Below are 143,161 nucleotides of genomic sequence, written 5' to 3' on the forward strand. Positions count from 1 at the left end.
GACTTTATGTTCCCAAGCTGCCACATTTATACCCCCCGCCCCAACTGCTCCCTGGAGCTGCATCTATTTTTCTGACACCACTTCGAAGATTGATGAGCTTCCTGAATTAAAATGCACATGAGGGAGGTGCCTGGGGGGCTCAGTTGGTTGAACGTCCAACTCCTGACTACGCCTCAGGTCATGATCTTGCGGCTCTATGGGACGGAGCTCCGAGTCAGGCTCTGCACTAAGAGTGTGGAGCCTGCTTGGGATTCCCTCTCTCCTTCTTCCTCTCTCTGCCCCTCGCTCACCCTTTATGCGCTCTCTCTCTCTGTGTCTCAAAATAAATAAATAAACATTTAAAAGAAGGAATGAAAATAAAATAAAATGAACCTGAGACAATTCTTGACTCCTCAACTGCACTTCTGAAGATAACCAACACTGATGCTCCCCCTCCCACTCCGTTTTTCCTCATCTCAGTAAAAGGCATCACCAACCATTTAGCTTCTTTTCCGACCCATGTGTCTAAGTCGTAAGCATGTCGTGTGGATTCTATCCCCCAAATAAGTCCGAACCCGTCCTCTCTTCTCCACTGCCATGGCCAACGCCTGGTTCAAGCCTCCATTTTCTCTAAACCGGGGCCACGGCTCCTGAGACTCCCGTGTTTGCCTCAGCCACAGCAGCCACCCTGCTATTTCTCCCAAGTACCAGAGTCCATGCACCAGACTCAGAAGAGACTTTGGCCCGGCCCTTCTCTCCACCTAGAATGTTCTTCCAGGTCCTCCCATGGCTGGCTCCCTTTTTGCCTTTTGGGCTTGAGCTGATAAACCAATGGCTAGGAAGGCTTGCCCTAACCCCACAGACCCTCTGGGCCCCCCGTGATGCATCCTTACTTCCGCACAGTCTGACTGCTGCAGAGACAGGGAGCGTGTACTGTCCGTCCTGCGTCTGGAGGCCTCGTGTAGCACCTGGCACATGGTAGCTACTCCACAAAAGTCTGTCCCACTTCAGCTTCTAGGCTGCAAGTGCCAGAAACTCACTCTGGTGAACACACACAGAAAACTACTTTCTTAGAAGGATATCGAGTAGCTAGCAGCAACAACGGGAAGACTTAGAAAACCAGTTCGTTTCCCAAAACGGACAGGAGCCCCAACAGCCGGAGAAACAGCCAGAATGCAGACCACAAGCACCATGGCTCTCTCTAGAGCTCCTGCACCGAGGGACACCGGATGGGCCTTCGCCAAGACAGTTTGCCGCCTCCAGCCCGGTGGAGTGCCGGGCCCATGTGGGTCCATGGGGAGAGCTCAGAGTATCTGCTCAATCACTGCTCCCACTAGAGTGGCCAGGAATAGAGCATCCCCTCCGTCCTCTCTGACAATCCTCTCTCATCGGCTCGATTTTTTGTCTCCACTGAGCTCCCATGGGTTCGTGTCCAACCAGGCTGCTAGCCGTCACACTCTTCAGCCCACCTGTGAGCTCCCCCGCAGCCACGGTGGACGGGTCCAGGTGTGCCAACAGGTCTCCACCCCAAGGGCCCACGTCTCCCTGCTTCTTGGCCTGAGGACTTTCTGTAGCAACAGTGCGGGCCTAGGCAACCCAGAAGTGCTGGGACTTAACGCCCCCATCGTAGCCCCAACCACGAGAGATGAGAGTCCAGAGACAAGCACCCATCTCCCCTCCCTCATCACACTTCTCCCCGGCTCCTTGCAGCTCCCCAGCAGGATGAAGCCCCAGGTGTCTGCGGCCACCCCACCCAGAGGGGGAGCCTGCCCAAAATTAACGTACCTGCTGTTGACTTTTCTCTGTACTTCCTTTCAATTCCCTCAGCTGCGTTTCCCACATACTTTCCCGAACCAACTACCTGCAACCCAGCAGTCAGGGTCTGCTCTTAGAGGCACCTGAACAAAGACTGGTGCACAAATGACCACGAGCTTCTTAAACCAGAATTGCTCCCATCAAGCGCAACTGCCCTAACTTGGGTCTTTCCAAGTAGAAGTATTCTTCCTCGAGGGCATCGACTTCACCGTTTTTTGTTTTTGTTTTTTGTATTGTGCTATTTCTGTTTCGAACATCTCCCAGAAAATTAGTGCCAATCCTGGAACTTCAGCATTCCTGTCCAATTCAAACCTGCTTGGCGAGTTCCATCTACAGATGCCCAAGCCCCTTCCACGAGATGACATTTTGCAACAGCGTGGCCTGAGGGTTTGCACAGACACCTGTGACTTAAGGCAGGAAAAGAGCATCTACTTTCCAGGTTGAGTATTACTTGGAAGGTGTTGCCCTTATGCACAGACTGGCCCTTTCTCCCCTGGCTGTTCCCCCATTACCCGCCCCCCCAAACGTCTCTGGGCTATAACAACGGAACTTTAAAATACCCCTTCTTGAGGCGCCTGGGTGGCGCAGTCGGTTAAGCGTCCGACTTCAGCCGTGTCACGATCTCGCGGTCCGTGAGTTTGAGCCCCACGTCAGGCTCTGGGCTGATGGCTCAGAGCCTGGAGCCTGTTTCCGATTCTGTGTCTCCCTCTCTCTCTGCCCCTCCCCCGTTCATGCTCTGTCTCTCTCTGTCCCAAAAATAAATAAAAAACGTTGAAAAAAACAAATAAAAATAAATAAATAAATAAATAAAATAAAATACCCCTTCTTTGGGGTGTCTGGGTGGCTCAGTCGCTTGAGCATCCAACTTCGGCTCAGGTCATGATCTCACAGTCTGTGAGTTCGAGCCCCGTATCGGGCTCTGTGCTGACAGCTCAGAGCCTGGAGCCTGCTTTGGATTCTGTGTCTCACTCTCTCTGTGCCCCTTCCTAGCTTTCTCTCTCTCTCTCTCTCTCTCTCAAAAACAAATAAAATATTTAATAAATAAATAAATACAATACCCCTTCTTCAGTATTTCGCTCTTTGGCCTGCCCATGTGGGCCTCCAAGATCAGGAACAATGCGGAAAGACATCTGTGAACTGACTCCACACTGGGCCTCCGAACCTCTGAAGGACTGTCCAGCTCTGGAGTCGTGATTCCAAACAAGCAGAAAGACACCCCCACCCCCCCGAGAACCCAGTGGCGCTAAGAACAGCCCATCATGTCAGCTCGGGGGAAGGTGGGAGGCCCAGACAGCATTAAAGCTCAGACCGGCAAACTGAAGTTGGAGAAGGAGCAGGCCACTGGGCAGCCTGGACGGTGGCCCGGTGGCACCACTCCACCAACAGCCCCCAGCTTCTCTGGAAGCCGCTCCCAGATGGGTGGGCCCAGATGACCTGGCTCCTGAGGAGCAGCCAGGTCCAGCTGGAAGTTCGACAAAAGGAATTGGCAGGGAAATCTGAACTGTTCCCTAAAAATGAATCACCATGGGGGACGAAATTTAAGATTGCTCTTCCGAGTTCATGATAACTGGCTTCCTACAAAAAGACCGGCTTCCATTCATGCTTGTTGTGATTTTTTTTTTTTAAGTTATATAGAAAGTTGTTGGAGAAGGGTAGCTGAAGGCACTTATATTCACAAATCCAGCCAAGATGATGACATACGGACTGAAACGTGCTAATAGTTGGGTCCAAACAGATGTCCCAGTGACCTGGCCGCAGAGGCTTGAGCAGGCCATCCTCCCTACTCAGGCCCTAAACTTGAGCTGAACGTCTAGCTTCTCTGAGTCCTTCCCTGAGCAGAGAAGCTCCGGATAATGAGAAAGACACGAGAACAATTATAACACAAAGAAGAGGACAGGACAGAGAGAGAACCTCTGTCCACGGAAAGTGACACCAGGTCTCGAGTAGGGTGCTGGGTAGGGCTTGCTTTGTGCTGGGAGAAGACAGAGCCACAGCCGAAATCCAACCCCCAGGCAAGCAGTCCAAAGCCCCTGGAGAAGACGGCGAGGGTCCCGCCAGAATCAATATGTCCTCAGAAACTCTGGAGCGCATCTGGGTCACGACGTCTGGCTCAGATTCAGCCTCCATTAGATCGTTAGCTGGGTGAACTGGACCACTGGGACCCCCCCTGCTGCATCATCTATGAAAACCGGAGTGATGACCACACCCAGACAGCACTGCCCGAGGGAGTGTGTGTGAGTTAGTGTGTGTGAAACACCTCGTACATTGCCTGACACACAACTGCTCCTGGATAGAGATGCGTTGTTATTAATGTCACACGAGCTGCTAGGACAGCCCCAAACCTCAGTGCGTTACCTGTAGAAGTTTAGTCCTTGCTCACAAAATCCAAAACAGGTGTGGCAAGCCACCTCCAGACGGCCGATATGGCAGTTCTCTGACGCTACCCCAGAAAGAACCACGTGGACGTTCGGATCTGGGGCCCACCAGGGTTCGAGGAAGGGCACAGCGTCTGTGACATGGGCTGGCAAAAGGACGGGTCTTGGAAAGAAGTCCACAGCTGTCAGGGGTCAGGGCTCCTGCGGCTCAGACTACACTTTGCTGAACACAAGCTCAGGACAGATGATCTAACGCGGGAATTTATTTTAGCTCCTTGGTGGGAATAAACGCGAAAAACTGGAACACAGAAATTACATCCATTCTTGCATATTTCAGATCAAAAGCTACCCAGAGCCCACACTTCGCCTCCTCTGCTATTTCTCGGTCTTGGCCACTGTTGCCTCTCACTGTCACCTGAGTTTCTGCCATAGTGTCGTCACTGCTGCCACCGTCTCGCTGCTCGGATGTCTCGTCCATGCAAGGCAGCCAGGGGACCCTTTAAGATTCATAGCAGAGCACGCAGGCCCCTTGATGGAGCTGCTGAGCGGCGCCTCCTGTGGCACAGAGTATAGGCCAGCGGGCTTATGGGGCCACTGGCGTGCCTCCAGCCCTCCCCTGCCTCGCTGCAGCCCTGCCATGGTCTTCCCCGGTGGTCCTCCTTCTGCTTGAAAGGAGGACTCTGTGCTCTACGGTCCCCTCTTCCCAGAACCCTCCTCAGTTAGCCACCTGGCCGCCTCCCTCAACATCCCCAAGTGTTCCATCACAGCAGACTCCCCAGCCAGGCCCCCAGGTCTCCCTGCCGGAATTGGGTGCCCCCCCCCCCCCACCCCAGCAGGGCCAGCTCCCATAGCAGCCTGGCTGGCATTCGCTTCTTGTCCCACTTTCCACTCTTGTCTGTCTCCCGCCATGAGAACGTGAACCCCCAGGGACACACACGATGTGCTCAATGTCTGTAAAATGAATGAACATAACCAAGTGTCAGTTGAACAAAACAGAATCATCTAGAAAGGAGATATTTGTGCTAAAATGGGAAATCTGGTATAGCCGAGCCCATTGAGGACTGCTCGGCTCTATCTTGTAATTCATATGGGGGTGAGAAACAGCTAGAAGATTAGGGTCTGGATGTGAGGGAAGGGACAGCGCAGTAGCTGGCCAAGAAAATTTTGCCGCATTTGCTTATTTAATATATTTTCCCTTTGTTAGAAAGAAACATATATTTGTGTGTGTGCATGTGTATGTGTGTGTGTGTGCTATTATTGTATTAAATATACAGATTTGTATCATTTTTTAAATATTCTATCATAAACTAAAACTGATTAGTGGCCTGGGCCACTTACCAACATTATGAGCTATTTAATGGTTACTTTTCCTTTTCTGTTGTCAGCAAAGCATGATGAATTTCAGCATCCCCCTCTCGTTACCCATTTTGATGGCCTCAAATTCATTTTTGTCATCGCAAATAATGCTGCATGGAATATCCTTGGACAAAAATTTGTGTGCACCTGATTTCTTCCTTGGGATACATTTCCACATGGATATTTACTGGGAGCAAAGTTGCACATGGGGGAATGTTACACATCGTGAGTATGGGGGGGATGCCATGGGAACATCTGTCAAAACTCAGCAAACAATATGCATAAATGGATGTGTTTTCTTGTATGCAAAGTTGATTTTTTTTTCATTTTTTGAAACCTTACTTATTTTTGAGAGAGAGAGAGAGAGAGAGACAGAACGCCAGCGGGGGAAGAATAGAGAGAGGGGGAGACACAGAATCCGAAGCAGGGCCCAGGCTTTGAGCTGTCAGCACAGAGCACGATGCGGGACTCGAACTCATGAACCTCAAGATCATGACCTGAGCTGAAGTTGGATGCTTAACTGACTGAGCCACCCAGATGCCCCATAAAGTTGATTTTTTTTTTATTATTTTTTTTTTGGTGGGGGCTGAATAGACGTCCTGGGAACAGTGCAGGAAGCACAATGTCCACCATTCCCCATCTCTTGGGGTTTTGCTTTCCCAGACGAAGAGCCCATGCCAGGGGGTGGACCAGCACCGCTGTGGGCACAAAGAGCTATAAACATCTGGGTGCGGGAAGAGGAGGGGGAGACGTGAGGCAGCTGCTGGAGGTGGGCAGAGGCAGCTTGTTAAAGGGCACTTGTATGGCGTAAGCCATGGAATGTGTGAGAAGCTTCTCTCCAGTGTCTTGGGTTCAAGTCTTCCTTCTGGATGCCCCTAAGGCCAAGAATGGGGGAGTGCAGTATTCAGCCCATCGCAAAGGGGGCCAGGGCCCAGAACTCTCTGCTCATTGAGCTCCCACAAGACGGGTATTACCTACTTGCTAGATCCTGCTCTCTCAGACTTGGTCAAGGGCCCAGCTCAAAGCACACTGCCCCGAGTCACTGCTGAGATAGAACAAGATAGATGGGACAAGGTCATGGTGGCCCTGAGAGGGCAAAGCAGTGCTTGCTTCTTTCACCTTCCACGGGAAAGGGAAGGGACTCACTTCCTAGGGTGGCAGGAAGCCACACTGCCCAAAGTTGGCCCCCAGTTTCCTCCAGAGAACCAGTATGTGCCTCAAGAAGCCAGACTGGGGACCCTGACTCAGAGGGAGGCCGGGGCAGGGCAGGGCGGGTTAGCAGGGCGGCAGCAGGGAGCCAGGGCCAGCCTCGCCCCGGGAGCCAGGAGGGCGCTGCAGCACAGAACCCCACAGGCCTGGCTACAAAGACGAATGGGGGAAGAGAATAAGCCACAGACTTCTCCACCCTGACTGCACGCAGGCCAGTGAATCCAGCCTGTGCGGGGTTCACAGCGAAAGGCTGTGAAGTGTATATTTAAGTCCTGGAGCGCCTCGGGTGGCTCAGTCGGTTAAGCCTCTGACTTCGGCTCAGGTAATTATCTCATGGTTCATGGGTTCGAGCCTCGAGTAGGGCTCTGTGCTGACAGCTTGGAGCCTGGCGCCTGCTTCGGATTCTGTGTCTGCCCATCCCCACTCATATTCTTTAAGTTTTAAAAAGGATGGGACCCAGCCTTAAGATCCAGTAGCGATGGTTTCCATAACCAAAAGCGACTAGAAAGTGATAGGATTCAGGGGGGCCTGGGTGGCTCAGTCGGTTGAGCATCCAACTTCAGCTCGGGTCATGATCTCACCGTTCAGTTCGTTGAGTTCAAGCCCCGCATCGGGCTCTGTGCTGGTAGCCCAGAGTCTGGAGCCTGCTTCAGATTCTGTGTCTCCCTCTCCCTCTGCTCCTCCCCCCGCTCATGCTCTGTCTCTCTGTCTCTCAAAAATAAACAAAACATTTAAAAAATTGGTTTTTTAAAGGAAGTGATCGGATTCAGCGGAAATCCCTCACTGGGGGGCTAGCTAGACCCTGGAGCAAGCAGGCTGGCAGCAGGTACAGGAACGGCTAGCGCTGTGTTATGGGCTCAGTCGTGCACTCTCTACTCCCTTCCCCCCAAAAGATATGCCAGGACTCCAACCCCCAGTACCTTAGGATATTTGGAAATAGGGTCATGGCAGCCATAATAAGTTAAGGTGAGTCATACCATAGTAGGGTGGGCCCCTAATCCCATCTGACCGGTGTCCTTAGGAGAAGACGGCCTGTGCAGACAGAGGCAGAGACCAGAGCAATACAGCTGCAAGCCAGGAGGTCACCAGAAAGTATGAAGAAGAAAGGATTTCCTACAGATTTCGGGGGTAGCGTGGCCCTGTCATCTCCTTGATTTGGGACATCCAGCCTCCAGAGCTGTGAGAGAATAAATCTCTGTTGTGTCAGCTTCCCGGTGTGCGGGGCCCCAGCGAGCGATCACAGACCGTCTCATGGCTTATGTTCCATCCGCTGCACTTGCGATGCCCCCTCTCCCTGGCCCCACTGCAAATATTTCTTTGCTCCGATGGTACGAACTTGACGAATACATGCAGCCCGAGGGGAGGCACATGGGCCTATTTATAGGGAAGGGGGGGCTCTTCCTCTAAGGTTGGGGACTTTGGGGGCAGCTGTTCCCGAGAAAGTCACAGAATGCACATTTCCCACCCAGGTTGAATATCCATGTGAAGGGAGCTCCTTCGAAGTCCCCTGGGATGGCCTTATCCTAAAAAGGGGTCCTTAAAGATGGCGGGAGGAGTCAGCATGACCTAGAGGGCAGAGAGGGCCCATGGGGGGGAAGGTTGGTGTGGTGCATTGCTCGCATGAGAGGAACCCCACGGGGCTTCTGCACAGGACGCGAGCAGAGGTGTCGGGGGGATGCCCTGACTGTGAGAGTGTCCGAGGGCTTCCCAAAGCTTCTTGGTTCCCTTGAAGCTGCCCTGGTGTCCATCCAGGCCCTCTCAGTCCCAAAGAAGGCAGGTAAACAACCAGCCCGGATGTCCTGTGAAGTCTTGAGTCCTCCCTCAAATTCCTGCAAATCCCCAACAGAGGTCTCCTCTGCCCACCCCCTTCCTTCTGCTTCTACGTGTCCACCACCCCAATACGGGCACACAGCTCACTTCTTCCACCAGTTTCTAGGCAGATGGGGCCTCTCGGAGTGTATTTTGAGAATTTAAAGATGTCACCCAAAGACCCGGGTGGAAGTCACAGGGAGTGGCTCGCAGGGAACTTGGCACACTCTCTGACCTCCCGTTCCTCTCTGTGGATTAAGTGACAGGGTCATCCCTGGTCTCACACAAAGCAGCTCGGCCCATGCCCACGGCCCCTGCCATCTGTCAGGAGCACTTGTCAGAGCAGATGTGTTTTGGCAAAGGAATCCAGTGTCTCTCCTAAGTGGGTTTCAGGTGCCCCCGAAATATGTATTTATTTGGGTCTTGTGTTCTTTCTGAAGACGGGAGAAAAAGGTCTTTAAGGGAAAAAAAGCTTAGGTTTTGTCTTTTTTTTTTTTTTCAACGTTTATTTATTTTTGGGACAGAGAGAGACAGAGCATGAACGGGGAAGGGGCAGAGAGAGAGGGAGACACAGAATCGGAAACAGGCTCCAGGCTCTGAGCCATCAGCCCAGAGCCCGACGCGGGGCTCGAACTCGCGGACCGCGAGATCGTGACCTGGCTGAAGTCGGACGCTTAACCGACTGCGCCACCCAGGCGCCCCTAGGTTTTGTCTTTGAGACCAGAAATGAGTCGTCCTGACCAACTGTGTCCCATCTCTCAGTCATTGTGGGGTGAGAGCAAACTGAAACCCCAGAAACAGTCACTTTAAAGAGGTGGCACAAGGGCACCTGTGTGGCTCAATTAAGCATCCAACTCTTGGTTTCGGCTCAGGTCATGGTCTCACGGTTTGTGAGTTCTAGCCCCGCATCGGGCTCCATGCTGGCAGTGTGGAGCCTGCTTGGGATGCTCTCTCTCTCTCTCTCTCTCTCTCTCTCTCTGCCTCTGCCCGCTCACTCTCTCTGCCTCTCTCAGAAACAAATACATAAGTAAACAAACTTAAAATTAAAAAATAAGTAAATAAAAAGAACAGGCAGGGAAGGAGGTCATGGCTCTGGGTCTCGCCAGAAGTCAGAACAGAGGATAAATGTCAGCCTGGCTGCAAAAGATCACAGACTCCAGAAAGGGGGCCTAAGCAGGGAAGGTGATCCACCGGGTCCCAGAGCACTGCAGCGCCAGTGGGCTGAGCCCCCGGTGTCCCCACACTTGGTGACAGGGCAGTCTTGATCCCCCACTGCAAACACAGGGTGGTGCCCAGGACCACGGGCCTGGGCTGGGCCCCCTTTCCCCGGCCCAGGGTCACTGTGACAGTAAGTGCTACAGAAAACCAGACGGCCAATGACACCAAGCCCACAACACTTTCAATATACTTTATTAAAAAGTTTCTTTGTATAAATTTCCTAAAATCTTTAAAATTAAAATTAAACCCCCTCCCCCCCCCACCCTGCATAAAAAAAAAAAAAAACCACACAACATTAGAGGAATGCCAAAAATATTCTCTATTATGACTTTCTTCATTCTTTAATGAAGGCATTGGTCCCACAACAGTGCACCAAGATTCAGGGATTTTGCTTCCTTCTAACTAGGTCGTTTGTTAGAGGCTTTAGGAAAAGAAAATTAGCTTGACATCTAATCTAGGAAATTGGGGGGGGAGATTAAAAAGTTGGAATCGTATTTCTTCACCGTACACAGGCTTTCCATCTAAAGTCATGCTCTTTAAGCATGCTCATTAAGTCATGCTCATTAAGCAAGAGGGAAGAAATGAACCAAGCAGAAGTATATAGAGTAGCAGTGAAATTTGGAGTTACGTTCTAGATCTTACACTTGCCCGACACAGGCATAGCATGAAACTCCAGAGGGGATCTGAGCTTACAGACATGTCCACATAAACACCAGCAGTGGATAACTATTACACAACGTTCAAAGTATACGATATAACTGCCTGGAGACAGAGAGCGTTGGGTCCACAGACACATTTAGCACCATATTGATAGGTCATGCGGCAGAACGGTTCGTCCCAAGTTCGAACGTACATCAAAGCGGGAAATGGAACAGTGCAAGGATGTCTATACCCAGAGCTTCTACAGAGACGACTCGGAAATGGCTGCCTCCTTCTTCAAGAGGTATGTGGTGCTGGTCGGCCATGCTTAGGTCCCCATGGCAGCCATGACTCCGGGGTTGACGAGCGCTGAGCATTGATGGAGGGGGCGGGCCGGTGAGGGTGGGAGAGAAGAGGAGGGAAAAAAGCCACATCACTGACCCAAAAGGACACAAAAACGATCCCACGGCTTCTAGTTTTCCTCCCCAGTCTTTCTTCCCCGCTCAGTGCCTTTAACGGCGCCCCTGGCACTCCCTGGCCTGGGGTCTGGGTCTGCGTGTGCAATCTGAGCCCATCGGCTGCCTTGCATCACCAGCCAGGCCCCTGGGCACCCTGTACTTTCCCATTCTGGCACCAGCCGGGCACCCGGAGAAGCTGTTTTTCCTGTGTTAGCAGTCAAGTTGCCCAACGTAACGGAGATACTGGGTGGCCCCAGTGTCCACATCAGTATAAAGACGAAGCAAAATTATTTAAAGATGAGCAGGAAAGAATAGTTTGGTCTTGTGTTTACTTCGTGGGCAAAAACCCAAGTACACAAGAATGTTTTTAGGAAATAGCAATAATTCAGAAAATTAATTTCACGTGTTCTATTTGAGCATCTTCCGTATCTAAAGATACAACATACCCCCTTTGTCCTATCCACCGTAATCATTGTAATTCTTATATCTTAAAAAAGGTGAATCATCGGCCCGGACCTCTTGTCTGATTTGCAAAAGCCACAAATGCAAAAAGAACAAGCAATCACTTACCGGGAGCGCAAACCTTTTCACATTCTTTCTGTGAATTAAATCTGTTCTCGTTGCCACCGCAACCTCCGTACCAGAATCTCGCACAGCTTTTGGTGTCCGTGTCGTAGTACCATTTTAGTATGAATTTCCTGCAAGTCCCTTCTTCTTTGGGTAGCTTACATATATCTTTAATAACGGGATGAGAACAGAGCATCATTTAGGACACGCTAAGGACTCTGCTCCCAGCGCGAGGGGCTGAAGGTCTTATCACAAGGCTGGCCAGGCAAACAGGAGAGTTTTGAGAAGGGAAACCTGTCACCCTCCCCACGCCTCCACCTTCTGGCTGTCAGACGCACATGAATCTCACCCACAGCAATAATGCAGTCGCCTCGATGAAAGGACCTCGCCAATTTTACTCGGACCCCAAATGCAAGCCATCGTTACTGGATAATTTCAGATGGAATGAACTGTTTCCCCTTTTCTCATCATGGGGCCATTTACTGTCCAATTCCTCCAACACTAAAGCCCCAGCTAAGAAACTACCTCTTAAAACTATGGCGCTTTCTACTCCTCGGCCAAATGGCACATAAGTTCGGTCAGATTCTAGTTTAAACAGAAGGCTGTATATCTCACTACAAGATGAGCGGAGGGGAAATAAAACTCAACGTGGAAAAGAAACATCTTTCTGAGTATATGTGCATGTATGCCCGTGCGTGCGTGTGTGTGTGTATGTGTGTGTGTATGTGTGTGTGTGTAGCTGGCAGCCTTCGAGAGCAGCCAAATTAAACAAGCAAAGCAAAGTGCTACCGCTGCTGTAAAATGCACGATGGCAAAAATGTCACATCGCAGAGCTGTTTTGAAGACACGGAGGCATTCTTTGTCCCGTTAAGGAAGTTTATGTTTTCAATGCATACTTCTGGTGTGGCCCAGCTGCAAAGTAATGCCGACGTCAGAGCCATTGCACAACGCCTGCAAAGAAAAGTTTACAGCCCTTCCACAGGAAAACATCTGTTTACAGAGTGCTGGCAAACTCTAGGTCATGCTGGGAAAGAGGAGCATTAATGTCAACCATCTTCTGTAAGTTTGAAAAACGTAATCCTTCCTTCTATAAAACTCCCTGGAGGGGACAGTGCTACATGTTTACAGGAGTAGCCAACACGCCTGAGTCACCGGGCCCTCCCCACGCAGGGCTGACGTCCCCACCCCTGTGGGTTGCTCACAGCTGCAGAGCTGGTGAGCACGTGCAGCTCTGATTGCACCAAGAAGTGAAAGGAAAACCTAAATCTTCAGGTAAAGAACCAAAGCTTGGGTCAACCGTCATGGACCAGACTCGGGTACACAGGATTTAGGCTCAGAATTGGCCCAAAACATTCCCTGGGGACATGGGGGAGGCCATCACCTAGGCACAGACTGGTGGCTCCACAGTCTCTCCTAGTTGCAGACCCTCTCAAGGGCCCAGAAAGCCAGTGGCCCTACCAAGAGCCTTGGAAGACCCAACGAAGCCAGAAGAAAGTGACGACAATTACAAAAACAACTTTCTTGCTCCCAAATGTGCCTACCACCAAAGGAAAATGCCTGGCTTTCAAGAAATGTCCTGCGGGGAAGTGAGCAAAGCAAGAGTATTTCAGCCACCAAAATTTATCCCTCATTTGCCAGTGGGTTCCCCTTTGAGTGTGAGGCTTGGGCCAAATGGTTGACTCGTCCCCCTTCCTTCTTCCCCTGAGCATCCCCCACATGGCTCACGTCTGTTCCATCTAATTTGTTCCACGTGCCATCAGTCCTGGCCACCTCTGTTTAGCTATTCTGTTCCCGTTCCTCCGTGCTCTTCTGAAGCAGACACGGGAAGTCTCCCCAGACCTGAAGCCACACAGCCCAGCGGCTGCCCTGCAGAAGGACACTCTGTTCCCTGACTGGTTGGCTTCTCCAGCCTCCTAGGGTTTTCATCGGAATGGTTCATCACCAAACTATCACTCCTGCAATTCCACAACCTTTACGCCAGTGACAGTCGCTGCTAAGACCCTGTAGCTTTACCAAGATGACATAGGGGCGCTGTCACCGTGGGCACACAGATATTTGGTAGACCAAGAGAAACATATTAATGAGGGCCCTGCACTGTTGGAAGACAAAAACGTGGGATTCTTCCCTCTTAAAGCATGGAAATGAGGGGCGCCTGGGTGGTGCAGTCGGTTAAGCGTCCGACTTCAGCCAGGTCACGATCTCGCGGTCCGGGAGTTCGAGCCCCGCATCAGGCTCTGGGCTGATGGCTCAGAGCCTGGAGCCTGTTTCCGATTCTGTGTCTCCCTCTCTCTCTCTGCCCCTCCCCCGTTCATGCTCTGTCTCTCTCTGTCCCAAAAATAAATAAACGTTGAAAAAAAAAAAAAAAAAAAAAAAAAAAAAGCATGGAAATGAAAGGTTTTGTCCTAAGAAGCCTTGTAGTTTTCATTCCCATCATCCTGACTTCTGAGACACGCCATGTAGACGGGACTCAGCTGTGTCAGTGCTAAAACAACCATTTTAAAGACACAAAACTAAAAATGTCTTATTGTCCAAAGAGGTGTTGATTAGATGGACCTCATTGAGCTTTTCCCCAGAGCAAGTGTTTGGACACAACAGTTGTCCAGGTTTTCACTCCAAAATGAGTGTGCCCTTTGGGCACAAGCCTGGAAGAAGCCCGGAGTCCCCTCTGATGTGAGAGGAAGGTCAGGCTGCATACTCACTAATTTTCTCCTCCTTATGTTGAGAACCCAACAGGAGCCTGAAGGCCAATAGGGAGCGACATTTTCAATAACCTTTCCTGATTCACTTTTGCCGAGAATAACCACATAATAGGTTCCATCTGAAAAGATAGACTTGAAGGGTTGTGGATTCAGATCACTCTCTGGTGACACTTGCCAGTGAAATATGAACTGGTCAATGGGCACCAGTGAGCATCCAAATACAAGAGGAAACTGAGGCAAGGGCATCTGGAAAACCCTGCCAGGGAATCCCACCTGTTCACAGAAGCCATGGGAGCCAACCTAGGAGTCTTAGAACAGCAACCACAGGGTGGAAGGTGCCCTAAGAAACATGAAAGACGTGTGCATGTGTACATGTGTGTGTGTGCACATGTGTGCGTGCATGCCCATGTGTTCTATTCATTTAAAAAATTAAGAGGGCTATGCATGGGGTCATTAACAGCAGTCATCAATGCTTCAACTATGGGAGTCATATTTTCTTAGGTTTTTTTTGTAAGTTCTGGATTCTCCACAACGAATATCTATGATTTTATAATTAGAAAGAGATATTACTCTTTGAAACACATAAAGGGGTCAACTGAAAATCTTGCCTTTTTTTATAGTTTGAGATTTCTAAAAATTTTTTTAATGTTTTATTTATTTTTGATACAGAGAGAGAGACAGCATGAGCAGGGGAGGGGCAGACAGAGAGGGAGACACAGACTCCGAAGCAGGCTCTGGGCTCCGAGCTGTCAGCACAGAGCCCGACGTGGGGCTCAAACCCACAAACCACGAGATCATGACCTGAGCCGGAGTCGGACGCTTAACCAACTGAGCCACCCGGGCACCCCCAATTTGAGATTTCTATAGTGTCTATGAGTAGCATTTAAAAGTTATCAGCTTTGGGGCACCTGGGTAGCTCAGTCGGTTAAGCTTCCAACTCTTGGTTCCAGCTCAGGTCATGATCTCACGGTTCATGAGTTCCAACAGTGATCACCTTGTGTTCTAAATCCAAAGTGCTACTCTGTAACAAAATACAGTTCCTTGTAACAAGCCCCAGTGAATCTTTTATTCACGGAGGTTAAAAAAAAAAGGCAAAGAAAAGTATCTAACCTTTAATATGAAGAAAGGGACACATCTTTGTAAATACAAACCATGTTTCTAATTAACTGGTACTGTGAAAAATAAGAGAAATTAAACTGTACTCACAACCACCTATAAAAACCAGTTTTTAAACTTAACTTTGCCTCCGCTGCCTAGAAAAAAACATCTTTGGAGAGATAATTTATAGTATGCATAGTAATTGATATTTAGATGCAGCTACTGAGTAAGAATACAGTGAATATTTTTTTAAAAGTTACTTAATAAAGTGATTCACTGTCTCTCTTTTTTTACCTGTAAAAATAGGAGTATCATAAAAATGTTTTACCCCCCTGGGAAAAATTCCTAAGATGACTTAACTATGGCAGGGGACAGGGGAGGGAGGAGGTGGGGAGACAGGGGAAGCTTTTGTCTCCTGATTCTTCTTTCCCATTTGGAGGTTTAAACATTTTAAAGTAAGTATCTGATCGATTTCCTTCAAAAGAGTTCTCAAAGACTCACAGGCACCACCAAAATCCCTTTTCTCTGCCACATGGTGAAAGGAGACCTAAGTGTTAAAGGTCCAGATTAGGGCACCTGGGTGGCTCAGTCATTTGAGTGTCTGACTTCAGCTCAGGTCATGATCTCGCGGTCTGTGAGTTCGAGCCCCATGTCGGGCTTTGTGCTGACAGCTCAGAGCCCGGAGCCTGGAGCCTGCTCCGGATTCTGTGTCTCCCTCTCTCACTTCCCCTCCTCTGCTCATGCTCTGTCTCTCTCTGTCTCAAAAATAAATAAACATTACAAAAAAATTAAAGATCTGGATTAAAAGGACTTTCCTAACTCTGAACCCATGACTCAGTCTTAAGCAACAAACACAACAGCCCAGTCAGATTCTTGTTTAACAATTATGTTGTTTATATCAACCAAATATTGTTTATATATTCCTGTCCCTTCTGGGCCACACAAAAAAAGAACCAAAAACATCCCCAAGTCTTGCCATGGAATTTGCTCTCAGTCATTTTCTCTCAATGAAGCACCGAATTTGTAGGAATTTTACAATCTCTACTCTCTATGAGGGGTAAAGTTACCAGTGACCAGGAAATAACAGACAGATTTCAATTACTTTGAAGTCAGAATTTCATCTTCCCTGACCCAAATCTTTGGGGAAATCCTAGTGAGTTCTTTGCCGCTTCTCTCTGAGCTCGAGCACCATGCTGGGAACCAAGTCACCATGGAGGTGACCCAGGAAGGGGGCAGAAGGGGGACAGGAGCTGAAAGGACCCCCGTGCAAGGGACAAAGGCTCAACCACGGTGTCTTCATGCGAGACTCAGAAGACGCCTTATGTGCAGAAATCAAAGAGGCAAAGACAGATGTCTTCTCCACATACTTCTCCTTTTGTTAGTTTGAGTTGAAAATTACCACCTTAAAAGCTTTTATAAAATCCTTTCATACAATCTCGAACAAGTTCAGGTTTAATTACCCTATCTACCCTGAATTCCTGAATTCTTTCTATATCTCTTTTCTACATCTCTTTCTCTTTGATATCTCTTTCTAGTCTCTTTTCCCATAAGTTTATATCAAGAGGAGACAACGTCTTGTTTTTCAGCCAACCTTTCCAGTGGGAAGGCTGCAAGAGTTTGAAAAATGCATGGCTGCCTCTAACATAGACCAATTCCTAAACTTGCTTCCAAAAGCAGATTTTTTTAAACCTTTTCCAGTTCTATATGTAATTCATTTCTTTACAGTAATTACACAACTATGTGTATGATAGTTCCACAATTCCTGCACCGACTTAGTTACTTTATTTCTAGTAAACTCCCAATGCCACCTGTCAATAGGGGTTGTGGCTGTACTAATGGATGACAGAAAGAGAGAGAGATAGATGGATATAGACATAATACAGTATAGATACAGATATAGATACAGATACAGATATATAAAGGTACAGATATAGATCACTGATATATGTGTGCACAGATACACGGCTACAGGGCAAGTCCACTGATGGCATAAAATAGTCTAGCAATAGAGAAGATTCTCTCTAGAAACAACTAAAAGAATCAAGAGGCCTCTCCTCCCGAGGGGCCACAAAGAGATGGGGGTGTGGAGACAGAAATCATCCAATATTATTTACACACAGATGGGATGGGATGCAGTCTCTACAGAAAGGTAGAGACCGGAGGTGAAGAAACAGACATCATCTCCAAAACTTGCAGAGCAAAGAGTAAAATGATAGAATCCTCATGGTGCCCAGATGGCCCCATCAGTTAAGCGTCCAACACTCGATGTCATGATCTCACAGTTCACGGTTCATGAGATCGAGCCCCGTGTCGGCCTCTGCCCCGGACACGGAGCCTCCTTAAGACTCTCTCCCTGTTCCTCTGCCCCTCTCCCCGGCTTGTGCACTTTCTTTCTCTCTCTCTCTCAAAGGAAGAAAGAAGAAAGAAAGAAAGAAAGAAAGAAAGAAAGAAAGAAAGAAAGAAAGAAAGAGAAAGAGGAAAAGAAGAAAGAATCCTCACTAATGGCTCAGAAAGCAATGTGTCGCTGCTTCTGACAATGCCATGAGTATTGAGAAAGCACAGAGCTTTTAAATCCAGAACAAAGGCAGCGTGCCTCGGCAAATGCCTTCTATCAGAGTCCACTGCAGAAATAAACATTGTAAAGAGGAACTCCTTCCTTCTCCGGATGGCGGCCAGCATATCAAAGAATAAGGACTTGTCTTCACAGTGAGGGGGGTCTATAAAACAATAACATAGGTAAATGCCCATGGAATGTTGACTTCGGAGACCGGTGCCAACATCTTCTGAAGAACACTTATATATACGCAGAGCACACCAACTATATCAATAATCAGTTTCTCAAGGGAGAACAGTCTAAGCTCAGGGTCCACTGGATAAGGGTGAAGGTCTGGAAGGATCACAGAATCCCACTGCCCAGGAACAAAAGCACGTATCAGCTGTTGGTTCCAGAAACAGGTCGAACTCGTCACTCACGTAAGGGTACACACACTTGGGCTCAGGCACACGGACAGCGGGATGATAGGGTAAGCCAAGGTGTGTGCTTAGGGAATGAGGACCAGAACATCCCTCCCGTGGTTCGCTTCCAAACGCATGCCTTTCACGGATTCTAATCTTGGTTGTTTTGTGTTCTTTTAAGCAGCTGTCATTAGATTGAGTCACTGAGTGGACAAATCCCTATGCTTCCAGCTTCATGAACCATAAATCAACTCTAGTCCCAACAGGAGGCTCAGGGGAATCCAATGAACACACACATGAACTCCTGGCTATAGCCCCAAAGCAACGGCCATCTGGCTTTCTTTTAAGAGTCTGGTGACAGGAAAGGAAAGTCACTATTTACAACTTGGACTACGCAGAATCACACCACATTGGGCCACAAAGAGCCGAGGTGGAACATTCCCATAGAAGCCAGACTTGCCTGAGAATCAGAATCCCAGTGGATGACCCAGAGTGGAGGCTTCAAAGGCTTTGAAATGTCTGGTAGAGGGGCGCCCGGTTGGCTCAGTTGGTTAAGCATCTGACTCTTGGTTTTGGCTCAGGTCATATCTCATGGTTCGTGGGATCAAGCTCCAAGTCTGGCTCTGCACTGACAGTGTGGAGGCTGCTTGGGATTCTCTCTCCCACTCTCTGCCCCTCCCTGGCTCACACACGTGTTCTCCATCTCTCTCTCTCCCTCTCTCCCTCTCTCTCTCTCAAAATAAATAAAAAAATTTGTTTTAATGTCTGGTAGAATGCTTTCTTAGTGTTGTTAATGGACCCAATACTTCACAACTCACCTGCTTCACCACCAGCCAATGGCTCTGTGCTCACCATCAGATTGATGGTTGAACTAGAAGCTGACCTTGCTTGTGGTGGAGACGGAAGCTGAGCTTTCTCTACAAAAGAGAAAATACATGCGACTCATAAGAAACACAGACACGGAAGGGCTTAGGAATTCTCAGCAACTGAGGCAGGCTGCCTTTCTGGGTTACCATCTCATGCAAGGGCGAGCCACTGACACACAGAGACCGGCCAAGTCTCTACAGACACTCCCGAGGTCCTCTCATCTCATTGGGCAAATGGAGGGAATCTCTGAACTCTGAACAAATCCTCCCATTTCCCATGTAACCTCTTCCATCCACATGGTTCCGTCCATGAAAACGGAGCCCCAGCGTGGAAGGCGTTTTGCACCCACATCTTCACAGATTACATGGTGACTGATGGGGATTCCCTTTCTTCAGGCATAATTCCTTGACCTGAATTACGCTAGCCCAAATAGAAAGGCATGGGGGTGGGGGAATCCTGGAGAAGTTTCAAAGGGGAGGGGGATGGTGGGATTGTAGCTAACAGAGTCTGGAAACACATGCAAGGGCAGGTTGAGGGCCTCGGTGCCGAGGCGGAGCCAGGGAGACAAGAGGCCACGGAGGGCAGAGCCACAGCCTGGTGCACCGGGGATGGGACGTGATGCCCTCTGCGCCTGGCTGTACGTGTCCCCTGGTCTTAGGGTGATAAGAAGCAGGGACTCCTAGGTTCCCCTCTGAGAAGCCAGTGACTCTGGAGGCTGTTTTCTGTTCACTGAACTTGCAAACAAACTTTAGAAACACGGTCATGGTGGGCAGTCGAGGCCCCAGTCAGGGTCCACGAATGTATTTCTTTCTCCCAGAGAAGGGGCTTCACCTTAGGCCAAACGGATCTGGCTTCCCCCATAAAGCATCCCAGGACCCCCACGGCAGGACAACAGTTCACAAGGAACCCATCTTCCGCGGGATTAATTTACGAAACGGGGCACAACCAAAACACCCAGGACAACCTCCTCATTTCAGATCCAGTGAATAAGAACCATCCCCTTTGTGTCCTGTTTGACAGTCCATGCGGAAATCAGGTACTGGCTGCTCAGGGTGGCTCACGTACTCACTTGTAGTGAAACTTCCTTGGTAGGCAGCTCTGACCTGAGACTTCAAGTAGCAAAGCACCACCACGTGGTACGTGTGCCCAGCGAGCAGGCCCCCGATGGCACGCTCCGTGACCGACAGGTTCTGCCTCAGCACCAGGGACTGATCGTGGGCCGAGGTGACAGTGAGGTCATAAAAGTAAGGACTGGGGGGCTCGGGCCTCTCCCAGTGGATTCTGGCGCTGTTCTCTGTGACGTCCGACACCTGGACCTCCCGGGACGCCTTAACTGGAAAACAGATGGAAGCAGAATGTGGGGATAAAACTTAAAACCCCACGTGACTGTAGCACACAGGCAGCAGAAGAACAGAAGCGATGCATCAGCAGGCAACTGGGTGGGAATTCGGGTGAGCAAGGAACTAATTTCTTGTTTGAGCGCCTGAGAACTGTTAGTCTCGTAAGCTACCGACATACACGAAACATGGAATTCATAATCTCATTACTCATCAGCAAGATGCATCACTATTTCTTTTCTATGGAGAATCTGTGCTGTTAAAGAGAAACTTTGAAAACACACAGTCCAGGGGCACCTGGGGGGGGTTCAGTCGGTTGAGCATCCGACTCTGGCTCAGGTCACGATCTCGAGGTTTGTGACTTCGAGCCCCGCGTCGGGCTCTGTGCTGACAGCTCAGGGCCTGGAGCCTGCTTGGGATTCTGTGTCTCCCTCTCTCTGTCCTTCCTCTGCTCTCATTCACTCTCTCTCTCTCAAAAATAAATGAATATAAAAAAAAAGAAAAAGAAAACACACAGTCCAGTGTGCTAATCTGAAACGAGACATCCAAAACAGAATGAGCTCCGTAATTTAGAATGTGTTAAATTTAAACTCCAGGGCGTGACAGGAAATTCTTTTAAAGGAATCCCTTTCTCTCTGTTCATCAAATGAAGACAATTTCTACCTTTTCGCAGACACACTCATTCTGCCTTCACCTTTCTGTATGGTTTGTGACTCTCTAGTATCTTCTAGCATCAGAGGAAAAAATAAAACAAATTCTGGGTCTCATTAAGCCCGCCCACCCTCATATCTCATTCCATCTGGAAGGTGTCTTCCCCATGGACAGCATTTGTGGGGCAGGGGGGTTGATCGTCCAGGCTGTGACTTGCCCAATATTGGAATCATCCCAATATTGGCAACATCCCAATATTGGCAATAGTCACTAAACATCCCAATATTGCCACAGCGTGCATCTTTGGGCCTCCTTCCCGCGGGAAAACCCAAGATGGGGTTCAGGGCCCGGGGTGGGCAGTGGGGGAAGGAGGCAGCAGAGGGCGGGAGACCCATTTCACCTGCTTTTTGAGAGGAGCTCCCCAGCCTCACAGAGCTAAGAGACAGACCGCTTCCGAACAGAAAAAAAGCAATGCTTTGACAATCGCACGCTCTGACCGGCACCTTCTAAAACGCATCATCATCTAGATGCACAAATCCCAGCTCAGTGACGGCATTTCAACTGCTTTATAGACAGGCTTCGAAGGACGTGCCCTGAGCACAGGGAATAAGGATGTCACAGCTGGGCCCTCACGGTGCTTTCTTACCCACGGGCTTAGCAGCATCTGTCTTGCTGGTGGCCAGTTTGGCGGCCTGGGGCTTGGCGGCCTCGGGCTTGGCGGCTGCTGGTTTGGCTGCGGCAGGGGGTCTCACAGCTGCTGGCTTCGCGGCCACCGGCTTCGCGGCCGCCGGCTTCGCGGCCGCCGCGGGTCTGACCGTGGCCGTCTTGGTGGCCTCGGGCTTGGCGGCCACGGGTCTCCCAGACACCGGTCTCGAGGCCGCCGGTTTGGGCGCAGCTGGCTTTGCTGCGACCGGCTTAGAGGCCGGCAGGTTTACTACTGTGACTGGTTTCATCGTGGTGGTCACCGCTTCTGTGGAGGCCACTGGCTTCGCTGTGGTCACTAGTTTGGTTGCGGGACTCGAAGTCACGTTATTCGGAATATTTCTGTTAAGACAAATTAAGTACTGTTTAATATTATTGTTGTTTGATATTTAATTATTTAATTTATCATGTAATATAAGTATATTTATATATTTATATAAATTAGTGTAATATTATATAATATATAAAATACATAAATATAAATATATATAAATATATTATATTATATAATTAATAATATATAATATAATTATATAATATAATTACCTATATTAATATATAATAATATATTAATATATTATATATTATAAATATATAATATATAAAATATTTTATATATTATATAATATTACATATTATAATATGCATATGTACATATACATAATACATATGTAAAATATGTATATTATATATTCTATAATATTACATATATATAAACGTAATATTATAGAATATATAATAAAATATTGTTTAATATTTAACTATTGTTAAACATTGCATGTCTTTGCCAGCTACCTACGCTTTACAAAAACACAATCCCATGAGCTATGTGAAATTTGCTGCTTTATCAAAATGCACGCAGTAGTTCTGATATTACACATCAGTATTGCTTATATTAAATTCTTTCCTTTTAGAATCGTGCCACAGAAAAGATACTGAAAAGCATATAAAGTAATAGAATCATTAAAAATGAAGCCCACAGGGGCGCCCGGGTGGCTGAGTCAGTTAAGCGTCTTGACTCTTGGTTTCAGCTCAGATCGTAATGTCACGGTTGGTGAGTTCAAGCCCCGAGCTGGGCTCTGTGCAGACAGTGGGGAGCCTGCTTGGGATTCTCTCTCTTCCTCTCTCTCTCTGCCCCTCCTCTCCCTGCTCTCTCTCTCTCTCTCTCTCTCAAAATAAATTATTCCTTTAAAAAGCGAAGCCTATATTGTACTATACATACATCTGTCATCTTAATTCTAATTTATACAATAAGGGCAGGAGAGGGGTGCCTGGGTGGCACAGTCGGTTAAGCGTCCAACTTCAGCCAGGTCACGATCTCGCGGTCCGCGAGTTCGAGCCCCGCGTCAGGCTCTGGGCTGATGGCTCAGAGCCTGGAGCCTGCTTCCGATTCTGTGTCTCCCTCTCTCTCTGCCCCTCCCCCGTTCATGCTCTGTCTCTCTCTGTCCCAAAAATAAATAAACGTTGAAAAAAAAAATTAAAAAAACAAAAACAATAAGGGCAGGAGAATGTAAAGAGACAATAATAAATACTTTAATTATTATTCTTGTTAGCAAAATTACAGTAATAATACTCGAACAACATTCGAAATGTAAAAATTGACCAACTGAAACATATACACCAAGAATTAAAAAAAAAAAAAACCCGTTAACAGCTACTCTCATGATAAGGAAATATCCATTCAACCAAATGCTGTGCTGAGCTCAAAATTTTAAGGTCAGTGTATACTTTCACTCCCAGACCTTATTGTGTGTGTTTGTTTGCATTAATTTTCGCGTGTGTGGTTGTTTTTTTTTTTCCACAATGTCTTGATCTATTATGAACGTCTAGAAAGAACGGCAACATAAGGAGACACGGATCCACCAACAGCCGCACGGATCCAGCCTGTGTCCACTTCTGGCCCCGAGATGGGCACTCGTGAATTCCTAGAGCCGTCACGCTCCATGTGTTCGGCAGTAGATTTTTCAGTTGGTGTCATAAAACCTCAAATACTATGTTATATTGCCCATTCTGTCTTCCTAAAGATCAGGTTAAGAATGTTTGAGAGGAATCCGAAAGATAATTAAGGCGAGGGAAAGAGAGCCCCTGAACCTGGACAGAGCAGGACACACAGCACGACACCAGAAAGGGTCACAGCGCCCTCAGCGGTGATTTTCAGCCTGAGAACGGAGTACCTTTCTCCAGGGACAAGGGCAAGAGCTGAAGGACAGAAGGGCTGGTAGAGGGAGGCGGTTCTCTGTCCCCACCCTGGAGGTCAGCCGGGAGAAAACCACATACTCATTTTTCAAGGATTAAGTCGGGTCTGCATCTCCTCTGGGGGCTACAGGCAGAACCCTCTGCTCCCCGACAAAGCGTAACAGTCCGTGGCACGCCCTTTAGGGGCACAACTTGCTGGCACATCGGCCGGGCTCAGTTCCTGCCACCACGTGGCCATCGCCTAGCCCTCTGTCACACGGCCACCCGGCCCTCCTCTCCGCTCCTGGAGTTGGCACCAAAGACAGAGCTGAGCCAGCATCCCCGTGGGTACGAGCCCCCCAGCCCCCACCCTCTCGTCTGCCTTCCTGGAAGAACACGCACGTCGCCTCCCGATGTCACCGCCATCACCTATGTTATCATGGCACTGATCGTTTTAAGTCTCGGAGCCCATTTCTTGGTTAATGTATTCAGTCCTTCCATACGAGGTCATTTCACACCAGGTGCCGTAGACTGTTTCAACACATGGCCCCAACTCCCCACCCTCTCTGTTCCCATGCCCTTCACAGTGTGATGTGACAGGGCCTCCCATGGAGTGTAGTCCCCCGCTGTTGAATCTAGACCGGCTGGCCCACTGGACATGCCTTGGCCAACAGACTGCGGCAGAAGTAACTGTTCGCTGGCTCCAGTCTCGGCCCCAAGAGGCCTCACGGCCTCTGCCTTCTCTCACGGAACCCTTCCCATCCACCTGGGAGCCAACTCCCAACACTGCCTCCTGGAGAAGGAGAGGCCACGTGGAGCCGAGGCGAGCCAACTGGCCGAGACCATCCTGACCACCGTCCACAGCCGACAGCTGACATGACCACAAACATGTGAGCGAGCCCAGCTGAGCCCAAGCAGAAACTGCTAACCCACAGAACCGCGCGTTAAATAAACAGTTGTTTTAAGCCACTACGTTTCGGGCAGTCTGCTCCGCAGCAAAAGCGAAGGGATACAACAGATTCTCTGCAGAGCATGCTCCACGTGTCCCTCGGGAAGTCACAGTCTCTGGATTTCAATGTCCCCGTCATGAAGTTAGACATTGTCTGGAGGACCTCCGCCCTCTCTCTAGCACTGTAGTTTTTAAGACAATCGTGACGATACTTACAACTGTTTGTGACCAAACTTCACAGGATTCTTTGTCAGTTGGTCCCCTTGGAACCAATCACACTGTTTCCTGATATCTGGGGACAAGTAAAAAGCATTTTCACCTGCAGAGAAAGAGAGGGAAAAAAATATCTTGCAAGTGCCTGTAGATCCCATGCAAATTAAAATTAATCTGCTAACGAGTTCAGTGGAGCCCACAGCAGGCAGTCGTGTGTATTTGTTGAATTCATTCATTCCCCCAGACAAGCTAAGTCCAATCAATTTAAACAGTAAGCCTACTGGTCCTCGATCCATAAAACATCTCAAGCCAAAATTTTTTGTTTGGCAATAGTTGGGTGATGAGGTTTGAAGAAAAGATTCACTCGGTGTGAAGGGAAGATAGGAATCAAAGAAAAATCATAGAGTTTAACAGGTTCCAAGCTCCTGAACATCAAATTGTGATCGAATTACTTGTAATATTTTCTCAATGCTGTGTTTAATAAAACTTTTGTTTTTAATCTTTGGAAGGCAGTGACAGCGTTCCCAGTGTGAACCTGCTGGCCTACCTTTGCTTCATGTTTTTCCTCTAAGACTCTGGAGGGACAGGCCTTCACAAACTGGAATGCTGTTTTCACAGAGCTCACCTTTCCCTTGAATAATAAACTCTCCACACATGCGTGTTTGTTCCTACTTCCTACAGCTCCCTCATTTATGAGACACTCTCCTCTGCTGACCTGGGGCCATGAACTGCGCTGACCTGGGGCCATGAGCCGTGGCCGGGCCCTGGGGCATCAGGAGAACGATACCCTCCCTCAGGGACCATGCATTCTACTGGGACCACAGATCACACAAATGAATAACCAGCAGGCCTTGGGATAGATATGGTAATTAGCATCCAGACTAACGATGAGAAAGCCTTGGGAGTGGGGAGCATTCACGGTGACTGGGGGCAACTAGAGATATGCTTTGAGGATGATTGTGGGTTTGCCGCTAAAGCAGAGGTGGGGAGAGATCTCAGGGAGGAGAGTCCCATCAGCAAAGGCCCAGAAGTTTCCAAGTATGGGGCTAGCGGCTAAGTCCAGATCAATGCAACTCCTTCTAGGAGCTTCCCTATTTATTATGTCATGCATAATAAGTGGGCACTTGATCTGCGGTATACTCGCAGGGTCTATGGCTGGGAGGCGCCCAAGCAAATTTGGTTGAATACAGGAGTCAACAAGGACAGGATGTCCAGCTGTGGGTTCACTGTCAACCTTGGCTCCTAAAGTGTGTCTGAGATACGGCAGGTGTCATACGTATGTGTGTTGAATGAACGAACAAGTCGGCATCAGCGTGCTAGATGTCTCTTCCGCGCCCGCGGCCCCACGTCCCTGATGGCCTGAGGGTATGGGCTGGCAGGAAGACCCTGACCCAGGCCCACGCTGTCCCCTGAAGGACTTACTGCTGATGAAGGATGGCAACAACCTCCCAAAGCGCATCAGTGGCTCCTCGTTGAGCTCAGTCGACTTATCCAACAGTTTGAAGAAAACGTCGCTCGGCTCACTGGCGAAGTTGTACAGCTCCTTGACGTTCACCTTCCTGCCAATGCCCAGAATCACGAAGAAGTAACCCTTGCACTTGGCCTGCAAGATGACCCCCTGGGCCTCTTCCAGCTGCTGCTTGTCGACCTCTCCCGTCAGCATCAGAACCACGACTTTCATGTCCCGTGGGTTGGGTGCGCTTTCGAAGACGTTCTCTATGGTGTATTGGATGGCGCGGCCCAAGTCCCTGGTGCCCTGCAGCTGTGTCATTCTGCTGCTGAGAAAGTCCACCAGCTTCTCCTTGGAGCTGTAGTCCGTCAGGGAGACCTCCACCTTCACGGGGGGCACGCTGGCGTTCCCTGCCGACTCATAGGGCGCGTGCTGCACCACCGCCACCCTGGCAAAGTGCTGGGCGGCCTTGGGGTCTGGGCTCAGGTCCAGCTGTCTGACCAGGTACCCTATGTACTTCCTCATCTCATTGAACTGGAACAGGCTGGTGGACTCGGAGCTATCTAAGACGAAAGCCAGGTCAATGTCCGCGTCACTGCCCGCCGCTCTCCTGTCCCTGAAGGAAGGCCTCCAGCTGCCAAAGCCACAGGATGGGTCAATGTTGCAGATGTCTAGAAAGAAGACGGGCAGCCCGTTTATTCTGTGACTCCCACTGCAAGACTGTACATTAATCTGTTGGGAGTCTGGGGTAATTAAATCGTCACATAATACAGAAGCCTATTCATCGCTTGCTGCCTTTTTGTGGCCAGATTTCAGTTTTCATCACCTAACACTCAATCAAACAGATCAGTGAGCTGAAATCCTTATTCTGATACTATGGTATTGGTGTTAGAAGGAGGAAGAGGAGGGAGAGGAGGGGAGGGGAGAGGGAGGAGGGGAGATGCTGGAGGGAGAGGGAAACGGGGAAGGGAAAAAAGGGTGGAGGAGGGAGAGGGAGGGGGAAGGGAAGGAAGCGGGGGAGAGGGAAGGGGAAGAAGGATGGGGAGGAGGGGGAGAGGAAGGGAGAAAGAAGAATTAGGGGGGAAGGGAGGGGAGGGGAGGGAGGGGAGGGAGGGGAGGGGAGGGGAGGGGAGGGGAGGGAAGAAAACTACTTCTTTGCCACGCTGAAGAAATGTGTTCTAGAAAGGCACAAAGCCAGATCATTGAAATCTGGACTCCAAGGTCAAAATGTAAGCAGAGCCTACTTCCTCCTTTATTTCCTGTCTATCAAAGAGAAGCTTGGCCTGAGGGGTTCCACTTTAAATATGGAAACTACTTATGTAGGAATTACACTGGCAAACGCAAGGCGTGATGAATCTTCATGCACCTCAGGCCCTTTACATGGATGACAAATATTCGTTCAAATGTTGCCCCATGGATAGTACAGTACATCTTGTAACAGACCGTCCTGTTCGAGAAGCCCTTACCCAGGCAAACGTGACACGTCAGGACGGTCTTCAAGAAGTCGGTGAGGTCTCTCCTAGGGGGCAGGACAAGCGCGTGTCCCACCGCGGTGTTATTGATCTGGTTCAAACAAAAGGAAATGCTTGGTAGGCGTGTCCGTGATAAGTAACCCCTTGAAAATGGAGCAGGGGAGTCGAGTCGTGTCCAGAAAATAAGCTTCCCAACAGATCACCCCCTCTTCTCGGGGGTGGTGTTGGTGGGGCTTGGGAGGAGGTGCTGAGCTTAATAGGAAAACACAGGCTTTCTTCTGTGGAGCTGAGCTGAAGTTCAAATCCCTCTCCTGCACTTTCCGCTGGGCCCGAAGAAAAATTATTTAACCTCTCCGAGGTCCAATTTCCTGAGCCGAAAATGGGGGTAATGTTAAATTCCCCATGTCCAATTACATGACGCATGGGAAATGGCTGCTATAGCTCTAGGAAATAGTGGGCACTTGGAATGGCACAGTTATTCTCGGCCACAGTAACAGCCACCGACACACGTTAGCTCCAAACTCTCCCAGAAGGGGATTTAACCACAAGGCAGGTAGTGAAATCGCTTCTAGAAGGTTCAAGAAGCCCTGCTCATCACGGTGCCTTGGGACCCCATCACTAAGTATTCATTGCGTGTAAAAGTAAAGTTAACTAATGAACGAATAATTGACTTTTCGAACTTGCTGGGGCACTGCTGTTAAGAGACAGAAGTGGTTCTGGGTCACTCAGCCCACACGAGGGAAAATGTACATAAATGAGCCCCTTGTGAGGGCAGACAGTTGAAAGCCCAAGCTGGGTTCCCAAGCCCAGTGTCGTGTGCTCCAACTGGCCCGTGGTTTGGCAGAATAAACCCTGAGGGACGGTACCAATGACCAGACCGTCTTTCGCTGAGGTGGGCAGGGGTAAAACCATAGGATACCCAGTCTCGGAGGGAAGACGGTAGGGACCATCCCTCCCCCACTTTGCCTTTCACAGGCGAGAAACCTAAAACACAGAGAGGTTAAGTGACATGACCATATTACTTCAGTGACTTAAAGCTAGAAAGTGGGCGGGCTGGAACAAGGGCTCTTTCCCATCATGCCCACTGCCCACTCGGCCTGAGCAATGCAGCCATCATTGGCACTGAGTAAATATTAAGTGATGAATTAGCCAATTATGATATATATCATTGTCACAATTAAACCAGCTATTTAAGCAAATGACAAGGGAGCAGTGTGCGGCTTCACAGCGAAGGCTGACCATCCTGGCTGAAGAAAGGTTGGAACAGGGGTGCATGGACGTCTGGGGGACCTCCCCAGGGCACTGGCAGCCTCGGGGTCAGCCCTGGGAGAGTCTCCTCCAGCAGGTGAGGAAGGACCCAGTGGGAATAAATCACAGGCATGTAGATGTCGCTCTAGAGCCAGAGCCACTCGGCTGTCCTGGAAATATCGCTCAAGTAGCTGCCAACCACAACAGCCTCATCCAGGAGCTTTTGGAAACTATGGTGCATGAATCCATCAAGCAGGCACCAGGTGCCCGAGAACATTCTCAGAGCCCAAGAAGAGCCAAAGGAGATGTCAACCGTGCCCACAGGGTACAGACCTGCAACGCGTTGATAAGCTGCCGGTCCTCCTGGCTCGTGAGGAACAAGGGGGTGATCCCCGCATCCGAAAGCTTTAGCACAGCCTCCCTGAGCTGTGGGGATGCCCTCGTGGGCTTATTGCTGAAGAAAACAGCCACTTTCCTCATCAGGAATCCGTTCCTCACACGCTTAAACGTGTTTCTGGCCACGAAGGACATGGCCGTTTCCAGACTCTGTTGCTTGGACGTCAGAGCCACCTGAAGGTTCTTGATCTTGTCCAAGAGGACCGACTTCTTCTTGGAGTCGGCAAACCGGATCTCCGTGGTCACCTCGTTGTTGTAGGTGACCACGGCCACGCGTGCTCCCCGCGGGCAGTTGCTCTCAGCAATGGTCAGGTCGCCCACGATGCTCAGGAGCACATCCCTCATCCGGCTAAACGTGTCTTGGGTCACCCCCTCCGAGGTGTCTAAGGCAAAGGCCAGTTCCGTCGGGAAGACGGGGCATTCCAGGGGCCCTGTGGGAAGTGGCGGGTTTTCAAAGACAAACTTTACTTACCGGGAAAGGGGTCTTCTTCCCGCAGGAGAAAGTCAGACGGCTGAAGTCAACTTACCGTAGCAGCAAGCTAGAAAAGAAACAGAGAGAGGAGTGAAACACAGGTACCGCATGAGCATTTCAAACATGAGAGCAGACGTGCGTCACAGACAGCAAAGATCATGTACTTACGACATTTATCTTTGATGCTTTGGACAAGGGCACATTGCTTTAAAAAGAAAGGAAAGAATCGTGAGGGGGGCGGACAAGAGGCTTACGGCTCAACGACTGGTGATACACACATGCAACTTACATCCATGGAGTCACCTCTGTTGCCCTTGGGACCCTGTGGAACGAGAAGGAGAGGGTGAGAAGCACCACAGACGCGCGGGACCAGCAACGTGACAGAAACACGGCTGAGGGAGCAAAGGTGGGTCTGGGCGGCCCTTGACCATTTTCAGGCTCTCCCTGTAAATCTGACTTTACTGCTCAAGGAACAAAAGAGAGGGGAAACTTTGAGGACAGAAGTGTTTCCCCTGCAAAATGAAAAGCTCCACACCCCAAAAACCCGGAAGGTTGTGACAAATCAAAGGGATCACACATTTGGGCTCGAGTCTAAACATGACTTCTCCTCAGAGTAGAGCTTTCTTTCCACCTGCGATCTTAGTACCTCCTGTTCACAGAAGGGACAGCGACGCGTCACTTAGCTAAGCCTCAGCTCCAGATCTAAAACACACTGGCTGGATACCACCCCAGAGGAGGTCCAAGGACAGACCCGTGGCTGCTCTCAGGGTCTTATCACAATACACAGCCGCCCTGACAGCCAAGCAGTTGTCTCCTGGGCCAGTCAGGTGCGTTTCCACAAGACTGCAGACTGCCTTAACTTTCTCCGTTAAATGCTTCACTTTCTTAAAGGCAGAAATCACCTGACTTAGCCTTTATCCAAGTCTGACCAGTCTAATCCCTCCACCTTTCCTTGTACGAGTGATTGTCCGTCATTCTTTGAACCTCATGAAATGTAACGTAGGGAGACAATATAGGGAGAAATTCAAGAAGATATTCATAATGAAGAAATGCAAGGGAAAAGCTGCAGTAGGTCGCCCTCTTGGCCCCAGGTGGCCCAGCACTCGTGGGTTTTAAACCATAAATCAGAAGCTGTCTTGGGGATTTTATAGACCACAGGAAATAGTTCGCAAACCGACGTCTGACATAAATTATACTATTTCTACAAGATGCAACCAAGAGGTATTAGAACTTGTCCTCTCTCTCTCTCTCTTTTTTTTTTTTTTTTTTTTTGTCCTGTACACAAACCTCAAACCTACCCCAGGAAATTATAAAGGCAAATTACAATATACCCTAGACCACAAGGTTCCACAAGAAACTTCTTTGGAACGTTTCTGGTTAGTCTCAAATTCAAAAGCTCTTTTCTCCATTGTGACATCAAAAGAAAAGTGGTTTATAAAAAAAAAAAAAAAAAATCAATGGCAACAAAAATGCAGCACGTCTTTTCTGGGAGGCTGTAGGAAGTCTACAAAGGGACACATGTAAAGCTTCCAGCCCATGGCTGGACTGGAACTGGGTGGGTGGGTACTTACAGATGGTCCTGGGTAGCCAGGGTCCCCCTTCTGCCCAATTGCCCCTGGAGGTCCTGAATTTCCCTAGAAAAGGCAGAACAAACAGTGAGATGCTTGCCCAAGACCGATTAAGAAGACTATCCATGGAGGGGCGCCTGGCGGGCTCAGTTAAACGCCTGACTTCGGCTCAGGTCACGATCTTACAGTTCGTCAGTTCAAGCCCCGCATCGGGCTCTGTACTGACAGCTCAGAGCCCGGAGCCCGCTTCGGATACTGTCTCCCTCCTTCTCTGCCCCTCCCCCCCTTCTCTTTCTCTCTCTCTTTCAAAAATAAAATAAACGTCAAAAAATTTTTAAATAAAAATTAAAAAAAAAAAAAGACGATCCACGGATGTGCAAGAATGCAATAAACGGCAATCAGTGAGACCAGCGCTCGGTGCAGATAACCAATCCAACGTGGTAAAACCACCTGGAAAAGTAAATGATGCAGTTTGTCTCCACTGAGCAAATTAACAGGATCATATGACGATTTTAACTATATTTCAAGCTAAAAATAACCGTTTCCCACATCGAGACCGCGACGTGCTAATTCAGGACTCGGTGCAATCTTAAGAGGATGAGTAAACATCCACTGAAGACAGTCATTTGGAGCCAAAAGCAGCTTCAGGAAGAGGATGGTTATGCCTTGGAGGTGGGGAGCGCGGGGTCTGGTGATCCTTGAGATGTGTTAGCAGAAGGGCTCCCGGGGCCTCCCCGTAAGGGCAGCACGGCTGAAGAAGGCAGTATAGACAACCACAAGGGGTCCTGAGGACACCGGCCTGGGGCCTAGGACTCCTTTTCTTGTACCCCACATGCCACCAGCCAGGTTGCCGGGGAAGAAGGAGAATGTTCACCACACGTGTTTTCATCCCCCACCTGCAGCCAGGTGCGGGCAGACTCACCCTTCGGCCCCTGATGCCTTTGGGTCCTGGTCCTCCATCCGTCCCAGGCTCGCCAGGGGCACCCTGCAAAGAGAGCCGGGAAGAGGCACATTAAGTTCTGAAACGGAGGGTCCAGCGGAGGGCCCCCGGGCATCTGGACCACACTCCCCAGGGCAGCCCAATGGCTAACTCTGGTTTACATTCCACTGGGTTACTAGTACATCTGTGTCCTCCACAGATGCAGCCTTAGTTTACCGCCCCCATGATGACGATGTCATACAGATCAGAGCACGTCAAGTTTACAAAGTGTGTGATTGCCATGTCATGATCCAACCCTCGCAAGGCCCAAGGCAAGTACACTGTCCACTGTCACCTCCACTTAACGGGTGAGGGAGTATCTCAGAGAGGGCGGGGCCTTCGTAAGCGGCTGACCCCACACTAACACCACAATATTCCGATTTTCAGCCCATGAACATGCCAGACGCAGCCCCCCAAAATGGTGACGTTTCACCACCAGGGGAATATTTATTTACCTTTGGACCAGGGTATCCAGGGAATCCTCTTTCTCCCTGTAAGAGGCAAATAAATAACTCAGTTTTGGGTCCTAATTTACATGCATCTAAAAGAAATTATTCTTGAGCAGCAACGAATACATCCACGGAGTCACCAAGACAAAAAAAAAAACTCATGACATTCCAACAAAATTTTGAGAAATACTTCTCTAAAGACACAAGACACCAGAAGCTCAGGAATCCTCAGCAGATACGCACTTTTCTGCCTTTGCGTCCTTCACCGCCAACCCCGTCTCTGCCATCATCGCCCTGGGGGTGGAAAGGGAGCATTACCACAGGCTGCCATGCTGGGCACCCCACAACCACTCTGTCTAGAGCCCGGAGCACAGGGTCGTTGGGTCCCTGAAGGGTTCCCAGATCAAGGAAGCGTTCCTGCTCCCACCCCATCCTCCATGTGTAAACAAGAAAGCCGTCTGCAAGTAAGTGGCCTTCATGGACTCCTTCGGGAAAATGGTGCTGCTGTGCCACCGATAAAAAGAACATCTGACAGCCACCGGGAAAGACAGCACTTGGGTGTGGAATCAAAGGCCCGCGGAATCTCTGAGACTCTTGGAGCAGAAAGGACTCCCAAAAGTCACCTTGCCAAAGTGCATCCTTGACTCTTTGATTCTAGCAGGAACGCAGGACTCAGTCTCTCACGCCCTCCTGAGTCTCCTGGGCTCAGACCTTCTCTCCTCTCCCCCCGTGGCTTCCCCCCCTCCTTCCAGGTCATGCCACTGGACTGCCTTCTTTCCAAACACCCCCCTCCCTATGCTCTCCAATCTGTCCCATCACACCCTCGCGGGAGACTTTCAGAACTGCACTCCATTGACTATTTCAAAAGAATCAGAACAATATGTGTGAAATATATACACTGGTATCTCTAAAACATACCCAGAGCACGCTATTTAGTTAAAGTTTTAGGCAAACATCAACAGCTAAAGAGCCATTGCCCCCAAATTTATGGACACGCCATCAAGAGATTTCCTTCTGGTCTGAACAGATTTTAGAGCCTGATTTTCTCCCCCTCTGCTTCTGAAACTGAAAGTAACAGAAACGGATCCTTCAAACTTCAGTTTTTTGTAGAGAGGTTACATACACACAAAAAAAAATATTTTTAAGTTTGGGATTATAAATCAGATCAACCGGGTTCTCAAAACTTTCTTAAAACAGTCTATAGATTTCTTTGCCCTGTACAGAAGTGTATATTAAAAGAGTATCGTTCGTGAGCAGTCAGATTGTCTTTAGATAATATTTTAAAAAATGAGTTATCAAGGTAATAACTTCTATTCCTAGGATGTCTCATCCAAAGGAAACAGTTTCAATCTGGATTGAGACCTGATCAGATATGATTCCATTTTAACCAAAGGACATTTATTTCTCTGCAGAAAAACTCCATCTAGTCATGGTCACAAACCATTTGCAGGACGACAACGAAGGTGGTTCAAGCTTCAGTGAGTCCCCATATTCACTTACCAGGAAAAACACAAGAAAAAAATGTCTTTCCCCACTCTTCCCCGATGTAATGAAACTTATTTGGAAATTGATTTGCTGTTTATAAGCAGTCAGTCTCACTGCATTCGGTCATATCCCCAAGGACACAAGGAGCAACTATCCAGTTACCTGTTTAGGACCAACCCAATTTGCAACGAGAAAGGCTAGCCCAGAGAAAGGCCCCGTCTCCCCTGCCTCGCACCTTCCAGCAAAGGATTGGCCACAGCACATCCTGATCTTACCGTCTCCCCTCGGGGGCCCCGGCTCCCGACTCCTCCCTTTGGTCCCGGCTCTCCAGGCTCGCCCTACACACGAGAAACAAGGCTGAGACAGCTGTGGGGCTGAGACCATTAAAACATGACTCCAAGCAAATTCTGTTCTACGTGATGCCGGTGGTAAGGTAAAGTCAGTGGGTGTTGACTACAGCAGGGAAACCCCCCACCACCACCAAGAGACCGAGAGACAACCGTGGATTCACACGAACACATTTCCTTTACTGAGAAAAGGCTGCCCTTTGAGGCCCGTTCTGATAAATTGTGTTTTTTCTTAAGGCTTATGGAAAGTCGGTTCTCAGACAGTCTTCGTATGACAAGCTGCTGTTATCCAAAAGAGTCGGGGAGCTGGGCCTCTTGGATTAGCTAAATATGGCCAGCAGAGCTCTGTGCGTGCGGTGCCAGTGTTTAAAGAATGTGTGTTCAATGCAACACTGGGGCTGTGCTAAGTGCCTCCCATCCACTCTGATGACTCCAAGGAGGCCAAACTCCCGTCACATACACAGGCACGAACAGATCAGGGAATCCACCAGCTGCTGGCAGGTTCTGGCCACAAGAAAGCCAACCCGCTGAGTATAGCCCATGAGTTCCCTTCAGGTGGGACAGGACAGGGATCCCACTGGCCAAGCCGGGCTGGCAGCTGGGGAGGCTGGATGCAGACTAAGCAGGTGAGCACACGGACAGATGAGGGCAAGGCCACAGAGGGTACGGCTGGGCCCTGACCTCAGGAAATGAGCTCTACTTTGGTTAAGACAAACCTTTCTTCCCAGGGGACCGACTCTGCCACGTTCTCCAGGAGCACCCGCAGTCCCTCCGCTTCCCTGGAGCAGGGAGAGGAGCATGTCAATGAAATATTCACCCTCCAGCCAGAGGCCCTGCACTCGGCCCCCACCCCGCAGCACTCAGTGCCAAGTGCGGTGCCGGAGACCCAAATGCACATGGACATGGCTTGTGCAAATCTAACACATCCGTGTGACCGCTCGGAACCAGCCTCCACAAACCAACCCATGTTGCAGTTAATATCCCGAGTCCCTGACTAGAAGAGAAGAACCCAGATTTTGTGGGACTTTGTTTCCTCTCCCTTTTCACACCTCCACAGTGACACCTGATTATACAGGTGCAGAATCCTGTACACATATCCCCTGAGGGAGTAAGTAAATAATGAAGAGACATAGCTCTTAAAACGGGGTGCAGCCTCCAGAGCCCAGAAATGACCCACACGAACATGCGAGAAACAGGTGGTAGGAGCTCTTTGTCATTGGTGACTATTAGAAGAGTTTCACCTCACCCCCACTCCACCTTAGACTCTTGACTAATGAGAGCTTAAATAATGTTGAATAAAACCCACAAAAGCTTTGAAAATAGGTATTTATCAGACGGCGAACCAGGAAAGGAATGTCTAAGCCAACAAGGCATCTCACAAAGTTCCTACTTGGTTGCAACACCTTTTTGTCCATTTCTGTAGCAACAAGCCAGCTCTTTGCCACTTTTCGGTTATTACTGTTTTCTGTAACACATGACAGGGTGGCTCCCTGAACAGCACGTCAGACAGGACGGACACCAAGTGTGCAGTGCTGGGGACCCAGGCCCCACACAGCTAACTCATTTCTGCTCATGGTCACCGAGCCCCGAGATGCATGTCCATGCCTGTGGTCATTCAAGTTTAAGGAGCAGCTTCAGTGTTGAACCTGAGGGTGGGGAATGCCTTACACTGAATACCGAACCACAAGGCAAACTCCAGGGGCCACATATGAAACAATTTGGCATAAGCCGAGAATTGGGGCAGATTTAGAGTTTACAAAGGTCCAGCCTCAGGCTTTGGAAGTACAGGACGGCCTCACCACCCAGCTGGCCAATGTTTGGAAGGAGCAGCACTGGGATTCAGAAGCCCCTGGAGCACCAAGAGAAAGGGTCTCTTACTTCCTCAGGCAAACTGGCCAGTCGCCGTGAGGACTGAGGTTGACCCGGGGTCTGTGCTGGCAGGGGGGAGGCGAAGGGAGAAGTCTGCCTACAGTAACACCATCCGCAGGACCTCAGCCTGTGCGGGCCGTGCTCCCGCTTAGCTAAAGACAGGGGTGGGGTCAAGCGGACTTACCCGAGGCCCAGAAATGCCTTGTTCACCGATCAGGCCTGGGGGACCCGTGGGACCAGGTGGACCCTGAAGAAGCAAAAGGCCAATATAAGTGTTGCGTTGAGGTGGCGTTCCATGAGGAACATCGGGGTGACACCTGCACTTTGCACAGAGCCCAGAGCCTCGCTCCCGCCGGCCAAAAAGACCGCTAGAGACCATGCTTCTGTCTCAGCTGTTAACAGCAGCTCCAACCCGGGACACTAAGGGGGAGGTTAGCTTAAGAAAAATACAAGGAGCCCGGAGGGCTCAGTCGGTTAAGCGTCTGACTCTTGATCTTAGCTCAGGTCATGCTCTCAGGATTTGTGAGTTTGAGCCCCACATCAGGCCAGAGACAGAAAGGAAATCAGTGGTTTCCAGGAGCTGCAGGAGAGGATATGGGAATGACTGCCTAAGGGCTCGGGGGCTCCTCTGGGGATGATGAAAATGTTTTCAAACTATGTAGAGCTTATGGTTGTACCACACTGTGAATGTATTATGTGCCACTGAACTCTTCAGTAGTTAATTCTGGGTTCGATTATATAAAACTGGCTGTCACCTCATTCAAATTGAAAACCATCTGGGGACTCCTGGGGAGCTCGGTCGGTTGAGCATCTGACTCTTGATTTCAGCTCAGGCCATGATCTCATGCTTCGTGAGTTCAAGTCCTGGGTCAGGCTCCGTGCTGACAGCGTGGAGTCTGTTTGGGATTCTGTCTCTCGCCCGCTCCCTCTACCCCTCCCCTGCTCGTGCTGTCTCTGTCTCTCTCAAAACAAATAAACATCTAAAAATAAACACACGGAACAATTTAAAAACACATACTGGAGCACCTGGGCAAACATCACAAGGCGCACGGCCGCGCTGGGAGTACTGACCTGTCCACCTCGGGTGCCCTGCTCTCCCACGGAGCCCGGCTGGCCCGGGCCGCCCTTGTTGCCCTTGGAAACAAAAGAAGATGAAGGGGGGGGTGGGGGTCAGAGTGGTTGAGGCCAGTGTCAGCTGTGTATTCGACAGTCACGTCTGGGCAAAGGGGGTAGGGGAGCAGCCCCACAGGGGAGTGGAGGCCACCAGGGCAGTGGCCCCAGGATGAGACATTCAGCACGTACAGCCAGTGCCATTCTGCACGCTTACGACGGTTCCCCACACCTGCCTCACCTCTGCTCAGGATGGTTGTGAAATCAGGATTTTTGAATCCAAACCTGCCTTGCACAGCTGGGCAGACGGACACAGTAAGACGCGGAGACCGGCCGCCGAGCGGGTCAGCGGGCGCGTCAGGGACGAGGGACGCCCGGACACCCCCTGCTCCGTTCCTCCCCTCAGTCTCTGCCCCTGGTCCCCACAGCCACGCGGTTTCACAAGTCGTTTGGAAGAGGCTAAATGCACGGAGTCGGTACCGAAGGTGGTGGCTGGTGTTTGAGCCCCACGCCTTGAAGGCAGAGGGACAAAGCTTTTGGCTCCCAGGCTGATTGCATTCTTGCCCTTTGAGAGCACGTGGTGAGTCATGGTGTGAGGGCAGAAGAAAGGCACCAAATTAGAGACTTACCTTAGCTCCCGCTGGTCCCCTTCGGCCAAAGCCGCCCTGTGGAGGAGTCACACAAACTGAGAGGGAGCCTGGGGACGGAGCCCGGGGCTGTCTGCAACATGAGTCGCCACGAGCCAGACAATGTGCCTGGCCGGCCCTGAGCAGACTCAAGAGAGACACCCTTCCTCCTGCCCTCCTCTCCGCCAAGATTTGCTTCCACGCTGCCCTGTTAGCCACCCAAATGGGAGTTTTCAGAGTTACTTCCAACCTGCCAAGCAAAACAATGACTCCTTCTGGCTGCACGATCCCAGCCAATTTCAAAAAAGGATGTAAAAATGGTAACGTCAACCTGTCTGTTTTTCAACCATTTTCCTAACTGCAGGCAGAAGTAATGAAATGCATCAATTATAATGGAAGGGAGTCCCAAACTCTCCAAACGCTCCTGGCCAAATATAACACACACTCAGCTAAGTAAAGCGTCGGGAGTGCACATACGTGAACCTAAAAAGCCCAACCGTACTTAGTCTGGCCTCATGACTTGGCAGCATCTTTCTCGATGTTCCAGAGGTGACCCTTCGTTCAAATAAATGTGGGCCCATCGCATAAGCAATGCTTTCATTCCGATTCTGTGATGGCTTCCTCTCCATCGGAAAGGTTTGGGACGGGAACGCATGAAGGTCCTGGGTGTATCTTTGTGAGGTGAAGGGTTAGTGTTCTGGACACTGTGAGGCACCAGCTCTGTTATGGGGCTTGGCCCATCTGTGGCGTCCACCAAAGAAAGACATTCTCCACTCCCAACGGGCCAGCCCAGAGACCTTCTGGGGTGACTGTTTTAACATTATTCACGGTGGTGGAAACTTCTTTAACGGAAGGCCTTGGCCTCCTTCTACGGATGACACGTGGACAAGTGGAGAAGGAGACGGGCCAGGCGGCTCCTTCAGAGTAACAATCTGCCTGGCCTCCCCCAAAGGGCACAACTAGGAGCACAACCAGAGGCTAAGTGCTCAGTGACGCAGTGCTCAGGCCAGAGGCAGCCCGCAGAAGCCCCAGTGTGGCTGTGTGAGACGTGAGGTGGCCCGGTGGGAAGGACACGTTTCACCTTGGCCTGAGCCGGGCACAGCGAGGTCCTAAGGGAAGGAACCGGAGGCCCCCGGGCCAGGCCTCACCCTAGCGCAAGGAAAGAAGCGGGTCGACAAGAGCCCTTGACTCCATCAAGGGTGAACCGAGGTCTCCACCTCGCGCGCAGAAATAAAACAAACTGCAGGCAGGACTCTATGTTAAGTCACTTCGTGAAAACAAGTTTTGGTTCCGTCACACGCTGAGCGGGTGGCTCATTATAACAGCGGGGTCTTTCCTCATTGGTCAGTTTGCAGTTCGCTCGCAGTAACACTCAGAACTTCTAAGGTGGCGTTTTCAAATTTTGTTTTTCTTCTGAATTCTAAAGGCACAATTTTAAAACTTACGCCCCTAGCATACCATGTAATCACGGGTGAGAGTCAGCCCTTCCAAAAGCTCCCATCTCAGGGCACAGCCCCCTGAGGGTCCAGCCACTGATGGATCCCTCACCGCGTGGCTGGTGTTGGGGAAACGGCGGAGGTACCATTTTTGGCCGCCCAGACCCAGCCTGCTGCCGCTCTGCTCTCTCAGCTTGTGAGCAGAGCCATCCTGACTGCCCCTGACGCCTTACAAACTTCCAGACCACCCCTCCCCCGTGCAGGGACCCTCTTCTCCCTCTGGAGCCACGCTCTGTGTTCCCCGGGGCCCTGGGAGCTGCCAAGGGTTTCCCAAGGGTCGTGTACATAGCTTTGGTCTTAGCAGCTCTTCGAGGGGACTCAGAGATTAGGGACGCAATGAGCTCTCCTGCAACAGACATTCGCGAAATGTCTCGCAAAGGCAACCGCCTGATGCAATTCACTAGAAAACACAATCTGGTGTCGTCGCTTGAATTACAGCCGCACCAACAAACAATGACTAAACGCACAAGCATACAACCCATCAGCCCTCTTGCCCCTCACTCCCTCACTCCCTCCTGAGTTTGTGCTTCTGTTTGGATTTTTTAAATATTTAGCGGGACAGAGCCTAGCCACATGTTTGAAATCCCCCTCAAAGCCCCCAAGTAAAAAGTTGCTGAGTAACGCTGCCCCAGATCGTGTTGGTGATTCAGGAGGCACTTGCTAGGACTCCCCACAAAGCCCCCTGAGCCCCAAGAGGCACTCACGTCCTTCCCGGTTTCTCCAGGCCTTCCAGATACCCCGTCTCTCCCAGGGAGACCCTGACATGGAGAAAAAATCAGCGTAAGACTCTCATCCAACTCTGGCATATTGTGCCAGAGACCACGGGAAAGGGGGTTGCTTGTACACACGGCAGAGGCCGGGGGGATGCTTGGTGGGACCCCTTAGACGGGGGACATGCCGTCTGCACAAGCCTGAGAAGCACTTTCCGTAAATACCTAAGGGGCATAAATTCTGCAGAAAAGGAGTCCCTCTGGGTAGCAGGTGGACACTGCCTTCCCAGGCACACAGTCCACACCCGACCTCGTGTGCCCATAGCCGTGAAGACCACTTCTGTGGCCCCTGTGGCTGGGGGTGAGCCCTCGGCAAAGGGGGTCCGGGGATGCAGAGCACCGTACCATGGGGCCGATGTCTCCGGTTTCTCCTTTGGGCCCTCTCTGCTGACTGTCCCGTCCTGAGTCACCCTGCAGACAACACAGGTCAGGGACATGAGCCACGTGTGCAAGAAAAAGGCACTTCAAATTCGCCTTAGGTAAACAGAAGAGTTTGCCACCCTTCTCAGTCTATGGCTCTACAAAACCTATAGGCCAACCCCCTCCCGAGCCAGCCTCCCTCCTCCTGGGCCAGCCTCCCTCCTCCTGGGCCAGCTTCCCTCCTCCCCACCAGGCCAGCTTCCCTCCTCCTGGACCAGCTTCCCTCCTCCCCACCAGGCCAGCTTCCCTCCTCCTGGGCCAGCTTCCCTCCTCCCTACCAGGCCAGCTTCCCTCCTCCCCACCCAGCCAGCCTCCCTCCTCCGGGCCAGAACAAGACAAGAGGGACGGTGAGACACTATTCTCCCTGTTGAGGAAGGACCGCTGCCCACTGCCCAGGGCTGAGAGTGGTTTGGGACCCCACGATCAGGCTGTCAGAGTGAGATGGGTGGGCTATGGGGGATGTGGCCAAGGCGTGGCCCCTCAGGGTCCTACATTTTTGTCACCTCTGATACTTTTCTGAGCACCTGACCCCGCTAGATTAAAGCGCCTTGAGACCACCTTTGAGGGAAATTCCTGAGGCCTTCGTATGACAGGCCTTGCAAACACTATCTTTGCAGCTAGAGAGCAAACGTGTCTCCAAAACTGTAGGAGGAGGACAAGCCATGTACATTATCAACACATTCTAAAGCAATTTCAAAACTCTGGTTAAAAGCTCTTCCTCCCAACTCACTTTCCAACGACCCCCCCTCCCCAGACTTGGGTCCCAAACTGTCCGTGAGAAAGCTCCCTTACCGGGTCACCTCGAATTCCAACGTCTCCCCTCTCCCCTTTGTCCCCTTTGGGTCCTTTGTCACCCTAAATAAAAAATACCAGCAGAGACAAAAATTAGATAAGGTTTCAAATTTGTATCTCGCCCCTTAAAAATCACGTTCTTCAGTTTATAAATCTTAAAAAGAAGAGTATCTCCCGTTTACTCGTTTACATGAAGGTAAATCTACTTCCAAATATTTCCAATTTGTTCAGGTAATCCCAAATCTTTACTAGGACCTACTCTGGACCAGGCACCAGGGATTTATTTAAACAGAACACAGTCAGTCCCTGCCCTAGGAGATATACTCTTCAGACTAAAAGATACGATGTAATTGTCACAATGGACAGAGGACACAGGAGACACCACAGAAGCACCCCCAGAGGACATCAGGGAAGGCTGCTTGGAGGAAGCAGTCTTTACATACAAGAATAAAAAAAATTTTTCTTAGGTGAAAAGTTTTTAGTTTTTCCATAGCGGAAACACTATGGAAACATACTTACCCTTCTGCCGGGACTCCCTTTCTCTCCAGGAGAACCGGGCAATCCTTTGTCCCCCTGTCAAAGACAACAAGAAAACGTCACTCCTGGCACAATTTCCACCGTAGACTGAAGCATGAGTCACAGGGATGCTCGGGACCGGACGCGGTTGGGACTTAGAGTATGAAATTGCTTACATCTTCGCCGTTGAGACCATCCAGCCCGATTTCTCCTAATTCACCCTGCACGGGAACAAGACACACGGTGAGGGGAGAAAGCCATCTGGTAAAGGAAAAATGACCAAAACGGGGGAACGCTTTGAATTTCAAAAACGAGGGGCGCCTAGGTGGCTCAGTCGGTTGAGTGTCCGACTTCGGCTCAGGTCATGATCTCACGGTTCGTGGGTTCAAGCCCCGCATCAGGCTCTGTGCTGACAGCTCAGAGCCTGGAGCTTGCTTCGGGTTCTGTGTCTCCCTCTCTCTCTGCTCCTAACCCATTCGCTCTTGCTCTCTCTCAAAATTAAATAAACATCACCAAAAAAAATTTGAAGATAAATAAATAAATTTCAAAAACGAAAACCAGCGTAGGTACCTTCTCTCCTGGGAATCCGCGAGAGCCCTGGAAGGGAGAGGAAAGGAGAAACATTAGCTCCTCCCTGAAGGCCAAAGAGAAGAGGCTGGAACAGCAGGGGGTGGAGGGAGGGGCCCACCCCACCTGAACGCCCTGAGTCTGAAATTCAGTGCCGGGGATTCATCTGTCTGCCTTGTCCCCTCTCCATCCCGTGGGGGATCCTGAGGCTAATTGCCCTGGCCCTGAGCAGGTGGCCTTCTTGGCTCCTTGGTCAGGAGGGGTGGGTCCTGAAAGCCAGGGACCCGGCTACAAGACCCCTTTGTGACTTTGCCACATGCTGGCCCTTTCCCTTTAGCACCTGCTTTCAAACCTCAGCAAACAGAGGAGAAAGCACATTCAAGCATTCCACACAAGGATTTTTCCAGCACGAGCCACCCTCTTGCTTCCTCCCACCCCGCCCGGACACCACCCTGGCTCCTCTGGGGGGCCCCGGGAGCTGGAACCGCTGCCCCCCACCCCCGGCCCGTGTTCTCTGTCCTTGTGACTCCTTCCTGGCTGCTCTACACGCCATAGAAAATGCCTCCTTCATGGGGGGTGGGAGGGAGGGGAGGATGGGTGATGGGCATCGAGGAGGGCACCTGCCGGGAGGAGCACTGGGTGTTGTATGGACACCCTTGACAATAAATTTCATATTTAAAATAATACAAAAAAAATACAAAGACATATAAAGTAAAAAAGAAAAAGAAAAAGAAAAAAGGAAAACGCTTCCTTCATTCCCAGGCTCCCTTCCCAGCGCAGCCAGTGCCACTGACCCGCCAGACTGCGCCCTCTCGCCACGATGCGAGGCCACTGGCTGCTGCACACGGATGACACAAAGGCCCCAGGGGCCTTCCTCCCCTCCAGGCATTTGGGGAAACTGTCTCACTTCTGCACGTGCCACTGAAAGCCTCTGCCTGCGGGGCCCTGGTGCTGCGGTCCCCACGCTCACACAGGGCTCAGCACACGGTACCTTTATTCCTCTCTGCCCTGGGCAGCCCTGGAAACCTTGAGTGCCGTTCACGCCGGGAGGACCCCGTTCACCCTGCGGGAGAAATGAAGGCAGTTACAAGGTGGAGCTCCGGGCCACCACGCCTCCTCTGAGTGCACAGCCCTGGGAGGGTGGGGCCTAGAAAGCGGATTTCGCTGGGCTGGCTGGGATGCTGTTCCATCCCGGTGGGGCCTCCAGCATTCCTGCACCCCCCGGCCCTGGGCCTGGCCTTGAACCTGCAGTTCCTGCCCCTGGAGGGACCAGGGAGGGTCTGCAGCTCAAAAGGGTACCAGGGTGAGCAGGTCACTGGGTCCTGGGTGTGCGTGAGTGTCGGGTGCCCACAGAATCCCGGGCCTGACAGTTCCTCTGCATGGTCCCTTGTTCCCGGTTCTCCAGTGGGTCCTGGGGCCAGCCTGACACCCAGCACTGCCAGCTGGGACCCTGTGACTTCACCACTCCCCACGGACCCTGTATCCCCGTCCCAGGGCTGGGCTTCTTTCTAGTGTCTCAAAGCCTCTCGGACCACATCTGTCCCAGGCACTGCTTCTCAAACCCCCAACCAGACCCTCTGGCTACTGATGACCCAAGTCAGTAAACCTCCCTTAAAGGGCGTGACCCCGACGACCACCCTGGTTGGGTTTCCCAGGCGCCCCTGCTCTGGCTCACTCCCCTCTCTGCTTGGATGTCTGGGTCTGCTGGGTATGCCGGTATGCCACATTCGGTGGCCCCCAGTCTCAGAAGCCATTAAGTCTCTCCCTCTGAAATAAGACCAGCAAAGTGCCTGCACTTCATGTCCATATCTGTCTTGTTGGGGACGTCACACTGTTCTCCACAGTGTAGAAATCTGAGTGGAGTTGCTAAGGAGGTTAGAAACTGATGTTATCCCAGTAGGAAAGTCATTGGAAATGGAACAGATTATGAGCCCCACAATTCAACCCCAATGAGTGAGGAACAAGGAGGCAATAAAAGCTTAAAGAACAAGCCATCTTGTACTTACGGGTCCGCCCTCGTCACCAGGATAACCTCGGTAGCCATCTTCCCCGGGAATACCCTAGAACAGAGTAAGTTCATGCTTCAGTTAAAGCTCGTAGTTTTCTTTGTTCTCCAAGTATCGCCCTGCCCCCCTTTCTTGGTAGAGCAATGCCACCATGTAGCACGGCTTTAGGCGTCCCCTTGAATTGGGGTTTCTTCTTACTGTTACAGCATAATTTATCAGAATCTTTAAGGCTCGTCTCCACCAAGAAATCCTGCCAGTTTCCTGTAACTTAGACACCTACTAAGAATCCTTGCTGTCCATCCACAATGAGGATGCCAGTCAGTAATGCCCACTAATTTTAACATTATTTTTTTAAGTTTACTTGCATTTATCTTAAGAGAGAGAGAGAGAGAGAGAGCAGAGGAGGGGCAGAGAGAGAGAGAGGGAGAGAGAGAATTCCAAGCAGGCTCCACCCTGTCAGTACAGAACCCGATGCAGGGCTCGATCTCAAGAATCGTGAGATCAAGAGTCAGACAATTAATCAACCGACTGAGCCACCCAGGGGCCCCTGATTTTAACATTATTTTATAAAATGATAAACAGACCCCCTCACCCCAAGGAAAGAGAGAAGGCAGCAGGCATTCAGCACCCCTCAGGCCTCATGTTGCACCCCTTCGGACTCTCCTGAAATCTAGTCCCAGACGTCAGAGAAGGGCAAAGCCAGCCTACCTTTGGCCCAATGCTGCCAATGGGCCCGCGGTCTCCCCTTTGCCCGGAGCATTTGCAGGGAACTCCACAGCAAGCTTTCTCAGCAATGTTGTCCTACCAAAAGGAAAAGAAAGTTCAAGTCTGAACAAATGCCTAGGAAAAGAAAAAAAGCATAAATACGCCGTGGAGGTCAAAATCGATGTACGTGGATTTCACGGTGAGAGATGATCTTCTTCCCACAGAGCATTTCCTCCAAGACTGCTCAGCAGTCAGGGTGGCAGAGGGCAGCCACCAACGTGGGAGCATGGACAGCAACCAAAGTAACACAGACCATACTCACGGTGTCACCGCAGGCTCGGCCTTATTTCTAAAAGTTTCCAACACACGTAACCAAATTTCAAATGTTAAGCATAACTTACATATTTTTAAAACCCCGAAGAGCAAGACCTAACAAATAAATTGCATACGGCCGGGACAGAATGTGGTTCCACAATGGAGATCCTTACACCCTTCCTCAGGACCATGGTCAGAGCACAGACTGGCTCCAGCTGGGAGGAGACCTTGGGAACAGCCGCGGTGTGGGGCCGACACACAAGTGGTCCCCGCCTCTTGGCCACCAGCACCGCCACTCTGGGCCACCAGTGAGGCCACACTCATCAGACACCCTCGACGTTCCCTTCCCATCCTAACCCCTGACCTTATTGGGAAAGCGCATGCCCAACCAACATTTCCATCTGCTAAACTCGTGGTGCTCAAACACTTTTCTCAAAGCTCGCTCACTTTTCTCACAGCGAGCTTCCTAGAGTTTTCATTTCCTCCATGGCCCGGATGCATCAATTAACGCAACCTCCTTCCACCCAATAAAAAAATAAAATCCCAATTCCAGCCCTAGGAAGAATGCAGGAGGGAAGAAGGAACAGTCAGTTTATCCTCCAGCTCACTGTTGCCACCAGAAAGCAATGTCCGAGTTGACCACTCAGCCCCACGTCCCCCAAAAAGCCCACCCACTCCCGGCCCCAGGGCTAGCACCTCCAGCTGAGAGAGGCTGAACCCCGGCATTAGGATGCCTCATGAGGGCACCTTTATTTGCTCCAAAGGAAATTTGGAGAGAAGACAAGGGAGGTGCTCTCTGCCCAGAAACGGTCTTTCTTTTCCTGCATCGTCTTATTTTCACATGTAACTTTTGGATGCTGAGGACAGTTTCCTGTTTGGGGACAGTCACTCTGATGTCTTGCCTTCCCAGCCATCTTATGAACGGAAAGGTTCTCACGAAAGGGAGCAGAGGAAACTGTCAGGTAACACCACCAGCATGCCTAGAGACCCATTTTCCAGCTCGCTGCTTTCCCAGCTCTTGGACACCTCCGTGTTCTGGACTCACACCTGGGATGGCCGCAAGGCAGGTCCCAAGTGAATTAAATAAACCGAATTACCCACCCAAAGGGCCCCTCTGCCATTCACCTCGCAAACAAACAAACAAACAAACAAACAGAAATGCCTTCGTGATCTTAAATGACAGAAAAAATTGGTGTCTTGACCGCTTTGTGTGTAGAGACACAAAAACTCACGAGCTGCTCCGCCAGTTCATAATCGAGGTCCAGCAGGTTAAGCCTCAGGGGCCTGTTGTACATGAAACCTCGCCCGAACTCCAACTGCATCAGCTGCTCCAAGTTGGCTACACGTTCAAGGCCCACCAGGATCAGAGCTTGGACGCCTGCAGGGGTAGGCACATTCGGTGTGGCTCAGCTGGGCATTCCAGAACCACCATGGCTTTTCCCTCCTAACTTTTTTTTTAAAAGAAAAAACTTCAGGGGTGCCTGGGTGGCTCAGTTGGTGAAGCGTCCAACTTCGGCTCAGGTCATGATCTCACGGTTCGTGAGTTCAAGCCCCGCGTCGGGCTCTGTGCTGACAACTCAGAGCCTGGAACCTGCTTCGGATTCTGTGTCTCCCTCTCTCTGCCACTCCCCTGCTCATGCTCACTCGCACTCTCTCGCTCTCCCGCTCTCTCTCAAAGATAAACATTAAAAGGGGCGCCTGGGTGGCGCAGTCGGTTAAGCGTCCGACTTCAGCCAGGTCACGATCTCGCGGTCTGTGAGTTCGAGCCCCGCGTCGGGCTCTGGGCTGATGGCTCAGAGCCTGGAGCCTGTTTCTGATTCTGTGTCTCCCTCTCTCTCTGCCCCTCCCCTGTTCATGCTCTGTCTCTCTCTGTCCCAAAAATAAATAAACGTTGAAAAAAAAAATTCAAAGGTAAACATTAAAAAACTGCTTTAAAGAAAACTTCAGTATAAAATGTGACCTTTACCTAAAACATGTTGAATCAAACCAGTTAGCTTCTCTGAAGAGTTAAAACACTGGAACTTTGGAATTCTCTAGCAATTGTTCAAGGAATGTCAGTAACTAAACTGATCAGCAGAAATACAGGAAGTGACACCATGAAACGCATTCATACGTAGATTCTCCAACTCTGACAAAACTCAGGTGTGCTTCGGGGAGAGTTGCCACACCGCACCCCCAACACCAGATAGTAGCAATCTCGTCCTCGTGGCTCAGGAAAAGCCAGCTAATAAAGAGAACACTCTTAAGATAAGTTATGCTTTTTGTGAGCCTCCGGTGTTGGCATTCTCGTTGTGATCATCAGTGCGACCAGATTCCAAACCAAATAAACAGACATTACATCTGATAATGGGCATCCTTGTCTGTCTAGTTACCTTAAATCTGGAAGATGTGGTTTCACTGTTTATTTTAGAGCAAAGTGCATTTTCTGCTTTAAGTTGTAATGATTTCAAGCGGTAATCACGAAGTCATGTTCTTTTGCAAAAGCATCATGCTTTCAAGATGTTCTACCACCCGAATGAGTCTGAGAGCCTGAGGGTCCTGGGTCAGGATTTGGTGAGGAAGCCGACTGTGGCACAAGGGGAACCGCGGTAGCCCCAGGGAGGCGACAGAGGGCCAGGCTGCGAGGAGGAGTCCCCCGGTCCCCCAGAGGACTCCAGCAGCGTGGTGTCCCTGCCTCACCCAGGCCAACTTCTCCTGTTTGGAAAGCCCACGACCCACCTTCTTGTCGGAGATCCTCAGACGCCCTTTGTAAATCAGCCAGATCTCCGTCCACCCCATCAGTAAAATGAATGACCACCTAAAAGCAAAAGAGGTGTCAAACCCCAGCCCAAATTACAAGGAAATGACCTCCCGGGGGTCGGGGAGATAGGCCCATTCAAACCCTCCATCCACAGTTGAGGAGACTGGGGCCAACATTGAGAAACAATCACCCCCACTCATGGTTCTTTAATAACATGCACTAAAGGAGGGATAAACGAAGTGGGTATATGGTGGTGTTTGATTTACTAAAAAAAATTACAATAAAAATAAAAAGAGTATTCATCTCATTTTCCTATGTATGTGATGTAATTTCTAGAAATGTGTGTGTGTGTGTGTGTGTGTGTGTGTGTGTGTGTGCGCGCGCGTGCGTGCGTGCATGCTACGGGCTGACCCATGTCCCTCCAAAAGTCATATGTCAAAGCCCTAAACTTCAGTCCCTCAGAATATGACTGTATTTGGTGATAGAGCTTTTAAAGCGTCATTAAATTCAGTGAGGCCACTGGGACCATGTGGTCTCTAATCCGATGTGACTGGTCTCCTTCTAAGAGAGATTGGGACACAGACACACACAGAGGGAAGCCCGAATGGATACAGAAGGAGAAGGTGGCCATCCACAAGCCAAGGAGAGAGGCCTCCAAAGAAACCAACCCAGCAGAGACTGATCTCAGACTTCCAGCCTCCAGGACTGGGAGAATACATTTCTGTTGTTTAAGCCACCCATTCTGTAGTAATATGTCTTGTCAGCTCTAGAAGACTAATGCTGTGTGTGTGTGTGTGTGTGTGTGTGTGTGTGTGCATATTCACACTATATATGTATGTATCTGTATGTAGGTACACATACACGTAGAGAGAATGAGAGAAGAGAGCGTGATGTACTCAACGGGTAGGACAATAATCAAACAGGAATTAATCATAAATTCAGCTCAATCAAGCTTAATTACTGATTTCCAGGATTTTTTTAGAGCATAAGTAAAACTATTGAAACGGGACAGATATCACATTTTGGACTTTTATGACCAGTTGACGATAAAGCACTTTTACGTTCAGGCACCACCAACCCCATCAAGCATGAAAAGCGCTTCTAGAAGAACACTTGGGGGTAAGGGGCTTCTGGACACGGAGGTGCTCCTCCTGACCAGTACAAGTCCAGAAACTGCATGGGAACCTGGAACAAGGGGGGAGCCCATGCTCACCTTTACGTTGTCTGCTGAGGACTGTCTGAACTTGTTCTGATAGACCTTCAGCGTGTCCGCAGTGAGGACGTAGGGGTGCTGGCTGCGCATGTTCTGGAACTTCTCAAACAGCTCCGGCTGGTACTCGGCAAAGTCAAAGGCCTCCACGGGGCCCGAGGGCGTGTTGGCCACCACCGACACGCGCACAGTGGGCATCTGGCCGCCGGTGCAGCTGATTCTTTGCATCTGGCTGATTCTATTCAAGATGGTGTCCACCTTGGACTCAAGGCCCTTCTGGGTCACAAATACGTTCTGATCCCTTGACCCATCAAACCCCAGAATCACATCCAGATTACAGACTGCAAAAAGGAAAGGAGGCAGTGAGCTCTAAGTCGAGGTGGCCGAGATGGGTCCAATACACAGGCACAGCCCCGGGACGTGGACCGGGCATCACGCTCGAGGGCAAAATGAGATCCTCTATGTATGAGCTTCGAGAAGCAATTCAGTCTGCCTCTCTCTCAGGGAACACCAGTGCTGACTCTTAGGAACTGAAAGCGTAGGCCATTTTAAAGTGTTTGCTTTTCTGGAGTGTTCATCACTTTTGGCCTGCTCTACAGCAGGTGTTTACATCCATCTCAAGATTGTGCTTTAAATGAAATGCACTTGAGAACTCAAATACTCTGAACTCAAATAGTTGATCTAAGGAGCCTATAAACAGAAACAGGGATCAGTAAGTCTGAGTAATTTGGGGAATTCAAGAATAGAGGGGGAAAATACATCTTATAAGATCAAGAAAATACAGACTTCCACTCTTACCCTGAAAGATAAGATATCCTTATCGATAACAGGGGCTAAGTGGTTACCAGGATCCAACCCACACAGCTGGGTAAGCAGAATGCCTGAAGCAGCCAAAGGCTCAAGGAATCCATAGGCCAGCAGCGGGCATCTAAATATCTAAACTAGGTCCAGGGGCGCCTGAGTGGCTCAGTGGGCTAAGTGTCCGACTTAAGCTCAGGTCACGATGCCGTAGTTCGTGGGTTCAAGCCCCACACTGCTTTCCATGCTTTTAGTGCAGAGCCTGCTTGGGATTCTCTCTCTCCCTCTCAACAGATGCTCCACATTGGCATGACAGGATGAAAATGTACCTAAAGGGGATTGGTTACCTTTGGAAACATCGGTCACACCCGGACACAAGGTTTCATGCATCGCATCATGCAGAGTTTCCAAAACTTGCTCGCTCAGCTCAGACAGCTCCTGGACGTTCCCCACACGGAACGCCGTGGCGCTGTTGGATGCGATCTTCCCAATCTCCTCTGAGTCGATGTTCTTCACGCCCACGGCAAACACTTTGACACCTCTCTGGGTGAGAGCCAGGCTGGCTTCCTGGGCATCCTCCACCGACTTCCCGCCCGTGATCACAAATGCTATCTGAGGGACCCTCTGATCCAGGCGGCTGCCCGCCTCCGGCACGAAATGATTCAGCCGCAGGTGCTGGAGGCCCACCTTGGTGTTTGCGTGTCTCCCCCCTTTGTAGACCACTTTGTTGATAGCGTCGATAATCTGCTGCTTGGTGGTAAAGTCCCTCAGGAAGAACTCATCGGTGGGGTCCGAGTTGTACTGGACCAGCCCCACTTGGATGGAGTCGCCCCCCTCATACAGTGTGTCCACAATTTCAGACACGAAACGGAGCACTTCCTGGAAACTGTCCCTCCTGAAATTGATGGAGCCGTCCAACAGGAACACAACGTCTGCTTTCTTTTTCTCTAAAAGCGGTTAAAATGGAAATGAGAAATTTGGTTTCCATATCCAGAACAAATACACAAAGTGTAAAATAACTGAAAAAAGGCATTCTTGTAACTCGTTCACAGCAGACACCTTTGCTTTATTCCATGCCTCTACAGGGCCCAAATTCACAGCCACCATCATGCTAAAAACAAGAAGATAAATGATAAATCATCTGAACAAAAAGCTAGGAGGCAGGAGGACGCAGGGAAACTGAGAACTGAGTCCTGGTTATCCCATGCAAAAGGGCATTATGGCAGATTCAACGGTCCATGAACTCAGATGTTTTAGGAAATACCGCTCAACACGATCCTTCTGGTCAGAAATAAACAATGGTGTCTGACGGGTGTTGGGAGAGATACGCTAGAGGCAGAACGAAAAAGGGCTGGGAGAAATAGACTGGAAGTAGACCCTATACACCTTGGAAGGGCTGCCTGCCAGCATGCTAAGAGCTCCATAGAAGCCCGCCAAAAGCAAAAGGCATTTGATGGCAATTTCCTAATTATAATCAAACAATGAAGACTGGAGTAAAAGAGGGGTATGGATTGGCCAACCTCAAAGATGCTGTCCTGTTCTGAGAGCCAGTGAATCTGTGGTTAGTCCTCAATGCACCTTCATAGAACCTTTCAGCGGGGCTACAACTAGCCTCATAGAAGCCTCACGGAAGAATTAATGACCCTATGCTTTCCGGGTTCTGTTTCCTTCTACAGTTTCAACTAAGTCATTTTTCCAGGATTTAGTTTCTAATATTATATGCAGCAACGACCATAACAGAAGAAAACTATTAAAATACATGCTAATTGCATTTTTTTTTTCAATTAAAAAATAACAGATGTCACACTCTGTGGTTATGTGTCCCAGAGGTCATACCTGGCCGTGAGGGAGACGGTAGGTCCACTCCTGGAGGTGCAGGTGTGATCCCGGAAGGTCCAAAAGAGTTCATGATTTTTTCTTCTATGTTGGGGAGGTCTCTGAATTCTCGCACCGTGAAGACCAGTCTGGGGTCATTGGTGATGGTCTGCAGCTCTGTTCTGTCCACATTTCGGTCTCCTACCCCTAAACTCACAATCCCTGAGGAGCTAATCACCTGTGAAAACCTGGAAATATCATCCTGGGATTTTCCACCCAGAAACAGAACCAGGTGTTGAGGTACGCCATCTTCTATCCGGCTCCCAGCAGACTTGACAAAGAGATTTCTTGCCACAAATTCCAGAGCTTTGCCGGTATTCAGCGGGGACCCCCCTTTGAACCTCAGGCGACGTATTGCATCAAGCACAGGGGCCTGGGATCTGTGGGTCTTCAGGTAGAATTCTGGGAAGACCTCATTGCTGAACTGTACAACCCCAATCCTCACTTTGTTGGGGCCAATGTTGAGTCTGCGAACAATTCTGCTAACAAAGTCCCGAATATGCGCGATGCCATCTGGCCTGACGTTGTCAGAGCTATCAATTAGGAAGACAATGTCTGCAGCATCACTCTCAACATCTGTGGATAGAAAGAAAGGAAGAGGAAAACTCAGTATGTGACTGGTGTTTCTTTGGCTTTGTTTCTGCTTTTGTTTCTGAACTCGGAACTATCTTGCACTATCTTGCACAGTGTTAACTAGCATTAAAATTACAAGCTAACGCACATGTGTTTATCTCTTGAGCTTTTTAAAATTAATCATTAAGGGGCACCTGGGTGGCTCCGTCAGTTACGCATCCGACTTCACCTCGGGTCATGATCTCACAGTTCGATTCATGAGTTCAAGCCCCACATCGGGCTCTGTGCTGACAGTTTGGAACCCGGAACCTGCTTTGGTTTCTGTGTCTCCCTCTCTCTCTGCCCCTCCCCTGCTTGCTCTCTCTCTCTCTCTCTCTCTCTCAAAAATAAATAAACATTAAATTTTTTTAACTCCTCATTAAAAATTGAGCTTTTTTCACCAAAACAATTTCCACTTCTTAAAATCTTTGAAGTTCTCCAAAAGTTTCTAAGTTTACTCTATTTTAATTATGGCTTTGAAGTCTGGGTTACAACCAGTTTTAACAATGTAAACAGCAGTTAGCAACTGGATTACCAGAATCTATAAAATCATGAGCTGTTACTACCAGAAGGGATCAAGATCTCCCAGAACATCATTGGTGTACAAGAAGAGGGAGCCAGCTAAGGTCAAAAGTCCTCTCTGTCCAAGGCCACCACTTAGGTAGTGACACCCGGAGAATGCCAACTGTCTCCCAGTGTGCCACAACAGCTCCCCAGGTGTTTGACTCATGGTATTTCTTCTTTTTTTTTTCTATTTCTATTTCTTCTTGCCCACATATCCCTAGCATTTATACAATTTTTTTGTTTTCACTGTTAATTCCCCTATTTTCTTTACGTGAGTCTATTTTTAGCTACAAAACTAATCCAAAAGTCCTGGGAAAGATGAGCCATGTTTTCCTTTTAATTAGAATTCTAGGTACTTCTTGGAGGCTATTTTATCAACTAGTCCTATGTTGCCACTCAACAAGTTCGGCCTGTCTTTTGCTTCATAAATCGTAGGGCTACTTGTAATGGAAACACAGCACAGCAAAAGCTGAGCAAGTCATAGAACTCAGCCATTTACATTGAGAAAGAGAAAAGCTGGCCCAGCACACAGAGCCAGGCCTTGGGTTCTCCTGTAGAACACAAAAGATTTCACAGAACATCAGAATCATAGGTCCACACTGACAAAATGAAGATGAAAATAACCAAACACCTGCCCTCCCTGCTAATAGGAACGACTACTGCTTCTTCACCAATTACAGCTGTAGCCATAAGATGAAGAAAGATACCAAATCATAGAATTACTTCCACTTCTTGACAATATCCAATCCAGGCCAAATCGTATTTCCTTAAGCCTCCCACAAAATTGCCTACCACAGGCTCTGATCCTATCCTAAGACCTAACACCCTCTACTGAGATGCTCCGTGGTTCACCGTCATGTGCATCCTCCCTCCTTGCAACAAGCCACTGACATAACTGGCTCAATATTAGGTGTCCCTTTATTTTAATTTAACTTATCATGAGTACTATGGATCTTTGAACTTGTTATTTTTTTATATCAAAAATACTCAGAGAGCAACAATAAATACCCCATCTTACCTGGAGAAGGATAGCGAGTGCTGGCTAGGATCCGCTGTATCTGCTCTGAGGTTAGGGTTGTGATGGGGGTCAGCAGTTTCTGCTCCAGGCTTGGCAGCTCCCTGAAGGTGCTCACCGAGAACACATACTCGGGGCTCAGGGAGATCTTAACCAACTGTTCCTGGTCTGCATTCCTTGCGACCGCAAATGGCGCCACACCAAACTGCTTGAGCTCTGCCGCGGAATCGTCTACCTCGTCATCAGACTTCCCAGAAGAAATGAGGACCAGGAACTGAGGGACACCCTCTTCAATCCGGCTTCCCAGTGGCCTCTTGAAGATATTCCTTGACACGTACTCCAGGGCACCCCCAATGTTGATCTGCCTCCCGCCTTTGGGCCTCAGCCGCCTCACTGCATTCTGTACTTCATCCTTACTGGAATGGGCATTCAGCAGAAATTCCACTCTGGGGTCCTCACTGAACTGGATGACTGCCACCCGAGTCGTGTCGAAGCCCACGTCCAGGTAGTCAACCAGCCTCTCGATGAGGGTGCGGATGTACTGGAATTCAGGGCCAGCATTTTGGGACCCATCGATGAGAAAGACCACATCCTTCTTGTTTCCGACACCTGCAAATCACGTTACCACGGGTTTCACATTTGTTGGCACCAAATTCTTAGTGTTCATGAACCACCTCCCAGTCTGTCATGGAACCACCACCTGATGGGAAAAGTATCCTAATTCTGGCCATTATAGCTAAAATACCAGTCCTGGTAGTTAGTCCTGGCATTGCAGTGATTACAAGCCAGGGAGAAGAGGAAGAACCAGAAAAGGATAAAGAAGAGAAACTCTGAGGGAGGCAGAGAGCAGATACACAAGAGCCATGTCTGGACAAAATAGGGATGGTGTTTCAGGAAGGAGGTGATCTTAACTGTGACATGTATCAGGTTCTCTTAGATCAAGCAGAAGGGCATCTGAGAATTGACCATTGGGTTTTCCAGATGTAAAGACCTTGACAAGAGTGCTTTCTGTGGAGTGGCTACAGCGAATGACAGATGGGGGTGGGCTAAGAGAGGAATTGTGAAGATTGAGAGAATTCTTTTAAAAGATTCAGGCACTATTGGAGAGGGGAGCAGGCATCAAGAGAGAGTTTTTAAGAAAGAAGAAAAAGTGATATGTTTATATTGTAAAGGGAATCATCCTTCCCATCCTCATTGGAGAGCCAGTGAGGCAGGACACAGAATGGTGAATGGCGCCCTTGGTTTGCTCGGAGGGGCAGGTGTCCTGCAGGCAGAGACAGCTCACCTGGAAACAGGTCAGGGCTGAGATATGGATAGCAGTTCTGGTAAGAAGAAGAGTGTAGAAGACGTGGGAAAGGAAGAAGGTGAAGGTAGAAAATACTCATTTTGAAGTGTGGGAGAGCAGCCATGCTATAGACATATATGCTTGTGTTTAAAACAAAGAAGTTGCATATGCACTACGACAAGATTTCCAAAGTGCATTCTTGGGAACACTGGTACCTCAGGAGGCATCATAGATAAAAGGACCCTGCAGCCAAATAAGTTTTGGAAACGTGTCATTCTTGTATTGTATTGGAGATATGCAAAACACATCAATTAGAGGGGGGAACCTCTCTCTCTGTTTCCCAAACTTATTTGATCACAAACCATTTAGAACATGCCACGGAGGCCTGTGGGGCCTGCCGCACTCTGTCCTGGACACCAGCGAGGAAACGCCAGCCCTTTTAAACAACACCACGTCAGTCACCCTCACCTCCTTCATTCACCCAAAGGGCACCGTATCTGGCATCTGACTCTTCTCTCACTTGCTTCTTCTATTCCTGGCTTCCTTCTGTTCCCCCCTGCCTTTCCCTTTTCCCCCTCTCCACGCCATGAGGCTTCAGATGGCACTCAGTAGGATGTAAGCCACAGGGAACAAGGATGCTGCTGGCTTTCCACCACTGTGAGCCTCCCCACCTGAGTACCCTGGGGAGGCAGGCACTCAGTGGGTATTTTGAGGGGGTTGGACACATCTTAGTGCCCCTTCAGTGGCCAGGCTCCCACTGCTTTCTAGTTTACTGTAACCAGGCCTAGAAAAGGGGCACAGGAACAATGAAATAGAATAAATCTTGCAGTCATAAGAGCAAGTTGGGATACTGCCAGTTAATCCATTTACTTCTTAGCACCAGGCAAGTCAAAAGCAATCATCACTCTTGGGCTCTAGAAACACCAATATTTCAGAGACTGTGCCCCCAGCTGGGTGGACCCTATGGTCAAGCTCCCTCCCTGATCACAGAAGGCTGCCAACTGGACCTGCCAGGGGCAGCATAGAACTGACATTGAACTAGGGCCACCAGCTAGATGGCCCCATCCCTTCTGATATCTGTGCAGAAGCCTCTACACAGACGTGGGGGGTCTGCACTAAAGCATGCACCTGCCCCTCTTTGAAACTTTAATTTGGCCCCAAACATGAATCTCAGCATGTCCCCAGGCCTGTGCCACTTCCAGCCACTGAGACCAAAGGCACACGGCTCCTAATTCTTCATGAAAAGCCAGTCCCCGCCCCCCCCCCCCCCAAGGCAGAGGAAACCAACAGAGAACACTCAGAGCCCACAGGCCAAACGAGTAGCCCCGGATGTTTCTAGAAACAATGACCCAAGGAATCCCCTCCTTACCTGGGCTCGTTGGGGGGAGCAAAACTGGCTGCAGCCTGCTCAGCTCTTCCCGGCTGAGCTGAATCACTCTGTCGGAGATCACCTGCTGGACAGTCCCTAGCTGCCGGAAGGTGGGAATGGCCACGGCAAAGTCGGGGATAAAGGAGATGGTCTGCATCTCTGTGATGTCGGCGTTCCCGATGCCAATGCCAATGGGCACTGCCCCTCCCCTCTTCAGGACCACGGAGGGGCCCCTCACGTCATCCCCAGACCTGTCAGCCGTGAGGACGATCAGGAGCTGGGGGACACCTTCTGCTATCCTGCTTCCGGCCGAGCTGATCAGGATATTCCTCAGGACAAAGTCCAGGGCGGCCCCGGTGTTGGGGGCCGGCCCTCCCAGGAGGGCCAGCTTGCGTATGGCACTGACCACACTCTGCTGGTCCATGTATGAATTCAGGTAGAACTCAGGTCTGGTCCGGTCGCTGTACTGTACCACGGCCACACGAACCCGGTCTGGGCCCACATCCAGGCTCTCCACCACTCTCTGGACAAACTCTTTCAACAGAGGGAAGCCGCTCCTGACACCCTCAGAGCCATCTATCAGAAACACCACATCCTTTTCACCTGAAACTGGGAGACAGACAGCATCCATGACACACAGGACCCGAGAGGGACCATCTCCTACAGATCATGGAGGGCTGAAGAATGGCCCCACAGAGGTAGCCGATCAAGAATCCCCAGAACTTGTGAAGGGGACTTTGCGGGTATGACTGAATTAAGTGCTTGGGGAATGAGAAAATTATCCTGGATTATCCAGGCAGACCCAGTGTAAGCAATCCCGTGTCCTTCTAAGAGGGAGAGGAGACGATGAGAGTTCAAGGAAGAACTTTAAGGTAGAAGCAGAGATCAGAGAAGAGAGAAGAGGGTTCGCTGCTGCTTTGAAGATGCAGGAAGGGTCCACAAGCCAAGGAGCGAAGGCCACACGAGGCAAGGAAACGGATGACCCACCAGAGCCTCCCAAAGGAGTGCAATCTGGCTGACACCTTGCTTTTAGCCCAGTGAAACTGGTTTCGGATTGCTGACCTCGAAAACGGAAGACGATGCATTCATTTTGTTTTAAGCCACTAAATTTATGGTAATTTGGCACAGCGGAAATCAAAAATGAATACAGCAATACAGACAGGTAGGTAGACAGAAGGACAGGCCTTTAATTTAGAACCTTCGGTGCCTGTGCAGCATTGTCAACTTTCCAAGGTGTCCTCAAGAAACGGTGTTGGGCAGGGGAGAAACAGGACGGTAGGTACATCCTGCCTGCCCATTAGCATGTTGCACAGAGGGGGGTTCAAATGATTTGTTGTAAGTCACAGCGGGGCAACAGGGAAACGTATAGACCAGATGTCTGGGTCACCATCCAAAGCCAACAGCGTGTGGGCCCCCTGGTCAATGTAGAAGTTGGAAATTCTCGGGTTTTTTTCCAAAGGGTTATTATAGGTGCAATTAACGACTTTCTTCACCACATTTTTACCAATAAATGGAAAGCGGTTAAACACCAAGTCATGGTAACGTGGAGTAGCAGCTGGAAATTTTAGGTCAGCAGTTAGGGTGCGGATCTATCCCCCTCTCATCACACCTTATATTCTTGGTAAGTGGACTGTGGATGAATTACAGCACGGTGAGACCCGCTTAAAATAAGACATTGGTAGATCATACCCATGAAGACTGTTTTAGCTACAATGTATCCACGGGTGTGGCTTTTATTGTGCTTATAGTAAAAATAGTGTTTTTAAATGGATTTTTAACTACTGATATGTCTAAATCTTTATCATGTACCTAATTATGAGAAATTCTTTTTTTAACTTATTGTTTTAATTTGTTTGAAGTTTTATCTTGAGATACAGAGTGGGGGGGGTGGTGGAGAGAGCACTCAAGGAGGGGAGGGGCAGAGACAGAGGGAGAGAGAATCCCAAGCAGGCTCCGCACTGTCAGCACAGAGCCCCACGCACAGCTCAAACTCATGAACCGTGAGATCGTGCCCTGAGCCAAAGTCAGAGGCTTAACCGACTGAGCCACCCAGGTGACCCTAATGATGAAATACTCTCATGTCACCCGGATTCTCCTGTTTTGCCCTGAGAACCGTTAGACAATTCAAGTGGGGAAAGAGTCAGCGGCCTACTGTCACTCATACCCTCCGGTACCGGGCCGCAGAAGCAACCAGAATTCCCATGCCGTACCTGGTGTCGGCGCCCCATCCTGCACGGATTTTAAGAGATTGACGATCTGTGGTTGAAGGTCTCCGATCTTGGGGAGTGACTCCGCGGCCAGGATGAAGACGGGGGACGGCACCATCAGCTCCAGCTCGGCGGGATCTGCGTTCTTGGCCTGCAGTATGAAGGTCACCACCTGGCTCTGCTTCAGGTTGAGTGCCGGCGTGTCCAAACGATCCGAGGACCTTCCTGCAACTAGCAGCACCAGGAACTGGACCACTCCATCCTCGATCCGGCTTCCGGCGGACTTCACAAAAATGTATCTCTGCGCGTACTCCAGCGCGTAGCCCAGGTTGAGGGCTTTGCCCGTCTTGATCTTCATTCTCTTCACGAGATTCAGGATCTCGGGTTTGTTCTGGTGCTCATCAAAACGGGACTCCACCCTGACATCATCGCTGTACTGAGCCACCGCAATCCGGGTCCCATCAGGCTTCACATCAAGCTCGTCGATAACCTTGTAGAGGAAGTCGCGGACAGCAGGGAACTGGCCCACGAGATTGGCTGAGCCGTCAAAGAGGAACAGAATGTCTCGCTTGCTTTCTACAACAGAAGTAGGTTAGGACACAGTGAGGGATGAGAACCTAACGGGCACCAGAGTGACTTCAGCCCAGCGCCACTAGGATTTGGTAACCGGGGGGGGGGGGGGGGGGGGGGGGGGGGTGTCACATAATTCATCTGATGATCACTGTACCAGCAAGAGGGGAGAAAACCCGCTGTCGAAGCCTCAAGCACCAGCTGTCATTAAGACGCCCCATTTCAGAGCAGTTCATATCTGCCAAGGCCTAGGACCGGAGGGGTCTACCCGATCCCACACCGTGCTTCTTCCACAAAGCAAAACAACATAAGCCCCAGAGGGTCCTATTCTTGGTGGCAATCACTGTAAGAGAACAGTGTTTTCAAGCCGTTATAAATCAAGCTACGGAAAACGTGGTCCTTATTGTCCTTTGTCTTAAAAATTGACCAGTCCTTAGCGCCAGAGGCTGATGCGGGTTAGCCACCCATAGATAACTGAGTTGACACATACCTGCTCTAACTGGATTTTCTTTTCACTAAGTTTGAAGTTATGGGCCAGGACCCCAAATAGCACCCATCGTTCCTCTGTGGGTCAGGCTGTCTGTCAGTGCATCCCAATCTGCTATACTAAGCCAACAGGAAACAGGGCTGAAGGCCCACAGGGGGCCACAACATGTAGCATGTAACGGGAACATAACTTTCAGGTCAAACGGTTCTTGGAGGTATTTGATTAGGTTTCAAACTGGCTCAGTCTTGCTCCCCCTCTGTGTGGTGTCCACAAGCTGGCAGGTCCCACGCATCCGGGCCTCAGCACCGTATTAATCTGCAAGAACAGTAATATTCCCGACTTCCTTTGGAAATCATTTTATCATCACATAAAGATGCAGCCCTTGTTGGGTTTGCAAAAAATAACTTTTGTGTGTACAGCAGATGTTGAACATGAAAGAATCATATAAATAAAATAATGTCACTGTCTTTTTTTGTTGTTGTTTTCTTTTCCTATACTTAAGTTAGTTAATATTTCTAACCGGCCCCAACGCACTCTCCGATACGAGAGGGCGTCAATCCCTCGCGCTCTCCCTTCCGTCTGGATGTGTGTTCCAGAAACTTCACGGGCACTGGGGCAAAAAAAGGTGGTGGGGGGGAGCCGGGATAAGACGGGAGGGACATAAGCTGCATCTCCCAGACCTTTCTTTCATTAATGAACCTTAGACAGAGAACCTCAGCTTGCTGGTACAGTGTCTCAAGCCCCCAAATTACTTCAAGCACAGAAATCCGGTCTTCTTCTACAGTTCACCGCGCGCTGGAGTTCAGGCTGGGCCACCTGCCACCGGGGAAGTGTTGGGGGAAGGGAGCCCCGCGCAGCTGGGGAGCTTTACCTGGCTGGGCGAATGGAACTTCCTCCACACCTCCACTAACATATGTGGTTAGGGGCTGAATCAGCTGCTGAGGCAAGGCTGGCAGGGAGCTGAAATCGTCCATGAGATACACCAGGCTCGGGTTAAAAGCGATCTGCTCAAGCTCTGCCTTATTCGCCTGGCTAGCTCCCACACAAAAGGTCAGGACGCCTGCGCGCGCTAGGGCGTTGGCAGCTTGCCCATAGGAGTCCTCGGACTGCCCGGCTGTGACCAGGAGCAAGAGCTGTGGCACGTGTTCGCGGATCCTGCTGCCGCCAGCTTCGGTGAAGTGGTTGGCATGGACATAGCTCAGGGCCGCGCCGGTGTTCAGGCCCGACCCCCCCTTGGGCTGCAGCTGCCTCAGATGAGCAAGCAAATCTGACTTTGTCTGGTATGTGTTTAGGGAGAACTCTGTTACTGGCGTGTCGCTAAATTGCACTAAACCGACACGGATATTGTCGCTGCCGACATCAAGGCTGTTAACTACGTTCATTACAAAGTCCCGCACATAAGGGAAATCGGTCTTGCCAACGTTGAACGATCCATCCAAAAGAAAGATGATATCCCTTTTGTTTACGTGAACTGCAGTGGAGCACAGAAAACAAAGTGAGACACAGACAACCGCGGAGGGCATGCCATGTGTGCCTGCGACACGGGGCACACATGCCAACATTCAGAACACACAGACAGTCGGTGAGGCAAAGCACGTCCATCTCGTAAAATATGGCAGAGGGCTGCATATTTTCCACCAGTGGCGGCTGGTGTTTGTGAGGCATATCGATAGCCAAGTTGACGAAACCAAGTTGGCTCGCGGAAAGATACAGTGCCAAAGTTAGGACGTTTGCAACCAACAAAAATGATCAGAATCCTCCAAGTGGAACGTTCCTTCCCTAGAAGCAAACGCTACCAGGGACCTGTGCCTTTCTGCCTCAGTCCTATCTATGACCACGGTCACGGTCAGGTTTACGTGTGTGAGACGGGGGTCCCCGGGATTCACCTCTACACATCTGCAGAGAGATTTCCACTTACGGATAGATTACGAGTGTTAGCCCGAGTCCACCTGAGAACATGAGATCCTGAAGGTTTAAAAAAATAATAAAACTGGAATGTTCTCATCCTGAAGCATTCCTAGGACCAGCCCTTTGTCACTCTCTACCGGTACCCTTCTTCTGTGGGGAGTCACAGCATTGTCGGGCAATAATCCAATGGGAGAGCCCGTAGGAATTCCTCCAAGGTGAGATAATAGCATCGTGGAAAGACATTCAAGTACAAAAACACTAGCTGCCACGTCTGGCTGAGGTTGTACACACGATGAATCACAAGTAGAGTGCTCAAATCAGAGGATACGTAGCAACACATTTAGTACAACGTGCCTTTAGGAAAATTATCTCCCCTCTGTTCCCTGGTGTCTCCCTAAAATTTAAACCTAACAATTAATTTCATCCTACGGTCTATCCATCAACTTTGGCCATGAAAGTGTGGACCGGAAGTGTGCAGGAGGTAAGGAGAAGAGAAGGAGGCTTTCGGAAGAGCAGAGAGCCTGGGGAGAAAGCATGCATCATGCAACGTGAGTCATGCATCCAACAGTCCTCCAGTGGTGCACTTGTGTGGCGGAAAAGCTGGTTGGCATGATATTCATCTTCGTTAAGGACGGCGAATTGTACTCATCCACTTGTAAGCTCATAGACCGCTATCGTGTCTTTCAAAATAACCTTTCCCTGACAATCATATTAAATGAAAGATTTTAGAAACCACTGGGCTTTTTGTCTCCATGCCCATTCACTGACTGAAGGAAAGGCCCTTAGAAAAAGGAGAGAGGGTTAATGTTCTGCACCGTTCGGGGCTGGGCCACTGAGAGGGGACTGTCAGCTCAGGAAAGCAAGAGCCAGGCCACATCTTGGTGGTGGCAGAAGGAGGCTGGACAGGAGTCACTGGGAGACACAGAGCCCTGGGATCTGACAAGAGGTAACAACTGAGAAGTGACCTCCTAGGCCAGAAGCAGTAAGGACGAGTGGTCCTGGTCCTATAGCTTCCGTCATAAGATTTCTACTTGATGATTTGGCAAGTTCATACAATTCTTATCATATGGCATTTTAAAACATACATCCGTATCATATGGCATTTAAGTCACACAATCCCCAACTAAAGGAAGCCCGAAATAAATTCTGTTTATCATTCTCATTTCCATCATTTAAGAGCCATCTCTCATCTAAGCTCAAAGGCTCTGCCTGGAGACCACCCTGCTGTGCATCTGACTTGCTCCCCACCATACCTTCAGTGGTTCCGGTGAGGGTCCTGAGAGGCGCCAGTAAGCCGGGCAACACGCCTTGCAAAGGGGCAGCTCGGAACTCGGCGGGGATGAACACCAGGGAGGAATCGAAAGCAATCTCTTCCAGCTCAGCCTGGTCGGCAACCTTGTTCCCAATGGCAAAGGACATGATGCTGCTTCTCTTCAGCTCCTGGGCAGGCTGGCTGATTTCATCTAGGGACTTACTGCCTGTAACCAGCACCAGAAGCTTTGGGACCCCCTCGGCGGCCCGGTAGCCAGCCGAGCTAGTGAACAGGTTATTCCGAACAAAGTCCAGAGCAGAGCCCGTGTACAGGGCCGAGCCTTCCATGGGCTTCATTCTCCGCACGGCGGCAATGACTTCCCTTTTACTGGGGTAGCTATTGAAATAAAACTCTGGCCTCACAGTGTCTGCGTACTGAGCCACTGCCACTTGGATAAGATCCTGTCCGATTTCCAGCCTCTGGATGACTTTGGCAATGAAGTCTCGGATTGCATTGAAGTTGGCCAGTCCCAGTGCGGATGAGCCATCCACCAGGAAAACTATGTCTCTCTTGTTGACTTCAATGACTGTAGGTAGCAACGTTATAAGGTGAGTACAATGGCCTTACCTGTCACATTCAACTACGACCATCTCTACGGCTAACGCTACTCAAGGGGCACTCCCATCTGCTCTGGCCAGTGTGAGGTCAGCGGGAGTCCCCGAAGAACCAGTCGTAACACACATCAGTGACAGCTGCATCCTCCCTAGGGGGTGGCAGGTAGGGCTCCCGACCCACCCTCCCCCACCCCCTTAGTACCTTTGACAAAATAGTTGCACAAAAACAAAATGAGCTTTAGCAACCACCTGTGCAGCATGTTGTCAGTAAAAAAGCCAGGAAGCCCTTTTCTGCCAAAAGTCTGTAGGTTAGGTTTTAGGGTCCAGAATGAAGCTAGATCTTAAATACTTAAAGGAGCGATCAGTGTCTACACAGAGGGCACTTCATCTCACAACTGTGACTTCATAAACACCCACTGCCAAGTACAAAAGTATAGAGCAGGCACACCCCCGTTGCCTTCCGTTCTCTTCTCCGTGCCTGGGTTTTTCAGGCAATGAAAAAAAAACCAAAAACAATTCCTTGACATCATAAAACTTATAAAAAGGAAATCGATGTCAAAACCAGCAAGAGGCACAGAAGGATTTTCATTTAAGAGACCTGCACCATGAAGGTGCAACTTACGTATCAGGACTGTGATAAACTACAAAGCAAAGACAGCTGGGCAAGGTCACTAGCTTGTGACTCTAAGCTTGTGTCCACCTGCCGTACGCCCACCTGAGCTGTGGGCACAAAGTACCGTGTCAGGCATGACACCCAATCCAAAAACCTGCTAGGACTTCCAACACTCACAAGGATATAGAGGGAGGAGTGCTTACAGTTTATTAAGTATCTGGACGTGAGGAGGCCTCCAATACTCCACACTGTCAGATGGATTATATACCTTGACGTTTGACTATACGGACATCACTCGTCCAAACTCTCCTCTTTAAGAGAAAACACGTAGGGGCGCCTCAGTGGCTCAGTTGGTTCAGCATCCAACTTCAGCTCAGGTCATGATCTCAAAGCTCATGAGTTCAAGCCCCGCGTCGGGCTCTGTGCTGACAGCTCAGAGGCTGGAGCCTGCTTCAGATTCTGTGTCTCCTTCTCTCTCTGCCCCTCCCCCACTCGCGCTCAGTCTCTCTCTCTCTCTCTCTCTCTCTCTCTCTCTCCTCTCTCTCTCAAAAATAAATAAAACATCAAAAGAATTTATACGAAAAGAGAAAACACGTAAATGCACACATAGATGCAAAGCACACAAGGACAGGCACATGGAGACCACTGCTTTGGCATCAGCTTGTGGTACAGAGAATGAATTCCAAGTCCTTAAGCTCTCCGTAGAGACGTGCATACACGCGGGATTCTCCCTCTATGTACGTGTGAAAGACACGGAATGCCACACGGCCCTGCCCTCTCCTTCCCTCAACATGTACGTAAAAGACATACGTATATGCACACATATGCATGTATGCACGGTTAACCACACGTGTGGCATTTCATGCACACATGGATAGTGAACCTGCCTGGAGGCGCACACACACACACACACACACACACACACACACACAGCCCTCCTACACCATTGATGTAGAAGTGCGACTGAGATTCCGGCATCCCATGCCTGTATAGACATATATGTATGCAATATACACGGGAGATGAATAAAAAGACAGGTCAGCTGTCACCCCGACCAGCAGGCTGACTCACTCAGCTGTTGAGTGGCAGCCCCCCCCCACCTCCAGTAAGTGACATCCCCCTTCCTGGCATGTGATGCCAACCCAAACAGAGCTGTCTTCTGCTCGGACTGGGTTTGAAACACCCTTGTTGGGAGGTGAAACTGAAGGTCCTGCCAGTCAGTGGGCTGCTGGCCTCACCTGCACCACTACCCCCTGCAGGGTGCGTCCTCTGCCCTCACCCGCTTCTCCCGCCCCTCCTCTCCACGCGCCCCCGGCACTGCAGTGACACTGATCTGCCAGGGCCACAGCGACCTGCACATGTGGACACATGCAGTGGGGCTCTTGGTCTCATTCTCCTCAGCTTCTTAGCAGCTCGGGGCCCTGGCAACCTCTCCAGCCCTTGAGACACGCCGTCGGCACTAGGCTTCACGCTCACCCCCTAAACTGGTTGCTTCTCCAGCCTCCATGTATCAAACGAGCTCCAGCCCCATGGCCTGCTGAAAGTTCTGGAAAGCAGCCAGTCTCCTCGGTGCCCCAGAGCCACGGCACCTGGAACACCGTCCCTTTGTCCTTCACCTGCTGCCCCCTTTCTATCTTGCGGCTTCTCCAACTGGCCTTCCCCGGCCACCCTGTCCAAAGCTCTCTCCCCCTGTTCTTCTGTGTACAGCCCCACACAACTTCTGACCCTCGGAATATTTGCGTCTGGACACTGGCCCCCATTTCCACCAGCTCCCCATTATCCCGCAACAGGCCGGCGGCCACGTCTCTCTCGTCCACCAGCAAGCACTGTGTATCCAGCTCAGACCAGATCGCCAGGAACATTTGTTAACTATTACAAATCGGTCACAAGGATTAAAGATGCTGTCTGCACGTGAGGAGGTAATATTCGAGTTAGCTAGGGAAAACTGAAATGTGAGCAACGTGTTGCCACAAATAAAAAGGAGAAAGAATTTGAAACTTCTCCTGGAACAGAAATCTCTTCATCCAAGGGAACTCCTCTCTCATACATTCAAGAAATCAGAGCCCAGGGTGGTTGCGCAGCCTGCCCAGGATCACACAGCTGGTTAACGTAAGAGCGGGGACCGAAGGCCAGGTCTCCCGGCTACAGCCCTGCTGCTCCCTCATCGTTTTCAAAAGCTATGGAAACCATCCGTGTGTGTCCACACGCACACGAGCCTGGAGCAACCTTGGTAAGTTGTAGTCCGATGAGAGGGAGGTCTAGAAATATCAAGCGAATTTTCAGGATGTAATTCTGCATCAATTCTGATTTTCCCTACCCGGTGATAATGCAGAAGGCCATTGGTAACCTCTGGCAGACGGGGGAGATCACCAACTAATGTAAGTTGGCACAACCGGATCCGCCTTGAGGCTCAGCTGCCTCAGCGCCAGGCAAAACCGTATTCTTATTTCCATTTCGAAAACCACATTCTCCTCCCACACTTGTTAAATGCGTATTCGTTACGTGATGCGATTCGTTTGATGTTTATAAACGAGTCCCGTTGGGCTATTTTGCCAAAGGCCCTCAGTTTGACTAGATGTACGTCATGACCTCGCGACTCAACGCAACTACTCCGAAACTTGAGAAGCACAGGAAAATGGTTTCTCGTAAATATCCCACCAAGTGAGCGTCGTGTGGTTTCTTACCTTCAGAAGCGCAGCTCTCAATACCCAGCACAGAAAGGGCCCCACGGGGCAGCCCTCACCTACCTGCAAGGGCGCTTGTAACACGCGGGCTTAGAGGCCGTGCCATCGTCCTGGACTAATTTTCTCAGAATTGTAATGAGCCCCTGAGATCCATTTTTCAGATGACTGGATCGCAAGTGAATAATACAATTGATGTTGAATAGTCTCCAAGTACCGGCTTTCTTGAATTCACCTCAAAAGCACACTTCCTCGACAACGCACGTGTTAACGAGAGCTTTCCACTCACTCATGGATCTTTTGTTTTGCACCCCCGAGAGCTAGCCTATCTCAGAAGGACCCCGCCGTGGGTACTTACAGGTTCTCCTGAGGCGAAGCGTTCTGGAGGTGCCTGCCTTGCTTCTACAAAAACCAACACACAAAACACCCCACTCCCACACAGATGGCGAGGAGAGCATACGTACCTTCTGTGACAATGGTTGGCGGTTGTAAGACAATGCGCCTTTGGGCCACGCCAACAATGTACAGCAGTAATTGCTCCTGGAGGTCCCCAAAGCTACGGAATTCCGGGACAGTAAACACCAAGTTGTCACTGGTAGCTATGTGCTGAAGCTCTGCCCTGGAGGCGGCCTGGGTTCCGAGGCCAAATGAGAACACGCTAGCCTGTTTCAGTGCTATGACCCCGTCGCGGATCTCGTCACTAGAAGGCCCGGCGCTTATGAGGACCAGCACCTGGGGAACCCCTTCCTCCACTCGGCTGCCCCCTGCCCGGGTGAAGTGGTTCTCCACCACGAAATCCAGGGCCAGGCCGATATTGGCCAGCTCCCCACCAGTGAACGCAAGGGCTTTCACTGCATCCAGAACCTGCACCTTGGTGGAGTAGGTGTCCAAGGAGAACATGGTTCTGGGCTCATCGCTATACTGGACCACCCCCACTCGGATCTGCTGAGTTCCAACCGAGAGTCTCTCAAGGAGATTTACAAGGAAGTCGCGAATGACTGCAAAATGGACACTTCCGGTGTTGTTTGATCCATCAATAAGGAAAATAATGTCAGCAGAGTCTTGTGCTTTAAAAGAAAGAAATGCAAAAAATGTGAAAGCGTTAGAACAAGTGACCACATGCATTGTTCAGTGTTCTGACATGTTTCTTTGGAAACCAATAAGAAACACGAAATACAGACAAACAAAACACATGTTGATTAAGGAATGTGAAATTCTCTTTTAGTTCTGCATTCTGAATGGATAAGAGGCAACTCCTCGCGAACAGTGGCGTAAAATAGGAACATTTATATCAAATGTTCATTTGTACCATCTTTGTAGTTACAATTCAAAACATCATATTCACTTTTCCGGGGGAAGAATCGTGAGTACGTGTTCTAGAAATTTCTACTAAATTTGGAGGGAAATGTTGTTACGTGGAATTGTGCATTACCATACCTCCAGGAGGTCCAAACATGATTTCTAATTTTTGGATGTTTCTCTCATAATCCTCAAGGGCTTATAGGAATTTTCTTTGCCACAGCTACGAAACAGAAGCTCATAGTCAGGGTTTGGTGACTTATCATCCCAGCATGTTGAACACCTGATTCCTGGAATGACTACTGTTTCTTCTCTTTAAAAACCAAGATGGCGGCCTGCACGCAACTTTGTGAATTTGAAAGGAAGAACTCAAGCTACACTTCAAGTTTTAATCTTAAAAATATCTGATAGATGTCTGGTTTGATCCTCTCTTCTCATACGATATTGAGTTGCATGGAACTCACATGCGGGTCTGGGATTAGGCTAGATGTTTTGTTCACGTACTTTTCTTATTGCCTCTGTATTCAATCACATAATGCAGAACAATGTTAAGCAGAGTGATATGAAACCAGTCATGACATAATTATCCAACCTTATTTTTATGACGTCCTAAACTGACTGCCTAGCGAGACCATGAGCCTCTAATAAACCCTGGATCAGAATTAGTTCTGGGGTTATACAGATGGACAAAAAAACGGGGACCTTGGCCTCTTTCCTCCTTACAATGGCAAACTAGAAACTTCCACTCCACTATGGAAAATGGGGACTTCACAGAAGCATTGGGTAAGGAGTAGCAATTAATAATCTATAAACCTGAGTGGAATATTTCAAAGGCTCCACTAGAAAATTTAAATTGGACTGATTTAAAACTAGAGGAAAAGAAAAATTATTCTGGTGAATGTTTTTTAATAACTTAAGTGTGTGTTAGGAACAGGAAAAGACTGTATGTGAGCATATGTGATATTTATATTCTGAGATTTTAGGAAGCTATATTTGGGATATAATCACAACATCGTAGGCAAGACCATGAGTTCTGATCTTTCTCATGACAGTGAACATTTTATGTTTAAAACTAATTTTTCCTTGTGCCGGAAAAAGTTGCTCCCATTTTCACTGTGGAAACAGGATACAAATCTTATCTCATAAAATTAAAGAATTCTGCTACAGTGAAACTATGTTCTTACTCAAGTCCCCTCATACGAAAGCTGAGCCAGAGGTTGCCTGAATCAGAAGAACTCTTCCTCCCCTCACACACAATCCCTGACAACGTTCTTGCAGGTGAATCCCTTGCACAGGGAAAGATAATAACTTGGAAACATGAGGGTTAATGAGAAGGATAATTTCTTGCTACAGTAATTAAGATCTTGTGTTTTTAGTAAGTGTCACACAAAAGTATGAAATAAGAGTGGGCCTTTGCTAGGAATCCCAACGCATTTGCTTTTTCTTTAGCCAAAACATAAGATTCCTGAAGGATCTTTGGGAGGGCGCAGTGCCATAGAAATGGCCCGCATCATCATATGAGCCGTAGGCTCTGTCCATCACACCACTGTATCCCTCAACCTCTCCCAGGCGTGAACCGATGACCCTGAGAGACCGTAAAAGACGTGCATACCAATAAAAGGATTAGCTAGGAGCCTAGGGTCCTCAGGAAGAGAGAAACGATAACCCAATGCACAGGATGACACATTCCTTATTCGTTTATTAATTTTTAATTAATTTATTACATTATCTTTTTTGGTTGCAATTTATAATAGTGTACAAATTAAGAGAAACCCTGTGGCAAAACCCTTGACCCTTTCTCCTCCTAAAGGCTGAACTGCAGCAGGTCATAGAAAAATGTTGGATAATTTGTCATCACTGAAAAAACAACATTGTCCTCTTACGCACACAATGATGGGACACACATTGGCATGCTGTGTTATCCAGGTGAGCTGAAGCCTCAAACAGACACAAGAGCTGTGGGTTCTTGTGTACAGCAAGGCGTACCGATGACCAGTTTTAAGTCTAAGGATAATCAGCTCTAACTAAAATTTACAACGTGAAGTTGCCTGGTTTTCCGCTTTCGTGGCCCACGTATCACACACACCCTTCTGTGGCATTTTCCATAGAAAACTTTCACCGTGTCCATGGAAAAGTCAGGCTCCTTCAACACTGTTGGAAACATTCTTTTCTGGAGCACACTGATGTGGGCACAATGCCTTCCTCAGCTCGTGGGATGCTTCCTTTTTTTTTTTTTTTTTTTAAGAAAAATTAAAGAGATCATATGTGTGTTTCCTCTGCAAACACAAAACTGTAGATTGATTTCGTGAGTGCTTTAAATGTTCATCTTTTGCAAAGAAGAGAAGGCTCACACTGAAATCCTCACCGAATACAGACCACTTTGGGCTTTCACTTCAGAACACATTTTAGTGATATGCACTTTAGTGATATGCATTTTAGTGATATTCATTTATAAAAGGATGACAAGGAGATTTTAAAGAACACCACCTTCAGAGACTGATTATGTGAGTAGAGTTCATTTAGAACAGGGGGGACCATTAACGTTTTATACACACCATAGATTTCGGTCAAGAACACTCTATGGGGAAGAGTTACCCAGCGGACAGGTAATGGGAAGAAATGGCCCTAACTCACTAGCAATCTCTAGAATGCCCTCTGGAAGCAGAGGATTATTATTATTTTACGTTTATGCTGTGGAACATGCAATGGTACGTGATACCGGAGGAATTGCAGAGTGAAGTTAATCAGAAAAGACAACATAAACGGATTAATTTTCCACCGCGGAGCTGCTAGTGGCTTGGACACTAGAAGACAGAGATGCTTTCTTGGCATAAAAACAAAGGTTTTTTTTCATCTGTGTGGAAACGTACCATGTTGAAAGGCTCAGTTAGCATTCACGTAAGAATACGATTGTTCATTTAAACATAAAAGCAAACTCGTCCGCTCTTTTCCCTCACTTGGCCAAAACAGCAATAAAGAAAAGGTGTCCTGTGTCTCCACTGACCCCTTCACCCTTCTGACATGGATCACTTATCATCCCTATATTCAGAAATGTGATGATCGGTGAAAAGTCAGTATAGGCAGCCTCACAGCATCCCCTTGTTCCCCGGAGATTTTGGTTTGGGATGCTCTGGGGGTGGGGGGGGGGGGGGGGTCCCACCTTCTTCTCCTATAATCTGGCAGGATCAACACATGTATCATGAAACACGGGTGAGGCATGTCACTTGTAGCACAGAATGCTTTTTGGGGTTAAACGGGAAGAATCCAAACTGTCACCCGCTCCTCTGTCAGAAGCAGAGCCGTTGGCAGGACATTAGCATCCCCACCGCTGTCAGAGTTGAAATCATGGGCAACCACTGGGCGGACCATTTTATGAACAGCCTCCCGAAACGCCTTGTGGGTGGTTAGTTCTGAAACCCTTCTCCCATCTAAGCTCTGCCTGCCCAGGACGACTGGTTCCTTCTCCTGACCCCTAGTCATATTGTTCCTTAACCCCTGCTTTCTGAATCTGTTACAAAAACCTGACGTCCATACCGTTTACCTACAATTCCCCCGTTATCCTGATTGCAGTCCAGAAAGCCCTCCCTTTCTCCAGACTCCACGTGTCCCTTCTGTCTTTCCACAAGCCCCTCCTGTGTGGCCCTTTAGATTGACCTATTTAGGGGCACCTGGGGGGCTCAGTCGGTTAAGCGTCCCACTTCGGCACAGGTCATGATCACGTGGTCCGTGGGTTCAAACCCCACGTCGGGCTCTGTGCTGACAGCTCGGAGCCTGGAGCCCACTTCGGGTTCCGTGTCTCCCTCTCTCTCCGCCCCTCCCCAGCTCGTGCTCTCTGTCTCTCAAAAATGAATAGACATTGGGGCGCCTGGGTGGCGCAGTCGGTTAAGCATCCGACTTCAGCCAGGTCACGATCTCGCGGTCTGTGAGTTCGAGCCCCGCGTCGGGCTCTGGGCTGATGGCTCAGAGCCTGGAGCCTGTTTCCAATTCTGTGTCTCCCTCTCTCTCTGCCCCTCCCCCGTTCATGCTCTGTCTCTCTCTGTCCCAAAAATAAAAAAAAAAAAAAAAAAAAAAAAAAAAAAAAATGAATAGACATTAAAAAGTTAGATTGGTCAATTTATGTCTCAAAATCCCCAGTCTTGCTTCTCCCTGCCCCATCCAACATGTCACCCTGCCTCCCGCCTCCTGTTTTTGAGCCCTCTGGGGGGCAACCACTTTTGAAAGCATAGGAGAAAAGGGGGCTGTGAATCCCGCTCCTGTGATCACCTCCTGGGGCCGGTGCGGAGGCTGCCTGTCCCCTCCACCCCCTTGCATTCAGACAATCACCCGCCTCCCCAGCTAAGCGCGCTGAAGGGACCTCCAGCCTTCCTTGGGTTTCCCTTATATCCCACTCAGCCTGCAGCCACACGGCACGCCTGTGCTCCTCTCCAGAGACTTTAACGTCTATGCGGCTAACCTTCCTGAGCACCGGCCTCCCAGGTCCCCAGCGGCCCCCTGTCCACCTTGCCCTACGCACGTGAGGGCCACCCCGTGAGCATCTCGCAAAACTACTGCACCCCCATGATGTGCCCTTGGCCTCCCTCCATACGCTGTGGTGGCAGCGTCCCCCAGGTCCCATGACCAGCGGTCTCTAGGACTCCTCCCCCTCCCGGCCCCCGTGAGCTCGTCCCCCTCCTCCCCACCGGGCAGGACCCCCTCGTGGGCTGCTGCAGGAAGGAACTCACTTGCCACCATTCTGGATTTCCTTCCCAAGAAGATCCTCCTGCCCCTCCATCACTCTCTCTTTGCAAGCCCTGCCGTGCGTTCACAACACGGTGCTCTCTCTCCAGGACACGGGTTCTCTGTCCCAATAACAGATGGGAGGGCTCTTTGTGAGCTGCCCGCCTGGCCACGCTTCCTTGGCTTCCTTGGCTAAGGATCACAGAAGTCCCTCCCGTGGGGTCATAATATGAGAATGGGGTTTTTTAGAGTTAAAATCTAACTGTTTCCGGGTGCCTGGGGGGCTCAGTCAATTAAGCGTCTGACTCTTGGTTTCGACTCAGGTCATGATCTCACAGTCGTGAGTTCAAGCCCCACATCGGACTCCGTGCGGACAGTGCAGGAAAACTCTACCTTAGAAGGAGGCGACACAGCATGGGCAAACCTTTGTTTTTACACCTGTGAACAGCCATCTCTTCCCGGTCCCGCCCCCCCCACCCCCCCATCTTTTAGCCACAGTGTTGCTTTAATGCCAGCAGTTGCCAAGCTTATCTCCAAAGAACAGCGAGGCAGGCAGCAGCTTGGCAATGGTGCCATTACCTGTGATGTCTTTAAGGGTCTCTGTGCCTCCAGCCCCTTCTGGAGCCACGGATGACTGCACACAGGACACTAAGCTTCCTACTATGTCGTGAAGTGAGGTAAAATTCTCTAGGTTGAACACATGCATATTGAGCGGTTCGCTCGCTATTTCTCTTAACGCTCCTTCATCTGAATCCTCAACTCCAATTGCAAACACGTTAACATCAGCAGACTTAAGTTCCGCTGAAGGCAGAGCAAGGCCGTCGTCCGAGTGTCCACCGGTCAACACTACAATAACCTGAGGGACTCCGTCACTGGCCCGGCTTCCAGCAGCCTCAGTGAGGTGATTCTGCATTACGTATTCTAATCCTTTTCCAGTCTGATTGCTTCCCCCAATATAAGACATGTTGGAAATGTGGGAGAGGACTTCTTGATTAGTACGGTACGTATTTAACAGGAACTCGGTATGTGGGTTGCCGTTGAACTGGACCAGAGCAAAATGGAAATCATTTTCTCCCACAGCTAAAGATTTTATAACATCATATAGAAACTCTCGAACAAGTTGGAAATGTTCCTTTCCAATGCTCCAAGAGGAATCCACTAGAAATATTATATCGGCAGCGGCACCATTTTTGACATCTTTAAAAAAAGACATTGGTTTAGATTTTTCTCCTGTTCGGCAATTACTTCCTTTCGGCGCAAAGCCTTCCTAACCTAACTCGGCTTACGCTGTGCTGTTAACTGAGTGGCCCGCACCTCGCTTGCACTACGGGCAGGCGGGAGGACTTTACCTGAGGGGCAGGGACCTGGGCACAGGGACAGCTGTTGGTCAGCAACCCTTGGCCCAACTTCCATATGCAATGAACCCCATCCATGAACCAGTAGCAGGCTCCAGAATGGGGGAGAAAACATTCCCTGGCGTGTCTTTTAACTCAAGCGTGATTCTCTGTGACAGTTTGAGCCCCGACACCCACCTGATGAGACCAGGCTACTCCATCAGAGATAACCAACCGCCATTTTAAAAATTCCTTCTTCATTTTTGGCTCTGAAACGGGGCCTCGAGAAGAAGGAACAGTGAAAATGACCGCTTTACGTTAACTAGCGTCCGATGCTTGGCGTACTTTGCCAGAAAAATACACATGGCAAGTATGTCTTCCTTACGTGAAGACTTCGATAACTGGAGAGAAAGGAAAGGTCTCATTGTTCCCAGACTTTTTGGCATGAAGAAAGGCACCCTAACTAGTCACTATATATTTTTCAGGGCCAGAAGAGTCTTTGCAGATGTGGGATATTATTTATCTTTCTCAAAGACAGTGGGAGCAGGAAGCTCAGGGCACCAGGCTGGGGGTGCCCGAGGAGGGCCCTTCTGCAGCTGTGGGCCAGGCTGGCTGTACACAGCCAGCTCCCAGACTCTACTTACCTCAGGCTTCCCTGATGCCCCAAGCAATGTTCCCCTTTCCTTGAGGTGGCATTCGCCTCCCACCATCTAAGGACCACCGCGTCCAGTGGGAGAATCCCTACCCAAGACCCAACTCTCCAGGCAAAGGAGAGAGAGACTCAAGGCCATCCCTCCAAACTCATAGTGCGTGAAGCATTTCTAAGTTTTCTAAAACTCTGCAAGCAAATTCTTAAGAGGGTTCATTTGGATCTTTTTTTTTTTTCATCATTTGGGGAAATGTTTTTTTTCCAGACTTGATTCTAGACGAAAAATGTCTTTTTGTATCCAGAATTATACAAAGAGGGTGATCTGGGTGTTTTGTTTTCAAGGAAAATAATGCTTACTCTCAATAATTGTCTCATCCTGGTTTTAGGTGCCGTGAGATCAAACCAGGGCCAGGAGTGCGGAAAAGCCCTTCATTTTGGTGAAATGTCTGTGACACAAATGTTCTGCTCATACCCAGTGTGAAAACAAACCACTTGCGAACCAACTCCAAGATATCAACCCAAGGGTTAGTAAAAGTAGGCCATCTCTTACTGGATACAGAGCATCTGGAGAAGTCTGTGCATTGAACGAACATCCTGAGACAAAGGGCTCCACCATCCCCTACGTCACATCTAAGTTCTGGCTCAAGCTCACGAGGTCTAAGATCAAAACATCAGAGAGCACCTTCCTCTGAATAAAAGTAAGAAGCGTTTCTGGATCTTACCTGCTTGCTGCTGTTGGGCACGGGTAAGAGAAAAGCCTGAGAGAAAGAGGCAAAAGGTGGCCACCAAGGGCAAATGTCGATGTTTCCTCATTTTGAACGTGTCTAAGCACCAAGTGGGAACCTAAACAAGAAAAGAGGGTGGAGGCAAAATGATCAGTTCTGGTGCTCAGATGACAAACCACTGCACCAAGGATTAGGCCTTCTACGAAAAGGAGTGCTGACTACACAGTCAGTGAAAATCTTTGAATCCCGTGATGCTACTCCTTTGGTCGTACCTAAAACAAAACCAAACAAAATGGGTAATTAAACCTTCATTCCTCTCAGACTGAGGCAGGCCACAACAGCATGTCACCCAGAAAATGGCAGAGAAAGAGAGAGGGAGAGAGAGAGAGTCAAGGGTAAAGGTATTTGTGGCCGCAGAAAGTGGTGGGTCTGCGACACCCAGCTTAACTATAGATCGTGTCTGAAAGATTCCCCCAGGAAGTCTTCAGTTCATGGAGAGAATGGGCTTTGCCCAAATCAGAGCGTGTGCCAACACGGCCATGGCCTCTGGGACCACTGCAAATCTTGCCCTCGTTCCTGTTGCTTTTTTTTTTTTTAATTTTTTCTTAACGTTTTTATTTATTTTTGAGACAGAGACAGAGCATGTGCTGAGCTGTCAGCACAGAGCCCGACGCAGGGCTCGAACTCACGGACTGTGAGATCATGACCGGAGCTGAAGTCGACGCTTAACCAACTGAGCCACCCAGGCGCCCCGCCCTTGTTCCCGTTTAGCATTTTTTCCCAGCAAAATCCTGCTGTGTGCCAACCACCAATCTCAGAATGAAAGAAGCCCAGTACCATTGAATTAACAAGCCTGTGAAGCCAGACCTGAGGGCCGGCCGCCTGGTGGCGTGGTCTCCCGTCCCCACGCACCAGCTGGTGGCCGCAAGCGTGACTTCCAACCAACCACGCTCGTGTTCAGATGGGCAGATCTTTGCCCCGCAAACAAAACCCTCTCCTCACCCCAAGCCAGAAGGCACCCTCCTCTGTCAAAATTCCAATGGCCTTTTTTGTAGAAATCCAGGGGGAAACATCCTAAAATCATTTGGAAGTTCAAAAGAGCCAGAGAGCCACAGTGATCTTGAGAAATTAAGGAAGAAAAATATAGCTGGAGGTTTCACGTTTCCTGATTTCAAAACATATTACAAAGCTACGGTAATCACAACAGAATGGTAATAGAATAAATACAGGCATGTAGGCCGATAGAATAAAACAGAGATGCCAGAAGTAACCCTCACCTCACTTATATGGCCAAATGATCCTTCATAAGGGTGTTCAGGCAACACAGTAAGAAAGAATAGTCTCTTCAACAAATGGTGCTGCGGAAAGTGCATCTCCACATGCAAAAGAACAAAATTAGACGCTTCCCTTATAATACTCACAAAAATGAACTCAAAATGGGGTCAGAGATCGAAATGGAAGACCTGAAACTATAAAACTCCTAGAAGAAAATAGAAAAGTCCGCATGATGGTGGATTTGGCAATGATTTCTTGGATATGACACCAACAGCACAGGCTACAAAAGCAAGAACAGACAAATGGGATTGTAGCAAATGTATAAAACTTCTGTGCGGCAGAGGAAACTACCAACAGAGTGAAAGGGGCAATCTGCAGAATGGGAGAAAATATTCACAAACCATATATCTGATGAGGGTTCAAACCCAGAGTATATAAAGAACTCCCACAACTCAACAACAACAAAATAATCTGACTTAAAAATGGGAAGAGGGCCAGGGGCGCCTCGGGGGCTCTGCAGGTTGAGCGTCTTGACTCTTGATTTCGGCTAAGGCCACAATCCCAGGGTCGTGGGATCCAGCCCCGTGTCAGGCTCTGCACTGAGCATGGAACCTGCTTAAGAATCCGTCTCTCCCTCTGCCCCTCCCCCACTCATGTGCGCACGTGTGTGTGCGCGCTCTCTCTCTTTCAAAAAAATAAATAAAAATAAATAAATAAAATAAAAATGGGAAAAGGGCTTGAACAGACATTTCTCCAAAGAAGATACACAAATGGCCGTTAAGCATATGAAAAGATACTCAACATCATTAATCACCAGAGAAATGCAAATAAATCAAAACCACGATGAGCTATCACCTCACACCCATTAGAATGATGGCTGTGAAAAAAAAATAGTAAACGATAATTATCGATGAGGAGGCAGAAAAACTGGAACCTTTGTGCCCTGTTGGTGGGAATGTAAAACAATGCAGCCACTAGAGAAAACTACATGGAGGTTCCTCAAAAAATCAAAAATAGAATTCCTGTATAAACTAGCAATCTCACTTCTGGGCATATAGCCAAAATAAATGAAACAGGATTGCAAAGAAATACATCAACACCCCAATTCACTGCAGCACGAGTCACAATAGCCAAGCGGTGGAAACAACATGAATGCCCATCGATGGGTGAATGGATACGGATAAAGACGATGTACGCATACAATGAAATCTCATGCATCCTTTAAAAAGAAGGGAATCCTATCATATCCCTACAACGTGGATGAACCCTGAGGACGCTAGGATAAATGAAATGAGCCAGTTCCAAAAAGACACATACCGCGAGACTCCACTTCCGGGACACAGCCAACTATTAGAAACAGGTAACAGGGGCTCCTGGGTGGCTCAGTCGGTTAAACATCTGACTCTTGTTTCGGCCCAGGGCATGATCTCACAGTTCGTGGGATTGAGCCCCACATCCGGCTCTGTGCTAAGCATGGAGCCTGCTTGGCATTCTCTCTCTCCCTCTACCCCTCTCCCCAGCTTACACTCTGTCTCTCTCTAAACTTAAAAAAAAAAAAAAAAACTGATGTAACACTGAGACCTGGTGCGAAAATTATCTCTGCCCTAAGTCCCAGCTGAGCTATGAAATGAGCTCCACCTAAGGCCTAAGCTTTGGCACCTGCTTGACCTTTCTAGCGTGACCTTCCTCTTGCCCCTAGGCACTCCATGGGCCCAGAGATTCTCTTCACAGCTGTCCGCTGTGCAAGGCAGGAGCTCCGCCTTCCCCACATTGCTAATGAAGCCAACGTTAAGACGGTCTGATATTGTCAATGCTGTCGTACAGAACAACACAACTCACGATAGCAGAGGGAAGACTGACTGATTAGTGATGTGGCCTTGGCAGAAGACCAATGTTCGGCTGAACTGCTCAGCGAGACGGCATCGAGGGCCACGGGGAACAAAGAGACAGCCCCTTATGCAGTCTGCCACCTAAGCACATGGGTGCAGGGGGCACAAAGAAAACCAGAGCTCAGGCCCAAGGTCGTGCCTGCCAGGGGTCAGGCCCAGAGGGAGAAGCTGGAGTCCAAATCTTGTGGCCCAGCTGGGAGGAACAGCAAGACACAGAGCGTGGGCCCTAGGCCAGCCTGCCAAAAGTTGGAGGACTCGAGAAAGATAAAACCATAAACAAGAGAGGAGATTCCAAGATCCACTGTGCCTTTGCACTTCCAAGGAAAGTCAACAAAACGTATCACCTGTGACGAGACCACCCTGTGACTCCAATTCTGAGAGCCTGAAGACATTCTCGGCAGCTAAAATAGAACCACCTGTCGATCGAGATTTCTCTTGGAAATATATCAGCTGCCGAGGACATGTTCTAACAATGATGGGAAGGCCAGTCATCAAGAGGACATCTTTCTCTCTTACAAGAAGGTGACAGCGAGTGGTGAGAATGGCAACATTTCAAAGGCACAGCCCAACCACCTTGGCTTGAAACAGTGAACACACGTTAGACACGGATTGATACAACCGAGAAGGGCAGTCCCCAGTGCCCAGTGCTTTGGTTCCACGATGTCCCCAAGTCCTAGTTGAGTCCTGGCTTGTGCTCAGGACAGTCCCCACAGGCACTGCTTGGCTGGTTGGTCTGTTTTCTCTACTGAGGATGACCCTCTAACACAGCCCCACCATCACCGCCTCTGCGCTCTAGAGATCCCTCAAGCCCATGCTCCACCCTGGGAATCTTCCAGATCTTTCCATCCAGCCATACTTTCCCTCCCCCACACTCTGCAAGGCCTATTCCTGAGTTTTGGGGGCAGGGGGAGGAAGTAAACGCAATGTCTGTCATTTGTGTATGTGTGTTCTCAATAAATTGAGAATACACGCTTTAGAACAATGTAAAAGTACATTGTACACATGCTATTCGTGAGTCTTCTGATTACAGCAAACACTGGATTTTCCTATAAGCAGTAAGCATCCTACTAGAAAACTGTTTTGTAGGAAAATTGTCCACACTATTTAAATTTTACTGGATTCTTTCCAAAAATATAAAGTCCTTTCAAAAAAAAAAAAAACCTGTAATATTACAATTGGTCGAGAACTTTTTTTTTAAATATGGGATCCACGGGTCTGTCAACCTCCCACAAATGTGTACAAAACCCTATCTGTGTACATGTAGGATCCACATTCGCGTGTGACTCTAAAAGCATCCATTCTACCTCCCCCCTAAAGTGTAAGCAGTACCCTTTCCACAAAAAATTTTGATGCAAATCTTCTGGGGAGTCCAGCTCAATGGTTTGAAAGATTTGATCCATGCACAAGACGCAACATTCTAAGGAGTACTTCTGTTCAAGAATTAGAGCGAGAGAATATCACAGGGCCTCGCTGGAAAGTGCTAGACTGTGTAATGCATGCCGAGAAAAACAGGACGTGAGACAAAGATCTGCCCACCCACTGCTGGGTGCTGGACAGGCGAGCCACAGGCCCCTGCAGGCAACCTGGACCCATGGGATGTATTGTGTGGTCAGCAGTTTGCTAATGGCGTTTTAACCATCTCTGTATCTCACAGGGCCTCACATCTGACTTCTTGGAATCCACCAGTCCTCTCATAGGGTAAACATTGAGTGGGCCCTCTACTGAGAAATTCTAAAATATAATTTTCTCATCTTTGATAAAGCTCGTAACATCTAAATGGAAATGGGATGAAATCTGTAATATCTTCCGGAGGCATTACTTACTTCGCCCATTCTCTAAGGAAAAGGAATTTTAAGTTGGTTGAAAGTGACATGTAAAAAAGTTTATTTCCAAGATATTAATCTTTAAGGGTAAGAAGCCCCCTAAACAAAGTGCTACCCAATTGAGACACAAAGTACAGCGCATAGGAATTCTCTTTTCCAAAATGTGCCCAGTTACGGAAGAGAAGTGAAGAGAAGAGGAGGGGAGGGGAGGGGAGGGGAGGGGAGGGGAGGGGAGGGGAGGGGAGGGGAGGGAAGGGAAGGGAAGGGAAGGGAAGGGAAGGGAAGGGAAGGGAAGGGAAGGGAAGGGAAGGGAAGGGAAGGGAAGGGTGGGGAAGGGAAGGGAAGGGAAGGGAAGGGAAGGGAAGGGAAGGGAAGGGAAGGGAAGGGAAGGGTGGGGAGAGGAGGGCAGCGAGGGCAGAAGGGAAAAGCTCTTCCCACTCTGGAGACGATGCTTGTGCCACGATAAGGAGTTATCCAAGCTCCGCTCGTGACCGATGAGCTCACGTGGCTTGGCTGAGCTGAATTCCCAGGTGGGAAAACTTTTTCTTGCCATCACGCCTGGGAGCCAGTCTCGCGGCTCAAGTGTTCCTGGCCCAGCTGTTGAATATTTGTTAATATTTTCGTTTGCAATTAAATCTATTCTATTTATCATGCCATGGAGTCCCAATTTTTAAAACTGAAGTTTTTGAAAGACCTCAAACGTCGTCTCCCGCGGTGATCATGAGCTTGCTCATTTCAATGAGGGGGAAGGAGGCAGCCACGCCCTCATTACCCACCCCTCTCTGCGCAGCCTCTCCCCACCCCCCAGGAAATGGAGACAAGAGAGCACAAGTAAGGTTTACTGTGCGTCTGTCTCACGGTAGGATTTCATGCCCTCCTCCCAACGGCCCAGTGGCTGCTTCCCCCCTACCCTGACCCCATTTTATAGCTGGGAAACTAAAACCAGGCAAGGCAAAGCGATGTGCCCAAGGCCACATGGATACAACAAGATAGACCCAGAATCCTAACCAAAGTCCACATTTGCAAAGCCCATGGAAAGGACCCCAGGAAACCCGGAGAGACTGAGCCAGGCCTGGCCCAGATCTCAAGGAAACTCCCCATCCCTTTGGGGTCAAAAATAGACTTCTCTGTAACAGATTCTGTGTCGACAGAATCCATTTGACTGTTGCCATTCTTTTAAATATGAAAAAAAGTCCCAACCGGCTGCTTGAGCCCCTTGGGTTGGGTGGAGTGAGGTGCTCCTTTGGGTCATAGAGTCTGTGTCCAAAGGGCAACAGATTCAATAATAGAATTTCATTAAGTTTTCACTCTCATCTTTCTATTGAGCATTAGTAATTCCTTTTTTCACTCCGCCTCATTCTGAAAAGGATTCCAGGTGCCTTTTTCCTTTGTGTAGCTGCCCATTTGAAACTTAAAAAGATAGCTCTTATTACAAAGATTGCTTTCCCCAGACCTCCAACTTGCAATCGTATTCGGTCATACTCCAAAGACTCTCTCGAGCTATTTAGCAACCCCGTGAAATTAGTTTTCATTAAGTCTACTCAAAAGCTGTTTCATTTTCCATGTCTGGAAAGCTTTTTTAAGAAAGAGACACACACATGCACACAAGGAAATCATTTTGAAACAAAGGCTTAAATACTTCCAGAGTTCCAGAGGCTCCATTTTGAGGGCATTTATTCCGTCCTCTCCGACTACCACTTTCTAAAATCAGGCTGGTGCTCCTACCTAAGACTTCTGTTAACTCCTGGTGTCCCGTTTCACAAGGGAGCTACAGCAGTGTAGGACGCGGGGGCGGGAGGGCGTCCTATCTGCTGTGACTCACACTTCAGGAAACCCCAGGGACCTTGAGCTGGCTGCCACCCTGGTTCTCTCTCTTTCCCTTACTCCCCTTCCCTTCTTGCCTGAATCCTGGGAAAGGAGTCCCCATCCTTGTCCCCAGGGAGAAAATGGAAAGGATTCATTATGTTCCCAGAGGAGGAAGAGGATAGAATTTACTATATGCCTGCCATTTGAAAGAGCTTTGGGGGATCCTCAAGCGATTTGGAGAACACTAAGAAGGTCCCTCTAACTCAGGAGGTGGGTTTTTTTTCACTGTTTATTTTACAACCTCTTAAACCTCTTCTTTCCATTGTATGAAAAAGCACCAGAGAAGAGAATTATCAGCCACGCATCCACGTCTGCAAACAATTATCTGGTTGACCCAGGCTCTGAACATGTTTCCTGTGATAGCAAAATTTTAACTCTTCTGATTATGTGTTTTGGCCTGGCCTCACTGCCACCCACAGTGTCCTTGCCAGACGCTGAAGAGCCAACTCAAGATCTTTGATGTTTGGCCCCTCCTGGCAAAATCAAGTAAAACGATACCCGTTCCGCAGCTCCTGTGTTTGAACGGAGCAAGACAGGGGCGCCTGGGTGGCTCAGTCGGCTGGGCGACCAGCTTCGGCTCCAGGTCACGATCTCATGGTTCGCGGGTTCGAGGCCCACGTCGGGCTCTGTGCTGACAGCTCGGAGCCTGGAGCCTGCTTCAGACTCTGTGTCTCCCTCTCTCTCTGCCCCTCCCCCACTCGTTCTCTGTCTCTCAAAAATAAATTTGAAAAAATATTTAAAGAATTCTAAACAGAGCAAGAAAGGAAGCGGGAGGGGTTTGGACATCCCCTTACAAGCAGCCTCCTCCCTCATGGAGGTCACGTGCAAGCATGTGCTGAGCGCCGTCAGGGTTCGCGTCCTTCCCCCCCTAAGGGCAGCTTGAAGATCCTTCAGATTAGGTGCCAGATACTTGGAAATGTATTTGAAGACATATTCCTAGGGTCCAAGGCAATAACCATGAAGCAGAAGGTTCTACATCTGCTGTAGATGGGAGAGCTAGGCACCACCGTGAAACATAGAAGGCAGCCAGACGAGACTTCTCCATTTATACTGCTAATTATAAACGTTGAGCAGAGACTAGGTTGGATTTAACATTAAGGAAGAGAATGCCTTAGAAATTGCTTCAGAAGAAATTGTGCAAACACCCATCTCATTCCAGCCCCGTGAAGCGTGGTGCCAGGTTCCATCCGCCTCTTCCCTTCTTGGCCACGGACTTTTGGGGCTACTGGCCTCTCCAAACCCACGGCGTTCCATTGCTGGGTTATTCAAAGTGGCTAAAGCGCTCTCAGATTGAAAGGAAAAGTTCAACATTGTTTTCTACTCCGACTCACGATCAAGTCTAGAAGAGAAAGTCACTTAAAATAGACTTTTTAAAACCTTAAGCTGAGACGTCTGATATGACATCCTCAACACCAGATTTAGTGTAAGAGCCTGGAAAACTCCTACTTCCTTTCCTCTCTATCAGTAATGATCAGCTGATCTCTCCAGGCTCACTTATCTTAGGCATAAAATAAGGCTAACTGCTGATGCTCTGACAGACAAGGTTCGGAGACTATTTCCTCTCCTCTGTTTCCCTGGGCGGGACCAGTGATGGGGATCCTGCTGCCCCCACGAGAAACACAGAGTCCCCCAGGGACACATTGGGCAATCCGTGGGCCTCAGCTGAGCTGGCGCTTGCTCTGGCGGCTGGCCCCCGGCTGCTGAATCAACTGATGAAGATTCCAGAAGAGAAAAACCAGTTTCCTGGAATGGCTTCCCTTGAGACCTGAGTCATCTCCAGCTGTTGTTCGATTTTTAATTTTCAAATTAAACTCACCCGGGGGGCTCTTCCGTCCAGCGGCCAACTCTCGATGCTCTGGGTCCATGAAAACTAAATGTACAGCACACACTGGGGAAATGTTACCGAACCATTTCCTACTGTGCTTTCCCCTGGCCGCTGTTAACCCGCAAATGTTTCCCGGTTATTTCCTGAGTCTTCAAATTCAGGAGGACGGCAGGGATTATGCTATGCTAGACACAGCCAGACCCCTCCAAAAGATTAATAATTTGCCTTTGGGAAAGGGTTTGGCAGGACTTTACATGTTTGTCTTACTTTTCTCCTCTCCTTTTTCTTTCCAGATTTTTTTTAAAGTAACAATTACCCCTCTGCCAACTAAACTTGTGATAATATGCTACTCCACGGAAGACGGGTCAATGGGAAGAAGTGCCTTTCTTCACATGATGTTCTAGAATATTCTCTAACAACTTTTACTCCCTGGATATTCCTGGTCCCGGACACCTGCTGACGGGCGTGCATCACCGTGGGCAGGGGCGCCCAGAAATTCTGATTTCACTCTATTAGCACTGTGACCTCAGACCAGTAATTCACCTCTCTGTGCCCCATTCCCTCATCTGAAATATCAAGGGTGGGGCGCCTGGGTGGCGCAGTCGGTTAAGCGTCCGACTTCAGCCAGGTCACGATCTCGCGGTCCGTGAGTTCGAGCCCCTCGTCGGGCTCTGGGCTGATGGCTCGGAGCCTGGAGCCTGTTTCCGATTCTGTGTCTCCCTCTCTCTCTGCCCCTCCCCCGTTCATGCTCTGTCTCTCTCTGTCCCAAAAATAAATAAACGTTGAAAAAAAAATTAAAAAAAAAAAAAAGAAATATCAAGGGTGTGGAGAAAGTATCCACCAAGGTGGTAATTTTTTGATGTTTATTTATTTTTTAATTTTTTTATGTTTTTATTTTATTTTCGAGAGAGACAGAGTGCGAGCGGGGGAGGGACAGAGAGAGAAGGAGACACAGAATCTGAAGCAGGCTCCAGGCTCTGAGCTGTCAGCACAGAGCCCGACGCGGGGCTCGAACTCACAGACTGTGCGATCATGACCTGAGCCGAAGTCGGGTGCTTAACCTACTGAGCCACCCAGAGGCCCAATTTTATGATATTTAAAATAGCCCAATGGCAATCACATATTTGCCAACCAGAGGGCAGGGTCTATGTCTCAGTCACCCTTGTGCCCTCCCTCAACCCCAAAGCTCCATGCCATGAGCACAGCAAGGCTTATCCAGCTTGAATGAATAGGAGAACACATGGACAGAGTACAAGGTTAGGGTCCTCCTCTCGGAGCTGGGATCCCGTCCTTCGGGATCCTAACAGTGGATAGCTCGGCAAACGAGAAGTCTGAGAGTCAATAATATATGTTTTTTTTTTATTAACCAAGATTTAAAATGGGACGTTCATAATTATCGTAGTCTGTGTGCATTTTTTAAAATATGTTCAAACAAGTCACCCTTTGGGGGGAAGCAGCAAAGGGCAGATAATGAGAAGTCTGAGAGTTACTGGATCAGTTTACTACCTTAACATTATTACTGCCTGTTTTACGTTCAAAAATTCTATGTGGACACATTAAGGCATGAACATGCAAATTCACTTGGGTTCTGAAACAACTTACTGTTAATTTAAACTTTTCTTAGGAGATGTGGGTAAAATGTTTCCTTTGTAAGTTCTTATATGGTTAGTGCCCTTGTAATGAAATTATTTTAGAGTACAGAATGCCTCGTTTCAACGCATAATCTCACTTCAATACCTGAGCACAGAAAAAAATAAATAAATAAAATTCTAAATTTATATCTACTTCAGGTATTACGGGCACATTTAAAAATATACGTGTTTAAACAGTGTAAAGTTACCCACGAACCCTGTTGAGATGTCTATCAACCCTTGCAAACCCAGAAACCCCACCCTGAAGGACTCCCACCCCTTGCGAGATTTTTCTGGGGCTCAGAAAGATACACCGCCCTCTAGAGGAAAGAAAACCACACTGCATTTTCAGGAAAGGCTACACCCGGGTGAATGTGCTAAGCCAGAATTTCGTCTTCCTCCCAGAACAGACCCAGGAGACCAGAAGGTGTTAAAAACTGTGCTTCCAAAGATTAACATCATGAAGAGACCCCCCCCCCTTTGTCAATCAGGACACAGTGTGTGCTGAGTGTGAGGTGTCAGGGGCCACTGCCCATGCTGCAGAGAGAGCGAAGAGCATCTTTTCTTTAAAGCATAGAACCTTCCAGAATTTTCACACTGGAAAGACAGAAGCCATGTCTGGAAGTGTGGGGAATGAAGAGAACCGTCCTTGTCTTGCTCAAAGCTGTCTGAATGTACAGGAACTTTTTGATGCTACCCTGCTTTAAAATTTGAATTAAGTAAGGCTTTCGTTTCCTCGGCTAGAGCTACTAATAGGATTTTTTTTTTTTTAATGTCAGGTCACGCCTCCGGCAGTGGATGTTTACGCAGCCGTGGCACATAAACCCTAAGGGACTGCCTCACCGTGTCCCACTCAGATGGGGCAATAGCCTGGGATTCTTCTCCAAAAGATAACAGATCCCCAGGTTGTTCCAAAGAGAACAGTGACAAAACCAATGGTCAGACACAAATGTGGGCTGAGGTCATCAGCACGCCTTGCGAGACGGTCTCACAGGGCAGAATTTGTGGCTTGTCGGTGACTTTTAAACCCTAAATGTGGAATTTCACCTAACAGTGGCGGGTGGTACAGGCTGCTGGGAGGGACCATACTTCATCCGGTTGTCCAAACACGCTGAGCAAGCTCCCAGGGCGGGAACCCTCTCCGACTCTCAAAAGGGACAGAAGACTGGTTTCAAGCTGGCATACAGCGGTGGCCTCTGTGGCCTCCTAACCCCAAACTACGGTCGGAGGGGGAGCCTCGTAGGAATCAATCACTGATCATCGATTAGAGGTGTTTCCTCCTGCTTTATCACCAGTGACGTGTTAGGTTCTAAGCAACAAAAAAGGACAAAAGGGGCTCCTGAGGACAGAGTCAAATGTATGAATGCTAAACACTTTGTTCTAAAGGGAGGTGCAGAAAGAAAAGATTTGGTATCAAACAGGTCCTTACGACCCCTCGTTTGGACATTTGCCATACAGGCCATCAGCGGACAGCCACGGCATGGTGGAGAGGGGCACACTTCCTCCCAGGAAATGGAAGAGCCTGGGCCACAGGCTAACCATCTAGAGGTTTCCCCGGCCCTGGAGGGTGGGGCGGCCACACCCTCCAATTCCCCCCTACGAAAAAAGCAGGACGACCACACCTCCCCACCTTGCTGTGTGCCATCCCCTCCCAGGTCTTGTTCTCCACCCAGTATCTTCTTAATGGCCATCTCCCTGCTGGAGTAGGGAAAGAGAAAGCTCAGCCTCACGGCAATACGATCCCTTGCCTCCACGTAGACGGTCAAGATCACACGGCCATTCCTATACGTAGAGTTCCTACAAAAGCCCCTCACCTCCCCATCCCTGTGCCTTCACCCTCCGCAACGAGCCCACATTAAGAACCAAGTAAAATACAGTTCCCACCCCTCTGGGCCCCAGCCCCAGAGGTGACCTGAATGAAGGAGGCCTCCTCAGGCTCTCAGGTCGTACGGCCAATGTCCCTGCCAGCTCCTAGCACCTCCTTCTCCCTCCGCTGGGCTGGGAGAGCCTTAGGGGGCCTAAACCCATTGTCCCATTACTTAGAACAGAACAGGACAGAAGGACACTATCCTCTGGGGAAAACAAATCAAAGAGCCCGTTCCAGTTCAGATGTTAAGTGAGTTTGGGATCCTCCATTGCTCGGACATCTGCTTTCCTGAAATGGTGATGCTTTTACCCACCATCTCAACCACGTACTGGTTCTGTGGCCTCTGCAAGCAATAATTTGGCACCTCAGGGCCCCCGCCCCTGATTCTGCATCTTTAAAACCAGCGGGCCACACCTCAGTGGCTTCCAACCAAGAATCTCTGCCATTACCTTTCGCCCAGCAAAGAACTCAGAAGTTCTGGTACACTGTCCAACAGCCAACTGCTTTCCAATAGAACGCTGGTTAGGAACAAAGAATGTTTGGTTTTTGAAGCCATTTCTGTTCAGGCTTCGCAACTGTTAGGAATGGATGCCCTGGGAGGTTGGGGGATCCCAGGCAGGGGAAAAATCTGCCCACATGAGCTCCAAGCACCTTTGCGGCTCTCGGATCCTACAGCTGTCGTGTGGGGATAGCTGTGTGCAGGGCAAGGAGGGGCGGGCACGGGTCAGCACCCCTGTGCTCCCTCTGGGTGCAGGACACAGCCCTACACTCAGGCCAGTCTGGGTGTCCGGACCAGCCTCTAAGTTTGCTCCTGGCTAAGCTGTGAGCTGCTGATGTTTGTTCTACACTCCCCCCACCCCAGACCCAGTATTCCCCTGGGCCTGCCCAGGGACCCCACCCATGCTTCAACCCCGGCCCACTTTCTAACACACCAGGCTCTTGAGACAGGTCCCCAAAGCTGGCTGGCAGCTCTCAGGAGACACTTTCCATCGTGGGCGAGTGAGGACCCACGTCCCACCCTCCCGGCCAGGGAACAGGCCTCTGGGCGTCCCAGTCTGGCACCCGCAGCACATGTGGGCACCACGGGCGGGGCCCACGGCCCCCGGAGGCCTGCCTTATCCAGTGGGCACGCAGCCCAGACACCAAATGCTTTCTCCTCCTCTGACCTCGACCTCGGCAGCTCCTTTCTGCAACCCCCAAGGGTAAAGACTGCAATAGTGACCTCAGGTTCCTCAAAAGAGGTCGGCCCGGCGGCACCGGCTGGGGAACTCTTGACTCGCCCCGAGCCTGGGCACCAACGTCACCCCCGAAGGCCACAGATGTGTTCCACCAGCCCCCGCCCACGCCAGGCCCCGGGCGGAAAGCCCCCCCACACACACACACACCCCCAGCTGGGAGAATTCAGAGAGAATCTCCCCAGAGAGCTGCTCAACAGGTAGCTCTTGAATCCTGTAGCCAAGACACGTCTGCTCACAGAGCAGTATGGAAACCGATCTGACGATAAATTTCATGCTAAAGATAAATAATTAATTAATTAAACAAAGAAGGAAAAAAACAGAGCAGGTCCCCACCGAGTGCCGTCAAAAACAGACGGCAGCGAGCCCGGCACCACCACAGTTGGGGGGGGGGGGGGGGGTGGCGAGGGACAGGCAGAGAAAGCCCGCGGCGCCACCCGACGGCAGCCCAGAGCTCTCGGGCAAGCGGCGGCCCTACCCAAGCTGGAGAAACCCAGGGGCCACCAAGCCAGAAAGGCAACTCAGCAGAATCTTCCAGAGACGGAGAAGGCGTCCAGAAAACGGACTCAAGCGAACAGGAGAGCCTCCTGGAGCCGATCCCCGGGTTTAAAGCGTTTCCTTCTTGCCCGCAGACTCGGGAAAGCAGAGGGGCAATCGCACTCACCCTGAGCGAACCTGAAGACGTGTGTGTCCCTGGGCTCCCGCGTTCACTTATGGTCGAACCTGACGCATGTTTCTCCCGCTCACTGTGTCTGCTCTCCTTTCTGCCGGAGATGGGCTCCGGGTGGCGGAGGAAAAAGCCCTCCGGGTCCTCGCTGGAGGCTGGAGTGCAGGAGAACTCAGCGGCCCTCAGTGGAAGACTGAGCTCCGAACTGGACCCGATCCAGGGATACAGTCAGGGCTCTCTCCAGCTCCTCCTCCTCCCCTCCCCTCCTCCCGACCCCTCCTCTCCCCCTCCCCACCGCAGGGCCTGACCCAACTGTAAATGAAAACCAGACTCTCTGAGCTCTGTTGCTTCTGGCCCCTGCTGCAGGCTGATGTTGCCCTCCCAACGCGGTCTTCACCCTACAAGCCTCTAGCCGGACTCCCGCAAACGCCGACTCTTGAAAAGAAATCCACCTCTTGTACTCGTCACCTTTAGGGCTGGGCCCCTGGTGGCAAAGAGAATGAGTTTTGGAATTTTCTTTTTCTTTCCGTGGGTATCCATGGTTTTCCTGCAGTGTTTTCCAACACCATCTGGAAGGCAAACAGGAAATGCAATCTCCCCCCTCCACCCTCACCACGCCCTCCCGTTTCTCCTTGAAGTTTCTGAATCGGGACTTCTCCTAATAACTTCCCTTTCAAATAGAAAACCCAGCAATCAACATCTCCCCCCCCCCCTCCACCCCGCCTTCTGCTGAGCAAAGCTCTGTTCGCCAGTGAAAAGGCAAGAAAATGGGACTTCTTTTTTAAAATTCTCCACATAATGGTTCTGACTCTGCGGCCGATGGTGCCACTCTAGGACACATCCGAGGGGACACAGGGCGCTTTCCTTGCTCAGAGCTGCAAGAAAATTCTTGAGAAACAACTTGCCAGGCTTTGCACATTTCACTACACTTTGATACACATTATGTGGGTTACCCCAACATCACCACCCTCCACCCAGCCGCCCCTTGCACATTTCACTACTCTTTAATACACATTACCTCCGTTATCTCAAACATCACCACCACCCCCCACCTTTAAATAGATATTTGTTATTTTTTCTTGTTGTCAGGCGAGATTATGGCCTCCTTTTATAGGTGAGAAAACCCTGGGGGCCAGAGCAGGGCTCAGCCCAAACCCTGGCCTCCAACACCCCCAAGCCTCCCCTGCTCTGCATCATGGGGCTCTTTGTGAGATTAACGGGAAAGATGAAGAAACGTCTAACAGATACTTATGACTTTGAGATCTTCGTCCAGCCAAGTGTAGAGAGTAACGATATCATTAACTCCTCTCTACAGATTATCCCCTTTAAATGTAGGGAAGAGGGGGAGACAGTTGGAGGAAACCAAGCCTGTCCCCTCTTAGAGTAGGCAGCTTAGACAGGAGCTGGGAGGCCTGGGCTGTGATACCCGGGGAGACACTTTACAAGCCTGAGGGTACAACATCTTGCCTTTGTGGCTTTCAACATCATGGCCTTGAGGCTTGTAACACCCCAGGGGGCTGGCAGACCAGGAGCCACAGGTGCAAAACCTGTGCTCACCTCTTGAACTTCTGCCCCGGGGTGACCCCCGAGGTTCATTACAATGCATTTGTATTTCAGTCTGCCCCCTCCGTGGGGGAAGGCTGCCGGGAGGGAGGCAGTGCAAACCTTGTAGGGTCCAAAACTCTCCCTCATGATTGGCAGGAGCCCCCAGTAGACATCACTCCATCCTGTGGCCCAAGACCCCCACCTCCATAAAAAGAAAGGGCCCCTGTAGCCTCAGGGCAGTGGCCACTTCTGGACCTGCCCTCTCTCCCACCTTGAGAGTGTACTGTCCTTCATAAGCAGCTGTGCAATTGCTACTTTCCTTCTGGCTGCCTGTATTCGAGCCCAGATCCTCATGGAAATCTTCCGCGGGGCATCCAAGAACAGAGACCTCCATGCACACAGCCAGCCTCTCTCCTCCACAGCTTAAGGTTCAGCTGGCAAAATGTCAGCCTAGGGGACAGGGATGGGGGCCTGGGCTGTAGCAATTCCCTGCCCGGCGCCTGTAGATGAAGAAGAAATGAACAGAGGCTCAGTGTGGCCACCGCATTACCCGTGGGACGCCGGTGCTCCCACCTGCGACCCCACCGCACAGGGCAGCCTCGGACCAGGTCCCATGCTGCGGGGACATTGGCTGCACTTCATTGGTTGGTGTCTGCAAGTTCAGCACTGGGGGGAACCCTGGGTCCAAGGCCATCACCTGCTGCAAATAAGGCAACCTCAGATTAAGACTTCCTGTCCCAAGCAGTGTGGCCCCGCAGAGGTTAACCGGACAAGCCTGTCCTAGATGTTCCCTTTCAGCCCTCTCTCTTTGCAATTAAGAATGCAACTACTTCCGGAGCGCCTGGGGGGACTCAGTAGGGTAAGCGTCCCACTGCCGCTCATCTCATGATCTCGCAGTTCCTGAGTTCGAGCCCCGCATGGGGCTCTGTGCCAACAGCTCGGAGCCTGGAGCCTGCTTCGGATTCTGTGTCTCCCTCTCTCTCTGACCCTCCCCTGCTCGTGGTCTGTCTCTCTCTGTCTCAAAAATAAATAAAAACATTAAAAAAAATTTTTTTTAAATACGACCATTTCCTTTCAAATATTGCTTGGTCTTAGGAATTAGTGGGGGTTCTTTTGTTTTTGTTTTTTTTATTGAGGCATAGTTGACACGCAAGGTTACATTACTTTCAGGTGATCTAGACCCTTTCCAACACTGCTTGTGACTAGAGAAACTTCTAGAAGCTGGTGGCAGGTGGTGGCAACTCAACCCAGGCTCCATGGGTTTTTTTTCCCCCCTTAATCACTGGGATTTATGATTGTCACTGGAATGTCTGTTGCTCTCCCCCACCTGGTCCCAGGAGGAAACCATCTCAAATGTCAGCACTGACCCGAACATCGAGGGTCTTGGGTCCCGGCCACCTGAGGGACCTCATAAGCCACAGAAGCTCTCAGTTCAGTTTCCCACTGAAGGTCGTGTTGGACTGACCTCGGCACCTCTCCCCATACCTTTCGGCACAAGTTAGAGAGCTGCACATCCCATTCCCAGGTTTGCCAGTTTTTAGGGCTCTGGGTGGGAGCTAGGCTTCCCCATGTGGATGTTCTGGTGTGACGTGGGAAAAATGGAGGGATGCACACCGGAGACTTTCTGCTGGCAAGCAGAGTATGCGGGTGCTAGGGAGCCTCCTCCAGACCCTTCGTGGCCTGGGGCCCCCACCTCAGCCAAAGTGGGTGTCAGCCATTAAGGGCTCACACCTGCACCCATTTTGGAGGCTTGTCCTTGGCTGCTGGGAGGTGTCTCCTCAGGAAATGTCAGAGTGTGGAGGGTAGACAGAATTCTAAAGGAAACTCCAGCTTCCCAGGTGCCAAGGGCTGGTGGGGGTGCAGGGGCAGCTGGGCTGGGCATCACAGAGTCCACATTCCAGCCTCCAGGCAATAGCCAAGGATGTGTCCACGTCCCTCCCCAACCCCTGTCCGTTCCTACCCCAGGTGGTGGCCACACAGGCTCTCCAGGGAAGCCCCTGTGTCCCTACCTTCCAGAAAGGGCCAGGGGAGAGACTAGGGAGTCCTGGGAATCATTCCCGGAGGCCCAGCCCCAAGCCTACTCCACTGACCCTCCCAAATTTCCCTACAATGGAACCCTTTCTGCCCATAACAGCTAAAAGTGCTTCTTTTCCCTGTCCAGACCCCCGACCAGTACAGACCTAGTACATCAGCTCTGAAGTTTCTTTCAGTTCCAACAGCTGTGTTTATGTGTTCGTGTGACAGACACAAAGAAGAAATACTGCTGGACCCACACGGGACTGAAGATGCCATATGGTATTTAATTAGTCTCAAGCTCAGTCACACACAGGACTCCTGGTCCTGGTTGCCTCTCGGGCTTTGAGCCTCTTCTCTTGAAAAGACGGCCTCTCTTACTGTTCTGTTGGTACCTCTCCCGTGGCATTTCTTCTGATCGGTTCCATCTGCCGTTTGCAGTCCCCATCAAACCAGCAAACACGTAAAATCTGCCCAGAGGTCCAGACTATTATAATGAATCGCACCATCGCATCTATGCGGTAATATAATGTGGAAGAATGCCCTTAAGTAGAATTGTAATTCTTTTCTTTTTTAATGTGAAATGATTTCCCCTCGAAAACCATTTTAATTCAACGTAGTAAGTCCATGCCGATGGAGAAGAAAGTGTAAATAACACAACGGACGTGACCCTGAGGTGGTAAATGCTGTATCTCAGTTGACATGGAGACCCATTTAGTTTGTGGGAATGTTCAGAAACGTGACGGGCTGGGGTGCCTGGGGGACTCAGTCCGATAAGCGTCCAACTTCAACTCAGGTCATGATCTCACGGTTTGTGGGTTCGAGCCCCACTTTGGGCTCTGTGCTGACCGCTCAGAGCCTGGAACCTGCTTCGGATTCTGTGTCTCCCTCTCTCTCTCTGCCCCTCCCAGGCTCACACTCCCTCTCTCTCTCTGTCTGTCAAAAATAAATAAACTTAAAAAAAATTTTTTTTAAAGAAACGTGTTGGGCTAACACCTGGGGAATTGAGAGAAGCCCATCACCGTGACCTTTGTCCCCGGTTGAGAGATGAGCTCCTGATCCCCTGGCAAGTCACAAGGTGCCTCACTGCCTTCCACACTTGCAAAGGCTTTTTCCGGGTCACAGCCCACGCCCTCAACTCCTCAGCCCCAAGGATATTGCTTGAGACCAAAAGGATCTTCCCAAGAAGCGTCAGTAGATTCGGCGAACAACAAGCAGACAGGAAGACTACAGCATTATAGGCGGAGTCCCACTTGGGCATAATTTGCCCTGATCTTAAGATCACGAGATCCCTAAAATGAAAGGATGATCGCATTGTCATCGGCTCCACATGCACCTCCACAAAGACATCAACTAGAGGGGCAAATAGTTGCATCTTCCTTGGTGGGGGGTCAGGGCACACAGTCGACGAGCATTTCCCATCAAAACTCTCCTGGGAGCACCTCTTCCCCGGCCAGAGAAGTGAGCGTTCCTGAGGACAGACAGTCCTGTGCATTAAATGCTGCTCTTGCCAATGCTTAGAAAGCACTGAAAAAGGACAAAAAGGAAAGTTAACAAGCATTTCTGCCTTTAAGATAAAAATCAGGAGGCTCCTGGGTGGCTCAGTCGGTTGAGCGTCTGGCTTTGGTTCAGGTCACGATCATGCAGTTCGGGGGTTCGAGCCCCACGTCGGGATCTGTGCTGACAGCTCAGAGCCTGGAGCTGCTTCGGATTCTGTGTCTTCTCGCTCTCTGCCCCTCCCCCACTCACACTCTTTCTCTTTCAAAAGGATGAATAAACATTTAAAAAACATTTTTTTAAAAGATAAAAATCAGATTCTTAGAAGGGGCTTAGGGTGGATGGAGGGAGAGCGTCCAGGCTTCCCGGCTTGCCTGCACAGCTCGCACTTTCGAAGCTCAGGGCAAGAGCCTATAGTTAGATGCTCAGATTTGCCCACGGGGCTGGAGTTTACTTTCTTGGACAGGGGGTGCGTGAGGTTCCAGGGGCAGCTTAACGTCAAATGCTCCAGAGACGCAGCTGTATTATTTCAAGAGAAGAAGGATGGTGAGACCGACTAAAGAGGAGGATTTGAGGTTTCCACTGACCTCACGGCCGGACGGTAGCTGGGCTTCCTCCGTGCATCCCGAGCCGGTTTCAAGCCTCCTCAAGCGGCATAGTGGGAAGAGAGAATGACGCCCTAGTGCCTTCTGTGCCGCTAACGCCCCACAGGTCTGGACCAGTCAGCTCAGCTTTCTGCTGCCCAGTTTCCTCGCCTACAGACCGCGTGGCAGTTGTGCAGGGCGACATCAGGACAGGTCTAGCCCCGACCCTCCAGGAGCCAGGGCTCTCTCAACCACAGTCGCCTCTACCTGATTTCTAGCCTCCACTTCTTTCCCTGCCCCAGGCCATAAACGTCTGATGCTCCAGATTCAGCCCCACCCAACCCCAAGCTCAAGGGCAATGATAGAAAAGATGTGCTGGGCTGGCTACCCCCTGCCGCGCTCCCGATGCACCTGACTCCTGCGTATTGACGCGACCCTCCCGCTGCTCCAACCCACTGCTGAAATGATGCTCTTGCAACAATTTTTGAGGGTCTAAAGAGAAAAGACATCTCACCTCCAATTACTAGAGAGCACCAGGCTGTGAGGCTAGGAAGGAAAACCTGTGTTCTTCATCATGTGCTCTCATCATGCGCCCTCTCATCATGTGCTTCAAAAGAGAGCTGTCGTTTTCCTGCAGAACTTTCCAGCACCACCTCCACTGGCTAATCCAGGGATGGGCATAGGACACGGGAGGTCGAAACCGAGCTCTTCTCAGGGGGTTCCAGCTTGTGCCCAGAGCCAGCCAGTCTCAGGCTTTCTCTGCTATGAGCCCAGGAGCCACCGTATTTGCAGCCATTGGAGGAAGCCAGCCCGAGAGAGCAAAGCAGAGGGGAGAGATAGAGAGGGAGGGTGCCATCAGCTTCCCGGTTCCAGATGTCCTAAAAACAAGTCTACCCCACAGTTTGGTCCCACCCCATCCGTCTCAACTTTCCCTTTGATCATGTGAGCCAAAAGTTATTCATTTTTTACACTAATTTGAGTCAGGTTTCCCACACTTGTAATCAAAGGAGTCCTGCCTGATGCAGAAATAAAAACGGTTCACAGGGCGACTTTCTTTTTTTTTTTTTTAACGTTTATTTATTTTTTGAGAGACAGAGCATGAACAGGGAAGGAGCAGAGAGAGAGAGAGAAAGAGAGACAGAATCCGAGCTGCCAGCACAGAGCCCAACGCAGGGCTCGAACCCATGAACCATGAGATCATTACACGGAGCCGAAATCTGATGCTCAACCTACTGAGCCACCCAGGTGCCCCCACAGGGTGACTTTGTAATGTGAGTCCCGGGCTAGCTGATCAGTCTGGCCCACTGCATCTTTACCAAGGTCGTTCCATGACGACTTCTGCTAATAGTCAAAATGTGCCCCATCCTGATTTCCCGTGATTTTTCTTAAAACCGTTTTTGAATCAAACAGAGAGGAAGTGAAGTCTTTGTCGCTCATGGCACATGGACCCAAAAGCCAAAAATAGAAATTAGACATTCACTAAAGCATCTGCCCAGCGAGACATGAGGCAGATCGTTGAGTCCTCCAGCAAGTCTTTGACTTTCAGTGCCCAGGAAATACCTTGAAACAATGTGCATTCTTGCGAAGAAACACCCTCCAGAAAGAGTTTTCTATTTAGCTTGAACAGGTAACTTTGGGGGAGCATGTTAGACCCCTCCGTCTGGGGGGAATGAAAAGATCGCCAACATTGAGCTGGCTCTAGGAAAATCTGTGTAAAATTGCCCAGTGAAAAATATAGCATTCTTCCCAGAATTTTGTGAGCTATAAACCATGCTCAGCCGATTAATTTTAAGGATGTCAAACCCAAACGTGAGACGAGCCAAGAAACTTTCGCAGTTGATTGGAATTCAAAACTCTGAGCAAGGAGATGTTTGGTTTTACAATTATCAGACTACACCAAAGTTCCAATCTTGACTCATTTTTTTAAACTTTGAAATATAAATTTCCATTTAGAAAGGATGGGTGGATTGGTTCTTTTTTTTTTTTTTAGCAATCTCAATTCCTTCATTTATTCCACACATGTGTGCTGAGGGGCTCTTTTGTGAAAATGTTGGGCCAGGAAGTAGAGGTGATGCCCAGATGCGTCAGACATGGACACGTCCCTCCAGGACCTCCCTGCATAAACCCCAAGTGAGATGGAAGCCAAAGGAAGAGGTCTGGGAGAATGCATGGAGTAGACACTGGGGGAGGGAGGCAGAAGAGGGCACCCTCAATTCTGTGGGGGAGACCCAGGGGATTCCCAGAAGCCTGGCAGATTCCCTTCAGCTGAGGAACTTGAGGACAGGACGTTTGATATGTGGTTGTGGGTCGCTCAGGAACAGGAGATTCCAGATACTTTTCAGGAGTGAGCTGAGGCTGAAAACACAAGGATTAGCTGGGAGTCTGAGTGCAAAGGACGCAGGTGCCTAGACGGCAGCCCCGTGAGGATCACCCCTTCCTCACTCCAGAGGAACCAGGAGGTTACGTCCAAGAGCCATGGAAGCAAAGAAACTGCAGGTCCTGGGGACACGGGGCACAGAATCGGGCGAAAAAGACTACTACTTGGCAATGGGAAAGAATGAAATCCTGCCATTTGCAGCAACGTGGATGGAACTGGAGGGTATTGTGCTAAGTGAAATAAGGCAGTCAGAGAAAGACAGAGATCATATGTTTTCACTCATCTGTGGATGTTGAGAAACTTCACAGAAGACCATGGGGGAGGGGAAGGGGAAAAATAGCTTCAAACAGAGAGGGAGGCAAACCATAAGAGAGTCTTAACTACAGAGAACAAACCGAAGGCGGGCAAGGGAAAGGGGAAAGTGGGTGATGGGCATTGAGGAGGGCACTTGTTGGGATGAGCCCTGGATGTTGTATGGACGCAATGAATCACAGGAATCTACCCCTGAAATCGAGGGCATCCTGTAGACACTGTATGTTAGCTAACTTGACGATAAATTATTAAAAAAAAAGAAAAAGAATAGGGCAAGGTGAGACCCTACAGTGACAACGGAAGGGACGAGGGTCACTGAGTATGATCTTCACTGTCCTGAGGACGTGTGCCTTCCGAGCCGCTGGCCCCTCAGCCTCCGCAGCAAGCAGCAAGTTCTGTACTCTCTGGAACTGTGTCCTGGGACTACTGTCACAAGGAGCCACAGGCAGCAGGCCCCAAACACTAGAAGTTTAACGTCTCTCAGTCTTAGAGGCTGGAAGTTCAAAATCAAGGTGTCCACATGGCCACCCTCCCTCTCGAGCCTCCAGGAGGGGATCCTGCCTTTCTTCTCCCAGGTTCCAGAAACGGCAAGTGTTCCTCCAGTCTCTGTCTCTGTTGTCACATGGCCTGTCCCTGTACATGTCTATCTTACAAGGACACCAGTCACTTTGGACTAGCGGCCCACCCTGTCCAGTGCGCCCTCCTCCTAACCTACCACACCTGCAGCAACCCCACTTCCAAAGATCACGTTCTGAGTGCTGGGGACTAGGACTTGACCATGCCTTTTTTTGGGAGACACATTTCAACCCATAACACCGTCCCAGCAGATACCAGAAAGCAACTCCACCGAGAAACTCAGGGACCCAAAGGAAATGTGTTCGGATGCTAATATATAGAATCCCTCAGGAAATAGGTAAGTCCTCAGTCTCCCTCGAAGCTCATTATTCGACAAGCCCCACCTGTGAACATAGAGCTTCCAACTAGATTGTCACGTTCTTAAATTTGGACAACCAGTCAAGGCCTCTAGGGAAACTCAGGAGTAAGACACAGAAACTTTTTTTTAATTTTTATTTTTGAGAGAGAGGGGAGGGGAGGGGCAGAGAGAGAGGGCAGCAGAATCCCAAGAAGGCTCCGTGCTGTCAGCGCAGAGCCCGACGAGGGGCTGAATCCCACAAACCGTGAGATCCTGACCTGAGCCAAAATCAAGAGTTGGACGCCTCACCGACTGAGCCATCCAGGCACCCCAGAAGCAGAAACTTAAATAATAAACAGAAATTAATTAGTTATTTAATTAAGGAACTTAGAGGAAACAGAGATAATGCAGGGAGCAGAGGAAACTTTTCACGGGGTAATAACGAATACTCACAGAAAGCAAAAAAATATATATGTTGCGTGCATAGAACAAGAAAAGGTGTTTTATTTTGAAATGAGAATATTTACTGAACAAGAAATCTTTCAGAAGTTATAAACACCACAACAAATCTCACTTCTCTGTGAATTCTAAAAAGGCCAGACTCAGAAAAGCAGAGAATAAAACAATGGCAACCAGAGGCTGAGGGGGTCGGAGATGTGGGGAGATGTTGGTCAAAGGGCACAGATTTGGCTTTAAGATAAGTCCCGGGGATTCGATTCAATGTATGGCATGGTGACGATAGCCACTAACACTGTCTGGTACTCTTGAAATTTGCTAGAGAGTTGGTCTTAAGTATTGTCACCACACGCACACGCACACACACACACACACGCAGTGGTAACTACGTTCAGTGATGGATGTGTTAGTTAGCCTGATTGTGGTCATCGTTTCAAATGTATACATCATGTTGCACACCATGAATATATACAATTTTTATTTGCCAAAAATCTGGGGAAAATGTCAGAGCAAAACTAAAAGAAATCGAAGGGCGCCTGGGTGGCTCAGTCGGTTAAGCATCCGACGTTTGATCCAACTCTTGGATCAGGTCATGATCTCGAAGTTCATGAGTTCAAGCCCTGCATCCTGGCAGTGCTTAGGATTCTCTCTGCCTCCCTCTCTCTCTGCCACTGCCCTGCTCGTGTGCAGGAGTGCTTTCTCTCTCTCTCTCTCTCTCTCTCTCTCTCTCTCTCTCTCAAAATAAACTTCAAAAACAATCAATATAAGATGTTGGCACGTTAACTAGAGGAAATCCCTCAGAAAGTATAACCAGAAATCAAAGAGAAGGAAAATAAAACAGGAAAGACAAGAAAACTACAGGCCCATCCAGGAGGTCCAACATCTGAGGAACAGAATCACAACATGAAAGAACAGAAAACCAAAGGGAGGAAATTATCAGATAAGTAATATTTTTTTTAAAAAAATCCCTGAATCGGAGAGATTGAACAATGAAATGGTGAATGAAGAAGGACCCTGGTCAAGGCACCTTACAGTGACATCTCACAAACACTGACAATAAAGAGAAAAGATCCTAAAAGCTTACCGAGAGCTAAAACGAACAAAAGTGGGGAGTTTTATACAAAGCATTAGGGATCGGAAGATTTGTCAACCATGCACAGAAGCAACGTTGGAAACAAGGTGATGCCTTCAAACATCTGCGAGAGTAAATGTCTCCATCCTAGAATGCTACACACGACCAGCTATTAATCGAATACAAGGGCAGAGTAAAGACACCATTAGTCCAGATCTCAAATACTTATTTCCCGGTACCTTTATCAGGAGTCTGCTAAAGGATGTGCTCTACCTTGTGGAGAAAGAAAACCAAGAAAGAGGAAAACTAGGGCTCCGGGAGGCAGGGATCTAACAGAAGATGCAGGAAAAAGGACATTTCCAAGTAGATGATGAGGGACAGCAGCTTGTGCAGCCCATCTGGAAACCAGCCGGCCAGGACCAGAGCGAGAGTGTGGGGGGTCTCCAAAAGGGAGGTCCCAGGAACTTACAAAACACATAGATGAGTGAAGTGTTTGATGGTTATTGAAAGAAGCTTGAGGAGGAAAGACGCATCAGCCCTCAGAGAAGCAAACCAAAGAAGAGGCCATTATAACTCTCATAATAATGGAAGACTTGTTGAACCAAATCACATGACATGATTACCAACCGGGGGAAGGGGATGGCGTGGGTAAGGGAGCTACGCACTTACGTCCACAGCAGGAGGTCAGAACTTGGTCCTGAAAACACTGAGAACAGTACAGGCATCGCACACAGATAGATGGATGAACGAAGAACGAGAAAGAATACAATGAGTTAAAATGGTTTCAGGAAGGGTGGGACAGAGGGTAGCTGAACTTTAATTTATTTTAAAAAATACATCGTTTTTTAAGAAAATAATAATAATAACAAAATCAGAAAGAAAATCAAATAACTTAGCTCTGGGTTTAAGATTTAGCTTCCAAATTTTCTGAACACGGTGAGAGGGCAGAAGCAGGAGGGGGTTCCTAACCACAGCATCAAGTTGATGCGTCCTGAAGCACGATTTTTCAGTTTGGAGAAAGGGATCTTTTGGCTTAGAGTTTAAAACTTCCAGGCAACAGGGGCGTCTGGGAGAGTCAGTCGGTTAAGCGTCCGACTCTTGGTTTCGGCTCCGGTGATGATCTCGCGGTTTCGTGAGTTCAAGCCCCGCATCGGGCTTTGCGCTACCAACACAGAGCCTACTTGTGATTCTCTCTCTCCCTCTCTCTGTGCCCCGTCCCCACTCACACTTTCTCTGATTCTCTCAAATGTATAAAATTAAAAAATAAACTTCCAGGCATAAATTTATGTAAACATAGTTGTTTTGTTTTCATCATTACAAAAAAGGGGGGGGGGGCACCTGGGTGGCTCAGTCAGTGAAGCGTCCGACTCTGGCTTGGGTCATGGTCTCACGGTTCGTGGGTTCGAGTTCCGCGTCGGGCTCTATGCTGATGGCTCGGAGCCTGGAGCCTGCCTCGGATTCTGTGTCTCCCTCTCTCTGCCCCTCCCCTGCTCATGCTCTGTCTCTGTCTCTGTCTCTCTCTCTCAAAAATAAACATCAAAAAAAATTTTTACATTAAAAAAAAAGAAGAGAGGAAGGAAAAGGAGAAGAAGGCTTGGCACCCTTTCTTGAAGCCCATAATGCCCTGCAAAACAGAAGCAGGTAATCGTGAGAGACAACCTGAACATAGCCAAGGAATGTTTTACTGTGACCTGATGTCTCAGCTTCGGGGATTTGCCCTCTAGGAGGCTGAAGCAGGGAGAATCTTCATTGAAAAGACTTTCCTCTCCTCGCTTCCTCTGCCACCGAGTCTCTGTCCCGATTCAAACAGACTGTGTTTCGTGAAACAGATTCCAAACTTACCACAAACCGATAAGCGAACTTCAAGCTCGTCTGAAGCAGGTGTGTGGAGTGGCTGCTGGGGACACCGGCGGGGCGCGTGGTGCGCACAGGACAGCGAACCCCACCTGACACTGACATGGACAGAGACGTGTCAGCCATGCCATTAGGCCTTCCAGAAGGGTTTCGATCATCCTTGTGAGACAAAGCGCTTATTTAGGGAAGAGTTCCACTTCTAAACACGGCTAAAAATATCTGGTCTTCATTAATTCCAAACGAACGGCCATTTCTGCGTTCCAAGAAACTGTTGCTGCTTAGAGAAGAGGACACACTGCATTTGACTTAGGGATTCCAGCTAACGATCCACTCATTCTGCCATATGCAAAGTCAGTCTGAAATTTCCAGTAGTCTCCTCTTTTTCCCTTGTCTACAAGGAAGAGAGGAAGACTGCTGGGTCTATCAGAGCGTATCGTTTTCCCCGCCGATTTTCATTCTCTTCTCCACGAGAAGAGTGTATATTCCCTCCCATTGCCATTGACTTATAGCACCTGCTCTCGCGCAGATTGTAACCCCCACCCCACTGTCGGGGGTGACGAGCTAGGCATGAGTAGCTAAGGTGGAACGGAAACGCATCAGTGTGTTTAGCAACACCCAAACGTTCTCTTCTGCTGCAAAACCGGTGGGTCCAAAATTGCCGTTTCTCCAGGTTAGGCTCATCCAGACTGCAATATGTGTGGCACCGAGCCTCGGCAGGCCACCCACAGCCGCCTTTATGCAACATGATAAAGAAATAAGCGTTCAGTGTCGAAAGCCACTGAGATCTGAGGATGGGTTGTTATCATAACACAGCGGCCGAATAGACTAGGTTAGTAGTAACTGCAACAGTTACGTACTGCAAAGACGGCTGAAGACCATTCCCTAAGACAAAAGTGTTCTATCTGCCCGTATGCCCTCTTCTCCTTAAATGTGTCCGGCTTTGTGTTCCTTGGGAACACGGGCATTTGTGCATTGACGGGAAGTCAAATGCTACCCGTCACATTTTCTCTGCACCTCCTGTTCTGGGGGAGCTCTTGGACAGCTTCCAATGAAAGAACTTATTTACTGGGGGAGCCTGGGTGGCTCAGTCAGCTAAACATCCGACTCTTGATTCGATCAGGCCATGATCTCATAGTTGGTGTGTTCAAGCCCTGCATCCGGCTCTGCACTGACAGCCTGGAGCCTATTTGGGATTCTCTCTCTCTCTCTCTCTCTCTCTCTCTCCCCTCCACTGCTCACTTGCCCTCTATCTCTCAAAGCAAGTAATTTTTAAAAAAAAGAACTTATTTACTGAAAAATGATTCTCCCTGGGGGCGCCTGGGTGGCTCCGTCGGTTAAGCAACAAACTTCAGCTCAGGTCATGGTCTCGCGGTTTGTGGATTCGAGCCCCGCGTCGGGCTCTGTGCTGACAGCTCGGAGCCTGGAGCCTGCTTCGGATTCCATGTCACCCCCACCCCTCTCTGTCCCTCCCCGGCTCACACTCAGTCTCTCTCTCAAAAATAAATAAACATTAAAAAAAATTTTTTAAATGATTCTCCCTGGTTTGTCACATGATATTACCAGTCACTCTATGTCATAGTAACTTTCCAGATCAGCAACTTTTGATTAAATTTGTGTTTTACAATATGTACATATATCCCATATATATTTAAGAGCCCCGAAGGGAGGACAGGTCAAGGAGTCATCCTGTCATGACCCACCACTCCTCAGACATGGATGCCATCCATCTGCGAGGGAGTTAGGATGTAGAGTTGCAAACCAACTCAGAGCTCATCAACGTGCAGTGCCAGTCCCCACGCTTGAGCTTCTGGATCCCAGGGAGGCTGTGCCAACCAGACCCTCCCACATGCCCTACCACTTGGCTCCAGTGATATCTGTACTTTGGCTCTCACGGCTTCTGTGACTCAAAGGCACAGTGGTCCTTCCTGGCCATTCGGGGGGGGGGGGGGGGGCGGTTAATGCATCCCTTTGACTTGAGCCCCTTTCTTACCTCCTCCCAAAGCAACTTTCCCTCTCAGTCCCAGAAGCTTCTCCTGGCCCCTCAGCACAGCTGGGAGTCTTCTATAAAGACACAGTCCTGACTGTTCTGCTCTGCCCTGTTAAGGGAGGACGTAAGGCAGACTGAGTTTCAGGTCTTAGGCCCAGTTTGAAGCTTGGTTTTGATCTTGGTGTTGGTCACCACCCGATGATGCCAACTCTTCGTCTACCATCAGGAGCCTCCCTGAGCCTTCATCCTTTTCTCAACCTTCTGAGTCTCTGTGGAGGGGCCTGGTCCCTGGACGGGGGCGCCCAAGGTCAGGAAGCCTCATCTGCCATAGGCTCTCTGAGCACTCTGGTAGAGACGTCTGCCATCACCCTCAAGTGATAATGACCACCATCAAATGGAGGCCCAATGCCAAGGGCATCGCATGTTTTGCCTCACTTAACCTCACTGCAACTCCAGCAGGTACCCCTGGCACCTCTGGCATCTACAGGTGAGGGAACCAAGGCTTGGGGCAGGTAAGACATTTGCCCAAGCTCACCCTCCTAATAAATGGCAGGGAAGAGGTGTGAACCCAGACAGTTGAGCCCTGAACATCATGGCAAGGTGAGGCTATGAAGAAAGACAGCTGGGTCCAGAGTTCAGCCCTAAAGGCACCTGGGACTGGGACCAGCAGACAGTACCAAGAGCCCAGCCCTGGCTTTTGCTTTCCTTCTCCATTCATAACTTTCCCGATGCTCCTCACTTCTCCCTTCTCTTCAAACACCACGACATCTGCCCTGATTGATTCTGTAAGAGACCCGAAGGATGTCCACTTCCTCAACACCTACCAAGGGAACACACGCTTTGCCAACCAAAACCACTTCTCTCATGGTTTAATTGGATGTTGTGAGTCGGCAAAGGAGAGAAATGTTAACTCAGCTTGCCCTTCAGTCCAATAGATGCCTCTCGTTCCCCATGAGTCCGTTCCAGCTGCTGGTGCAACAAAAGAAGAGAAACTCATATTGTGTCAGAATGTGTCAATCCAGAGAAGTAGAGAATTTGAGAATCGAAGGCTCCCTGAGAGAGCATCTAGTACGAACTCTTCACATTACAGATGAGGAAACCAAGGCAGGAAAAGATCATGACTCATCAGGCACAGGACGAGCTGGCACCACAGCCAGCTCCAGAACTCAGCCTCCTGGTTCCCCAGCCCTGCAAGTCACAGGGTCTCCCTTAACGCCCTTCTCATTTTTCTGTGGTTCCCCCTAGGGGCTGCTCTATTCTCTCACCCTTAACCACAATCTTCCCGAAAAGAACATCAAGTTTTTCTCTAGTCTGTCTATTTTCAGCCTCAAAATGTATGCAGTTTTCACTATTTTTGGTCTTTGTCGGAAGATATACTGTAATGAGATTTTTCTTCCACATAACAAATCAACCTTGACTTTTCCTCATGTCACCCACATCACTTAAGTGGCTCTGAGTCACATCTCTGCAAGCCTCATGGGGAAAGAGAGACGTTTCCTTTGCCCATCCTTGCTAGCTTGCCAGCCCTGGATTCATATCCAAGATTAGAACACTTGAAGTTTCCATACAAACTTTAAGAATGTTCTTCGGGGTCACAAGCCTCCAAGATGATGAGCATGTATGTTATCCAAGTTTGATGTGCAAAATTTGAGGGCAGAATCAGTGCAGGGTCGAGGGAAAAATTCTCTTCTCCAATCAGCCCCAAAATAAGCATGAGTTTGTCCTAAACTGGTGAGAACCTTCTAGCAAAGGCTGCTGAACAGCCCTATTGGACTCTGGGGGTTGTCAGAGTCCTTAACCCACTCAACCAAAACAAGCATGACCCCAAGGTCCCAATGGAGTCCATCACCTCCTGCCCTCCCTGCCCATCCCTCGGTCTCCGTAGCACCTGACTTTCTCAACACTTTCCCCGTGCCAGCCTGACCTTAGCCCTTGGGCTTAAGAAGGCCAGGATATTGGAAACCTGGATCTTCATAAAGAAAGGAAAAGCATCAAAGAGGGAATACACGAAGGTAAAACAAAATCTGTTATTGTTCTTACTCTTCATGGATATAATTGATAGTTGCTCAAAATAATAATAGCAACAATGGATGAGATGGTTATGGCCTGTGGATATGAAACACACGACAGCAAAGTTGTAAGGTGCAGGAGGGAAGGATTGGAAATAAGATACTTCCACTGTCTGTGAAACAGTTTAGTGTTCATTGAAATTGGGCCAATTGTTTGCAAATTTGCATGACAAACTCTAGAACAGCCACTAAGTTTGTTTTTTATATAGTATAATTGATATCTTGAGGGAAGAGAGAAAATTAAGTTATATAAAATGCTCATTTAAAGCCAGAGAAAGCATAAAAGGGAGAGGAAGAGAACAAAGAACAAGTACAATATATAGAAGACCGTTAAAAACGTGGTACACATTAATCCATCTTTGTCAATAATCACTTAAAATAGGAATAATCTAGGAGCACCTGGGTGGCTCAGTAGATTAAGCATCCAACTTCGGCCAGGTCAAGGTCTCATGGTTCATGAGTTCTAGCCTCCTATCAGGCTCTGTGCTGACAGCTTGGAGCCTGGAGCCTGTTTCAGATCCTGTGTCTCCCTCGCTCTCTGCCCCTCCCCCACTCACTCTATATCTCTTTCTCTCAAAAAATGTATAAACATTTAAAAAAATAGAAATAGTCTACATGCGCCAAGTAAAGATAGCAATTGTCAGATTGAATTGCAAAATAACCAAACTATATGTTTTCTGTAAGAATCCCAATTTAAATATAGAGATCCAGATAAATTGACAGTAAAAGAATAGAGAAAGATATACCATGCTAACATTTACAAAAAGAAAGTTGGGATACCTATCTTAATTTCAGACAAAGTAGACTTCAACACAAAGAAAATTTTCAGGGATAAAGAGGGACATTACATGATAAAAGAGCCAGTTCTCCCAGAAGAGATAACAATCCTTAACATGTATGCACCCAACAGCAGTGCATCAAAATACGTTAGGCAAAAACTAATAGAAATGCAAGGAGAAAAACTAAATCCTCTATCATAATTAAAGACTACAACCCCTTTTTCAGTAATTGATAAATCACTTAAACAGATAATCAATAAGATGTAGGTAATAGAAATCAGTGAAGATACAGATGAACATCACTATCAATTAACTTGATCTCATTGATATGTTAAAAATATTCCATCAAACAACAGAATAAATATTGTTCTCAAGCTCACATGGAATATTCACAAAGATAGACCACATGTATTTGGGCCATAAATATACCATAGCAAATTTAAAAGAATAGAAATCGTACCAGGTATGGAACTAAACTACACATCAATAACAGAAAATTTTCTAGAAAACCTTCAAAAATTTAGAGATTAAACATACTTCTTAAAAAACACATGGGTCAAAGAAGCATCAAGAGAAATTAAAAATGTTTTGAACTAAATGTAAGTGAAAATATAATTTATAAAAAATTTGTGCAATGCAGTAAAACACAGTATTTAGAGGGAAATGTGTTCTTCTAAATGCCTATATTAGAAAAGAAGAAAGATGTAAAATCAATCATCTGAGTTTCCACCACAGGAAATTAAATGAATAAGAGCAACTTAATTTTCTTTTTCAGTACAGGAGAAAATAAATACTATAAACTGGGGCAGAAATTGATGAAATTTGAAAAAAAAAACTCAAGGAAAATCAAAACAAAAGCTGGTTCTTTGAATAAATGAATAAAATGTGTAAATTTCTAGACAAAATAACCATGAAAAAGAGAGAATACACAAATTACCAATATCAGAAATGAAAGAGGTGCCATCAGGAATGATCTCATGGATATTACAAAAATAATGAAGGAATGCTTTGAGCATCTCCATTTCCCACGGATTTGATAACTTAGGTAAAATGGACCAATTCTTGAAAAACACAAACTACTAAAACTTCCATAGAAAGAAATAAATAATCTAACCAGGCCTATATCTATTAAGGAAATGAACTCAATACTTAATATTGTTCCAGAAAAGAACATACTAGTCCCAGATAGTTTTACTGTTGAATTCTACCAAACATTTAAGGAAGAAATGATGCCATTTCTCCACAAAGTTTTCCACAAAATAGAAGCAGAGAAAGTACTTTGGAGCTCATTACATTGAGTCAATTTGACCCTAATATCAAAACTAGATAAAGACATTGCAAGAAAAGAAAACTACAGACCAGTATCTCTCCTGAACATAGATGAAGAATTCCCAACACAATATATAAAAAGAATTATGCGCTATGATAAAACAGGCTTTATTTCAGAAATGCAAACATGTTCAACATTTGAAAAATCCATAGGCTAGAGAAGAGAATCACATTGTCATACCAATTTATGTAGAGAAAATATTATACAAAACTCAACAGCCTTTGTGATAAAAAAAAAACTCTCAACAAACTATAATGTGAAACTACAGAAAATCTACTGTTTACATCATAATCTGTAGTGAGAAACTAGACACTTTGCCGGTAAGATCATGAACAAGGCAAGGAAGTCCTCTCTCACCATTCCTATTCAACATCTCATGAAAGTGATAGCTAGTTCTAATAAGATAAGAAAAGGAAATACAAGATATACAAATTGAGACCAAAAAAGTAAAACTATCTTTGTTTACAAATGACATGATTACCTAAGTAGAAAACCCTAAAGACAGCAACAAAAATAATAAAATATTTAAAAATAAATGTATCAAAGGGAGTACAAAACTTATACTCTGAAAACAACAAAACATTGTTGAAATAAATCAAAGAAGAATTAAAGAAATGGAAAGGCATCCCATGTTCATGGATTGGAAGACTTAATATTGTTAAGGAGGCACTACTCCCCAATCTGATCTACAGATTCAGTGCAATCCCTATCAGAATCCTGGATGACTTCTTTGTAGAAGTTGACAAACTGATTCTAAAATTCATAGATATTTGCAAGGGATCTGGAACAGTCAACACAATCTTGAAAAAGTAGCACAAACCTGGAGGCCTCACTCTTCCTGATTGTAAAACTAACTACAAAACACCAGTAATCAAATGGTATGGAACTTGCATGAGGATACACATATCGATTAATAGAACAGAATGGGGTAGAGAGATAAACCCATACATTTATGTTCAATTGATTTTCAACAAAGTTACCAAAATAATTTCAAGGGAAAAGAGTCATCTTTTCAATCATTGGTGTCAGGAAACAGGATATCTACATCCAAAAGAATTAAATTTGACCCTTACCTCCCATCATAACACATCATATTACAAAAGTTAACTCAAAACGAACCAAAGACTTAAATGTAAGAGTTAAAACTATAAAACTCTTAGAAAAAAAAAAACTAGGGATAAATCTTAACAACCTGGATTAGGCAATGGTTTTTAGATATGACGCTAAAAGAATAAGCACAACAACAAAATAAATTGAACTTCATCAAATATAAAAGTTATTGTGCCTTGAGGAGCTCCTGGCTGGTTCATTCTGTAAAATATGTGACTCTTGATCTCAGGGTTGTAAGTTCAAGCCCCATATTCAGTGTAGAGATGACTTAAAAATAAAATCTTTAAAAAAAGATTTGAAAACACCTTCATGCTTTGAAAAACAAACACCTTTAAGTGGAAACCCATCCCACAGAATGGGAGAAAATATTTGCAAATCATATATCTAACTAGGATTTGTATCTAGAATATATAATGACCTCTTATGATTCAACAATAAAAAGAAAATTCAATTTTTAAAAAAACGGGCAAAGTATCTGAATAGGCATTTCTCCAAAGAACGCATGCAAATTGCCAATAAGTGCATGAAAGACCCAACAAAGTGCATGAAAGACCCAACATCATCAGTCATTTTGGAAATGTAAATCAAAACCACAGTGAGATGCCACTTCACATCCACAAGGATGGCTTAGGACGTGAGAACGTGGAAAACGTGAAATGTTCATGCACTTCTGGTGGGAATGAAACATCACCACTTTGCTGAGTGCTTGGGAAGACAGTCTGGCATCCCCTCAAAAGCTTGAACATAGAGTTACCCACCCTATGAGCCAGCAACTCCACTCCTAGCCCTATATCAGAAAGAAATGAAAACATACATCCACACAAAATGTTCACTATTCATAGTATCCAAAAAGCAAAAACAATCCAACCAACGAGTAGATAATAAAATGTGGTCTTCGCATACAATGGAATATTATTCAACATTAAAAAGGAAGGAAGGTGGAGTGCCTTGGTTAAGCAACCGACTCTTGATTTCAGCTCAGGTCACAATCTCACAGGTCGTGGGTTTGAGACCCGGGTTGGAGTCTGCACTGGCAGTGTGGAGTCTGCTTGGGATTCTCTCTCTCCCCCGTCTCTGCTCCTCTCCCACTCTCAAAAATAAATAAATAAAGCTTTTTTAAAAAGGAATGAAGGATTGATACAAGCTGCCACATGGATGAAGGCTGAAAATATTTTTTGACATTTATTTATTTTTGAGAGACAGAGAGAGAGCACAAGCGGGGGAGGGGCAGAGAGAGAGGGAGACACAGAATCGGAAGCAGGCTCCGGGCTCCGAGCTGTCAGCACAGAGCCCGACGCGGGGCTCAAACCCACAAGTCACAAGATCACGACCTGAGCCAAAGTTGGACATTTAACCGAATGAGCCACCCAGGCGCCCCTGGAGCTTGAAAACGTTATGCTAAGTGAAAGAAGCCAATCACAAAAGACCATGTATTGTATGATTCCACTTATAGGAAAGATTTTTAAAAGATTTTAAAAAAAAAAACAAGATTCTCTCTCTCTCATAAAAAAAGAATAGAATAGAATAGAATAGAGGCATCTGGGTGGCACAGTTAGGTAAGCGTCCAACTCTTGATTTTGGCTCAGATCATGATCTCAGGGTTTGTGAGTTCAAGCCCACGTCAGGCTCTGCACTGACAGTGTGGAGCCTGCTTGGGATTCTCTCTCTCTGCCCCTTGCCCTCTCAAAATAAATGAATGAATTAAAAAAATATATTCTGTCCTCAAAAAAAAAAAAAAAAAACAACTGGAATGGAATGGAAGAGAAGAGAAGAGAAGAGAGAGAAGAGGATGGGATGGGGTAGGGTAGGATAGGAAAGGAAAGGATAGGATAGAACCGGTCCTGTATTGACCAAGCAGTCAAGAAGTAAGGGGCCAGCAAGAACCAGAGGACCGGACGAGGGGACTCGGACCATAGGCACCCGTCTCCACCACTGTGGCCGTGGACCCTGAGCCGGTTACTGTCTCTGAGCTCCAGTTCTCTCTGTGGTAAAATGAGTCATTTGCCCATCTTTCCAGTCCCGCAGGGCTGCCGTGGAGGTTGGTTGACAAGAGTCTGTGAGGGAGTTCTCAAGGCTGCAGGACGGTCTAGCAGAAGTGACAGGAAAGCAGCTTGGCGTTTCAGAGCCTCTCTTACTGCTCTCCCTGCCTGGAAGTGTGCCTTTACCTCTCCCTTCTTCTCTGCCCAGAACACCTGCAACTATCGCCTCCTCTTAGCACCCGACAGGGCCTCCCCCCCCACCGCCACGGCGCCCCGGTGGGTTTGTGTTCAACGTTCCCCGTCGTCACCTCTGTGCCCTGGCCAAGGGACCCGGCTCGCTGCTGACGGACAGGCCTGGGAGGGGAGGGTGAGCACGGGGGGAGAAGGTGCCAGGCACCCTCTGCGGGGAAGGTGGATAGAGGTGGGAGGTGACGGGGAGGAAGGTGACAGGTGGGTGGGGACGCTCCCGGAAGATGATGCGGCAGTGAGTAAGGGTGGAAGCAGGCGTGGGGAGCCAGCTCACCTCCAGCCCGGCCACCGCAGCCACAGACCGGGAGGGGCCGGGCACCGAGCCGGGGTGGACGAGGCGTCCCGAGAGGAGCCGGCAGGCTGCCAGCCAGCCATTCATGGCAGTGGCACCGCCACGCCCTCTCGGGCTGCCACCCCAGCCCTCCTCCGAGGGCTCGGTAATGGGAGACTCACCGAGGATGCCGTCAGCAAGGGCGGCCGCTGATTCATGGTGTACAAGCAACGGTGAAGTCCTTTTTCCACTGTTTGCAACAGACGAGGTGCTGTGCCCAGTAACGGTGACCGTGCCAGTGGGTCCCCACCGCGCCCTCCCCTCGCCTGACCTCTCCGGCCCCGAGCGGAGGCTCCTCGCCCCGCTGCCGCAGCCGCATCCTGGAGAAGCACCGGAGACGGAGGTCGACGCTGCCAGCCAAGCAGAGGCAGGGGGTGGGCTGCAAGCCCGTTTCCCGGACAGACGGAGAAGGGGCGGAAATGGAGGTGTCGAAGTCCCCAGCAGGACTCCCAGCAGCCGCATGGCCGGGGAGACCGGTGGCAACAGGATGGGGGCATCGCTGCCTCGTTCATTCATTCACTCATCCGGTCATTCACCGCTTCATTCATTCATTCACTCATCCACTCATTCACTGCTTCATTCATTCATCCATCCATCCACTCATTCACTGCTTCATTCATTCATTCATTCACTCATCTGCTCATTCACTGCTTCATTCATTCATCCATCCACTCATTCACTGCTTCATTCATTCATACATTCATCCACTCATTCACTGCTTCGTTCATTCATTCATTCATCCGCTCATTCACTGCTTCATTCATTCATTCATTCATCTGCTCATCCATTCGTCCTTCATACCAGCAAGCCACCCCTGAGGGTTTTTACCTGTCGGGACCTGCCAGGAGCCGGAGAATCAAAACACAGACAAATGTATGTGGCTCTCAGCACCAAGGGATTCTTACGGGAGGCTTACGGATTCTCAGGACTCCCTTCTGTCACCTTCTCATTCGCAAGGGAAGGATCCCCTCCAGGTAGCCGTTGATAGGACCTGTTGGTGGCTGCCGTGGTCAAGGTGCTGGAGCCTGGGAAAAATTCCAGAAGCATTCCCAGCGCACAATTGCTTAGATCTATGGGGATGGAGTACATTTCTGCAGAGTGCTTAGGGAAAAGAACTCTGACAGCCGCACCGTCAGGCTTTCCACCCAGCCCCTGGGATCCCAGGGAAAGCCCATCGCCCAAAAAGCAGCAGCCACAGCTTATAAAGGTTGTCACCTGCAGCATCTCTGCGGGCTTGTCCCCGATGAATGGGAGTCACCTGCCCAGAAATGCTGGGAGCCGTGCCCCCTCCAGAGGGGAGACCCAAAGCCAGAGAGTGATGGAGGCAGGGGTCCAAAGCAGTCCAGAGCAGCCCCTACGTGTGCTCCAGGGGTGCCACTGAACCCACATGCAGGGAGCCAGACCCAAAACAGCTGTGAGCCAAGGTATCTGCATGAAATCCCAGCTGCAGAGATTTACCTGGGCCAGGTCCTTAACCTCTCCAGACTCCGTTTCCTCCTCTATAAATTAGGGACACAGTTGTTGTGCAGGTTGTGTGTGTGTGTGTGTGTGAACACAGGAAGAGGTTGGGGCAAACCCCAGCCTACAGAAAGCACCTTTGAGAGTCGGTTGTTCACTCTGAGATGTGTAGGCGACCTTTCCGGAGCCATGTGTCACACACCCACTACCCATTCAGTCCTCTCCCTAGAGAACGTCGTGGTCAAACCAGCCGTGTACCTATTTCTCACGTTAGGCACACGCATTGGGCATTTTCTTAGCCTGCATCTGAGGCTGAACGTTTATTTCCAGGGAGAAAGCACAAAGCACAGATGAAGCTTACCCCAGAAATAAGTACATAAATCCACACAGCCTTTGCAGGCTGCTCCGAGCAGAGCAGTGATTGGAAACACGGCTCCCAGTCAGAATCGCCTGGGAGCTTATTAAAAACGTTAGCTCCCCTCCAATGCCACCTCTCACCCCTGAATGTCTAACTCAGTCGCTTCTGGGGACCTGCACCCTTGACAAGCAGCCAAGACGGCGGGGCCATAGAAAGCCTTCCCAGAGGAGAAGATACTGCACAGGTGCACAGGGTCTGCAGCGAGGAGAGCAAGGTGTCCAAAGGGGGAGGCAGTCGGGGAGAGGGCCTCTCAAGCAGAGAGGACAGCGAGAGGAGTGCGGGGTCTGGAACTGCTCGGCAGGTGCACAGAGCTGTAAGCACTCCTGTGTGGCTGGAACGGCAGGGAGGTGGCAAGTCTGGAGCGGCTGCAGTGGCTCACGATGCCCGCGACGGTCATGCTGCTGCACCAGCCGTGATTGGAGGCTCTCACAGCCCCCGCTGGTTGTCCCTGCTGTCTCCCCGCATCTCCCCAGGAGGTAAGCCACGAGGCCCTGCAGTGGGACCAGTCCTCAAGAGGCATCTCTGTCAGGCCACTACAACTTAACAATGACTCCAAAGACCTGGGAGTGCCTTCCAGAAGCTTCCCTCTCCGCCCTCCTTCATCCCATTATGACCCTCAGGGGCTATCTTTGCTGGGTGAGAAGGTGGGCAAAGGTGGGGCGGCTTCCTCCCAAGATCCCCGGAATCTCATCCCCAGGTGGGCGGCGTCCGGCTGGCCCGATGGAAGCCAGCCTTCCTCCCAAACCCACAGAAGGTGCCAAGGGAACCGGCGTCCTTCTCCAGCCATGGCAGCTGCTGAGTTCACTCACCAAGGGATCCTTGAGGAAAGGGGTTCGCACGGGTGCATCAGAACAACGCAGCATTAACTCTTCAGTGTTCACTGGGCATTTACTGTTTGTCGGCACAGCCTAGGGGCTGATGTCTCGGCACAGCAAACAGCCCCAGCCCCAGCCCCAGCCCTGGAAGAATTTAAAATACGATGGCAGGAAAAGAAAAAGACAAAAAAGCGAGTCTATAATTGGGATTATTTTGGTGACACAGCTGCTTTTTAAGTTAGTGGTGTCTAAGACAATTGGAATTGATCCATGTAATGTATGCTTTGGGCACGTGATGGTGTTATTTACAAGAAACACCACAACAGCCCTTAGTGGACAAGGAGGGGCCGGACCCAGAACAAGGTCGACAGCAGAGCCTTAACATCGTGTCACTCTGTTGACTCCGAGTTATGGCAGCTACAGTTACACCAACATCCCGATGACACGTGTGGGTTTTAAAAGACCACCTTCACTCATCCCAAACCGATAAAAGGAATCTGCAATGCCGCGACGTGCCCTGTCCTTGGTTCTTCAGGCCGTCCAAGAGCGCAGAATGGCAGAGGCCCCCAGGCGATGCGGCCCGTGGCCCGTCGCTCTCACTGGCGGGCAGGGCCCACCTCCTGGGACCCCACTGGCCAGGCCCCCGAAATGCCGTCTTCACCCTGTTTCCAGCATCTTTGGGGCTTGGCTACAAAAAGGCGTCACAAAGACCGTGTTCTACAGACTGACATTTCAAGAATTTTGTCTCAGAAGCCAAGTGATCAGTTCCATCTATTACCAATTTTCTTTTTTTTTTTTAATGTTCTATTTTATTTTTCAGAGAGAGAGAGAGAGAAAGAGGGAGTGGGGAAGGGCAGGGAGATTGGGGGACAGAGGATCTGAACCCGGCTCTGCGAGGAGAGCAGTGAGCCCGATGCAGGGCTCGAACTCATGAGCCATGAGATGGTGACATGACGCTTAACCGACTGAGCCACCCAGGCGCCCCCAATTTTCAAGAAAATTTTATTTCTCTTGATCTCGATCTTGTAACCCTTTCCCCAGCGGATCTCTCCTTTTCTCGTACTTTAATTATCTTTTATAAAGGGTTGCATGTGGTCGTAAGGAATCTCAATTGCTTTATGAGAAGTGAGTATATAAATTACAAAATATTATAAACAGCATATATAATCACATATAAAATAGAATATTATATAATAAATAGAATATGTGTAAATATATAAACATATAATTTTATTTTATATTTATTATATTACATTATATTCTATTAACCAATTTATCATTTAATTAAATATAGTATGTGGGTTCTCAAAACCAGTTATATACAAACTTCACTGGGATGTTTCCTCAGTAGAGGTACTGATCAAGGTATCCTTAGCCTTCTGGAGCCTTAAAGGGTTCAGGTGGAGTCCCAGCTGCTCAGGGCTGGCCATGTCCTTCCTTCCCCAGCCTGGAATTCTGGTCTGGAATGCCACAAGGGTTAAGGAGGTCAGCTTCTGCTCTCCCAACCCCAAGGGGGGGGTCCATACATCTGAGTCCAGACTCCCAGACTGTCTCCAGTTATACCAGTTAAGACTGCCAGATGGATGAACAGACACACACACACACACACACACACACAGGTTTGGGGTGGGGGGTTGTATGTGTGCGTGTATATACCTCCCAGAGACAAGTTCGGGGGTCCTAGACGCTGGCCTCCCTCTCTCGGACTCCACCCCCGCCCCCCGAGCCCTCCCCCTCACCCAGTTTGGCATAGTGAATTCGAGGTGGGAGCCACTGAAGAGAACACCCCCCTTCCTCGAAGGGTGTCAGCCCACAGCGGCCAGAATTTTCCAGCATTTCAAGAGAGGCTGCAAACTACACTTTTGGTGGGACCTCGAATTTTCAAATGTGGGAACAAATATCCCTTGGGACCAAACACGTCCCGCAGGCCTCCTGCCTTCAAGTCTGCTTTGCAGAAGGTCCAAATGACAAACAGAGGCTCCTCATGGGGAGGGAGGTGCGGGCCCCCGTCTTTCGGCTCCCTCCCAGCTGTACTCCCCCGCCCCCCCAAAAGCCCAACCTAAACGTTCTAACTACCTCTTGGTGTAATTTATGAGAGCACTAACTGAATTATAAAGGCGTCTATTCAAACAGGGGGCCTGGCCAGTGAAATTTTCACCAACTACCAGATTTCCAACTGTTTTCCATTGACCCACATATTAAAATAGTAGAAGCCATTGGTCTCATGAGGTTTCTGGACCAGCCTGGATCCAGCGGGAATGACGCTCCAGTTGTGGAATTTCGCTAGGCAACAGGCCCCAAACAGAAAATGTCAGCACTTCTGAGGAATAATGCAGGGTTTCTGGTACACTCTCCCCCACCCCTTTCCTTTCTTTACCCAGTTTCTGTCCTTTTATTTTTACCATTCCTTTTAAGGGTTCATGTGTGTTTTTTTATTACTATAAGGAGTACTTACCTGCCTAAAATGACCCTCTCTGACTCACCAGACATGCCTTAAAATTATCATGCTGGCGCCTTCTCTGGAATAAGATTCGACTCTGTTGAAATGTCCACCTTGAAAGGGCAATGAATTTGTGCCTCATCACGGGGGTCGGGGTTTTAAGGAGAATTTCAAGAGAGTATCTAGGCATTGCTCGATGGCCAGACAACTAGCCGACCCAGAGGAAGGCAGCTCAGGAGGGAGCAAGGCCAATGTCAAGGTCCAGCCAAGAGTCTTTGAGCCTGGAGAAGGATTCAGGCACCAGCATCATCCAAAGGGGAACCATAGAAAGGCACCCAGGAGAAGCCAGTCTGCCACTGTACCTCTTCTGTGCCACACAGAATGTAAATACCCATTAAATAAATACAAACTGAGGAGCGTCCGGGTGGCTCAGTTGGTTAAGCATCCGACTTTGGCCCAGGTGACGATCTCCTGGCTTGTGGGTTCGAGCCCCACATCGGACTCTGTGCTGACAACCCAGAGCCTGGAACCTGTTTTGGATTCCGTGTCTTCCTCTCTCTTTCTGCCCTTCCCCCACTCATGTTCTGTCTCTATCTCTGTCTCTCTCTCTCTCAATAAGTAAACATTTAAAAAATAATAAAAAATAAATACAAATTGAGAGATCCCTCCTTCGTACACTTTATTATCCTTCCGTTCAGTGACACAGAGCAGGATGGCTCCCTGCAGACCCAGAGGGGCCTGAATCCTCTCGCCTTTTCCCACAAGTCTCTGCAGAGAACTCACTCTACAGGGATTTCTGTTGGAAAAGGAGATGTGTAGGGAGTTGGGAGAGTATAGTGCGTTGAATGGTGGTACCCCCCCAAAAGATAAGTCCACCTCCTAAGCCCCAGAACCTCGGAATGTGACTCTATTTGGAAACAGATCTTTGCAGATATGACTAAGTTAAGGACTATGACATGAGACCTGGTGGGTGGCGATGAACAGCACCCTCGCAAAGGATCGAAGACAGAAGACACGGGGAGAGGAGGAGGCGGAAATGGAGGCAGAGAAGGGACTGGTGTAACCACGAACCAAGGAATACCCGGAGCCCTGGAAGAGGCGAGAGGCAAGGAAGGACCCCCCCCACCGGAGCCTCTGGCCAGAGCCCAGCCCTGTGCACACCATTATCTCAAACTTCTGGCCTCCAGAACCGTGAGAAAATAGGTTTCTGTTGTTTTAAGTCACCAAGTTTGTGCTGACTTGTTACAACAGCCCCAGGAAAGTGTAAGAGGGAGCTGTCCTTGGAAGGGGGCTCCGTCCCCTTGCCCAGCAGGGAGGCCAGGTCATTTGGGGCACAGGACTGTCATCTGCAGAGACTGACAGCGGGGCTCCCTAACGAGCCGACCTCCGGGTCACCCATCACAGAACCTTCCGTCAGCACCCTGAGGCCCCAACTCCAAATATGTGCCTGACACAAAAGTCAAAGACCAAAAGAAATCGACCAATACAGGAAAAAGGGGGAACTCTGAGTTAAAGCAAACAAAAAAGAGAGCAGAATAAACTTTCAGAGAGTCTATATAAAATCTCAGAGAGGAAGAGAGAGAGTCCCAAGCAGGCTCTGCCTATCAGCACGGAGCCCAACGCGGGGCTCAAACTCACGAACCATGAGATCATGACCTGAGCCGAAGTCAGACGCTTGACCGACTGAGCCACCCAGGCGCCCCGATCCTAGAAGTCTTTAAATTGAGAAGGGAAGTGAGGAAAGAAATAACACAGGGAAACATCAGAATTGAAGGACCCAGGTCAACACACTGAGGGGCTACCCGCAGCCATTGACCCCGGGGGTGACTCCTGAACCCCGTTTTGTGAGTGGTGCTACCTACCTGTCTTCTCCCCCCACCCCCACTCCCTGTGAGGCACCATCACTCCCAGCGTATGATGAAACAAAATGATAACATTTACACGTTTTCATGTTGAGTAAATTATCCCGAAATAGAATCTGAAAGTTAAACACACATACACACACACACACACACATGCACAGTGCACCACGTAAATACTTTTGACCACACGCTTCTCCCTCTAGAAGGCCAACAATCCCCGTGAGAGGACACTCTGTGCACGGGGCCCTTGCCACACCCCACTACTGTTCCCCACGCCTCTGAGACGCCCCACATCCCTCCTGTTCCCTCCTCTGCCCTCACCTCCTTTCCAGAGGCCTCCTCTCAGGGCCTTTCCGCCACCACCTTGGGCCCAGAGGCCACCCTGCTGGTTGAGTACCTGCCCTGCCTCCTTGCCTCCTTCTCGACCTCTCCTTCCTCAAGGGTTTGTCCTCCAGTGGCTTCGTGGGGAGGTGGGGGGAAGCAGGCCTTAGGTGGAGGAGGGCGCCTTGGTGACTCTCTGGTCCTTGAGCAGCAGTGGAGAGGAATTCTGGCCTGAAGACTGTTTCCCTCTGAGCTTGGAACCATCCCCCGGGTTCCCAGCGTCCCGGTCGCTGCTCAGAGCCTGCGAGTTCTTTGAGGGGTATCTTTCCGCCCTTCTCCCGCTTCCCTCCATTGACCACGTTCTCACTTCTTGGCCTCTGGAGGCGGGGAGGACAAACAGAACAAAGCAGAAAATGAGGCCCCAGAGGGCCAGCTGGGGGGGACCTGTGCTGTGGAGGGGGTCAAGCCGGGAGACCCAGGGGCAGCTCTGGAACATGGCCAACTCGCCCCCCCAGTCCCGGTGGCACCGGGCAGAGCAGGACATGAGAGCCCTGCGGGCAGCTCCCCGCCACCCCGTCAGGAACCTTCCCAAGTGTACCAGCCCGGGTCCCCGCGGTGCAGGAGGGGCTGTCCCCAGCAGCAGTTTCTGCCACTCCTAGTCACACAGGAGACTCCTACGCGGACCCTGGGCCTCTCCCCTCGCAGTGTCTGTTCCTCCGTCTTCTCAACTATTTTCCAGGGGATTTCTTTGACTCCTAAGCCTTGTCCTGAGGTTTCTCCTCTAGTTTTGATCCCACAGCCCTTCCTTGCTGTGACTTCTACTCTCGGAGCCCTATTCGTGTTGCACGGATGCGTGATATTTTCTCTAATTCACTGAAGACACCGACGAAGCCGCGTTTTGGTCAGAAGTGTTTAGATCTCTTTCTATTTCCTTTTGATCTTGCTGGGTTGATTTTTCTTTTTTTCTTCCTTTATTGTGTCAGCTGGATCATCTGTAAAGCAGACACAAAGAGCAGGGTTAGGAGTGAATGACACCGGTTGGCAGCAAAGCCGATGACGGTTAAAATCCGAGCAGGCGAGCGTTTCCAGCTTGCCTCCAGACTCCAAGCTTGGGCTGGAAAGCTGGGCCTTCCTCCTCCTCTGTCAGCAGGTCAGATCACACTCCCCCCACGCACGGCTGAGATGCCAGCTGGAGGAGGGGCTCTGGCCTACCTGTACCAACCAACAAGGGGGTCTGGGCCACCTGCTCCTGAAGGTCCTCTGTGCCCCCCGGCCCTGCCCAGGCTCCATCCCAGAGGTACCATTTCCATGGTAGAATGGACCGCCCCCGGGGAACACACAGCTTTGTCACCTGGTGGGTGGAAACAGACAGGAGGTGAACCACCAGCTCTCTTAAAGGTTGCGTTCTTAAAATCTCCTAAGGCACGACCCACTGTGCCAACCCATCCACCTTCCAGAAGGTGACGTTGCTTTTGACTCAGTACCTTGGCCGAAGGGGGGGTAAGGAGGCTTTCAAAGGTTTCCACTTGGTCTCCCCATCACGATTGCTCTTACCCTGCACTCCAAGGGTCCGGCTCAGGGTTCACACGACTGCCAAACATATCAAGCCGAATGCAGTGTTGAACGCAAGACAGTAAGAGTCAACTATTCAGACTGTCGCCTCAGTCTGGGCCACCGTCTTGTGCCAGGCGCTATCCACAGCCCACGTACCTTGTGGGATGGGATCCCCTTTGCCAACCAGGCTGCGAGCGATCTGGTCCCTAAACACAGTTCTTGGGTTCTCTGCAAAGCAGAAGCACAGACAGACATGCAAGAGATTTATTGGGCATCACACCTGTGGAAAGTGAAAGGGGGAGGGGACAGGAGGCGGGAACAGCCTTCAGGCGGTGATGCAGGCCTGGCTCCTGCGGGAAGAGAAGGAAAGAAGGACCAGGGAGGAGAGGACCAGGTGAGCCGAGCAGCCTTGAGGACATCTCAGCCTTGAGGACTCATCGGGAGCGTGGGTCATCCTTAGAGGGGTCCCGTGGGGGCCAGAAACGATGAGCCTGGTACGTCCCCTGTCGCCCATCACCGGCCTCAGCTTGCAGTCAGGACAGAGCGGACCTCGGCCGTGGAGTTTCTGGAGGGACATCAGAGGGGTCCACCCCCATGGCTGTCGCGTCCCTCTCCGAATGTTCTTTTCTTCTGCGTTTGTGTGTGTGACCGTTCCGCTTTGCTGTCTGGGGAAGGGGCTGGCAGCTGGTGGCACCCTCACAGAGGGTGATGCTGGGCCAACAGTAAGCTGGGACCTCAGGAACGGGGTCCGGGGCAGGGGGCAGGAAAAGTCAAACTGCCAGGACTTGGCCCTGGGGTGCACGGCAGAGGCCACGCCAACGTCAGTCCTCCCGGAATATCTCCTTAAACTTCTCCAGTGCGGAATCCTTGGTCGGTCGGTGGGTGGGTGGGTGGGTGGGTCAGGTGCTGCGGGAGGTGGGGTGCTCTGGGAGGGGACCCACGTTTAAATGGCAGCTATTCTGGGGATGAAGGGTCAGGTGGTCCACAGCCTCCCCCACGTGGCGCACCCCGAGTCCTGGGCGTCCCCAGGCTCCGCGGGGCTGACGCGCCCTCCTGGAGGCTGTCCCTCTGTGAGCGTCCACATGAGGATCCCCCGCCACCTCCCCGAAGGTGTTGAAATCTCTCATCCTGCGCAGGATCCCCTCCCATTCTCTTTCCTTTTGTGACTCTCTAAGTCGGTCTCAAACAAGTCACAGAATTTATAGCTGTAAAACTGTAGTGGGGACGCTTGCAAATCGTTCTCTCTGGCTGCTTCCGCCCCTCTCCTCCCGACCCTGCTCTTGGCTTCGCCCTGAGCTTGGCGCCGCAGTCAGTCACCCTCCTTCTGACTCTGAACCGGGATCGGGGGCCTCGCGCACCCCGTCCGCACACAGTCCTACCCAAAGAAATGCTCACCTGCCAAGACGTGAGCAGACGCCACAGAGATGTCCTCTGAGGTATCTCGGAATTGCTGGGGAGAGAGCAGCCACAGCTCCCAAAAGCTCCCTGAAACAGTCCTGAGCTTGGCCCCCTCCGCAGTTCCAGCCCAGGGGTCTCCTGCCCCACATCCCCTCCTCGCAACCCCCTCAGGGCGCCTCCCTTCCTCCGCCCCCCGCCTCGGGGCTTGCCCCCGGCCTCCGCGCCCTACGGCCCACCAGGCAGCCACCCACTAACGTCAAGTGGAGACGAAAGCCAGCATTGCCACACGGGTCCCAGAGACGCAGCTTGGCTGGGGCGCCTCAGCGAGGCCAGACCTGGTGCCACTCGGACCCCTACAGACCTCCAGCCAGAGGCGGCCAGTGAGGCCCAAACTGACCAGTGTCCGCAGGAGAAGGCTGTCCCAGCGGAAGAGGGGACAGTGTTCAGCAGAAGCCTCCGTGCCCACCCGGAGGCAGGGCCCGGAGGACAGAGCTAAGGGCTGGGGACACTCGGTGCCCTGTCCTTCCCCCACATCCCTCCCCTCACAGGGCCACAGCCCGCGCAGAGATAAAAGTTACACGCATAAACAGTTAAATGCTTTAGACTTTTCGCGCCAGCGTTGAAAGAGGCTGCACCCTCCCCTTTTCGAACCTCCCGGATTTGCATGTAATTATATGCACAGTTACACAGCACACAATTTTTTCCATCACACGAAATGCGGCTTCAGTGAACATGTGAGTGGTGCCATCGTTCCGTAACGAACCCATTCGAGATGAGAGTGATTCACAGAACCCTTCTGGCTTGTGTCTGGACCAGCAGTTTCTGGACCCCCAGTGAGGAGAGGATTTCTCAGCCCCAGGAGACACAGAGCCCCCCCTCACTGGGCAGCTGGGCGCCACCCAGGACCACGCTCATCTGCACAGCAGCCTCCGGGGAGGGGGCGTCAGGGTGGGACACCGCTGTCACCGTGGGACACCGCTGTCACCGTGAACGGCCGTCACCGGCCACGCCTGCAGTCCCCAGGCAGAAGCGGGAGCCATGGGTGCCCTATGGGGGGGTCCTCTCCCAAGACCTGACGTCACAGCAACTCAGGAGTGAGCTAGTGAACGGCAGGTGGGCCTATAGGAGCCCCGTGACGTGGCCGGGCCTGGGAGACCCCAAATGTGGCAAGGTGGGAACTGGGCAGGGGTCCCCCTGGGCGCCCCTGGCTGCAGCTCCTGCTGGCCCCCAGACTGTGCACGAGGCCTCCCTGATTGTGACCCTGCCTCGCACCTGGACCGTCACCACCCCGACCCTGGCATTGCAAAATAGGGGAGCCTCACACAGCCAGGGGCTTGGAAGCAAGCGGGGGGGGGGCGTGATGTGTCTGCATGGTACCCAACAGCTCGGGGGCGAGGTGGGAGGGTCCTTGGTGGGGCTGCCCAGCACCTGCCCTCACCAGGGCCCCAGTGATGGCCGGTGGACTGACCACCATGTGGATCATGGTTCTTTGGAAAAAATGCATTTTTTCCACATATTGAGCAACACCCAGTCCTGATTCTCCAGCTAAGATTTCCACAGATGTTCCTCTGGGCTTGGTTATTACAGTGCTGCAAAGGCAGCCGAAATGGAGCAAAGGTATTCAGGGGCATGGGTAGGGAGCCTGATGAGCCTACAGAGGAAATACCTGGGTAGAAGCAAAATATGAATCACAGTGAGAAAAGCTTAGCCAGGACAGTGTTCTCCGCTGAAAGAGGGTGGGGAGAGAGGACGGAAGGGGAAAGAATGAGAGGCCGGGGGCGGGAGGGGTGGTGGGGGAAGGAAGGAGGGGAGGGGAGGGGAGGGATGGGGAGGGAAGAGAGAAAGGAAGGAAGGAAGGAAGCAAGGAAGGAAGGAAGGAAGGGAGGAAGAAGGGAAGGAAGGAAGGAAGGAAGGAGGAAGGAAGGAGGGAGGGAGGGAAGGAGGGAGGAGAGAGAGGAAGGAAGGAGGGAAGGAGGGAAGGAAGGAGGGAAGGAAGGAGGGAGGGAAGGAGGAAGGGGAGGAGGAAGGAAGGAAGGGAGGGAGGGAGGGAGGAAGGAGGGAAGGAAGGAAGGAGGGAAGGAGCTTACTCTATTAAGGTGCCAGGTTGACAGTAAGATGCACAGGAGCAGCACTGAGCGCCCTCTGTTAGTGACCTTTGGAAATGGACAGGAGTCAGACGTCCTCCAACCAAGAGTCACTTTTATGTCCCTGCCCCAGAACCCTTTTAACTACGTCTACTTCATTCTAGCAGGCTCTGTTGGTTCAGTCCTCTCCAGAAGCGGAGGCCAAGAGGAGACCAGACGTGCAGAAACGTCTTTGGGGGACAGCGAGCAGGACAGAGAGAGGGGGCAGAAGGAGGCGGGGTGAGCCTGCAGACAGGGAGGCTGGCCTGACCCCCGAAAGGAGAAGGGGAAGGAAGAGCCTCAGACTCCATCTCTGCACCGAGAGACTTTCAGCCAGGTCGGCGGCACGTCCTCTCGCCAAAGCCTCCCGCTCGAGGGCGTCCCCCTGCTCGTGGAGTGGAAAGCCGCTTGCTTGGGGCCCCACGTGCTCAGTCGGTGCCTGGGAGGTGTGGCCTCCCTGAGTGACAGCCCCTGCAGCAAGGAGCCCGTCCCAGGCTCATCACCCGGGAACGTTGCCATCAGAAAGGACCTTTGGGATACAATTTGCCTCCAACTTCCCCAGCCGGTCTCCTCCACCAGAGTATCAGCCCCCCGAGGGCAGGACTTCACCCGCTGTATCAACCCCTGGCCCCTAACACACGGCCACCCACTTAGTAGGAACTCAAGTACCTGCGGGAGGGAAGACTCCACGGAGGAAGGTCTTGGCTTGACAAATTATTACATTGCAACAGAGAGGTTGAAACCATGGAGGTTTAACCCACCAAATTACAATAATACGCGTTCAGATTTTTTTCCTGATTGACATCACCAAATATCACTTATTTGTATTAAAAAGTAAAATCGCCTTGGGGGGCCCGGGGGGCTCAGTCAGTTGAGAGTCTGACTTCGGCTCAGGTCACGATCTCACGGTTAGTGAGTTCGAGTCCCACGCCCGACTCTGTGCTGACAGCTCAGAGCCCGGAGCCTGCTTTGGATTCCGTGTCTCCCTTTCTCTCTGCCTCTTCCCCGCTTCTCTCTCTCTCTCTCTGTCTCTGTCTCTGTCTCTCTCTCTCTCTCTCAAAAATAAATAAACATTTAAAAAAATTTTTTTAAGTAAAATCGCCTTATGTGCTCATGATGAGCATAACCAGCCTAACCCACAGTCCTGGGACACTCTCAACGTTATTCTTTTCAGCAGAGGGTTTGTGATATGCGAAGCCACATGTGGTATTATTTTTATACCTCTATTAGGCTTTCCAAATAAAAACATTCCTTAATCAGGGAGGGGAAAAAGAGATTTGATATCAAGCCATGCAGCCTGATTTTTGGCTAACGACACAGAAGTTGTGTTGATGGGAGCCTCGTATCAATGCACATTAATTGCCTCAGGTATTGAGCAGGGCTAGGACCTAGGCATACAGCCGTTTTACCTTACAATGTTATATAAACAGAGCCCTCTGCACACGAGGGCAAAAGATAAACATTTGGAACAGAATAATTAGAAAAACCTGAAACCACCATAAGCAGAAACAGCCTCTGAAAGTGGTTAATTTTAAGACTGTGTTGTATTATGGGCTTTGCAAATAGGCTTTATTTTTTAACCAGGGGGAAAAAATCCAAATGCACGTGCTACTAACTCTAGCAAAGTCCAGAGACTGTTTTGCATGACATTTCAGCATTTTAATTATTCCAGAGGGGACCCAGAGTCCTTGAAAAGCAAAGGACATGGGGCGAAATCCAGCTCACTTAGCCAGGAGACCAAGGTTATGCTTGGAAATGCAGGACTTTGATAACTTGTATGGCTTTTTTTTTTAAATGTTTATTTATTTTTGAGAAAGAGAGCATGAACGGGGGAGGGGCGGGGATGGGGGGACAGGGGATCCAAAAGGGGGCTCTACAATGACAGCAGCGAGCCCGACACAGGGCTCATACTCACGAACCATGAGATCGTGACCTGAGCCAAAGTCGGACGCTCAGCAGACTGAGCCACCAAGATGCCCTGGCTGGTTTTTTTGTTTTTTTGCTTTTTTAAGATTTTATTTTTAAGTAATGTCTGCACCCACCATGGGGCTCGAACTCTCAACCCGGAAATCAAGAGTTGCACACTCCACCAAGGGAGCCAGCCAGACGCCCCTACTTTTGTGACTTTTGATTTCAAAGTGGCAGGCAGAACAGACCTGGCCTGATCCACCTGGACCTGACCGGCCTCCGACAGGCATTTCTGTCCCCCTGCCCTTTCCTCTCCTGCTTCAGGTCAACCTGGGAGACGCCTTCTGGGTGTTTCCGGGAGATGCGTCCCAGCTCCGTCAGCAGCAGCCCTGGGGGACGGACACACAAGGGGGCTGCTCTGAGACACGTCTGCTGATGACGCACCTGAGGCCCCCTGGTGACACCCAAGCAGCCCAGGCTGGCCCAGGCTCTGCTCCCATCCGTCGGCCCTCGCTGACCACCCGCCTCGAGGAACGTTCGAGCCCTCACGGCCTGTCCTTCCCGTGATTTCCGGATTGGGAAACTGAGGCCAGAAAGGTCAAGAGGGAGCCTGGAATCAGCAACTGCTCAGCAGTGCCGAATTCGAGCCCACGCCTGGAGGTCCCAAGGGACTTGACTTCGGTCCACACATCTTTCTTTAGTCTACACTTGCTTTGCAGCTGGGAACTGGAAGTGCGGGGACATTAATGGTTTACAGACCCATCGATCAGTCTTGAGCTGCTCGCGGCCGGGAGGTGAACAAAACAGGGACAAGCCCAGCCCCCAAGGCAGCATCCCAGTGGGAAGAGGGACAGCAAGCAGACACGAAGCCCCCGGTGCCACGGAGCTCTGGCTGGAGGGTGTCCCGTCCCCTCCCGCACCCCCGCTTCTCAAGGGGCAACTCCCTCCTCCCCCCGGGGGATCTCAACTGTCCGGCTTTCCCTGCGCATCTGAGCCTCCCTGTCCCCCGGCCGTCTGCCTGGGCCGTCTCCTGACAGAGAGGGGCAGTGACAGGGAGGCCAGGCCCAGATGGAGAAAGAAGGAGGAAGATGCAGCCTGGCTAAAACTCACCTTCAGAATGCCAAGATGGGGACATTTATCTTTGTACTTAGAAACAATTTTTTTTTTTTTTTTTTTTTGGAATAGCACAATATGTCTGGGGCCTGTTTTTGAACGGGAAGTTGTATTTATGCAACTGTTCCTTGTTACCTCCCTTCCCACCAGGACAGGGCGAAGGCAAGTCTGATCTGCGACTCTCAGAGTTCCGGGCCAGAGAGCAGGGCAGGATCAAGGCCTTGACCTTCCTGGACAGCGCCCCCGCAAGCCTGTGTCTCCCTCCCTCCCCCTCCCTCCCCCTCCCTCTCCCTCTATGCCTCCCTCCTCCAGGACAGTGTTTGCGTTGGGTCCCGTCCTCCTGTTTCGCCCCCGCTGAGGCACACGTCACGCCCTGCCGTACGTGATCCTGGAGAAAGACCCTGCGTGTGGGGGCCTCCGGGGAATCTTGACATCTTGCTCCGGTTTGCCAACATCCACCTCAAGATCTTGTACGTTAGCACTTCTGTGAAAGATTTAAAAACGATTTTCAGGAAACCCGAGTGTTTCCTGTTTGGCACTGGCCGCACTCAAACATCCCACCGGGAGCAGGGAATCTGGCTAAAGACGCTCGTGTTCATAGAGGTCAGTACGGAAGGGAAGGCAGGCAGGGCTGAGCCCGCTGTTTCTGTCAATTCCTCTGCCACTGCCCCTTTTCCATAGATGTCAGCAGGCTCGGCCAGCCTGGAACAGTGCTCGGTAGAGCACCAGCCGTTTGTCAGGGCCCTCTGGCCAGGGGCCGCCCTGCCCCCTTTGTGATGCCCACAGGGCCGTGTAGGGACTCATGCGCACCCTGAGTGTGATTGCTCGCCCCTCCCGTGTGTCCTGAGGACCTTCTCCGTGCGGGCTATGGCTCCGTAACGCCCTGGGAGCCAGGCCAAGAGCCCTGGGGGGAGGACAGGCCAAGAGCCCAGCCCTCAGGTGGCCTCCATCCACTCCAGAGAAGGGGCCAGACGGGCATGTAGATCGGTCGGTGAACGCCTGTGATGTGAGCCGGGGCTCCTAGGGGGACTCGGAGGCAGGGACCTGGCTGGAGAAATGATACGGAAAGTTCCGGAAGCTGTGGTCAGGAAGGGGAGCTGGGTGTCGGGGGCCCTTGAAGGCCTGGCCATTACTCTGAGAGAAGCCTTGAGGCCCGAGGGAACGCAGGGTCGGGCTCCCTTCCAGTGGGGGAGGCGGAGGCAAGCCAGCCAAGGACACAGTCAGGGACACGAGACAGGCCGGGCCCGGGCCCATGAAGGGTCAGACTCTGATGTGCGCTCTTCTGATGCCGCTAAGTGACAGTGACCATCTGAGTCCCGGTCTCCTGTGGATAAAGTCTATCTTTTCAGATCCCAGAGTGAACACACTCAGGCCATCTTCACACCATACGTAGTCGATACATTTCTGCTAAAAACGTTTCTCCAAGCAGGTGTCATGGAAACGTATACCCCTGACCACCGAACCAGCCCGAGGAGGCCGGCTACAGGGCCCGGCACAATCACGGGTCAGGCCCCGGTTCCTCAGCTCTGAGGAGGGACGATGAGGTTGACATCAGAGAAGAGTGAGCTGAACGCATAGGTTATCGGATGTGCTCCCTGCCTGCGCTGGGCTGTGGTCCACTCCAGGGTGCACAGTGGGAGCCACAGGAGACCAACAGCCCAGAGCACGAGCCTCCAGCCCGGCAGCCTCCGCCCGCCGCGTTCACACTGCTCTGGAGGCAGGCAGGATTGACCCCATTTCTCCCCGTGGGGGGGCCTCCACGTCTCTAGTGGACCGGCCGCATCGGCTGCAGCCAGGATCCCCCGGCGTCCAGCTCGCACCGCCCTGGGGTCCCTGAGAAGACCCCAGCCACGCGGGGTGAGCTCTGATCTCGGGGGCTCAGCAATCAGGCCACGACCCCGGGCCAGCCGTCCACCATGGGTGGCAGGGGAGGGGAGGCCCACGTGGTGTGGCCGCCATACAAACGTTCCCTTCACCACACACAGTTTACCGGGCAGGGCAGCGCCCAGCACATGGGTCCCAGGTCATCACTCTGCGACGCCCTCGGTGAGAGTCCTCCCTCCGTCAGGCCTGTCCTTTTAGAACGTTCTCTCCCTCCCTGCAGCCTGGCTTTTCATCTTCTTAATGGTCTTTCATGGAGCGTAAGTTTTCATTTCGATGAGGTCCAGTTCATCGATTTTTCCTTTTATGGGGCAGGAATTCTGATGCCGAGCCCGGGAGCCCTTCACCTCATGGTGGGTCCCAAAGAGTTTCTCCTCTGTTTTTTCTTTTTTCTTTTTGTTAACGTCCATTCATTGTTGAGAGACAGAGACAGAGCGTGACTGGGGGAAGGGCAGAGAGAGGGGAGACCAGAATCCGGAGCAGGCTCCAGGCTCCCAGCCGTCGGCACAGAGCCCGACGCAGGCTCGAGCCCACGAGCCGAGATCGTGACCTGAGCCGAAGTCGGACGCTTAATCCACTGAGCCAAGAGTGTGTCCCTCCAGGCCTCGGCTTGGCACGTAGTGGCCCGAAAGCTGTTTCTTCATCCGGCCCCGCCATGCCATTGCAGGGACACACACGCCACCCCATGACCCCACAGGGGCTCGGCCAAAACTCTGCCCAAACGAGCGTGTCCTGACACCCTCGCCCCTCCGCCATGCGGGACCCGCCGCTGGTCTGATGGTGGAGGCACACGGGGAAGATGAGGACTGACTTCCCTGTACTGGGGGGACTGGCTTGGGCGCCCCACCAGGAGCTCTGGTGTCAAGCAGGGCTCCTGACATCATTGGGTCCCCAAAGAGTTCCTCCCAGCATCTGTCCCTGGAGCCGCCACATCTCCCGCACTTTTAACTCAGGACCCCCTCCCACTGCAGCTGAGCCCCATTTCCTGCTCAGCAGCCCCCTTCCCTGCCCCACGCAAATGCACAACAGCTGGGAAACCTCTCTGCTGAGGCTTCGTGCGCCGCTCCGCCCCACCCCTTCCTGGCTCATTAACTGCTGAAGACCCAATCTTCCTTTTCAGCATCCTGGCCCCCAGGCCGCCCTGCTGAACCTTTTCGGACCTCCTCACCTTGTAGTCACAAAACGAGCCTTGCGCAGAGAGAGGGAGGCGGCCCTGCGGGGGAGTCAGCTCAGCCCCCACGTAGTGACCACCTACCATGTGCCAGGCAGCGTCTCTGTGCCATGAAACAGAGATCTCTGCAACCTCATGCCTCCTTCCTCCCCGGCAAGGAACTTTGGCCCCACAGGCGGCCAGGCCATGGGGTGATGTCTCTGACAGCAGCTGAGGGGAGCTTAGGCAAGGGCTTGGAGAGGGCAGAGCCCAAATGCTACGGGGACATGGGGAGAGGAGGGAGAGTCATGACGGCTGGAGGACCAGGGAGGTCCCGGGGAGGAGCTGGTGCCTGAGACCGCCCAAGGGAGTGTGTTTGTTCTCTGATAGAAGGAAGGAGACACGTGGAACTGTGAGAACAGACAGGGATGCTGGGGAGCGGTGGAGGCGGGCACATGGTCCAGGGAGGGAGGCTCAACTGTGGGGTTTGAGGACCCAGCCCCAGCCCAACGTTTCAACCCAATGATGTGGGCCCTGCTCGCGGCACTAGGGTCCTCGGGCCAACGGGACAGGCACGGGGAGACATCCCAGGCTAAATCTCTACCGTTGCCCTGGAGTCCAGCCGCCCTCCAAGACACAGCAGGGCCGACTAAAGTCGTGGAAAATGTTTCGCGATCGACGAAATGTCAACAGGTTGTGTAATAGACAACAGATTCACCTGCGCTTTAAGGCTGAGTGACATCAGAGACATTTCACCCAGCCCACCAAGCCCAGACCTCTGACACCAGTGCTGGTCCTTCTCTGTCCTCCCCAACCCAGGCTGTTTGGGGGGAAAACGTGAGAATTCCAGATTTTACTCTGAAGCTGCGAATGTGCCCCCTCAGAGAAAACAGCTGTGAAATCCCCAGCAGGAGCTCGTTCCTTGAGGGCTGAGACTGGATCACAGAGTCTGGCAAACCTGAGCAGCCCTGAGGCGCTGCAGGGCAAGGAGCCATGGAAGGCCCTTGGGGGAGGGGGTCCAAGGTGATGGCAAGGGCTCAGAGATACTGGCCCCACAGGGCACTAGGGTGGGAGGGGAGGATCCCAGCAGACACCCTGTAAAGTACCCCCCGCCGTACCTGGGGTGAATCCAGCTAGCAGGAGACCCCTCCCCGTCCTGACACCTGACTCCGGTCAGCCATGGCTACCTTGAAGTCTCCTTCAATGTCAGCGAATACACCCCAGCCAGGTCAACACCGCTTCCAAATCACAGAAACTCCAATTCCAATGAATTAAAGCAGTGAGACTCTTCTAATAGAAGTTCGAGAATGGCACCAGTCTTGGCAACAGCTGGATCCAAGACTTGAAGAAGGTCCTCAGGGCCCTTCCCCGCCCCTCCCAGCCACCCACCACTTGGGGGACAGTGACCGCCTGCAACCCCAGGTGTTCAGCCTCCTGCACTGGGACTGGAGGTCTTCGGTCTCCTGGGGGCCGCATGTCAAGCCCAGGGAAGTCTCTGGTTGGCCCTGCTTGGGTCAGGAGGATGGGACAGTCCACCCTGGCCCAGCTGGGCGAACAGTGGCGGGGCATGAAGAGCAGTTCCCCAGAGTCCCACGGAGGATAGGACCCCATAGAAGGAAGGCAGCATTGGAGAGCGATGCCCACAGAGATGGTCATGGAGGCCTTTGACATTGATAAGCGTTCCCACAGACATCACTTCATGCGATTCCCTGATACCCTGGGGGTATCCCTGTACCTGGGGGTACAGGCAGGCCTGACCACTGGTCTCCTTTATGACACCATCAGACTGCTCCTGGGTATCCAGGAGTACAGGGGGTATCCCTGTACCTGGGGGTACAGGCAGGCCTGACCACTGGTCTCCTTTATGACACCATCAGACTGCTCCTGGAGCATGCACGGTGCCCACCCACAGCCCTTACTTCCCACAGAGCCCTCTCGCCTGGCCCGAGGGCTCTCTCCGGACATGACAATGTACACAGCCCCCAACATGGGCAGGACAGAAGTGCCCATGAGCAGCCCTCAGTCAATGACCAGTTGAAGAAGCAGAAGAAAGACCTCACCTCCTCACTCACCTCCAGAGAGGGACAATTCTGGGGACATCCTACAGGGTCCCCAAGAGGCCCAGTGGCCCACAGGGATGAGCAGGGCATTCACACACCCTGCCTACTGCCCCAGCGCCCCGCCGGTGCCTCCCGGACCACCTCCCAGATAAAAGACTTGCAGCCAAATTCTCATCTCAGGATCTGCTTCTGCAGAATCTCCAATTAAGATGCTCTGTACATATTAATAAGCTGTTGTCAATAAAGCAGATCTAAGTAAAGGCTATAAAATAACTAAATCACATACCAATGCCCTCAAACCCAGCAGGCAAATGGCAGCGCACTGCTTCACGCCCCAGGCTCTCGGAGACAGACATTACTAATCGATTGAGGTTCCCACCCACCCCACCTCCCTTTTGGAGGCTGTAGAAAGACAGCAAGGCAGAGCGTCATGATCACTTAATCATGTCTGCCCCGGTAGAATGAGTGCAGCAAACGCCTTGCCGTTTGCCATCCCAGCCAGTTGACTTGCAAAGCCCCTAAAGCCACTCAACCAATGTCACTATCATTATGTCACACGTTCCCGAAATGGCTACTTCTCCTTCCCTCCATCGCCAGCCTTGCCAAGACTCCTATGTGCATAAGTAGCTCGTGGAAAATGCCAAGTGCTCAGCACGTCTCGCCATCCGACAAAGGAAACAGAGATGTCGAAGGCAGAGAGCAGTTAGCACCCACCTGGGGGAGTGGTACGGCTGAAAATAGGCATGACTCACACTTGGCGGGGGAGGGCCAAACCGCGGTTCCAGCAAGCCTTCCCCCGCCTTAAATGCCACCAAAAGCATTCGGGGAGCAGAACCGTGCATCCCGTAGGTACAGCTCTGTGTGTGCGTACAGATCACGCAGCCACCCAGCTGCCCAGATGTCGCTCCCCCAAGAGTCACATGTCCCAGGAGGGCCTTAGGGCTCCACTGCTCATGTTACACAGAGTACAGCCAGAACCATCTGGCCAGGCCTGGAGCCCACTCAGAGTCCCTGCATAAACACATCCCGTCACTTAGGAAAACAGAATTATATTTTCCATAGTGAAGAAATAAATCTCTAGGGGGTATTTACGAAAATGTATACTCTGCTAAGGGACAGTGGGTTTTTTGCCAATTAGCTAGAACAGGGTCTTTGCACAGCATAACAAAAAAAAAAAAAAAAAAAAAAAAAAAAGAGTGAGTGAGGAAAGGAAAGTCCAGTTAGGTCCATGTTCAAAATAAACAATCTTTACAGTTACAGACAGTCCCTGGTTTATACCCAAGCTGAGTTCCAGGGTTGTCTTTCCAAGTCAGCCGTTTGGAGCCTGACATGTACTTTCCCATAGAAATTATGCCCGTTGGTCGTAAAGTTAACCCACAGCCGTCTCTTCCCCGACAGTGTATGGAAGTACATTACCGCCTTCATATCACCTCTGCGTTGACTCTGTGAGAAAATAAATTCTGATGTCCAGAGCAGGTCAAGGCAGGGCCAGAACTGGGGAGGGCCGGGTGATGAGTGACAGCAGCCTCAGGAGTATGGGACGGGGCAGTGAGACTTGGTGGCCATTGGCTTTTGGTGTGAGCACTAGCACCCCTTGTGCTCTGGCAAGATCTGTAAACTCCCTTAGCCCTGGTCAGTTCACCTCTGAACAGTTCCTACCTTACGTTGTTGCTGTTGGGACAATGAAGTGACAGCAAGGATACAGAGCACAAGTTACAGGGCTTGGCCCCAAACAAGAGCTTGGGGGAAAAACTGCAGTTACCTTCATGTGCAAAAGAGAACTTGATTATGAAATCTGAGTGTTTCAGGATTTGAGGGACTTTGCTAAGTGTTTCCAACAAAGGGCAGGACCGCGTCTGTTTTACCCTAAAATGATACCCATGCCTGGCCTGTCGCAGTCTCTAACAAGGATTGGTGGATGGATGGATGGATGGATGGATGGACAGATGGGCAGACAGATGGATGGGTAGATAGATGGACACATGGATGGATGGATGGATGGATGGATGGACAGATGGACAGACAGATGGATGGGTAGATAGGTTGACAGAGAGGTGGATGGATGGATGGATGGATGGATGGATGGATAATGTATAGATGGATGATTGGATGGGTGGGTGGATGGATAGGTAGATGAGTAGATGGATGGATAGATGACAGAGAGATGGACTGATGGATGAATGAAGGTATGAAGATCAAAAGCATTCTGTCTTCTTTTCCTTCACCATTGTCTCTGGCTTGAGTCCAAAGGCCTCTTCTCAGGGCCCCCCACTGCTTAACACTGCCATAGGCTTTGATGCCATTGACTCCCACCCAGTCATTGAAATTCTCTTGACTCCAGCTCTGAGGAATCATCTCTTTGTGCCACCTCTTCCTTAGTCTCCTTCCCTGACTGCTGGCCCCTCGGGTGCCATTTCCATGGAGATGTTCTCCATGACTCTCCTTCATCCCAGTTCTCCCTTTCTCCCCTCTCTATGGGCATCATTATCCCACAGGGTCAGCTCTCATTTCTGGCCTTGATTTCTTACCTGAGCAACAAAGTGAAGTTTACTATGCCCAATGGTTATTTTCCTACTGTGGTCTCACTAGCACCTTAAATCCCAAACTAGAATACTCTCTTTCTCTTGTTTCCTTCCCCCAAACAGTCTGTTCCTCCTCCTGGGTCTCTGGCCCCTGCCCTTGCGGCACAGGCTTGAACTCTCAGACTCCCCATTTCATCATTCAGGTGATGAGAATGTGTTCTGGTGTTTCTTCATGCCCTCTCGGTCTCACTCCTTCACCGGAATTCAGGACCTGCTCTCTCTTTCCTGGTCTTTTGAGCCATCATCTGTTATAGTCAGGGAAATAAACACCAGCTGCTCCAACAGACAAACCTTCAAGTCACAATGGCCAGAGTGTCCTCTCTTTCACTGTATTGGATATCTACTGCTGTGTGCAAACCATTCCAAGATTCAGTGGCTCGAGACAGGAACCATGATTCTGAGTGTTGACTGGACTCAGGTGGTTGTTCTCCTCCACATGATGTGGGCTGGGGATATTGTCATCGAGGGCCTCGACTGAGCTGGAATGGCTCCCTCAGATGTCTGGCCCCTTGGGAGGAATGGGCAGGACAGTGGACTCCGCTGGAACACTGAAACAGCTGAGTACCTTTCTCTCTCCATGTAGCCCCAGGCGTCACCCCGTTTACTTAGTAAGGTCAACAGGGTAGCTGGACTTCTCATGTGGCATCTCAGGGCTCCCCAAGTGGGAAAACATCAGCTGCCAGGCCTGCTTAGGACTTGGATCCCTAAATGACCATCACTTATGCCACATTCTGTTGATTCAAGGGAGTCAGAGGACCAGCCCATAGTCAGTTTGGGAGGACACTACACAAGGATATCACTATACTAACCATCTCATCCCTTGTGTGATGGTTTTGGTGATAGGGCCCTTGAGAGGTGATTAGGTCATGAGGTAGAACCCTCATGAGTGGGATTAGTACCCTTATAAAAAAGACCCCAGAGAGCTTCCTCACCTGTTCCACCATGGGGGAGGGGGGACACCTCTATATAAGAGAGCTATCTATGAAGCACAAAGCTCTCATCAAACACTGAATCTGCCAGTGCCTTGATCTTGGACTTTCCAGCCTCCAGAACTGTAAGAAATAAATATCTGTCATTTATAAGTCACCCAGACTGGAGTATTTTGTTATAGCAGCTCAAACAAACTAAAACAGATGTGGACACTAGGAGGTATGGCTCAGTAAGGCCATCTTTGAAGACTAGTGACCACATTCATTCAGGTCACAGTCCTCAGCAGGACTAGATAACATCATTTGAAATTTGTGGACTTCAAAGTCAGCATGACAGAGGAAAAGAGAGAAAGGGAGAGAGCTGGAGAAAGTACAGTGACTTCTAAATCCCTCTGCACATCAGCCAGACTTAGTCCTGTGACCCCAGCATGACTGCAAGGAAAGCTTGGAAATGGGGAGGAGCAGGTGACTATTTGGAAAGCCCTCATGGCCTCTGCCCCATCCTCTGTGTCCTCTAAGGATGGTCCCTGTGTCAGTGGGCACAAGCAGACTCCCATTCACTGCGGGTGGGTGTGTAAATGGTGACAGCCTCTGCCGGAGGCAGTGTGACCTCCCCAGCCTCCTGCTTGCTCCTGGGCTGGGTGTGGAGACCACAGAATCTCTGGGCCCTCCAGGCTCTAAGACTCGGTGGGGATGACTAAGCTACAGAAGATGAAGTCTTAAGAACTTCAGGACAGCGGTCTCCTGTCCTCTTTACAGAGTATTTTGTAGTATTGGCCAGAATGGAGAGGAACTCATTCCTCTCCAGGGTGGAGGCTGCTGGTGTGTCCCTGCTGGTTCCCACCTAGTGGAGGAGAACACACAGTATCATTGTGGGAGGCAGAATTGACCACATTGGGCAAGTTGATTTGTGTAGCCTTTTCACTACACTGTGCCCAATTCAGGGTGCCGTATTAGTACAAAGGTGGAGAAACCAGAGAGAAATCCAAAAACAACAAAACCACTTGACCTATAAGTGAAGGTGGAAGGGATTGGGATTAACTCATCAAATGAACAGGAAATGACTCAGTGTCAAATGCCTGTAAGCAGCAAGTCAAGAGTGTGGACATGGGTGTCGAATGGACCTGGCTTGGATGGCTGGCTCCATCGTTTACCAGCTGTGGGGCATTAGTCATGTTACTTAACCTCTCTGAATGTCACGTTCCTCATCTGTAAAGTGGCCAAAGTCGTATTAGCTCCCTCGTAGTGTTCTTGTGACCGTTAAATTAAATCATGTGCACACTGGGCTCGTGGTAAGCATTCAGTAAATGTGGGCGGTGTTCTTGCTGTTGATGTGGTTATACTTCTTTCCAACTTTGTTGGAATAACATGATAATTTCTGCAAGTAATGAGGTTACTTGAGAGGGAAATCATTAATAGTCAAGGACCTCAACAGATCCTTAGTGTGGCAGAGCAAACCCTCCCAGCCCCAGCCCCTGTCCACCTCTTCCACAGGATCCTACCTCACACCACACACCCCATCCCTGAAGAAGAACTTACAGTTTGAACTTGTTAAGGTTCTTCTGGATCAATCTGGATGTACTTAAGCAAACTGAAGGCGTACTGAAATCCAAGCAAGCACTAATGATGAAGAACTCAGGAGGGGCAAGCACCAGGCAGCTCTTGGAGAGGGAAGGACTTCAGAAGCCATGTCATGTACTCTGGGTTTCAGAGTCACGTGGAAGACAACCTGGGTCCCCAGGAGGACAAATGGCCAGGGATGGGGAAAGTGTACTTCAGGGAAGGCCCCGCCAGAGAGTGAACGAAGCAGGGTCAGTCTCTCTGGCAATCAGCCTCAGCATAATCCAGTCGGCATGGCCTGGAGTGGAACCCACGTGCCACCGAGCGCAAGAGGTGATCCCGAGGCTTTCGGCACAAGCACGTTTTATTTTATTAGGAAGGAACCCTGCTGAGTACACCAAACTCTTGGTTTTATGGGGATTACTGCTGAGGAAACATAAAAAATAGGCCTTTACTTTATAAAAGAACGCATTTTAAAGTTTTAAGCAAATAGAGGGGGCCAGTACCTGGAAACAGCAAGTCACAAAGGGGCTTCGTGGATTAATGCAGCTTGAGGAATGTGGCCTCAAATCAGGAGTTGTAAAAAGCGCATTATAAAATGTAAGTGTTCTGATGAATCCAGTGGCCTAAGTGCAAAGGCTTTCAGGGACCAGCCAGGAAATCAAAGTGAGCAAAGTGGACCAGGGATGATAGAAGAGGGAGCAGCGGAGGCCGTGGCGGACAGGAGAGGGCACGATCGAGCTGGATGCGCTCCATTCACCTGCTGCAGTGGGGAAATGCAGGCCCAGTGCTGGTGGATCTCCACTTTCAAAGAGAGGTTGGAGATTGGGGATTTTTATGAGAATTTTCCAGGTTTTTCAATGTGAGTGACTGACTCAAAAGTTGTCAAGCAATGGGAGAACCACCCGTGGCATGTCACAGACTGAAGCCCACCCCTGGCCGTGCAGCCTCCAGCCCCACTGAGGGAGACCCGAGTGCACGTCTGTGGGGGCCACCCTGTCCCTCGTTCTCTCAGCATGGAGAAAGGGCCGTGTAACCAGGCTCGGGGAGAAACGGGGAACCGAGAAAGTCACCTGCCTCTTCCTCCTGAAAGACAAAAATGTCACTTAAGGAGGGTGCTTTTGTTTCAGTAATGCATCATTATGAAAATGTTCAAACATACAGGAAGGGTGAAAGAATATTACAGCGAATGTCCGTATCTCCACCACCTAGGTTCCGCCATTAATAATTCGCGGTATTTGCTTTATCGCGTACCCACCCGTCTATCCGTCCCTCCAGCCACCATCTACATAGACTCGTAATGAGGCTCCGGGCAGATTAGCAGGGATGAGGTCTTGGAAGATGTCCCGGCTCCTTTCAGATTCGTATCCTGACTTTTCCTGCCTCTGCTCTGATTTAAGGGAAATAGGATTCCCAGGCCCTGTCGTCTTCTAGCTTGTGGGTGCAGGCAGAGACACCGGTAGAGGCCGACAGGCAGGAGAGGGATTTGGGCGTTTCTACTTCCCTCTCTCTGTTTTAGGTGGTCCCCAACTGCACTAGAAGGGACCCGCCAGTCATCCTCCTGGGGTCTCATCTCCTACCTGACATGCCTGAAGTGACTCCAGCATCTATCAGGTGGCCGGAGATCCTGAGCTCCAGAAACACCTCCTCCTCCTCCCTTTGACCCTCTAGTCCTAGAGGGGACCGTGACTTCCTGCTCTTGTCGATGTCTTGATTGCCTTACCATTCTGTATTTCACCCCTTACTTCCCTCCATCACCGTGGAAAAACTTCCCTGCATCACGTCCTCTATCTGAAATCAGCAACGTGGATTCTATCGTCTTGATTGGATCCAGGCTGAAACAAGAGGTTAGTACATCTGTGACCCTCGGTCTTCCGGGAGGCACAGGTCACGACACGAGATCCTTGTTGTGGACAACACCTGTGAAAGAAGGAGGGGAGGGGGCTGTAGAGGAGGAGACAGCCTCAGAACCACCATGATGGAGGCTATCTGACACCAGCCAGGAGGAAGAGGGTCGCATGGACCAGCCCTCAGAAGGTCCTGCGGGGGTAGGAAGGACCAGCCTCTATACTCCACTGTGCCCAGAACCTACCAGGAGCTGCTGACAAGGAGAAGCCTTGGCCCACACACCCCTTCAGGGTCCTAAAGGTGCTGCAGCTGGAGGCTTCCCCACAAACTCACCCACTTTCCAGTAAGTTCTTCCTTGAGGGGAGAGCCAAGTGGTATGGCTCCATATGCACAACAGCAAGCCCCTCCTCTGGTTTTTAAATTTTTTTTAATGTTTATTCATTTTTGAGAGAGGGAGAGACAGAGCGTGAACAGGGGAGGGGAGAGAGAGAGAGAGAGAGAGAGAGAGAGAGAGAGACGGAATCTGAAGCAGGCTCTGAGTTGTCAGCACAGAGCCCGACGCGGGGCTCGAACCCACAGGTCATGAGATCATGACCTGAGCCGAAGTGAGATGCTTAACCCACTGAGCCGCCCAGATGCCCCTCCATGGGGACTTTTAAGTTAGTGATTAATCACATGGGTCATAGTGGATGGGATGGTTGGGGCCCAGCTGAAATCAGTTAAATGCAGAGTAATGTTTTAAGAGATAAATCTCATCCAGTTGTCAACTGGGACACGAGAAACTGTGCTCTAAAACTGACGACCAGAACCAGCTCTAGCCGCTGGACTGAAACACTCCCGCTCAGACTTAACACCTTTGTCATCAGTTATAATTTATAGCCAATAAAATGCGCTTCTTTAAATGCACATTTCAGTGATTTTTGACGAATGTATACACCTGTGTATATGAAGAGTACATCTTGATGAATTACAACATAGCCACCACCTCAATGAGGATATAAAATGTTTCCATCACCTCCAAAAGGGCCCCCCGTGCCTCTTAGTCAACCTCCACCCTCAGCACCAGACAACTGCTTACCCAAACCAAATCGGATTTCTCTACTCCAGAGTTTCCTATCAATGGAAGCTGATTCTACCCTGTTCGCTTTTGTGTCCGACTTCTTTCATTCAGCATAATGTCTTTGAGAGTCGCTCAGATTGCTCTGCGTATCATCGGTTTGTCATTTTTACTGAAGATACGCTAGCATTCCCTTTCACGAATTACCCCACTTTGGGTACCCAGCCACCTGTTGGCAGATGTTTGCATTATTTCTGGTTGTAGACAACGATGTCCTGCCCTGCTGTCACCAGGTTTTATTTCTCTGCAACTCGTTCATTGTTTTAATATTTTCCTTGCGGGTAACGGTAGAATCACATGTAGCTGTTAAGAAATACTACAAAGAGACCCAAATGTCCTTTACCCAGCTTCCATCAAAGGCAGCATCTTGTGTGACGATAGAACAGTACCAAGACCAAGAAAGTGATCTTGCTACAATTCACCGACCTTATTCAGATTTACCAGTTATGTATGTGCTCATGTGCGTGTGCGTGTGTGTGAGCGTGAGTTTAGTTCTGTGCAACTTTATCACACGTACAGATTCGTGTGACCCCCCACGACGCTGAGGAGGCAGACCAGTTCCATCACAGGATCCCTTTTGTAGCCACAGCCTCCTCCCTGTCCCCCTCCATAAGCTGGCAACCACTCGTCTATCCGCTGCTATAAATTTATCGCAGCAATGCTATTTACATGGAATCATGCAATTTGTGATGTTTGGAGGCTAACTTTTTTCATGCAGCATAATTCCCTTAAGACCTATCCCAGGTCTTTATGTGTATCAACAACTTGTGCCTTCTTATTGCTGGGAAGTATTTCAAGATATCAACGCATGAGTTGGTTTAACATTTCACCCCCTGAAGGACACTGAGTTATTCCCAGCTTAGGACTAATACAAATAAGGCTTCTATGAACGTTTGTATACAGATTTTTTGTGTGAACACGAGTTTTCCAATTTCTGGAAGAAACGCCCAATGGTGCAATTGCAGGGCTATATGGTAAGGGCATGTTTAGTCTTATAGATAGATACTGCTGTATTCTTTTCCAGAGGGGTTACACCCTCTTACATCTCCGCGAGCAAGCTTAAGTGGCCTAGTTGTTCCTCATCCCTGCCAGCATTTGATGATACCACAATTTTTTGTTTTAGCTATTCTTACAGGTAGAAATATGTCATTTGTGGTTTTCTTTTGCATTCGCCTCATGACTAATGCTGAGCATCTTTTCACGTGCTCATTTACTATCTGTGTGTCCTGTTTGGTGACATGTCTGTTCATGCCTTTAACCCATTTTCTAATTGGATTGTTTGGGTTTTAGTTTGTTTCACTGTTGACTTTTAAGAGTTCTTTATATATTCTAGATACTAATCCTTTGTTGCAAGTATGTTCCCCCGGTGGGTTGCTTTTCTTTTTAGCCTCTTAACAGATTCTTTCACAGAGCAAGAGTTTTTAGTTTTGATGCAGT

General features: G+C 49.9%; 1 protein-coding gene and 1 long non-coding RNA gene across 9 annotated transcripts; both read right to left on the reverse strand.

Moving 5' to 3' along the window:
- Window positions 1-10,076: 10,076 nt before the first annotated feature.
- COL6A3 (collagen type VI alpha 3 chain) lies at window positions 10,077-90,956 on the reverse strand. 6 transcript variants are annotated; one of them, XM_047846386.1, is made up of 44 exons: window positions 90,728-90,956; window positions 76,650-76,770; window positions 74,524-75,141; window positions 68,394-68,996; window positions 64,023-64,607; window positions 61,733-62,332; window positions 59,808-60,380; window positions 57,598-58,206; window positions 54,947-55,552; window positions 52,714-53,328; window positions 51,225-51,824; window positions 50,083-50,420; window positions 48,848-48,926; window positions 47,362-47,507; window positions 45,818-45,910; window positions 45,110-45,163; window positions 44,095-44,166; window positions 43,107-43,133; window positions 42,713-42,757; window positions 42,540-42,593; window positions 42,021-42,083; window positions 41,154-41,219; window positions 40,743-40,796; window positions 38,546-38,581; window positions 37,878-37,940; window positions 36,991-37,053; window positions 35,654-35,716; window positions 34,866-34,928; window positions 33,349-33,399; window positions 33,112-33,147; window positions 32,600-32,662; window positions 31,681-31,743; window positions 30,399-30,431; window positions 30,278-30,314; window positions 30,165-30,176; window positions 29,575-30,068; window positions 27,988-28,084; window positions 26,494-27,192; window positions 25,075-25,177; window positions 21,679-22,076; window positions 20,114-20,377; window positions 18,996-19,094; window positions 11,429-11,593; window positions 10,077-10,769 (listed from the first exon to the last, which is right to left on the reverse strand). In XM_047846386.1, exons 2-44 carry the CDS (start codon window positions 76,738-76,740, stop codon window positions 10,729-10,731), a joined length of 9,534 nt encoding a protein of 3,177 aa, XP_047702342.1. In that variant the 5' UTR covers window positions 76,741-76,770; window positions 90,728-90,956; the 3' UTR covers window positions 10,077-10,728. The 6 variants fall into 6 exon arrangements, with proteins under 6 accessions (XP_047702342.1, XP_047702344.1, XP_047702343.1 ...); XM_047846388.1 differs by lacking the exon at window positions 74,524-75,141 and having other exon boundaries at window positions 90,728-90,955; XM_047846387.1 differs by lacking the exon at window positions 61,733-62,332 and having other exon boundaries at window positions 90,728-90,955.
- Window positions 90,957-117,165: 26,209 nt separating this feature from the next.
- Window positions 117,166-134,546, reverse strand: LOC125158879 (uncharacterized). 3 transcript variants are annotated; one of them, XR_007149563.1, is made up of 6 exons: window positions 131,647-131,880; window positions 122,056-122,283; window positions 121,714-121,852; window positions 121,100-121,493; window positions 120,578-120,878; window positions 117,166-117,338 (listed from the first exon to the last, which is right to left on the reverse strand). It is a non-coding gene; the product is annotated as an uncharacterized LOC125158879 (long non-coding RNA). The 3 variants fall into 3 exon arrangements; XR_007149562.1 differs by lacking the exon at window positions 131,647-131,880 and adding an exon at window positions 134,403-134,546 and having other exon boundaries at window positions 120,578-121,493; XR_007149561.1 differs by having other exon boundaries at window positions 120,578-121,493.
- Window positions 134,547-143,161: the final 8,615 nt, after the last annotated feature.

This window comes from Prionailurus viverrinus, unplaced genomic scaffold (genome assembly GCF_022837055.1).
Source record: "Prionailurus viverrinus isolate Anna unplaced genomic scaffold, UM_Priviv_1.0 scaffold_39, whole genome shotgun sequence".
In the NCBI taxonomy this organism is placed as follows: domain Eukaryota; kingdom Metazoa; phylum Chordata; class Mammalia; order Carnivora; family Felidae; genus Prionailurus; species Prionailurus viverrinus.

Coding starts and splice junctions, on each gene's coding strand:
- COL6A3 (XM_047846386.1), bottom strand. CDS start 76,740: ATGAGGAAACATCGACATTTGCCCTTGGTGGCCACCTTTTGCCTCTTT. Junction 64,608..68,393: donor GCCAACCATTGTCACAGAAG/GTACGTATGCTC, acceptor TGCTACCTACAG/TCATTGAAGTCAACAAGAGA. Junction 32,663..33,111: donor CTGGATACCCTGGTCCAAAG/GTAAATAAATAT, acceptor CTCTCTTTGCAG/GGTGCCCCTGGCGAGCCTGG.